The following is a 101,558-nucleotide window of genomic DNA, read 5'->3' on the forward strand; positions in this document are numbered from 1 at the left end:
GAAATCACCAGTTTAAGAGGACTTGATTTGACAAAAACACCTCAATTTAATACCTACATCAAATAGGCGTTGCTAGCAATTCTATTTGAAAACATAATTCAAAATAACAAAATTTTGACAATAGAATTTAAGATGAAAAGCTCTTACGTCTCATCAAAACAATAAGTATGATTCTCGATATTGCTCTCTTGGCATCTCTAGCATAGAAAACATAATTTTCAAATATGACAAGAGAATTTGATCTAATGAAGTTCATAGATCACATTGAAGCGATAAGTTTGATTTCTAATTTGCTCTGTGAAAAATGGAGTATTAAGGCTCGCCATAGAGAGCCTAGCCCATAATTTCCATAGTCATAAGTTGAGACCAGTTTACACAAACAATACTGCAAAATATTATATGTATCATAAGTGCCTCACGATCTCGACTTGAGAATGATGGAGATTGAGCCCAATTCAGAGCTTGAAGCTCAATTCTAAAATGCTTAAATTTTCCTATTGTTACGTCAATCAAGATAATTTTCAGTCCACTTGAATATATATTCCAAATCAATTCTTTTATTTGGTGGAAAATGACACACATTTGGTAACGGAACTAAGTTTAGCATGTCATATAGTTGATTTTAAGGTTATTTAGCTAAAGCCTAAAGGTCAATAAAATCTTTACTAATTAGTCATGTGGATGCAAATTTCTTCCTTCTTATTCTTGGACAAAATTGCACCTACAAAACAAATAACACCTTAGGTCAAGGTCAAGAACCTCACGCGTCCACGATGAAAGGGGGCCGGGGGGGGGGGGGCTTTGGCCGAAAAACCTCCGATGCCAAAGTTAGAATTTAGAGAGAAAAAGTTTTCGGAGAATTTTGAGTATTTAGCAAGAGTGTAGACTTAGGTTTTTAGAGAAAATGGGGTAGTCTATATAGGGCATGGGGGGAGAAGGTGGCCAGCCCTTTGTGGTGTTTTTGAGTGTATTTTGTAGGTAATTGGTAGTTTAATTAGCTATTAATAGATTAATTAGGTAATAAATCTATTAATTAGCTAATTAACATAATTTAAAAGGAATGTTTTGGGGGTTACCTTGTGGAGAAGATAGATGAAATAGGTTTTGAATAAATACCTATTTTGGGCACTTTTGACTTGATTGTGGGATGATTGTCCACTGCTCGTGCATGAGAATTCCGATGCTTCTCAGGGGTAATTTTGTCATTTCTGCCCAAAAATCCACATGTCGTTTCTTGATTTTTTTTGGCTCCACAAGTCATAAATCAATATTCTATTTTCTTTTAGGACATAATCAATCAAATATTTATAATAATTATTCATAGGTCAATGAAGCATGTCACATGGGTTTAAGCTAGCTAGAAAATAACTATTATACCCTTATACCCTTCTATCTTGACTTTTTTTTTTTTTTTTTTCCTCCCCTCTCTGATTCTTATTTGCTCCAAATCCTATCAACCCCTTAAGGTAGAACTTGATAAGGGTTCGTAACCACGAAAAGTAAAGCTGACCCCATGGAAATTTTTTCATATTAATTAGAACCATATATATGTCTAGTAGAGATATATATGGCTTAGAAAATATAGATCACAAAACAGCCTAACTAGAACCAAATTTTTCATGAGAGGCTACATAAAACTAACAATACTTACCATTGTGCAAATCAGTAATATCCTCCCGAGTGCAAATCAATAATATCCATCATTTTCTCTTTCACTTGTTTATGTATCCCCTTAACTTTTTTTGGGGACATGTTTCAACTGTAAAAGAAAAAAAATATAAAGTTTGTGTTAGCGATATTAATTTTGTATGTCTGAATCCATTAACGTAAAAGCATAGAACATGAAATAGACACTGCAACAAAGTGTCTGAATTCACAGAACAAGAAACAAACACTGCAACGCAGTGTCTGAATCCACAAACCTACTTGAATCTCAATGCACAATCACAGAACAAGAAACAGACACTGCAACAAAGTGTCTAAATTCATAGAACAGGAAACAAACACTGTGTTGCAGTGTCTGAATCCACAAACCTATTTGAATTTGAATGCAGAATCACAGAACATGAAACAGACACTGCAATGAAGTGTCTGAATCTACATAACGCAGTGTTTGAATCTCAATGCACAATCACAGAACAAGAAACAGACGTTGCAACGAAGTGTCTGAATCCACAGAACAAGAAACAGACACTGCGTTGCAGTATCTGAATCCACAAATCTATTTGAATCTCAATGCACAATCACAGACACACGGGAAGCGGCGATTAAACTAAATGACACAACCACCATGAATAAACATACACAGAGCCAACAAATATGTTGAAACAGACTAAATTTGTCATATGCCCAAACCAATTTTAACATACAAACAAGCTCAAATTCAAAACCAAAAGGTATAATGTGCAAAATTACACCAAATCTCTCAAAAACACAACTCAAATAACCTAAAACGTAAAAATTGAAGAACAAGACGAAAACAGGAAGAAACAAATTACCTTGATCATGATTTCTCAGTCGCAAGTGTGAATTGTTTGTTGGAATCAACGCAAATGCGAATTGTTCGTCGGATGATGAAGGTGGTGGGAGGTGATGGAGGTTGAAGGCGGTGGGAGGCGGAGGAGGTTGAAGTAATGGAGGTTGAAGGTGGTGGGAGGCGGGGAGGTTGAAGTCTAAGAGTGTTTTATGGCTGTTCAACGATTTACAATGAGGGAGATGGAAATGTTTGGCGTTTTAAATAATAATGGCATCATTTGTAATTTTAATTTGATTGATGTTTGTTTTAATGTATCTTAAAGTCTCATTGACTTATTTATAATTTCAATAAATTTGATCGACCTATTGTTAATATCATAACTTTTAATTGATTTTATACAAAATCATCCATGATTTTATATGTCAACTAGCTCTTAATTTAACATTTGTTCATGAACTATAATAAGCTTTAAACTCTAATTCCCGATAAAGAAAGAATTGGTTTGATAATATTGATGGACTTTTATATATTTGGTTTGGAGATCGATATGGACTTGTATACACAGAGCCAACAAATAAATGGCTCTTGCATGAGCGGATGCGCAAAAGATAAAACGTGACGCGTTATTGGACAAATTACAAACGCAATTAACTACTTAGTAATCCAAACCCAATTTTAATACCTCCATTTCCAATTCAAATCCTGAAACCTCAACCTCAAACTACTGATACAAAAATGGCCACTGAACAGAAGAGCAGCAGCGGCGACGGTGGCGGCAGCATCGATCCAAAGAGCGGGTTTTGCTCAAAGACCAAAACTTTCCACAGCCTCAGACCCAAATCCCAACTCCCTCTTCAAACCACGCCTCTTTCCGTCACCCACTACCTCTTTTCCCGCCTCCACCACTCCCCTCCCCCGCCTTCCACTCCCGCCCTACTCCACGCCACCACCGGTCACCAAATTCTCTACCCCGAGTTCATTCTTCGTGTCCAAAACCTCGCCGCCTCGCTCCAATCCCGGCTCGGTCTCTCCCACGGCCAATGCGCTTTCGTTCTCTCCCCCAACTCCCTCCACCTCCCCATCCTCCACCTTTCTCTCCTCTACCTCGGCGTCATCGTCTCTCCTTCCAACCCCGCCAGCTCCAATCCCGAAATTTCCCGTCAAATCCGTCTCTGCAACCCCGCCGTCGCATTCGCCACCTCCGACACCGCTCACAAAATCCCCAACTTCCTCCGCCTCGGGACCGTCCTCCTCGACTCGTCCGAGTTCGAGTCCATGATGCTGACGTGTCCGAGTTCGACCGAGTGGCACCAAATTAGCGTGAGCCAATCGGACACAGCCACGATTCTCTACTCGTCGGGGACGACCGGGAGGGTCAAAGGCGTGGCGTTGACTCACCGGAACTGGATATCCAATTTGGCCAACAGCGCGGCTCGAAACGCGTCGGCTCCACACACTGTGTGTCTCTGTACGGCGCCGTTTTTCCACGTGTACGGGTTCGCGTACTGCCTGAGAGTTTTGGCGACGGGGGACACGCTGGTGTGGATGACGAGGTTCGATATGAAGGCGATGTTAAGATCCATCGAGCGGTTCGGAATCACCCACGTGGCCTGGTCCCCACCGGTGGCCGTGGCGTTGACGAAGTTTGGGGATGGAAACGAGATGGGCGGCTACGATTTGAGTTCGCTGCAAGTGATCGCCTGCGGCGGCGCTCCGCTGGCTAAGAGCGTAATCGAGAAACTGAGGGAACGGCTGCCCAGCGTACAGGTCTCTCAGGTAAGGTTAGAGTGTGTGCGTGATGTAAGTGACTGATGTGTATGTTTTCGATGGGCTTAAGGATTTAACGACGACGTTTAATGTTTTGGGCCGTCTGGTGGGCTGTGCAGGCATACGGGTTGACGGAGACGACGGCCCGAGTGTTTGCTGCGGTGGGTCCGGAAGAAACTGGGGTTGAAGGAGCCAATGGAAAGCTGATGTCAGACCTTGAGGCCAAGATTGTGGATCCTGAGAGTGGCACTGCGCTGCCTCCTTTGATGCATGGGGAACTTTGTGTTAGAGGACCCAACATTATGAAAGGTAACGTTGATATTCACACATGTAATTTATCTGGACACGAAGTTGGTTCTTAATCACCTGACAGGAAAACGTCTATCGTAGCCTTTTGTCCTTGCTTTGCAAAGAGTTTGTTTATTACAATTTGAACCCATGACTTTTCAATCATAAATGAATGAGCAACATTTCCGTTGCGTCAAGACTTATCCTCATTAGCTTATGCGGAAATCTTTTCAAAATAAATGTTGAAGGAGACAATTGACGGTGAAGTACAAGTTCAGAGAAAAAAATTGACAGTGAATTACAAATACAATGGGGAATTGGATAGCGGAGTACTAGTTCATGCTTTGATTGGTGTTGGTGGTGGTGGTGGTTCTCATTAGTGCAGGTTACGTTGGTGATGAAGCAGCAACTGCCGCAATTTTGGACTCGGAAGGATGGTTAAAAACCGGAGACATTTGCTACATTGACAACCAAGGTTTTCTATTTTTCGTCGATCGGCTCAAGGAATTGATCAAGTACAAAGGCTACCAGGTATGCCACATCTGCACCTCACCCTTTAACCAAACACTTTGGTTTTCTTCTTCGCTTCAATGGGATTGCTTATGTTTGCATCAGGTTGCCCCGGCGGAGTTGGAGGATCTGCTTCACTCCCACCCAGATATTGTCGATGCAGCTGTGATTCCGTAAGTAACTTACTCTGTCGTTTGAAAGTGATTGAGTTCAAGCTTCGCCTGTAGACATCTCATCGAGTTTGTGTTTGGGTGAGTGGAAAATGATTGACAGGTACCCGGATGAGGAAGCAGGTCAAGTTCCCATGGCGTTTGTGGTGCGGTGCCTTGGAAGTGCCATTGATGAATCACAGATCAAGGATTTTATTGCCAAACAGGTAAACCTCAGACTATTTTCACCATCTAACTACCATAAAAAAGACGTTTTACAGTTTTACCAATTTTAGTTTTACTCTACTGCATCAACTGTAGGTTGCGCCATATAAGAAGATACGACGCGTAACATTCACCAAAGCAATACCAAAGAATGCACAGGGTAAATTGTTGAGGAAAGAATTAATCAAACTTGCACTGTCCAAGTTATAAATTCCAATTTCTTTCTTCTGGTGTTGGTTTAGATTTCAAGCTCTCAAATGTTAATACGATTAATCGCTTTGGCAACAAGCAAAGACTGTTCATTACTCCAAAGTATGTGCGATGTTTTTCAAATTATTACAGATCTTTCGTTACTTGTTCAATAAACAAACCAAGATTGCACAAATTTTGTTTATCGATCAAGACACTAATAAGCTCACGCGTACGAGCTTTTCAGATAGTGAAACAAAACAGAACATACCAAAGCATTGATTCGTCTTCAGCTATACTGTACAGTCATCAAATAGAAATGCTGCTGGGGACTCAAAGTCAAGTTAGCCAGGGGGCTGACGAGGGCAGCAGCAACCGTATGTAGGAATGCCAGCTCCGCTTCTATTTTTAAGACGGCTATCTTTGTTTCTTAGGTCAATGGTCTTCTCTATCTTCTTTACTCTAGCAGAGAATCTGTTGAAGGACTTCCAAATTTCACTATGCATGAGGGGAGCGAGTTGAGAGAGAATCTTGAATCGCCGTAACGCTTATTCATGATCTCACTCCACCATTCTTGGAGCTCAACCTTGGACGCTACAGAATTTACTGAGTAGTAGTGTTCCGCGTATGATTCTACCCATCTTTTATAGCGACCATCCACAGCGTATGGATGGTCCTCTATTACCCTAGGAATCAAAGGAACTTCCACAGCCATGCCTCTGAAAATGTTAATACAAGTGTCAAGTAACTACTTAATTAATTCTGGAAATAATGATTCAGCTGCACTGACTATGCACTGTTAAAACCTTACCTTCGTAGAAGATCAGCTGGTAATGCCTTGAGAGCTGACCTTGATGGCGTACTTACCTGGACCAAAAGAAGCCTAAACTATCCCCCCTCCATATACTCTTGTACACTTCACAAAACCAAGCAAACAGTCAAAGCAATGAAGGTGCAAGCCAGGACAGATCAATGCATCAAGCAGCCGAAAAAACTATTGTCTGTCCAAGAAGAAAGGTAATCAAAGATAGTTCGATGAAAAAGATCGTGGTGAGGAGGCCTCTATCGACCATCCATCCAAAAATTGTTATTCCCCCATGATTGGTTTGCAAGTATAACACTGCATTGCAGAAAGGGATAGAGTATGAGCTACAATCAACAACCAGTAAGACTGAACCACGGAAATGAACAAACGAAAACCATAAATGATGATCAACCATAAATGATGACCAAAGCGCCTTCTTTTCAAACACAAAAATGGTAAACAGAATGCTTGAAATATAAGGTTTGATACAAACGGGAAGAACTGAAACAGCATAAGCATGCATACCAAAAGCTTGTCTCTTGTGGTATGAAGCCATATGTGAAGCCAGCTGGGAATTTGTAGGCACATGAACAAAATCCGTTGACTCCAAATCACTCTCAGAGTAACTTGTATGCAGTGAGCTCAATCTGTTGGCAGCCTCAAAGTTCACCAAACTGTCTGAACTTCTGTTATGCGGTGAATCATTAGAACTGCATGTCATTAACGCATGCCATCTACTGGCAACTGTCGCTATACCTTGGGCTCTACCAGAAATTTTAGTAGCTGCGTGCAAGGAAAGAATAATGCCAACAACCTGAACAATTGTGGAGACCTGAAAATTTGATGGAAAAAGAGGAAGGAAATTTAATGCATTAAATTTAGTCTGCAATCAATGATGATTAGAGAGTTTTCAGAGAGGTACAGTGTTAAATGGGGGAATCCGTTATGGTTTTGAATCTAAGCCTGTAAGAGTGAGAAGTTAATCAACGGAGAAGTAGATTCACAAAAAGCATTGAACTTACTGCAAAATCGCCGCTATTTATAACAGTGATTTTTCCACTGTATATTGTGATCTCAAATAGAGTCACAAACTGGCTCGTGGTGACGATTATAAACTGCAGAAGAAGGAAGATCCGGAACCTGTGGCTTATTTTATGAAGATGATACCGCAGACGAATATGCTCCTCCATAAATAGCAACACATTAGAATCCCTTTCCAAGAACCTTCCATAATCATCGAAGTGGATAACTTGCAAGTTGCAGATCAAGTGAAATAAAATGCTGGCTGTTAGAGTGATTGTACTCACATAAGCCCATGATAGAACCAAAGCTAGTAATACAGCAAATGACAGCCACCATGACTGATGGACATATATCATCCGGATGACCTCACGCAAAGTCTTCAAAAGAAAACACGGCAGCGCCCACCAAATGAGCAGGCGTAATGAACCCTGTTAAAGATACGATACCCAAGGAAAGTTCTAAGCACAATAAGCACTGGAAACTTCAGGCCAAAATTGTCTATACAAGTTAAAATAAACAGATAACATGGTTAAGTCTTCCCGATATTTGCTGGCTGCAGCTAGTGTGTGCTATGCCTATCAATATTGGTAAACAAATGCAAAGATGGAAGATTTCGATTATGTTTTCACCTGCAGGTCTGAAGTGGAAACAAAACATGCTGAATTTGGTAAGCACATTATGTGCATACCATCTAATCCTACCGGTTAGTAGACAGACGCATGACAGATTTGAATAGACAATATTTATAATCACGAATTTGAAATCAGACCAAAGGGGACACCTTTACTTCGCATTCAAGACATAAATTTGGATTAACTCGTTCACACAACTACTAGGATTTTCTAGTATGCATCGGTCAATAGTAAGTTAGTAACGCCGGGATCCTTGGCTGTTGGATTCTCATCCGATGCATACCATACCCCGGAGCACAGTAAAATTTTCACAACTACGAAAATTCTCATATCATCAAATTTGAAATTGATACATGATAAACCTATCATCAAGTAAAACCATTTCAAACTATAATAATACCTTAATCTGCCTGATGTAATCGTTTCGAAACCGAACCATACGGCCACTATAGCGATCGACAAAGAGGAACCTCCGAATGCCATACTTGCGAAGACAATGGGAGATGCAGAGCAAAGAGACCGCCGCCAGAACCGCCTGCGAGCCCACGATAACGAGCTCGAACCCCTTTATCTGATACTTCTCGCAGTCCGAGCAGTTGAACATCTCGAGCACGACCACCGGAAGCACCACACCGAGAAAAACCAGAGCAGTCCAGGACAGCGCAAGGCTCAACCAAGAAGATTGATCGAAGCCCAAGAGAGTGAGAAACGTTTCTAGCCGTTGGAGGGTTTGGTCCAATTGGGTGTCTTTGTATTCTCCTTCTGCTGCTTGGTGGCGGTTGTTGTGATTTGAATCGAGAAGAAGGGTAAGCTGGGAAGGTGGCTCATCTGTTTTTATATGAGGGTCCGCCATTGATGGGTTACGGAGCTTAAAGCTGAGATTGTGATGGGTGTGGACTTTGGAGCTAAATTGGTGATTACCCAATCGAGATTAAGGTGGTAAAAGTAGGAAAGTTGGAAGCTTTTTTGGATTAGGAGCTTAGTTATTGAGATTCTGATCAAACCCAGGACATCAATCTTAAGTTACTTTTGTTCTTATTTGGTAACTTTTTGTTCAGGAAGCATCTGTTAATCGATCAGAAAAGCCGGTAATATTTTATTTTTAAATATAGCAAACGTGAGCAAAAAGAAATTCTTTGGTACAGCTTTGAATCGTAAACTCGTTAATGAGTTCCAGCCGTTGGATCATTATAGGTAGTAGTCGTTTTCTGGGGGTTGTGTAATGGATGACGGAGACAACGGGCCCTAGTATTCGCTGGCGGTTGGCCCGGAGGAAACCCAAGTGGAAGGAGCTACTGGAAAGCTGATGTCACATGTTGGGCGAAAATGTACGAGGTCAACTGTGAGAGTGGCATTCGGTTGCCATTTTAAGAGATAGTGTTGCAGATGTCGGTTAAGTTAGTTGATCAGAAAAGGATAATTAGATTCAATGCCACAAACATCGATTAAGTCAATTGATCAGGGAGAGACATTTATATTCGATTTCACTTGATAAGGAATGAGCAAATGCTACAGTACAAATAGACTCGGTAGGATGGTTACAATGAAGGTTTTCTGCTTTCGTTGATTGGAAAAGGATTTGATCAAGTACAAAGGCTACCAGGTTTGTCTGCTTTACACCCTTCTTAAATGGGAGATTCGTACGTATCATACCGGTGTACATATTGCGTTGTACTGATGGGAATATATTTCCGGTTACACTCAAGTTTCTGCCCTACTTAAACACGACTTCTGTTTTTGGTTTGCATCAACTGTAAGTGCACCGTATATTGAAAATACGACGTGTATCATTGATTGACGCAATTATCAAAGAATGCACAAGGTTAAGTGCTGAGGAAGGACTTATTGCATTATCCAAGTTATAAATTCCAGTTTCTTTCTTCTAGCATTAGTTTAGATTTCATTTACATACAACTAACTGAGCACCAAGCAAAGATTGCTCATTATTCTAAAGTATGTGCGATGTTTTCACATACACAATACTACACTGATCACAGATCTGTCACTAGTTTAATAACAAGCTAAAATTGCACAAACATTGTATATAGATTGAGATACTAATCGATCGCTTGAGCATACGGGCTTCCGACAGAGTGAAACAAAAGAGAACATACCAAAGCATTGATCCGAGTACAGCTATCAGATAGAAATGCTGTTGGGGATTCCGCGGCCAGTAACTCCAGGGCCTGAGGTGGGAAGCAGCAATTCGTATGGCGGAATGCCAGCTCCGCTTCTGTTTTTAAGACGGCTATCTTTGTTTCGTAGGTTAATGGTATGTTCTATCTCCTTCAGTCTATCAGAGAATCTATTGAACAACTTCATAACTTCATTATCGTTGATCCAATGGGATTCCAGAGGGTTCACCTGACCCAAGTACTCTTCATCAGGAGAGTGAGTTGAGAGTGTATCTTGTACGGCCATTATCTTGGTGGCTTGAAGCTTCGTTGCCAAGGAAGAAAGGAAAGTTTGCTGAGGGTTAGAAATAAACTTCTCGTAATCAGGGTCGTCTTCTTGCGGAATGAGTTTTCTCATAATGGCCGGGCGGTTTGGTACATAACCACCAAAAGGGTACTGGCCAAAGTTGATGGCTGCATGTTGACCTGAAGCTACCCAAATTATCGTTGTAAGTATCCCGGATAAGTCCTCTTTGGTATTGAGTTTAGGCCACCAGGGCTCGTTTCGCTTGTCTTCGTGTCCCTTATTCCTGATCTCACTCCACCACTCTTGGAGCTCAATGTCAGATGTGACAGAATTTGGCTCAGAGTAGTAGTGTTCCACATAGGATTCTACCCATTCTTTTATAGCAGACCATACGAGGAGACCATCTGCAGCGTAAGGATAGTCCTCAATTACAAGTTTCACGCCACAAGGAGCCGAAGGATCTTCCACAGCCATGCCTCTGGAAAGTGTTAACACAATTGTCAAATAATAACTCCGTTAATTCTGGAAATAATACAAGGCTATACTGCCTCTATTCACTTGTTCAAACCTTACCTTCGAAGAAGATCAGCTGGTAATGCCTCCATGTCAAACCTCCACATATCCTTGTATGCTGCAGAGCTTACCTCCATGGCGTACTTTCCCGGACTAAAAGAAGCCTCAATTATTCCCCCTCCATTTATTAAACTTTGTCGTGCAAGTGCGTTAATTTCGAAAGTGTAGCGCATGTGAGGGTGGAGTAGCTTGTAAATCGGGTGCATTGAGCTAAGCTGTCTATGAGTCGCAATTATATAAGGCTCAACAGAAGCATGAGTCCTCAACCTAGGTAATGCAGTTACCAAACACATTAAAAGTGTTGACAGCATAGTCTAAAATAGTTGTTAATTGGTAAAACTCCGACAATGTAAACCACGCAGAATGAAATGAATTCAGTTTTACCAGTGATTGACTAGTTGATGGATGCCGGCATCGTTTGAGCAAACATGAGCTTTGGCTAGCTTCCAAATCCAATGTGTAGTAGCATGATGCCCATGAGTATAAACACGTTTTGTTTGCGGGGATGAAGCCGTTGGTGGAAGTGAAAGCTCAATAGCTACAGGCCTCATAATACCAGCAGGGGTATAGAAGAACACCGTCCTAGAGGCATAAGCTTTTCTCCCAGGCAAGGCGTTCATCCTCTCAATAAATGGCATATACGTGTCATGGTGATCAAGTATAAATAGTCTCTTCTCCTCAATTGCCTGGTATGATAAAATGTTACTATTAGAGGTGCCTTCACATAAAATCCTATTTGCATTTCTCTTAGTTGCGAAATTCTACACTTGATGTTGGTTCAAACTAAAGATCATATATCGGAAAATTGGAATTCAGACATTATTACCTTATCTACACTCATCCCATTGATTTCTTGCTCTAACAATTCCTTTGTGATAGCAGATTCGGGAGGACCATAAACAGCAGGATCTAGTTTGCTGAGAATTGGAAATTCCTGTGAAATAGAACCCACCTTAAGGACTCTCAAATGGGCATTTGATTTGAAAGGACATAGTAGTTTACAAAGGATTTTGTTGTATATTACCTTCAAAATCTCAATGTTGACTGGATTGACCCCAGCTAAAGTTTGGCGTGCAAATTCATTATCACGCAACCAAGCAAATCTATCCACTAACCACAAATTAAACAGCAGGAGAAAGAAATGAGATTAAAGACGAAATTAAACTGATGCCTCAGAGTCTCGACAAAGTTATTGTAATCTAATGGAGTAGCAGGAGCTTCAAATCTTACAAAACAAAGGAAAAGAATAAGGATAGAAGGAGAAAAAGTGCACTTACTTTTTATAACAGCGGGGATTTCGTATTTCAACCATCTTTCTCCAACGGAAAGAACCTCTTTCACCATGCTGCCCAGAAACAGTTTCTTGCCTTCTTTCTTCTCCTCGTCTTTCTCTCTCATGAGGATACCGTCAACATATAGGTCATCTATATCAGAGAAGCGCTCGAAAGGATTGTCTGTACTTGACAATGTAGCAGCAAGAGATGGTATAAGATTGTGAAGCAGGGCTTTCAATCTTCCAGTGGAGAAAGTATTCTGCTTAATTTCCTCGAAAGCCTCATCCCGAGGTACATAAACTGGATGGGGCTTTTCAATTCTGCTCTCCGTTAGATGATCTGTTTGAATGCCATCAAATCAGCGATTAGACGTCAATACTACAGAGTGAATGTAAATGGAGAACTAGACTTCACTAATAAATATAAAGAGAGAACATCATACACACCTGTCTTGGTTGGAGGCCGGCCAGTCCTACAACGCCTAGGGTAAGGCCTCTCCTCGCCACCAATGACCGGCCTAGCCAGATCTTTACTCTTATCAGGATTTCCCAAATCATTGTAAACATCATAGTCATAGATTCTATCATGTTCCTTTCTCCTGCCTTTCCCATCACCCCGAATGCTGAGTAAGTCTTCACGTCGAAGATCTTTAAGGCCCGGTGGTGTCTGTCCAGGCAGATATGCCTGTTTACAATAACAAGATAATGTAAAGCATACCTCTTGCAAGATCATTCAGGCAATATTTACTTCAGGAAAAATAAATATACACAAGCAACGGTTCATACTTGATTTTTGAAGACAATTCTACTTTCCGGATTATCTTTGCGTGAATGGATCCAAGTGTTGGCAGGGAAGAAAATCGGGCCTCCGTCGAAACCATGAATGACAATCTCCAACAAGTAGAACTCTTTTCCCTGAAGATTGGTAACCATAATTGCCCCAGGACAGCCAAAGTCGGATGGGACAGTGAAGTCAGCAGCATATTCAACAATGTGTGCGTACTCCGAAGGCACCAGCTTTGGCAGCCACCCTCTCACGGCGGACTGGACTCTCTTTCCTGAATTTGTAACTGTGAAAACAAATAACAAAGATCAATCAAACTGCCCCAAATTAGGAAGCACAATGCCACAACAGACTTTTTGGCGCTAAAAATATGTAAATATACAACAGAAATTGGACAAATTAAATCGTACGAAGATAACAAGATATTAATTCATGGTAGGAAAATAAACGAAATCGTAAAGATCATTCATAACTCTATGAATGTGGTCTTAAGTTGGAACAGTGCTTCATCTTGCTCGAAACTACAAATCACAGTCTGACACACGTGCAAAATAACTCGTTATAATCATCAAAAATAAAAAAGTCTATGCACAAATGCGAAATTGTGATTTGTCTGCAACGAAAAAGTAACTCCTTAAACAGGCAAAAGAACACAAAATTACTCCCTACCCATTAAAGAACATAAAAAGTGAATTAAAAGGAAGAAAATAGTTATAATATAAATAATTAGCTGAAATTAAGAGAATACTAAACTAATTAAAGTGAATTAAAAAAAGCAATAAAGTTAAAATCTTTAAAAAGTTATGATTAAGAAAATACTTCAACTAATTACCAGGATCAACTTGCTCGCTGACCAGCTGAATGAGAATTCCCTGTCCAATCCCATTGATGAAGAACTCCCACTGATCCTCAATCTTCTCCGTGATCTTCTCCTTCATCTTCTTCCTGATCGTCACCACCGCCTTCACCTGGATCTCTCCACCTCCGGAAGAAGACAACTTATCAACGCCTTTACTCTGCAATCGCGTTGCAGCCGTCACAGTAACCTTGTCTCCGCCGCTGATCGCCGCCCTGACTGATCCCTGCCCATTGACCCGTGACCCGGGAACGTGGGCCTTCCGGACCCTGATGTAGTTCCCGGGCCCGGTGACCCGCCGGCCAACAGCGGCGGCTGACTTGAGAGAAGCAGTGGTGGATTGTTTCACCGCATACATATCTCCCTCTGAGATTAAAGTTTAATGCTTTACAGTAACAAGAAGAGTGAGAAGCTGATGATATATAAGGAAACAGATTGCCGGTGAAACGACGGCGTACTTGTGTGTTTTGGGGGATTTAAGAAGACAGTGGCCGTCGGAGAGAGAGTGAGGTTGACTGATCACTAAACTAAAGCTAGTGGGGGAGTGGGGGAACTTCCGGAATTTGCTTTCTTTTTGTAAAATGTTGGGAGAAACATCAACAAAGACTCGCAAGAGAAAGCGCGTGTAAATGAGATTTGAGTAGAGCGATAATATAATTAGTATTAATGGATAGTTAGTTGTTAAGTGGAAGAAGAATTGATGAAAATCAAACTTGTATCAAGGTGTATATGCATCATCACTTTCCGTCACACACAACGTTAAGAACGACATCAACTTAATCACAAAGGGTAGCAAATAAGAAAGCACAACTCACACTCAAAACCACGTGTTAACTTTTGAGTTTGGTAGTTGCGGGCGTAGTTCTTTATTTTGGATTGTGAGATTTGAAATCAATAAAAGTGGCATTTGAGTTTGTCCATAATCTATCAAATATTTTAATCCTTTGCTTCAAAAATCTATGTCAACTAAGTATTAAAACGACAAAAAATATCTTCAATCTAATAATAATGTGTCAAATGATTTGGAACCGGATCCCCTCCGGATCCAAAAAATTTGAGCCTAAGGATCAAATGGTCCGGATCATTGAAATTTGATCTAACGGCTACAAACAGAGGGCTCCTCTAAAAGTCATAATAATTGTAACTGTTGAATCAAATTTCAATGACTCAGATCATTTGATCCTTGGACTTAGTTCATTTGGGTCCGGAGGGGATCCGATTCCAAATGATTTGACAAAATTGAGAATATTTTTGGCATTTTTTTTATTTAACAAGATTTTTCATGGAATAATCAAAATAATTGATGGTAGACAAATTCATGAATCAATCCTATCAATTTTAAAAATTAGAGACTATTTTGACTGAAAAATCAAACAAGCACTACGATCCTTGAAAGTATTAATAAAATGGGGAAAAATAGAAGAAAATATGCAACAATGTTAGCTTAGTTTAGTTTAATTAGTTGGAGATTAATATAACATAAACACATAATCCGATCGCTGGTAGCATTATCTTACTTAACTGACAACAATGTGTAGTTTACTGTCGACACATGCATTTGATTAGTTTCTAGACGACCACTAATTTGTCTTGTGGTGATCCTTGTTAATTATAAATTAACACAATAATTCATATAAATCCATATCTTCTCTTTCACATGTTTTTTCTATAAATCCAACCAACAACACAATAATTTGTGAATAATTCAACTGTATAGAAACAAATCGAAACTACAAAATCTCCTTTTATATGATAATATATTTTATTTTAAAGAGACGAGAATTAAATTAATTTCAAACGGAAGGAACTGAAGAAGAAGAAGAAGTAGAACAGGGAAGAAATGATTTATAAACTCCTTTTTTCTGTACAATTATGTTTGTATTTTTATTAATTCTTTGATTATTCAATTTGATAATAAAAAATAAACACGAGTGAAGGTCAATTTTGTTAACTTCTGTTTGTAGTCAAATTTTGTTACCATTTATTAGGCAGATAATTCACGTGAAAAATGAAACCCTAGCTCGTATATTATTTCTCATTTCTAGAAGTTGAGCTTGGATTGGGTTTAATTATTTCTATTTACTATTTTTGTTCCAGCTTTCCCACATGTGAAACATGTTAAGTGGAGATAAAGAACACTCAATGATTAGCCCTTTTGTCTTTAAGGAAAAGGATCATCGCCATATCCTTTTTTTAGGGATCCTAAGAATTTTGCTATCGTGATCGTTCATCGTATATCATGTAATCAGTTTTCGTTAGGTACTATTTATATTTAATTTTAAATTTTGAAATAATTTTTGACCGCATAATGTACGATGAACGGTTATGATCACGAGATCTCTATAATCCTCAGGAAAAGGATTCGGCAAGGATATTTTTCCTTTTTTTAAGGCTCCTAGGCTCCTTGATGGTTGACATTAAGCGTAATGTTAGTGAGACTAAATATCTAAATCAAATTTTATAAATCAAATAATGTGGACGTTAATAATTAAATTATTACTTAAATATTAATTAATGTGCTTATTTTATGTTGCTGACACATAATTTAGTTTGCAAAATTAGCTTAAAAAGTTGGTCTCCCTAACATTACCCTTATGTTAATAGATTTTCTATGAGCAGCCAGACATATATATAGATTCACATTTTCAAAACATGCAGGAAAATGATATATCGAAAAAGTCATCGAATCTACGTTTATTGGAAAATATACACATATAGAAATTCCGAGACACTAAACAGACATCAAGTCATATAATAAAACACAAGATAGTATCCTCCCGTTGTATTTTTTATTTAAAGTTTATAAGTGGTTTTATTTGTACGTATTTCTATTGTTTATTTGAGTTCGTTAGACTTGAATTAAAATACAAGTGGGAGAGCTGGTTCATTGGAACTATTAAGGAGCCTAAAACATGAAGTAGTTCCAATCTCTGTATTTGGTAGGGCGTCATTGAGCTTCATGTCGAGTTTGCTGAGTTTCCTAACGTTGCACACGGCGTCCACTTTCTTGTCAAGGCGATACAAGTCTTTAACCCGATTATCTACAGCTGCCTGTTTGCACAGTGAAAAAGAGAATCAGTCTTGCTCATGTATCTTATATGTGCGCGCGCGCGTGTGAGAGAGAGAGAGAGAGAGAGAGAGAGAGAGAGAGAGAGGGAGATACATGCCTGGTTGACAAAAGCAATAGAATGCGCACTACTAGCCTTGCCAAATGCACCAAACATAGGCCTTGAAATAACCTTCTTGGACATAAGGCTATCTACAGTAATCAGAACAAAAATCGCTAAACTTATTACGAATCCCAGAAAGAATATCGACTACTATAACTCCAAATTCTTTCGGACCCTCCTCAATGTAACTCATCAGTCATGTAAAAGAATTGTCATGACTAGAAAAAGCATTCATGCATAAGAATTGTCGTGAGCTATAAACTTTACCGGTTCAGTGGATCACCCATATTAGCCCATGCAATTGCACCACCTTTGATCACCATTTCTGGTTTTGCGCCAAAGAACGACGGCTTCCATAGAACAAGATCAGCCAGCTTCCCCACCTGCGTAGCATGCAAAGCCCATGAGAAGCATGAGAATTCCGCTACTTTAATGGCATTAACAGTGTTTATGGAACCCACGAAATGCAAGTAATTCCAAAAAGGTAAGTTTCATCCAGGGGAGTTAAATACTCAAAAAGGTTGAAGCTCAAAGCATTAAACTTTACTTTTATTCATTTGTTTCCAAATGCTCTTCTTCAAATGAGAGAGGTTAAAAAAAAGCTTGAAACGAATTATTTTGGTTGTCTATTAAGAATTTAAGAGTGGCATACCTCAATAGAACCAACATACTGAGAAAATCCATTAACTATTGCTTTGATTTATAGTGTACTTTGCGATGTATCGTTTGATCCGGAAGTTGTCATTGTCGGATCCACTAGGTTCTATCGACCTCTCTGGCACTTCATCTTGTCAGCTGTTTGCCAAGTTCTGATTATCACCCGACACGAAAAGTTTTTAGACAATAAGCCTTATACATGCCTTTGTGTAAAATAAATAGACAAAGACTATTACTAACGCCAGAAACAGGGACTTTCAAGTGAAGGCATGAAAATCCACGGTTTGGTAAAAGGTGACAAGGATAATGTCTATAATTCAATTCAAATAAGGACTTTCTGTTTTCTTGTTTTGATACTGTTTTGTTACATTTTCAATGAAGTCGATAGAAACAGACCTATGCGGGCATGTATCTCAGTTTATAAAAAAATTCTATGGTCAGGAGGAACCAAAATGCATAAGGTGAGGGTAATAAGAACCTCTCCGATGCGACCCATAACCTGTGAATCAGAAGATACAATGCTAATTGCCCCCATATCGTGCAAAATGTCTTCTAAGGCAATTGTTTCAGCCCTTATTCTTGATTTAGCAAAAGCTACATCTTCTGTAACGTCAAAGATACTCATAATCATTGGAAATATGTATACTTAGCAATACAATCATACTGACAAGTCATCAAGACTCGCAGCCAAAAATATAGGTACGAAAATGCAAAATATTAAAGTATGCAGGAATGGTTAGATAAATGTCAAGGACTCAAGATGTGACCAAACGGCCACAATCTCAAACTGTAGTCAGTGTGATGCCTTAGCTGCCGAAATTTTTTTTGCCTCTCCTCTGTACAAAGTACAGTGGTCATTAACTTGTAGAAGACTGAAGAAAAATTGCCAACTTATCAAATAGACCAAGAATGTGATTTATACCGTGGTAAGTATGGATAGTTCTTCCTTTAAATGCAGCAATTGTATGCTCTACAGATCCAGACTCATTCAAGGTGTCTGTATGGATGTTAACCTATCATGATCAGAATTGGTATTTGAAGATGTTAAACTCGTAAGATACTACCACCGGAAACAGCCTATAAGACCTAACATGAAATAAAGATCATAATATATATAGCACCTGGATGTCATATTGATCTCCAACAGCCAAACAATTGTCGATTGCAGCAGGAGTGCTTCCCCAGTCCTCATGCAGCTTCAGTCCCATCGCCCCAGCCCTTAATATACCATGCATCCCTTCGGGTTTGGCAGTGTTCCCCTGAAGTATATTAAGTCATACTTTGTTGTGTAAGTTGATCTTGGAGTGCCATGTGTCACAATCCTAGAAGAGGAGTTAGTTAGACGATTAGCTTAGTCATTAAGCTAACTAGTATGTATAAATAGTGGAGTGAATGAGTTTGTAAGGACGTTTTGCATACTGAATAAAATAACTGCTTCCTTTCTCTATTTCTCTCTGTAAGTTTTTCCTTGCTCTCCAAGTTTCAATGGCGATGCTTTCTTTGATCTAGTATGATGGTATCAAGAGCCAAGGTTCATCAAGTTCCTGAATTTTTCGCGGTTGGTAGTGCTAGCAGTGGAAGATTTGGGGTTACGAGGCTCCGAAAGTCGATCGAAAGTTAGGTGTGTTCTTTGGAAGATTTTGAAAATTTTTCTTTTCATTTCGAGTTGATGTTGTTGCTAATTACGACACGAAGCTAGAATGAAATGTGTTTGAAGCAAGATTATGTGATATATCATGATGAATTTTGAGCATGAAGCTAATTTGTTCTTGGATTTGAGTCGGTGTCTGTGTAATTAGGGCACTGAATTGAATGTTGCTCTTGAATTGTTTTTGTTCGTGAAATTTAGTGAATAATTGTTGAGCACGAAGCTTTTATTTGCACAGAAATTTACAGATTTGGAAAGTTTAGGGCACAAAGCTTGGTTTATCTGTATACGAAGATCAATTTCTTTCTAAAAAATTTGGGGATTCTTTATAGCATGAAGCTCTAATCTGCTTTGATATCCAACGCACGAAGCGTGTAGATTGATTCTTTCTGTATTCACAAATGGCGTCTTTTTCTCTCAAAATTGAACGTTTATTGGGAATGCTAACGATCTGATTACAAGATGATAGTTTTGCAAAGTGGTCCTTTCAGTTTCGATCTGTCTTGGAAGGATATGATTTGTTTGATTTATTTGATGGCACTAATGTTTGGCCACCAAAGTATGTGATTTCTCTGGAAGATGGGGTAACCAAGGAGATTACAACTGCTTATCGCGAGTGGGTTAAAGCAGATAAAGCCTTGTGAAGTTTGTTGATTGCTATTCTGGGTGATGAAGCCATTGAGTATGTGGTTGGTTGCAAAACCGCTCATGAAGCTTGGACCAGTCTTGCTGATAGATATGCAACCGTATCTTGAGCGAGAATCAATCATCTCAAGACTGAACTTCACACTAATAAGAAGGGTGCTGACACTATTGAGAAATACTTGCTGTGTCTTAAAGGTTTAAAAGATCAATTACTTGTCGTAGGGGAAATTGTTTCGGACAATGACCTCATTGTAGCCACTTTAGCTAGGTTGCCATTTGAGTACAATATGATCAAAACTGTGATTGTGGCCCGATAGTCTTCCATTACACTTAAAGAGTTCCGTGCACAGCTTTTGAGTGCTGAGAAAGGTGCAGAAGAAGTTCAGGGTGGTCTTCAATTCCCTATGATTAGCATGTATTCACATGGAGAATCTTCCAATGCTGCCGCTCAACGAGGACATGGGTTTAATGGTGGATATGGAGGTGATCAGTATTATCCAGGAAAGTCTTTAAATGCTACTTTTCATCATGGACAAAGGAATAATGGTCATCAATTTTGTCCAGAAGAATCTTCCAATACTAGTGCTCAACGAGGACAGGGGTTTCATGATGGAGGTTTTGGCTTTGTTAGTCAAAATCAGAGGCACAATGGTAGTGGTCCTTCTGGTGGGGGCTTTAATCATACCACCACAATTTCATTCCAATCGAAACAATGGTAATGGTCAGCGATATAATTCACGACCACGATTCAATGGCAGAAACGGTTTTAATTTTGGCTATAACAACAGAGGAAGTGGTTATGGTAATTCTGGTGGGAGTTTTCAGAATAAAGGAGGTTCGAGTTGGACAAATTGGAATGGTAATACTAGTTAGAAATCTGCAATTATTCCTAAATGCCAGATTTGCAACAAACGCGGTCATACAGTTCCGAATTGTTACTATCGAAATAAACAGCCACCTTTGATACATGGTACTATATATGAGTGCCAAATTTGTGGAAAGCGAGGGCATACTGCTCTCAATTGCTTCCATCGTAGTAACTATGCATATCAAGGTACTAATCCACCCTCAACCTTGACTGCTATGACTGCTTAGTCTCATTCCAATTTCAATCCTAATTAAGCATGGATCATGGACACCGGCGCCATTCATCATATGACTGGAGATCTTAATGATCTAGATATGATTGCACCATTTGAAGGCGATCAAAAGATCACGGTTGGCAATGGAGAGTGTCTTCCAATGAAGAATACCGGTTCCAATTCTTTACATACTCAATCTAAAAATATTATATCTTGCCACTGTCTTACATGTTCCTTCCTTAGCAGCTAGTTTATTATCTGTGTATACATTGTGCAAGGATACTAACTGCTATGTGATTCTTGATGAGTATGGTTTTTGGGTGTAAGACAAGGCAACAAAGACAATATTAATGAGAGGAAGGAGTAGTGGAGGTCTGTATTACATTCCGAAGAGTCTGTCTTTCAAGAACAACAAGTAACTGGTAGTTACAACTCCAAAGGCATTTCTTGGTCAATTGATGAAGGCTTCTCTTTGGCATCATAGACTAGGACATTCTAGTAATGATGTATTGCATAATATGCTTGCTAATTCTCAGACTGTGTATAAACCAGATGTGAATAAACATGTATGTAGTTTCTGTCTTGGTGGGAAAATGTCTAGGCAAGTGTTCTCTTCCAGTTCACATTCGTTTGTAAGACCATTTCAAAGGATAAGTAGTGATGTATTGGGACCATCTCCTGTTGTTTCACTCGAAGGATATAAATACTATGTTAGTTTCATTGATGACTATACCAAATTTACATGGTTGTTTCCTCTGGTGTACAAATCTCAAGTTTTATCTGTTTTTTAGACTTTCTATGCCTTTGTTCAGAACTAGTTTCATGCATCCATTCAATATTTTCAGTCCGATGGTGGTGGAGAGTATATGAGTCTTGTTTTTAAGAAAATTTTGAATTCCAAAAGAGTTGTTCATCTTGTTTCCTGTCCCTATACACCTCAAGAAAATGGAACTGCTGAGCGCAAACATCGCCATATTATAGAGACTGCTATTACATTACTCACTGCTGCTTTTTTGCCTCTTAATTTTTGGATGTATGCTTGTTCTCATGCTATCTTTCTTATTAATAGAATGCCATGCAGATCATTGGGTATGCAATCTCTTTATTTCAAGTTGTTTAGGACTCATCCATTAGTCACTTCACTTAAAATTTTTGGAACTGCTATCTATCCCTATCTTCGACCTTATACTCAGCATAAGTTGGATCCCAGGACATATCAATGTGTTTTCTTGGGCTATGTTTTAGGATACAAAGGGGTTGTCTGTTATCATAGAAGGAAGAAAATGGTGTTTATCTCAAGACATGTGGTTCATGATGAACAAGTGTTTCCATTTCAACAAGGTTCTATAGTGCAACACACTGTTCATAATTCTCACTTTCAGTTAACACATCCAGTGGTTATTCCAGTTATGTTGCCACAATATTCAGGTGATACAATTGATCAACATAATCATCCTGCAGTCTTCGTGCCTAATGTGGTGGATTCACTGCTTCAGACTACATCATCAGTGCATACTAGTCCAATGTTATCTGATAACTGTCAGGATGTAAGCTCATCTTCTCATATACAGACTTTCCCTCTCAATACTACTCCACACTCCTCTTCTCCAACTCCATCTTTGTTGCCTGTCCACCAACTTGCACCATTGGAGGTATCTCTCAATCTCACAAATACTAACGCGCTGTCTTCTGATTCTATACATGCTGAAAATTTTGATTCTTCAAATATTCATCTTATGACTACTTGACTTAAATCTGGGGCTATTAACAGAAGAGATTACAGTGCATATGCAGCAACAACTAGTCCTAAGTCTTCTAGTTCATCTCCTTCTCTTGGTGATACTATATTTCTTGGTTTCACTGCTATCTTAAATATATGTGAGCCTATTGAACCTGTATCTTATAAACATGCTGTTGTATATTTTCATTGGAGAGATGCCATGTCAGAAGAATTTTCTACACTTCAAAAACAAGGGACTTGGGATCTTGTTCCTTTGCCTTCTAATAAGAACATTATTGGTAGCAAGTGAATTTATAAGGTCAAGAGGGATCAAAACGGTGCAGTGTCGAGATACAAGGCTCGACTTGTGGCTCAGGGTTTTAGTTAAGAACATGGCTTAGACTATGATGAAACTTTCAGTCTTGTCGTTAGGCACAGTACTGTACGAATTATTTTGGCTTTTTCTGCTTCTAACAAATGGTCTTTAAGGCAGTTAGATGTCAAGAACGCATTTCTTCATAGTGATTTCCAGGAAGAAGTGTTTATGAAATAGCCATAAAGGTTCAAGGATCCTTAATATCCTGATTATGTGTGTAAGTTCAGAAAGTTACTCTATGGTTTGAAACACCTCGGGCCTGGAATTCCAAGTTTGCAACTTATTTGCCTACATTGGGGTTTAATGTTTCAGATTCCGATCCCAGTTTGTTTGTTAAGACTCAAGAAAGTGCAGTGGTTATTCTTCTCTTGTATGTTGATGATATAATCATCACAGGTTCTGATGCAGTTCTGGTTCAACAAGTTATTGATGAATTGAGCATGGTATTTGATATGAAAGACATGGGTCAACTCACCTTCTTCTTGGGTTTACAAATCACTTATCAAGATAATGGTGCTTTGTTTGTGTCACAATAAAATTATACTAAAGAGCTCATCAAAAAGGCTGGTATGGTATCTTGTAAATCTTCTCCAACTCCATGCAAACCACCTACTCAAGTACTTAAAGATGAGGGCATACCACTTTTTGATCCTAATGAATTTCAAAGTTTGGTAGGAGCATTACAATACCTTACATTCACTCGGCCTAACATAATTTATGCTGTTAATTATGCTTCTCAGTTCATGTCCAATCCTACTGATGTTCACTTTCAATTGGTACAGCGGATCATTCGATATCTTCAGGGTACTATGGCATATGGTCTTACATATTCATATGCACATCCTTTGGATTTGTTAGTGTTCAGTGATGCCAACTGGGCATCTGATATCAACACAAAGAGGTTAACTACTAGATATGTGGTGTTTTTAGGACATAATCCAGTATCATGGTAGTTAAAGAAGCAAGGATGTGTCTCGAGAAGTTCAACAGCGGCAGAGTATAAGGCTCTAGCCAATGCTGTTGCAGATGTTGCATGGATTAGATTAATTTTGAAAGATTTACAAGTCTTTCTGCCCTTATCTCCAGTCTTGCATTGTGACAATATTTCAGCTTTGGCTTTGTGTTCGAATGCAGTTTTTCATATAGGATTAAACATTTGGATACGGACTTTCATTTTGTTCGTGAAAGGGTGCAAAAAGGAGATTTACAAGTTGATTATATCTCCACTAATGATCAGGTTGCTGATATTTTGACAGAGGGTCTTCATGGTCCCTTATTTGTTCAACATTGTGCCAATCTCAAACTTGGGAATTCCCAGTTGCGATTGAAGGGGGGGTATTAAGTCATACTTTGTTGTGTAAGTTGATCTTGGAGTGCCATGTGTCACAATCCTAGAAGAGGAGTGAGTTAGATGATTAGCTTAGTCATTAAGCTAACTAGTATGGATAAAAAGTGGAGTGAATGAGTTTGTAAGGACGTTTTGCATACTGAATGAAATAACTGCTTCCTTTCTCTATTTCTCTCTCTTATTTCTCTGTGTAAGTTTTTCCTTGCTCTCCAAGTTTCAATGGCGATGCTTTCTTTGATCTGCTATGAAAGTAAGCCAAGGATATTAAAAAAAAGGAAGAAATATATAAAATGAAACAGCTTTAGCTATCACTTTACATTTTGTAAAATGGAAGTAACAGGTTTATCGTTGAATGTGGGCAAAGGGTAGGGAAGAAAGAAGAGATTTTTAAGTACACACAACAGTTTATGCACACCTTCCCCGTATAGAGGTAGGTCGTCAGTTTGCTTGCAGCATTAACTTCATTTGTAAAGGGGATGGTGTACAAGTTGTTGCACGAATCCCAATAGCAGGTCCTGTTCCACCTCCCACTAAGGTTGTGATCCCTGCACAGTGTGTAGAAGTTTCAGAAAATGGACCCCTTAATGCTTGTTCATTGTCCGCAAAAAAATTAGAAAACACAACGTTCATTCATGATTACATATGAGCAGGAAAGAAGATGAAACAAATGAAATATTTTTTTTTTTAAAGGAAACCTCCGCGGTGCAAGGGTAAAAAACAAATGCAAACTGAATCAACCGGTAAATAAAATATGCATTTAGATGAAACGTTATGCAAATGCACCAAACCTTGAGTTAATAGAGGAAAATCTTTATAATAAAAATTATGGTGTGAATTTTTTTTAAAACGACTGGTTTAATATGCAACTTGCTGGTACCATGTTCTGCATCTAATACATAATCCATGTCTTTGGGGCAACTAAACAAGATAACTAAGCATCTCTTAAGTTATATAATCAATAATGTTTCACACAAGATACATGCACTACACTGCTCATCAAAATGTGTCACTATATGCATCACAAGCACTTTCCGGCATAAGTATTCTCATAATATAGCTCACCACTCGATATTGCTTCATATGCTAATTGAGGGCATATGAAGTGCACGTGACAGTCTATTGCTCCTGCAGTCACAATCATTATTTCCCCTGCAATGACCTCTGTGTTAACCTATGTGATAAAGAAGAAGGCATAAGCACATTTTCACTACAAGAAAAATGGGCTAAGAGCACAATGAATTTGTGCCCTTTTCTCTTTCATTGAGCACAAAAACATATTTGTGCTTTTTGAATTCCATTGAACACAATATTGTCTCAAATGTGGCCTCTAAACAAAAGGGAACATAGGTTTGTGTTGAAAAAGAAAAATAAAAAGGTGTATTTGTGCCCCACTGCAATTTGAGCACAAAACTAGGTGTCCAAGTTGCATGTGTCCTGTAATGTCAGAAATAATTTTTTTTTTTATTAATTTAAAAAAACACAACCGAGGTTTTTGTGCCCTTTATTTTAATACATTTAAATACAAAGTAAGGTTTTCGTGTCCTTTGACTTCACGCCCAATTCCCATTCATTTACATAACCTCTCCTCTCTCTCTCTCTCTCTCTCTCTCTCTCTCTCAAACTTTCCTTGTCTTCCTCAGCCATCTTCTCCCTCCTGTATCCTCTCCCTCCCTCTTCTCTTTCATGCAACAACGGCGTCGTTCACCAGTCAGTAGCGACCGTCAAATTATACCTCCAGGATCGTCCTCTCGTCCTCTTTCCAACCCTAAGTTAGTTTTTACAAACTCGTAGCCGAATTTCCTCAATTTCATATCTTAGGAACAATGACCGTGGGTTTTTCGACCAATTTCTAGCCAAGTCTGCCAGAATTGGGCCTTGATTCAAGAGGTAAAAATGATCATATCCTCGTGGGCTGTCCTGCATTGGAAGTGCTTTTTCAGAATAAAATTTTTTAGTTTTGGGATCGATTCTAGATTTTGAATTTTTTTAATTCCATTTTCTGTATGCATGTCACAGTTTACTCACTTGGAGACTCGCTCCTGTTGTACATAATTTTCATGTACCTCCCTATCTCTCTTGCTCTATCAATTTTTGTAGTTCTACATTTGTGTGTTCTGTTTGTTGAACAAATTTAATGAATTAGTTCGATGGTTTTAATTTTTTATACTACTCATAACTTTGGCAATGAGAGGTCCAATTGTTGCATATATCATCTAGATTAGTTCGTTTGTGGAGCAGACAGAAAGATAATGTCATAACAATGTTGAATTGTTTTCTTGGATGGAGAGTTGATTGCCTTGTTTTTATGTGTTTGGTAATGCAGATACGGGAATGCGACTGTGGTGGAGAATACAGAGAAGATGATACGATCTTATCTTCCAGCAGATAAGGGCAGTTTTTTGGTTTTGGCATTTAAGATATTTAAGTAGCGTTTCTCTTGCAGTTGTAGAATTTGTTAATTTTGGAAGCATGAATTAAATGTTTGGGATTAACTTACAATGCTTCCTATCAAAACCAATCAAAACCATTTTCTGAATCTAATGTTACAATGTTGTGCACTGTCATTGATAAGCAGATTTTCATTTTGATGAATTTTAAGTCTTTCTTAAAATTTCAATAACTAAAATTATGTGGCATTTAGTGTGAATTTTGTCGGATTTGTCTCATTGTGTTGGATTGATTTCTTGTACCATTACCATGCTCGTCAATTTTTCCTTTTTAATCCTAACTGTTTTCGCTTTCAAGGAAAAGAGGTTTGTTCTTTGATGCCTTGCAGGAGAGCTGTGGTTTTGACAATTGGGGCAAATAAACGTCACTTATGAAGTATGTTTGTTACTTGTTTCATTATTAGCAAATGAACATAAATTTAATTTGTTATCTTCATTTAACTTGTTGATGATCATGTAATGTTGTTAATAAAAGTGCATGCAGAAGTGTGAAGATCGGATTTTAGTTTTCACTCTCCTTAAAACACTACAATGTCTACAAGGAGTATGTTTCTTACTGGATGATTTTATTGTTAGAAATGAATATATGCTATTGTTATGTTGTAGCTTCTTAACTGTTTATACACAACTAATAGTGGGGAAGGATTTTAGAGGGATGGACTATATATTACATTGGTACAGCCTACAAGTACCCAGTTGAGGGCTTTGTTGCAAGTTTTTAGCTGTAGTTAAGTGTTTAGGTTGCTCTTAGGAGAGACTGAACAGTTAGGAAACCTGCAGTCATAAGAAACTAAATAGCTCCATAAATCTTATCTTTCCGTATGGAAACATGAAAGACTTCACTAAAGCTGAAAATTAGATTTCAAAATACCTACTTATTAGCTTGTGCGTTGTAGAACCTATAAGGTTCTTAGCAGTTTCTATCTTTCTTAGAAATTAATATCATAACAATGATTGTCCAAACTTTTATTTTTTTTTGTACGTATCGTTTGCTAGTAATGATGGTTTAACTGCTCAGTTTAGTTGCATATTTTGTTCGCTGTAATTTGGTATAACAAAGTAGCAATGCATCACTGCTATTGAGTTCTTAATGCCGATTGAAAGTTTTGGTCCTTGAACATGACTGGAAATAGGTCCTTTCATTTTTTTTTTTTTTTCATTTTCACATTCATTTGGATTTCAGAAAGATGATTGAACTATCCACCAAGTTGGAAAAAGAGGTGAAATCAGTTCCAACCGGCTATATGTAGAATTGCATGGATTGCCTTATGAAAAATCTCATTAATTCTGCTAACTTTGTCTAGAACACTTCTACACATGTTTTTATTTTATTTTTTTATGACGAATACTTGTATACTTTCATTATTGATATCCCACTTCTACTCATGTTTGGTTTGTCGTTACAGCTCAAGACATTTGTTTTCATTTTGTTTGCTGTTTTGATTTTATGAAATTTTTTATATTTTTTGTTTTGCTTAAATTTCAATCTATAGCCTGTTTAGATTTTTCAAAGTTTTACGTTTTAATTTTTTTTTTTTTTAAAAAAGATTATATTGGGCACAATTTTTGAAACGGTGTATGTTAGGTGGTGGTTAGATGTCTGACAGATTGTCAGAACAGAGGCACAAAAAGACCCGTATTTGTGCTTTATCTCTTTGAGCACCAAAAACCATATTATGTCCTATGCTCAAAGGCAACGCCCATAGAGGGCACATATGATATTTTAGTTGCTGCACTGTTGCTATTAGTCTATGGGCACATCTGTTGGTGCCCTTAAGCATAATTTTTTGTGCACAGTGCCCTATTTTTTGTAGTGTTTATCAACTTCCTAGAAATTTTCTACCAGAACGACATGCTGTAATGTGAGATGATATTTACACCATTCATAACATCTGGATTGCCTGACTTACCAAGGGCAAAAATGTTACCATCTTTGATACCAATATCTGCCTTATATATCCCGCTATAATCAATGATCACAGCATTAGTTATAACCGTATCCAATGAATCACCGGTAGTTGGGCCATACATGTTTGCATATGCCTCCCGAGAAATTACAGTGATGAAAGCTGGACCGCTTCCTGCAACACCTTCACTGCAAAATTAATACTGAGGTAAAGCTGGATCGCTTCCTGCAACACCTTCACTTGGATCTCTCCACCTTCAGAAGCAGACAACTTATCAATGCCTTCACTCTGCAATGGCGTTGCAGCCGTCACAGCCGCCTTGTCTCCGCTGCTGATCACGGCTCTGACTGATCCCTGCCCATTGACCCGTGACCTGGGAAAGTGGGCCTTCCGGACCCTGATGTAGTTCCCCGACCCGGTGACCTGCGGGTCAACGGCGGTGGGTGACTTGAGAGAAGCAGTGGTGGACTCTTTCACCGTATACATATCTCCCTCTGAGATTAAAGTTTAATGCTTTATGGTAACAAGAAAAGTGAGACGCTGATGAGTGATGAACTGGTGATATATATAAGGGGACAGAGTGTCGGTGAAACGACGGCGTACTTGTGTATTTTGGGGGATTAAAGAAGACGATGGCCGTCGGAGAGAGTGAGATTGACTGATCACTAAACTAAGCTAGTGGGGGGAGGGAACCGGATCTCCTCCGGACTCGAGCCTAAGAATCAAAGGATTTGGACCGTTGAAATTTGATCAAACGGTTACAATTATTATAACTTTTAGAGGGATCTCCTGTTTGTAGCCGTTAGACCAAATTTCAACTGTCCGAATCCTTTGTTTAGGAGGCTCAGTTTATTTGGGTTCGGAGGGGATCTAGTTTCGTGGGAGAGTGGGGATTTCTGGAATTTGCTTTACTTAATACTTTTTAAAAAAATGTTGGGAGGAACAACATCAAAGACTCACCAGCGAGATAGTGAGGGAAGAATCGGTAGAAATCAAACTCGAATTAGAGTGCTTAATTATTATTATTTTCAGCTATTACACAGTATTAATAATGACGTCAACTTAATCACAAAGGGCAAAAATTACGCAAGACGTGTGAACACCACACATGCAAAACTATGTTTCAACTTTTGAGTTGGTAGTTGCAAGGAAAAAGTAGGTTTTTTTTTGTTAAAAGAGATTGTCATAATTCTTCGTTTTGGTCTCTAGATTTGAAATCTATAGAAGTGGTTCCTGATTTTTTTTCCATCGTCAATCATTTTGGTCATTTCGTAAAAATTTTTGTTAAATAAGAATCAAAGTGAGACAAATACTCTCAATTAAATAAATAATGGATCAAAATAATTTAAAATAGTTAAGAATATTTTTGTCAAAATGATTTGAAGGCCTAATTTTCCAACGTCATGAAACTTGAAAATAATTGTATTATTATTTTTATTAAAAAAACAATTGTATTATTGGGGTGATATGAAATTTTCAAGATTTATTAGCTTCTCCCACAGATATAATGTTGGAAACATATGTATATTAGGCGAGACACGGTTCATATTGAGCAATATGGACTTGTCATGACATGAGTGCTGATACAATAAAAGTGTAAAGCATTTTAGGAAAAAACCTAGGAGAGATTAATTTTTTATTTTGTCAAACATAAACATTATTGATAGAAGAGGACAATACAAGAGATAAATATAAAAACAAGCTGAAAGCAGGCTGAGAGGATATAAAAGCCCAAACAAAGCACATGATGACCGAATTAGACTCAGTTTGTTGATAGAAGCCATCACTACCACAACTACCAAACACCTCGCCATTCCATCGGTCAAGTCAGCCAATTCGCCATCGGTGCCAACAAAAAACAAACGCCCCTAAACAAAAACAAAGATACAAAGCTGCCCCAAATGAAAAACAAACCAAATATCACTAATTTCACAACATCAAAGATCCACAAACAATACATAAAATTGCTCCAAAAACACTCAGCCAACAAAAAGAACAAACAACACCAGCAACCATATCCAGCACCCGAGGACCAGCAAACAAAGAATTTTGATACTAACAAAGCAAGTAGACAGAACACCATCAGAACTGTAGGAAAAAGGCGGCGTAGAGACTGAAACCACCAAAGTGGTTTTGCACACCTTACTCTGATTGAACGATGACTCACTCTCGAGGCAGGTAACAAATATAGTGGTCAAATAAGGCTTCTCATTCAAAAGCAAGCATCTAGCAAGAGTATTATGGTTGGAAGAGTGGAAGGATGGAGGGGAACAGTTGTGTGAGGGTAACATTATTTGTGACACATAACACAAACATAGTGAAATTAATTTCCACAGCTCAGCAGGACCCGACCGGCTGGAGAAACATAAGAGAGCAACTCGCTATCACATTCGAATTTGGCCATGACTCTCTCCTCCAAGCTAACATATGCCTCTATTCCATCACCCTCCTTGGTGTCCATGAAAAGCACTAGGTTCTTATAGGTCAGTGCCGGTGATCCCACCCACGCAGGTTTACCCCAACCAAAGTCATTCTCATAGAGAGGAAACCTACAATAGCTACTGAAGCTAAGTACCGCAACCATGTCTCCTCTCTTGAAACTATCAACAGTTTTCTTCATCAAACCCAAGTGCTCATCACCCTGCCCTTGTAATTGCTTCACGTACTCATTGTCAATCTTGTTTATCGCTTCTCGCACCTCCCCAATCACCACCCCATCACATTCTTCCTCCCCGCCATTACTGATTCTCAGCGGTGATGTCATGGCAACACGAAAAAGATTCCCAAAAGAATGTTGAGGCAATGGTGGACTAAACCGCGGACGTAGGTTCACTGCATGGATCACCATGTACAACTTATTCAAGGTACAATCCTTTGTAGCCGCCACATATCGACTCCATATGAAAGCGGATAAGGTCTCAACACGCGTGGGGTGTTTTAGTTGGAGGCTTTTCATATCTTTTTCATATTTTGCTTGGAGGGTCTCTATTTTAGAGGCATTGAACACGAACCTCTTTGTCACTCTATCTTTTGTGATTCCAATTCCTCCATCGAATCCAGTATTGAACTCCTTTGGTGGGAAGAGTGTGGCTGACACAAATTGTGGAGGGTCTATGTTGGCTTGTTCCCCACGGGCGATGGATGCCCAAATTTTGCTGAACGTGAAATAGGACAACCCATCAGCAATCTTGTGAGAAATGCATTGGCCAATAGCAAACCCTCCACACTGAAATATGTTGAGCTGGACCCCAAAGGGTAATGGATTGGTAATATCATCAAGTTCAAATGGCATGAACTTGTTAAGTTCACCAGGGTTGGGGTTGCTGAGAACATCAGAGAGAGTGCAATTCAGCACTCGAGCTTCGACGTAGGGGATGCCCTCGTCATTGCAATGTATGAAGCGGTTGTCTTTGATTCGACCGGCTAGCGGGTAGAATAGCGATAGGGCCTCGGATAAGGAGTTCTTAAGGTGGTTGGATATTTCAGTGATGTTGGGATGCATCTTGGCATTGTATTCATAGAAGAGGAGCAAAGGGTTGTAGACTTGGGGAGCCATTTGATCAAGAAAGGAGAATTGGTAATGGCGAAGGTGGCCAGGAGTTGGAGAAGATGGTCTGATAATCTCCTTGGAGATTACTACAACTTCAACCTTCATGATATCTTGATAACAAAACAATAATGGTATAAGGAGCTGGAGTTGTGCTTCTATGGTGGTATTCAACGAGACTTATATAGAGCTAAAAGCAACTGCATGCCAAAGTGGACTGGTAGAAAAGAGACTGTAGTTAAGAAAGCAAAAAAGGTAATTGGCTCATGGATCTGATTATCTCCATGACAACATCCATTGTTTTGTTTAACTTGAAGACTAATGAATTGCACGAATAATTAAAGAAAGAGCTAGGTAGGTTCTGGGATGTATGTGAGAACGTGTGAAGAAGCAATACGGCTGAATGGCTGAATATTTCATATGTTTAACAGAGGCTATGTAAGCCATATATACAAATACAAAATAGAAGAGTCAAACCCTAATTCTAATCCTATAAAGATACGATCCACAATTCATGGAATAATCTTTCCTAGTTTAGACAAACACAATATTATACATTAATTACAATATATTCTTAATACGAATCACAACCCGAAACTCGTGGAACATGACATCGATATGTTTGTTCATTTTCTTAAGTATCGTTAAAAATACTTTAGCTATTGAAACCGATTTGTATAGATCTCAAGGATGGGTTGTAAGTATGCGTTGTCATCATCACTCTAGCTAAGTCATGAGTTAAAGTGATGGTCTAAAGCAATCTCTCATGTCTTCCCATACCTTGTCATTCACCTTACCTCTTTTATCAACCTTTCTTCCTTGCTTTTAGGAACTACTTTCCTTGTAATTAAGTTTTGGCTTGTCCACTTGTTAGGACTGTTTTGGCAGTGTGTAGTACGTTGTTAGCCTACAATTTTTGTAGCCTTCTTTTGGGTTCTCTATAAGAGTGGCCTTCACTCTTGTAAACTTTACAATGAAATATACAACAAAGATTTGAAACCATAAGTCAACATTAGCCTTTTCTTTCCTTGAATTGAGGATTAGGTTTAAGTTTTCAAATGAGATAATAAGGATAGTTCTGATATGTTGAAGCGTTTCAGTTTTACATATATATTTAGTCCAACCTGTTACTTCTTGCTGAAAGGCCTACGTGTTTCGTGTGAAGTTAAGGTGCGCCCTAATTCCACTTGCTAACAAGTAAGGGCAAGAGATTTTGAGAGGATTCTAATGCCTCATTTTCAGTTGTTATATTTCAACATAAAGTGCTTTCACTTCTTTTCTTTTTTTTTTTTTTTTTTTTCCAAAAGAAATTTTTTTATTATATTCGAATAGAAATGTTTACATATGAAGCTAAAGTATTAAATAGCCATTTTGGCTCAAGATTATCCCAATTATGAAAGCCTCCTTCTCGGGCAACAAAAGAAGCCACTAGATACATTGTCTTGTTGCAAACACGAGAAGTGAGGATAAATTCTACTAATCTCACACTAGTACAAAAAACAGTTTGCGCGACGCACGTCCTTCGTCATGCAAAGTCAAAAAACGTCGCGCAAAAATTAGCCCAACAAAACCTTCGTTGCGCCAAGGTAGTGACAGTAGAGTTTGCACGACGAAGAAGTAACATGTGTAGCGCAAACCCTTGGTTTTTTTTTTTTTTTAGCAAAAATATTTTTATTTCATTTTTAATAAATATTGTAATTAAATTCTAAACAATAATTAATAAACCAAGAAAAGGTATTTAACTGTAAAATATATGAAAATGTACATACAAGATGTCCAAACAAAAAAGAAAAAACTACAACGAGTAGTCTTGTAGGTTTGATACATTAGGCTATTAGGTATAGGTTGGGCGAAGTGGCTGGGAAGTCGAAGGTGGAGCAATATCAAGTGCTGGCATTAGGATTTGGAGGTCAAACATCTGTAAGGCTCGTAAGACCATGCTCATCTTCTCGTCCTGGGCCGAACACTAGGCTGCAATCTAGGCTTCCCGAGCATCCCGGGCTGCTTCCTGGGCCGCACTGAGCTGCTGAACCAACACTGATGACGTCAATGATGCGAGCACCTGGGACGCCTTAGGAGTAGCCTCAGTAAGAGGTGTAGTCTCCCCAATCAATGGAGCACTCACGACTGAAGCAGTAGGTGCTGAAAATGCAGGAGGCGCATTGGTCACACCCCGACGACGAGTGATCAACAGTGACATCTATACCATTTTTGAACCATAAAAATATAACATTAGAAACTAATTCTTTCTTGCATTTGAAACTAATCAATTAGTAGGAAAAATAATATCATATCATTTCTTGCATTTGTTCACATATATATAAAGCAGTATTGCATAATAATTCAAAAGTAGTTTTGGTTGATCAACTCCAAACACATGGTTTACTTGAAATAGCTGAAACAATAAATATAATCAAGGCAAGGCAGCTACGTTGACCAATGAAACTAATACAATGAAACTCAATGAAACTAATACAGAGAAGCTCAATGAAACTAATACAATTAACATGAATTAAGCAACTGCAATGTTGTGTTGTGTTGACCAACTGAACTGATCAAGGACAACTTCTTCCAACACCCATTGATTTATTCAACTCAAACTAGTCTGTATAAAAACATTTTTAAAAATTAAAATAAAAAAACCCAACAGAATACCCACAAGGATGGTGGATGTCATTTCAAAAACTATATAACAAATTACCTGAATAATCTCTTGTCATTTTTTTTCTTCTTGTTTGGTCTCCTACACTCCAAGTCTCCAATCAAAGTGAGAAACGTTAGTTCATAAAATCAATATTTCCAAGAGGCAACAAGAAAAGTGCTGAGAAGAGTGTGTCGACTCAGTCTGTGTTTCCTTATCTGGTGCTATGTCTATACACACACACACACACTAATAGAAAACAAGGGGGTTGCATTTAACATAAAAAAAATGAAGGCAAATCTCATGACTAAGTTATTGAATTCTATTTCGCAAATAATTGATGAACAATAAACACCATAAATAAATCAGAAATCTTAATAGGCTAAATCTACAAAGAAATTACCCAGAAAATAATCATAAATTTAAAAAATTTAAAACGAAAACCCAATGCAAACAGAGTTGTGGCTGTATTCATCATATTTCTCTTAATTATAAACGTGCCTGTATTCATCAATTTTTCTATTTTAATCGTAATTCCCATTAAAATGCAAACAGAGCTTTCCAATACAAATAGAGAAATTAAGGTGGGCTTGCTGTGATGAGAAATTAAGATGCGAAATTAAATAATTTACCTCGGAATAACTGTGGGCTGTGACGGCTGTCGACGGTGAAGCGAGCGAGTGCTCGAGGGCCAAAGGGTTGAGCCGTTGAGGTGTGCTGCAGACTGCAGTGAGTGCTGCAGACTACAGTTGGAGCTCCAAATGCTGCGAGGCTGCGGCTGTGGTGCGAGAGTGGAGTGGTGAGTGGTGGTGACTAATTGTGAGTGAGGGAGGCGCAAGGAGCAGTGAGGTCTAAGGGAGGATTTTGAACTGGAGTGGTCTCTGAAGGGAAGAATAAGATCACCTAGCATAGGGTTATACAAAATGAATCTTTTGATATAGGCAACTTAGTTTTGAATTTTCTAGATCAAACGTCCATATCTTTTAGTGATTTGATTAAATTTTTTTTTTGTCATAATTTCGGTGCCATATGCACGTTATATTGTAACAAATTTCCTATAATCTGGCATTTTGATTACTCTCTCATCTACTAGAGATAATTGTCAAAATAAAATAAAAAATGTTGGTTAGATTCAAAATTATTTTCACAATAATGCTACAATTTAGCAATAAATATCTACAATTTAAGATATTTTCTTTCCAAAATAGTTTAAAATATTTTTAAATCCCCCAAAATCAAATGTGTTTATCTTTTAGTACGTTAAGAGAAAATAGGATTGGGAATAATATAAACATACCAATACACAATGTGTACAAAATAAAACGCACCAAAATAAAAATAGTGTACCAATATTAACAATATGTATTAAATCAAACGTACTAAAATTGCAAATAAACGTACAAATTAATAATTTTTGCAAATTCAAACGTATCCGCGGATAATATATACGTAATGTATTGTACCTAGTAATCATTCTTCAACAACTATACTTCAAAAAACAGAAGAAAAAAAATGAAAAAAATTACACCGAGCTTTTATGTTGATCACCAACTATTTGAAAAAGAAAAAATCTTTTGGAAAAAGAAATAATATTAAATGTTTGCATAACCAAAAAAAAAAAAAAAAAAACGGTGATTGAAAAAACATATTTGGAAGAAGAGAAAATATAGTTTAATTACTAATATCTCCACTAAATAAGAAAAAGTGCATCAAGATAAATTCAAAAATTATTTTAATTTTAAAAAATAGAGATGACTATTGGTCAAAGCACTTTAATCAAATTTTAAAAAGGTATAGATGTTTAATCTAAATGATATAGAAAACCTGTAGGGGATTCTAATTTTCCCTATACAAAACAAAAAGAGCCCCTTTTTTCCAATCGGAAAAATTTTGAAAAACTGCCCATTTTTTTCTAATTAAACCGCCACAATTTTAACAAATTGCGCGATGTAGGTATAAATTACGACGTCGCGCAAACACTCTTTGTGCGGCGTATTGGTTGGTGTGTCGCGCAAAGTCTGTTTACACAACGACCCCATTGTGACGTCGCGCAAATTATATATATATTTTTAACAAATTTAATATAAAATTTACTGAAAATGTGACTTTACTCGTTTCAAATTCTTTTTTTTTTTTTAACGTAAAACACAATAATATATCTTTCTAAAAAAAACCCTATATGAATACAATGAATTAACTCGATCATCAATTTAAAATATTTACACTAGTGGATACCACAAAATCTTATGTTATACTTAATAAAAGTATAAATAAATTCTTAAGTGTTGTGACTATTGTTTTCATGGGATACGCATTCTACGAAACTAATTTCAACGATCCAACCATCAAACTTGTTTATACATGTTTCGAGATTGCTTACGCCAAAAATAGCAAAAAGCAAACATTTAGAGATCAAGTAACGGGACAAAACTTTTCAACGGTTATAAATGAAAAATCCGATTTAACGATTATTTTAACTCTGATTTTGATAATTTTTTACAGCTACACTCCTTGACCCTATATGAATATAATGAATAAACTCGATCTTTAATTTAAAATATTTACACTAATTGATACCACAAAATCTTACGTTATACTTAATGAAAGTATAAATAAACCCTTAAGTGTTAATGAATCTTTTTTTTTTTTTATGGGATACGCATTCTACGAAACTAGTTTCAACAATCCAACCTTTAAACATATTTGCATATGCTTCGAGATCGCATACGTCAAAAATCGCAAAAAACAAACATTCAGAGATCAAGTAACAGGACAAAACTTTTCGATGGTTATAAACAAAAATTCATGATTTAACGGTTATTGTAACTCCGATTTTGATGATTTTTTACAGCTACACTGCTTGATCCTAAATGAATACAATGAACGAATTCGATCCTCAAATTAAAATATTTACACAAGTGGATACCACAAACGCATTCTACGAAACTAGTTTCAACGATCCAACCGTTAAACATGTTTGCATATACTTCGAGATCACATAAAGCAAACATTCAAAGAACAAGTAACGGGACAAAACTTTTCGACGTTGTAAACGAAAAATAACAATTTAACGGTAGTTTTAACTCCGATTTTGATGATTTTTGTTTATACGTACACAACTTGATCCTATATGAATACAATGAATTAATTCGATCGCCAATTTAAAATATTTACACAAGTGGATACAACAAAATCTTATGTTATACTTAATGAAAGTATAAATAAACTCCAAGTGTTAGTGAATCTATTGTTTTGATGGGGATACGCATTCTACGAAACTAGTTTCAACGATCCAACCGTTAAACATATTTGCATATGCTTCGAGATCGCATACATAAAAAATTGCAAATAAAAAAACTTTCAGAGATCAAGTAACGAGACAAAACTTTTCGACGGTTATAAACGAAAAATCATGATTTAACGGTTATTTTAACTCTGATTTTGATGATTTTTTTACAGCTACACTCTTTGACCCTATATGAATACAATGAATGAATTCGATCTTCAATTTAAAATATTTACACTAGTGGAATGAGACAAAATATTATGTTATACTTAATGAAAGTATAAATAAACTTTAAGTATCGTTGACTTTACGCGACGTAGGTGCACCTCCGTCGTGCAAAACTGTTTTGCGCGACGCTAGTCTTCGTCGCGCAATGTTGGGAAAAAAATAGTAAAGCATTCTTGGTTTGGCGCCAAAATCTTGCGCAACGCACATGAGGCATCGCGCAAACAGCCTTTGCGCAACGTTTTGTGTTTAGCGTTGCACAAACATACTTTACACGACAAAATTTGCTCCGTCACACAAACATATTTTTGTACTAGTGTCAATTGTTGTTTCAAACACTGAACATCAAAGAGGATACCTTCAATCACAACATCAAGTTGGGTTTTCCCGTTAAACATATCCACTAGACATTTGGAGTTCGATTCTATATGAACTACCTCAAAGCCTTTATTAATTTAAGTGTTTTTCATATTCATTTAAAATTCATTTGTATGTAAAAAAAATGCACTCAACAATATTAATTAATCAATTGTTATTTTTATGGAATCTCATCCCTTCCTCAATTTAAGGATTCAATTACCTAAGTTATTTGTAACTTTATTTTATACAAAATGGTTTTAACTAATGCATATAGAAGATGACATCATTAGTTTTTTTTCTTCAAGAGTGTAAGTTACAAAAATATCCTTTATAGTAATAAATTTTTACACTCTTCTATCTCCTTCATCCATGTTGCTCTTTTCTCTTGTTCTCCTTTCAAGAAATATTGGTCCGATCAGCACATACCTACCATTTCTAGGATTAAAGCAGATCGGAACCCCGCGACTCGATTCAGTATTGAAAGCGTAAAGCAATTTGAATCCATACTTGTCGAAGAATGTCTCCACCTCCAACTGGTTTTGGTCCCAACCTCCCAAACCCAACTTGAACATGTCGATCGACCTTTCCCTTGTCAATACAGGCAGACTTCCACTTTTGGAACCTCCATCCTCGAAGTTTTGGGATTCATATTCGGGTTTGGAGAAGGTTAGTTGGATTTTGGGCCCATTTCCTCAATTTCCCCAGTTTTGTTGTTGGCTTTCTTGTCCATTTTTTTGGGATTTTAGGTTGCAATTTTTCCCTTTCTGTGTTGTTGGTGTTATTGTTGGTTACAGTTGCAAGGGGTTGACAATTGTTGGAATTTTTTTAGTAGAAATATCATTCTACGTTGTCTTACATTGGACACCACCAAAAGGTTCCGTCACTTTATAAGGCTTTATCCTTATTAGAAAGTGATTTGAGTGATGAACCTTGGAGAGTAAAATTAGGCTCAACTTTGGGTTTTGGGCTTTAGGGTTTGCTAATTAATTGATAATTAATATATAATTAATTATCAAAAAATGGGCTTCGGGCTCTAATAATTAAGTTCCTTAATTAATTATTTTTTAATTAATTTCAGATTTAATTAATTAATTAATTAATTTTTATATAAACATACTCACATTTTCAGATGAAATTTAAAGCGATGAAAGAACGCTAAGGAGCAAAGCATCCCTCTAAGAAGATGTCTCCCAAAAAACGCATCTCATACCTCTAGCGAATAGGCTAAATCAATTATATATACATCTATCTGCATGACATTTAAAACACTGAAAAAACAAATTATGCTCCTACAATCCCAAACCTTCTTATTGAGATAACCACAAAGATATTCGCCAGAAGTCTAGTTTTCCGGTATTGGAATCTCGACTTAGATGGTTGAATCTTGGTGAAGTAAGCGTCCGTAGAACTACAAGCATAGAGTAGGGACAAAATTCTATTTTAAGAACATTACGATACGCAAGCCTCGATCTTCAATTTGACTATTTAATATTATTTCATTTTGTTCATACTCAGTTAAATTATTTATTAGCATATATTTATCTAGTGTACTCACTGTCTAGGTTGGGCTCCTTTATTTGAGGATTTAGTGACGCCGAGTTAAAGGATGTTTGCCTATTTGCTAGATTGACTAACCACTGCCAGACTAAGACTGCTATAAATAAAGGACTTGGATTCTCTCACTTCCTCTTCACTAGGATTCTTTCCCCTCCTATTTCCATCCCCTTCCATTCTCTATTTTCTCTTTCTCTTTCTATAAAAATTTAATATAAGATGTTGACGTAATTTAACCGTGACCGTTCAAATAGGGGAGGAATGAAGGGAAGGGAAAAAAAAGAAGGGAAAAAATCCAACTCCATAAATGAAACGTACATATTGCATTTACAACATTACTTGTGTAGAGTAGGAGTGTAGAGCAGCTTGACATAAACCTCTTTTTTCATTAGTCTCACATGATTGATTGATGTTGTTATCTATGTACCCCAAAATGGTACTTTCTTTTACTGTTCTATGTTCCTGGCTTTCCTATCGTTTCTTTTCATTTCTCTGATTGTACATAACAGATTCTTACACCCAAATCAACGCCAATCATCAAGGGGACCACATTAGGCCATCTCTAACCGAAGGGTCCAAATGGCTGAAAATAGCCCGAAAACCGTCTCAAACCGAGGGTTAGGCCAGAGGGCTAGTGGAATCTGAGAGGGCCCCACGGAATCTGAAAGAGCTGGAAGGCTGGAAGGCTGGTTGCATGGGGCTGGCTAGAAAAATCATTATTCATGTTGGTTATAACTTACAGGAATCCTTAAGCTAAAATTCAAATGCAACGGCTAGCTGACGTCAGTTAGTCATTATATTTGATTTTTTTTTTTTTTTTTTTTTTTACAGTTTTGTTATTATTTTTTATTTACAAAATTTTTCCTATAACTTCTATTTCACTAAATTTGTTTCATATTTTTTTCCTATAACTTCCTAAGCCATTATACAATATTAAATTAAATTAAGTAACATGAAACAACATTAAACAATAAGAAACAACATTAAATAACATTAACCAACATACAAATTATACAACATAAAAAAACATTTAACAACATGAAACTTAAACAATATTTTTAAAAACATTTAACAACATAAAACTTAAACGCCTACTCCATACTTCTTTTGGCCCAAAGATGTGCAACAAGATCCTGTTGTAGGTACTTATTTGTGGCACGAGAACGTATCATTCTATAGCGCCTCATATACTCATTTATAGAGATATTACCAGTTCTTGGATTGAAAGGCAAATTAGGCCCATCATATATTTTTGCACGAGCCCTTCTTGACCTATTTGGATCTTCTTGGCCGTCATCGGACTCTCCATCAATATACCCATCTCGTTCATCCTTCACTATCATATTATGTAATATGATGCAAGACATCATGATGGAGTCCAAATTTTCTCGACTCTACCCTCTTGCCGGTTCGCTAATGATCTTTCACCGTGCTTGTAGAATACCGAAAGCTCTCTCAACATCTTTTCGATATGCCTCTTGGTGTAAGGTAAACAAGGGTTTGGAATTGCTTGGACAAGTATCGCCCACTTTGGATAGATGTCATTTGCCAAGTAATACCCCATATTGTATTGACGGTTGTTGATGTAGTAGTAAAGTTGAAGTGTATTACCTTCCGTCAAGTTATTGAAGAGGGGTGAACGCCCAAGAATTGTAATGTCATTTTGGGATCCAGGGACTCCAAAGAAGGCATGCCGGATCCATGTGTCATATGAGGCAACCGCCTCTAACACAAATGTTGGTTTTCTCGACCTTCCGTTAAAACCTCGTTGCCATTCGGTGGGATAGTTCTTCCAATCTCAATGCATGCAATCTAATGACCCTATCATGCCCAGAAACCCACGGTCTTCAGCTTTGCAAAGAAGCCGATTCAGATCTTCTTGATTTGGCTCACAAAGGTACTCGTCTTTGTAAACCTGAACAATTGTGTCACAAAATTGTTCAAGAGTATCAAGGCATGTAGACTTAGGCATACCATGTTTCATCTATCGAATCAGCTGGGGAGCCATAGGCCATCATTCGGAGTGCAATAATAACCTTCTGATAAAGTGAGAAACCAAGGCGACCTGCTCTGTCCTGCTTTTGTCCAAAATATGGATTGACCTGCTGGACATTACAAAGTAAACGTTCGAAGACATGACGCCTCATCCGGAAGCGACGTTTGAAATCCTCTTCTGTGTACACTGAGTTGGGGTTGAAGTAGTTGTTCATCAGATTGTCCTACGACATTGCTCTGTTTCGTGGTTTGTAAGAGCGACCAGCAATAAAACTGCCCCATTGAGGTTGTTCTTCAGTTGGCTGACACAGCATGGTCGCAGCCATAGCTGCTGCTCTGTTTTGTTTGTTGTGCCTTACTTGAACTTCTTCATCAGACTCCTCATCTTCTCGTCTCATTTGAGCCTATTTTGCTTCCAATTTGGAATTGGATGAGGACCCCCAGTTGGAATCCAAAGAGGATCCAAAGTTGGAATTCATTGCAAACTTGAATTGAAATAGATTAACTTGAATTGAAATAGATTTAATTCAAAGTTGTGTGAATTATAGCCCAATATCCACCCTATTTATAGCAAAAGAAAAATTCAAATCCAACGGCTAGCTGACGTCATGCTAACGTCACTTAGCCGTTGAATTTGAATTTAAGTTGTAGTTTTTAAATAATAAATTATGTTTGGCCTTCGGTTGGAGACGGAGGCAAATATGGCCATGTACTGTTCATTAAAATATTAACTTCTTGGAGGGCTAGAGCGCTAAAATGAGCCCTCTGGCCAGCCCTCGGTTAGAGATGGCCTTAGATATTCTTAAATGTAATGGCCAATACCACTCCGAACTGGGGAGCAGCACACTAAACTGGAAACTGAATCAGTTTTCCGATGCTTGGTGTGTGTGTGTGGCAACTGTAAATTCATCCAGTATTATACTCATTGTGTTAGACAAAGTCAACAGTTGGTTACTACCAATGTCACTTAAGGAGTTGTGCTGTGCTTAGAAGTTTTATCTTCTTGTTTGTAGGACTTCATTTTAAATTATTCTTGTAACTAAAGTTATGTGTAATCTTTGTAGATTTCAGTTTGTATTTTTGAATTTTGAACTTCCGTGTAAGTAGGGTTTTCAAACCCTAAATGTAATCTAAAGGTGATTATAAATATATGCATCCCACGATTGAATGGGTATGCAATTGAAGTGAAAGCTACTGTGTTTCAAAGTTTTACATGGTATTGAGCCCTATTGTCTTACGACAACGATCCTTGTTTTTTTTCCCTCGCTTCCATGGTTGAAAATAACGGTGCTACTTCTCAGTAACGAAATTATGAATTTAACATTGAGGTTGTCTGTAATGATTAAAAAGTAAATAATATCAGGTGAAGTTGGATCAAGCAAGCATTCTACATGACACACCCTGACCCGAAATGTCCATCTGTACTCCAATTCGAGCTGTGTTGGCCGACACCAAGAGGGTGACAAAGCCATAAAGTGTAGTGATGTGGAAAATGCGAGTAAATTTAAACCTAAAAGTGCCTAAATGGAAGAGTGTGCTAGTGAGCAGGAATGAACCTAATTCACACGTGATGTTAGAGCATAAGTAAAGTATAGTAAATGTAGGATAAGAATTATACCGTCGAAGGTAATCACCTATACCAAAGTTTGCCAAGAATCCTCGTTGACACGAAAGCTCAGCAACTAAAACCTGAAGGGGCGAAAAACAAAAGTGACAGGGCCTAAAAATAAAGTTTTGTAAAAACCTTTTCGAAAACATAATAATCTCTTGCTGTAAAAGAAGTATAGTTTCCAAAATATTCATAATGTGTATAGTATGCAAATATTTATGTGCCTGCAATATCTCAAGACTTCAATACATCACAAATTCGCAAATAAGCATATAAATTCTAGTAATCACAACATCTCGCAGAAATAAATATATCACATCGAGTGCTCATCAACATATATTGACACACAAGTTCATGCAGAGATATTCTGACATGAACATGACTATGTGTAATAATCATTTACGCTATAGTACTACAATCGCGTGAAAACTGGCGCTATGCGCGTCACATATGAGTCCTAATTGCCTATAGCAATCTAGGACATGACTAACACCTACAATGGATCCAAAGTGAGCGTAAAGTGCGATGTAAACATACATGTGAAAGATTGGCCCTGGCGTGGGCAAATACTAACACCAGTGTAGCACACGATGAACAGATAACGTAAATAAAATCATACCGTGGTAAATCGATAATTCACGTCACCATAATACTATTCATGACCATAAATATAATTAAGGCATCAATAATAATACACGTACCTGTGCATCCCATAGGACGTAGAATAACTTCATAATTTCTATCAATGCGCTAAATCTTATAAACATTAAGCTAGGTTAGGCGTATTGGAGAAAGTTCTTTATGAAATATATATGGAACCTAACAAATATATATACTATATAAAAGAAAAGACCCATTGACAAATCATATGTCGTCGAGTCGAACCTGCCTCACGGGCATCGAAGATCCTTGCGATGCGTTGCACCTAGAAACGAAACCATTTACATAAATATATAACGTACTAACTTATATACATATTTTTGTATAAAGTACGACTAATAAATGAACTATTTTAAAACAGTTGAATTTCGGAAAACGGATGGCAGATTCAGATTCGGCATGTCGAGAAACCTAAAAAGGAACCTCGAATTCCTCCACGCGCCGCCACAAGGTGGCTGCATTGGCAGCCACGTGCCACACCTGCCACCACATTGTGGCTTCCCACGCATGCCACGCGCCTACGAGTACCACGGTACTCGCCTTCTTAGTTTAATTTGCCTAGAAAATGGTTAGCAGTGGTCTAGTTTTCCAAAGCTATTTTCTAGCTTAAATCTCAACCAAATGCAATGATTAAAAAACCAACGAGAATCTAGGAATGTGGGGAAGAGGTTTGTACTAGTTCGAAGTCCAATAGTGGCCGAAGTTGGCGGAGGAACGGTCTAGAAGTGGTCTAATAGTCACGGTTTCCTCTACCAAAAACGAGGGAATTTCTTCCCACTTGTCCTATCCGCCTCCACACCTCACCAAAGCAAGTTTTAAACCCTAAGCTCCTTCACAGACCACGAAAAAGGAATGAGGGAGTGAGTTCCTGAGACTTACCAACGCCGTCAAAGGCGGAGTTTCGTCGGGAAAATCTCTGAGTTTGTACAGACGTTGAGAATCCTTGAGTTTGGGTTCCTACATGTTTCTGTCCTCATTTCAGGGCCTAAAAATGTGTGATAGTGGTCAGAGGACTCGCGGAGTGGCGATGATGGTGTGTGTATGGTGAAGGGCTCGGTGATGCGTCGATGAAGCCTAGAGTTGTGCTTCTATGGTGCTCCTCATGGAGACATATATAGAGCTAAACCGTAATTGGCTCATGGATCTGATTATCTCCATGAAACCATCCATTGTTTTGTTTAACTTGAAGATTAATGAATTGCACGAATCACAATCCCACTCTGCGGAACATACATAACATCGGCCACGTACGTTTGTGCATTTTTTTAAGTATCATTAAAACTATTAATTTAGCCTTTTCTTTTCTTGAACTGAGGATTAGGTTGAACATGTCACATCCCGGCCCGGGGTGGATCACTTCCCGGGTCCGCTCCACCACCGTAGCACGATATTGTCCGCTTTGGGCTTACCATTCCCTCACGGTTTTGTTTTTGGGAACTCACGAACAACTTCCCAGTGGGTCACCCATCATGGGATTGCTCTCGCGCGCTACTCGCTTAACTTCGGAGTTCCTAAGGAACCCGAAGCCAGTGAGCTCCCAAAAGGCCTCGTGCTAGGTAGGGATGGAAATATACATATAAGGATCACTCCCCTGGGCGATGTGGGATGTCACAATCCACCCCCCTTAGGGGCCCGACGTCCTCGTCAGCACACACGCGACCAGGGTTAGGCTCTGATACCAAATTGTCACATCCCGGCCCAGGAAGTGGTCCCGCCCGGGCCGGGATGTGACAGAACGAGTTTAATAAGGATAAGATTTTTTTCGGCATAGACTGTATATGTTGAAGCATTTACATTGTTTTTCTTTTTTGTCAATCACAGATTTGTTAGATTAAATATTAGATTAAGAAGCCGATGGAGTTCAAATGCACACCGTAATGCAAAGGCAACAATCATTTCCACTATTATAGTAAAGGGCCGCTTGCAAAGCATTTACGTTTAAGTAAACAATATAATACATGTATTTCTATCTTGGAGAGATTCTATAGGCAGGGAGAAAGACAATTTTTTTGAGTCAAAAGTTCATGGTATAGAAGATGAAGATGGCAAAAAATTTGTTGCTTCTCGGCTTGGCCACAAAATTTATGATATAAACGAATTAATGAATTACCAACCATGGTCTAGTTGTTAGTATCTTAGTTCCTGGTGTGCTTAGAAAACCAAGTCAAATAATTTCTTACGAATGGCAATTGTAGTATGTAGCTTATTTCAGTATTACTTCTTACAAGGGTGGAAACCTCAAATGATATTAGAATGTATGTATGAATTGAGTTTTTAAATTGTGTGATCCTAATGAATTGAGCTTTTAAAGGATGTAATCATAACCAAAGGTAAGTTTTGTTTTCTTTGTATGCTAAAACCTTCTCCTGAATTATGTAATTAATTTTGTGATTTCTCATTTGGAATGTTGATGGGTTTGATAGCTACTATAAGAAATAATAATATATGATGTTATTGGGACAGTTGGGCCTGGTGGGAGTTCAGATGAGAACGGAAAAACTACATTCGATGCTCTGGTCATGGATAGCGTCAGTAGTATTCACGTCACGCATGTGATCAACGACAAGCAGGTAAGCATCATCCTCTTCCTTCTTTTGTTATGATTGGTTGTATAGAGAATTGAGAAAAAAGTTGAAGACAATTCCGCGTTTTTGAGTTATAGCAATAGTAAATATATAATGACATTGATTAGTTCACTTAAGAGTTGAATCCTTCGTTGGTTGATTTGTATTGTGTGCTTGAGAATGAAAGTAATGGACACACTATGGAATTGATGTTCCTTTTAATATCCATATAGATAAGGATTTGTTTCTTTTATTAGCAATTATATGAAGTAGGCACATTATGCAATACAAGTTCTACATTCATTTAGTAAATATTGAGTTTATTTTTATCGAATAGCGACATTTGATTCAGGTTTAAGCTTCTTAGATGTTTGTATTTTGAAAATTGATTTCAATGGTCTTTTAGGATTTTTTTTATTTTATTATTATTTTTGCTTACATAATTATGTGCTACTTCGGGACACCTACTGCAGTGGGCACAACTTATGAGACTCACAAGGAATGACAACTGCTCATTCCTCTTCCACATGATCCCCTGCTTAATGATAGTGAGTTTGAAAATCTTTGGCAATGATTTCAAAACAAAGAAACTTTTTATTGTTAGTATTTCATCCACAGTTAATGAAGGTTTGTTGTAATTTTTTTCCTCTGTTGGATGTGTTCTAATACTATGTTTTCCATTGCACAACTGATGAATTGTTCTCTTATCACTCAAAATTTTCAATTTGAATATCAGATGGGTTGGAAAGCTTCTTTTCACAATTTGGTAAATAGATTAATTTTTATAACACAATCTTCCATATCTTTCAAACATAATCTTCCATACAATTTTCCATCTTGCAGCAGCGCGCGGGTTGAAGTTTCTAGTCTTCTTTTATACGATAATATGTTTTATTTTAAAGAGACAAGAAGAAGCAGCAGGAGGGGAAATGATTTCCGAACTCATTTTCCTTTTCTGTACAATCATACTACATAGAAATATAAGGTGTCAAAGAGTTTTACTATGAAAAGTTCCCATTTTAGAGAGTCGTCTTAGCATTTCTCTCGTGTTTTTCGTCGATTCTTTTTAATTATTCAATTCAATACTAAAAATAAACATGAGTGAAGAATGAGGATCTTTTCCGAATCCTCTTTGTGAGGATTCCGGAAATCCTCTAATTATATCAGTTTATCGTATATTATGTGGTCATAAATTATTTTATTTAAAATTGGACATAAATAGTACATAACGAAAATTGATCACACAATGTATGATGAATTAACACAATTGAAAGATTAACCACTAAAAATATACACGAGTGAAGGTCAATTTTGTTAACTTATGTTTGTAGTCAAAATTTTGTTGAGATTTACTGTGCAAATAATTCACGTGAAAATGACAAACCCTAGATCGTATATTATTATATTATTTTTCATTTCTAGAAGCTGAGATGTGATTTACTTGCTATGCGTACAATTCACGTAAAAAAAAAAACAAATCCTATATTGTATATTATTATATTATTTTTCATTTCTAGAAGTCGAGATTTGATTGAGTTTAATTATTTCTATATATTAAATTTTGTTCCAGCTGTTCCTCATGTAAAACGAGTAGTGCTATTTATATCATACTTTTATATCACATTTCCATATCATCTTAGGTGACATTTGATGTGAACAGCGACATCATTTGAAAAATTTGCAAAACTCAAGGAAATGAAGGAGAAATACTGCTCGTATACCAATTATTAGTTTATTAAATAATAAACTAAATTTAAAATTCTGATTAATTTAAATGATATGGCTGTTCACATCAAATGCCATATAAGGTAGTATGAAAATATTGTACAAAAACATGATATGAATAACATTATTCCATGTGAAACACACATTAACCGGAGACCAGGAACACTCAATGATTAGCCATTTTATTAGGCTCTTTGCTGGTTTATTTTAACAGATTAGCTATGAGCAACCAGATATACAGATTCACGTTCACATTATCAGAAGCATGCAAGGAACGATATACATAAAAAATCTCAACGATTCAACGTTTATTGAGAAATATGCACCTACAAAACCTCAGGAGACTAAACAGATGTTGAGTTGTATAATAAAACACGGGTTAGCTCTCTCCCGCTGTATTTTTTTTTATTAAAAGTTCATATAGAAAACTAGATTTTAATCTTTAAATAAGATGGAGTTTAGAAAAATATCTTATACAAGATTAAACATTGATTTTGATTTTAGTCCCTAGATTCTATTTAATGCCAGCATATTAAATGTCTCTCTTTTTTATTTATAATTTTATGGTGTTCATTAATTAAATTTTATGAAAATATTATAAATTTTAATCTCATTATGGTAAGTATCTTATATAAGAAAATATTTTCATAAAGATTTTTCTGTACTGTTGACCCTACAAACTACCAAGTCTACCTAGAACGCAGGCTGAGTAATTAATAAGCTAACTACGTCATTCGATTGTGTAAGGGGTGTGCCAACTTGTCGGCCGAGTTCGGCCGGGGATTAAAATATGTTGATGTGGCGTTGGGCGCGCTGTTGACTTCTTGATCTTGCGACTGCGGTCAAGGAAGGAACACGTCTCGGTCTTTGGGTTCTAGAGCCTGAAGACAAGGCTGCTAGTTCTGCGAAGTTCAATATCAAATTCGGCTTTCAATGTGCCGAATGTAGTAACATGTAACACCTTACTTCGCCGAGATGGCTAATGAGATGACCTCTGCCAATAAGGATTCGAATCCTTCTCGACCGAGACTTGGATAGATAACCAGTGGGCCTTGACACAGTGATGTTTATCCAAACTGAAGGTGCTCCGGGAACAGCTGATTCTACGGCAACAGTGCTATTTATCCAAACTGAAGATGTCACTGGTTGCCTTCATAGTATAAAAAAATCTCAAAATGTTTGAGAGGTTTGCGCAAGGTAATTTGTGTGTTGAATTAGAGAGGTCCTTCTCGTTGCCACTGCCTTTGTATTTATAGAGCTGATGTACTTACTTGGCACGGCTAGTTAATTTAATTTTATAATTCAACTGCAACTCTATTTCGCGGAACTGAAATTAATCTACGTCAGAGACCAAGGCATATCCTTCAGGTAGATGTTCGTGATTTTCCAAACCTCATAAAAGGTTGTCCAAATAAAAGTCTTCTTGTCATCACAGCCTAGCCTACCTAGGCTTGTCATCATTATCCAAGACCATTATTTTCTTTTTAATTAGCCCCTTATCAGTCTGAATGCAGTCATGCATGCCACATGCTTTCTTCCAACTTACACGCAATACATGCAAATCTGATCACCCATTTACTGGAATATGCCGTTGCATGCGGCCTCCTTCATTATTTGATTAGTCGCAGAACTTGATAATCATCCTGCCAAACTCTGACTTATTTCATGACAGTCATGCTATCTTTCTAACTGTGTTTTCAATAATTCAATATATTATTAAAAGGTAATTATTATGATAAGAATCATAATATTATTTCATAATAATAATTAAAATTATCTTGACTCAGTCATCTAATTATTTAAAACTTCATTCCCTCAACAACTTCGATTGTTCGGGTCGATTATGTAATTTTAGATCCAAACAGGTACGCATGTTTTTGCATATTTTTTTATGTGTCACTAATTTATTACAATATATTTACATACAAACATTTCAGTACACTAGGTTAGTATAATATGTTTAGGTATGAACATTTCGGTATACTAGTTTATTATAATATATTTAGGTATTGACATTTCTGTGCACTAGACGATACGAGTCTTTAACGTAGTTATCTACAGCTGCCTGTTTGCACATTGAAATAAAGAGAAAATCAGTCTTGCTAATTAAGAATATTTTTGTCAAAATGATTTGAAAGAAATCTCTCCTAGATAAGAATGATAAAATTGAGGTTTCATCATAAAACCAATTGGTAATATGGGGAGTAGCCTAAGACCATATAAGCACATAACAAACCTTGTCCCTCATCAATGTGGGACAACTTTCAACACGTCCCCACCGCACGTGTGGCGGATTTTCAAGCCTACATATGGACAACAACTAGGTGACGTGGAGCATGTATGGTGTTAGAACCAATCAAATGTCAAGTATATAATTGTTTGGACCGAAAATTACATCATCGCCCCAAGTAATCGAGGCTGTTGAGTAAGCGTACTTCCACACCGTCGATGAAAAAGTGAAGATAATTTTATTAATATAAAAATATAACATTATGATTTTTATCATAATTATCTTTTAATAATGATTTATCTTGACATTTTCTTATGAAAAAAAAAATATCTCCAAGCTAGGAAATAGGCGGCACAATTCAAGACAATTCAAGTTGATGAGGATGTTTGGCATATCGGTGTGTGGTTTGGATCAGTTTTGGTTAACAGATATGCACGACATCAGATAATGAAGCATGCAGAACAAGATGATATTATGAGGTCACTTGGAAACTACTAATGGGATTGGATTCTGAACAGATTATTATTCATTTAAATATTGTGATAATTAAAAATGAATTTAATATTCATGGGGTCAAGATGCATGCACAATGGGATAAGAAAATGGTGACTTTGGGTGATGATGATGAGACAAGCCTAGAAAAGCTAGGTTTTTTGTGGTGGTGTTATGATGACATAGGAAATCTAGGCAGGCTAGGTTTTTTGTTTTTGCATGGTGATGAAAGTGATCAAATGGGTGTAAAGGTTTCTGGTGGAGGTTTTATTATGAGATCAAAAGTCTAGGTGATTTAGGCTTCTGATGTGATATGATTTGCCTAAATAGGTTTTTCTAAAACTTTAACGAAAAATCATATTTTTACACTAAAAAGTCAATCTTGATATTATTCACTTTACCTTTTATTTTGTCTTTATCGTTAAAACTCAAAGTTTTCAAACTCTTTTCATTAGTTTTTTTATTTTTTATTTTTTTTTATCTTGTTTGAAAAGTCACGAACTACAGTCTGAAGGATATGTTTGGCCTATGCCATGGATCAGATGTTATTCAACGAGTTAGAGTTGCAGTCGGACTCTACATAATTATCTAGCCGTGCCAAGCAAGTACATCAGTCCTATAAATACAGATGCAATGGCAACGGAAAAAGCCTCTCCCATTCAACACAAAAATTGCCTTGCACAAACCTCTCAAACATCTTAAGATTTTTTATTTTCTTTTTCTGCCAACACACCTTCAATTTGGATAAACAGCACTGTTGCTGTATAATTAACCGTTCCCGGAGCACCTTCAGTTTGGATAAATAGCACTGCGTCAAGATCGATTGGTTATCTATCCAAGTATCGGTCGAGAAAGATTTTCGAATCTTTATTGGTAGAGGTTATCCTATTAGCCATCTCAGTGAAGTGAGATGTTACAGGTTACTACATTATGCACATTGAAAGCCGAATTTGATATTGAACTTTATAGAACAAGCAACCTTATCTTCAGGCTCTAGAACCCGAAGGTCGAGGCTTGTTCCTTCCTCGGCCACAGTCACAAGATCAAGAAGTCAGCAGCGCGCTCAACGCAACATCAACACATTTTACTCCTCGGTTGAGCTCGGTCGACGAGTTGGCACACCCCGCACACAATTGAATGACGTAGTTAGCTTATTAATTACTTGGTCTGCGCACCACATAGGCTTTGTAGTTTTTAGAGTTAACAATAATATATAACAATTGCACAATTTATTTCGAATAGAAATTTCACAAAGATATAATATATCTCACAATATAAACTAATAAAATTGAATTTGCAATCACAAAACACTGACTTGGTTAGGAAGATAGAGGTTTGCAGTAACAATCTCCTAAGACAGAAATTCGCCCCTACACTAGTGCAGTAGTTCAACGGACGTCTATCTTGCGGGATACAACTATCTAATCCAAGTTCTTGCACTCAAACTTGGATTCTTGGCGAATTGGTTGTGGTGTTTCTCTGTGAAGTATGGAAAAAAAAAAAAGCAATGGAATTGTTGTTCGGTTTCTGATCTTACGGCCATATTTATAATGGCGTAATGAAGCAGTTAAAGTCGTTCATGTTTATCTTTAAGAACGGTTGTAACTGTTCACATGATCAGTTTTATCCTTTCGGAAAAAGCTGAATGCAAAAATCAAAAACGTAAAAAATGATACTTGTGTTTTTTGTCCATCCGAGCCCCAAGGCCCAAGGGCAATCTTTGACAATTAATATATGCACCCAAACCCTCCAAGTCTAAGGCCCAAGGTCCATGTGTTTGGCCTAATTTCTTTCAAACCATAAGTGTGGGAAGACACTTATAAAGTGGATCTTCAAAAGAGGAATGGGCGATGTGGGACTAAAGATCCCACAAGTTTCACAAGTTTCAACGTATGGCTGTTTGGCTTCACACGAGGACAACCCGCTCTGATACCATGATGAAAGTGAGGTTCCACCATAAAACCAATTGGTCATATGAGGAGTAGCCCAAGACCATATAAGCACATAACAAACCTTGTCCCTCACCAATATGAGACAACTCTCAACAAGGAATCCATAGCACTCTTCAGCCTTCGCACTAAAATTTGTTAAGCTTGCCAAACTTTTTTAAAATCGTAAATGCCTAATTTTCCAACGTCATGAAACTTGAAAACAATTGTATTATTGGGGTGATATGGAATTTTAAAAATTTATTAGCTTCTCCTTCAGATATATAATGTTGGATACATATGTATATTAGGCGAGACTCGTTACATATTGAACAATATGGACTTGTCATGACATGAGTGCTGATACAATAAAAGTGCAAAGCATTTTATGAAAAAACCTAGAAGAGATTAATTTTTTATTTTGTCAAACATAAATTTTATTGACACAAGAAGACAATACAAGAGATAAATATAAAAATAAGCTGAAAGCAGGCTAAGAGGACATAGAAGTCCAAGCAAAGCACATTATGACTGAATTAGACTCATTTTGTTGACGGAAGTTGTCACCGCCACAACTACCAAACACCTCACCATTCCATTGGTCAGGCCAGTTGATTCGGCATTGATGCCAACCAAAAACAAACGCCCCAAAAACAAAGATACAAAGCAGCCTCAAATGAAAAACAAACCAAATCACTAATTTCACAACATCAAAATCCACAAACAATACATAAAATTGCTCCGAAAACACTCAACCAACAAAACGAACAAATAACACTAGCAACCATGTCCACCACCAGAGGACCCACAAATGAAGAATTTTGATACTAACAAAGCAAGTAGACAAAACACCATCAGAACCGTAGAAAGAACAGGCATAGACCCAAACAACCAAAGTAGTTTTGCATACCTTCCTCTGACTGAACGACGACTCGCTCTCGAGGCGGGTAGCAAACATAGTGGTCAAATAAGGCTTCTCATTCGAAAGCAAGCATCTAACAGGAGTATTAAGGGTGGAAGTGGGAGGATAGAGGAGAAAATTGTGTGAGACACAAAGGATGGGAGGATGGAGGGGAACAGTTGTGTGAGGGTAACATTATTTGTGACTGATAACACATACATAGTGAAATTAATTTCCACAGCTCAGCAGGACCCGACCGGCTGGAGAAACATAAGAGAGCAACTCGCTATCACATTCAAATTTGGCCATGACTCTCTCCTCCAAGCTAACATATGCCTCTATTCCATCACCCTCCTTGGTGTCCATGAAAAGCACTAGGTTCTTGTAGGTCAGTGCCGGTGATCCCACCCACGCAGGTCTACCCCAACCAAAGTCGTTCTCATAGAGAGGAAACCTACAATAGCTACTGAAGCTAAGTACCGCAACCATTTCTCCTCTCTTGAAACTATCAGCAGCTTTCTTCATCAAACCCAAGTGCTCGTCACCCTGCCCTTGTAATTGCTTCAAGTACTCATTGTCAATCTTGCTTATCGCTTCTCGCACCTCCCCAATCACCACCCCATCACATTCTTCCTCCCCGCCATTACTGATTCGCAATGGTGATGTCATGGAAAAACGAAAAAGATTTCCAAAAGAATGTTGAGGCAATGGTGGACTAAACCGCGGACGTAGGTTCACTGCATGGATCACCATGTACAACTTATTCACGGTACAATCCTTTGTAGCGGCCACATATCGACTCCATATGAAAGCGGATAAGGTCTCAACACGCGTGGGGTGTTTTAGTTGGAGGTTTTTCATATCTTTTTCATATTTTGCTTGGAGGGTCTCTATTTTAGAGGCATTGAACACGAACCTATTTGTCACTCTATCTTTTGTGATTCCAACGCCTCCATCGAATCCAGTATTGAACTCCTTTGGTGGGAAGAGTGTGGCTGACACAAATTGTGGAGGGTCTATGTTGGCTTGTTCCCCACGGGCAATGGCTGCCCAAATTTTGCTGAACGTGAAATGGGACAACCCATCAGCAATCTTGTGAGAAATGCATTGGCCAATAGCAAACCCTCCACACTGAAATATGTTGAGCTGGACCCCAAAGGGTAATGGATTGGTAATATCATCAAGTTCAAATGGCATGAACTTGTTAAGTTCACCAGGGTTGGGGTTGCTGAGAACATCAGAGAGAGTGCAATTCAGCACTCGAGCTTCGACGTAGGGGATGCCCTCGTCATTGCAATGTATGAAGCGGTTGTCTTTGATTCGACCGGCTAGCGGGTAGAATAGCGATAGGGCCTCGGATAAGGAGTTCTTAAGGTGGTTGGATATTTCAATGATGTTGGGATGCATATTGGCATTGTATTCATAGAAGAGGAGCAAAGGGTTGTAGACATGGGGAGCCATTTGATCAAGAAAGGAGAATTGGTAATGGCGAAGGTGGCCAGGAGTTGGAGAAGATGGTTTGATAATCTCATTGGAGATCACTTCAACCTCAACCTTCATCATCTCGAATGTTTTATTTAGTAGCAAGAAGTTGGAGCTAATTAATGTTGATAACAAAACAGTAAGGGTATAAATAGCAGCTGGAGCCTGGAGTTATGCTTCTATAGTGCTCCTCTCAGGGAGACCTATATAGAGCTAAAATGTAATTGGCTCATGGATCTGATTATCTCCATGAAACCATCCATTGTTTTGTTTAACTTGAAGATTAATGAATTGCACGAATCACAATCCCACACTCGGCCGAACATGCATAACATTGGACACGTACGTTTGTTCATTTTCTTAAGCATCATTAAAACAATTAATTTAGCCTTTTCTTTTCTTGAATTGAGGATTAGGTTGAATGAGTTTTCCAGTGAGGTAATAAGGATAGGATTTTCCGGCGTAGACTATATATGTTGAAGCATTTCCATTTTTTTCTTTTTTGTCAATATTTGTTAGATTAAATATTAATTAAAAAATTGATGAGATTGAAATTTACGTCGTAATCCGAATGCAACAATCATATCCACTATTATTATTGAAGCACTACGTTTTAACGAAACAATATAATACCTGTATTTCTATCTTTGAGAGATTCTGAGAAGCAAGGGCAAGAGATTCTGAGAGGATTTAAAAAGAGAAAGGCTAGCAAGGCTCGATTTTTGAGGATTGATATGCTGTCCCTAATTATTTGTTTCATTTGTGTCTGTCTTTACTAATTTTACATGTGTCATTCCCCTTGATTTTAAAGTTAACATTGTTATTAATAATGCATAACTAAATAAAAATGTGTATTCAATTGAGAATTTTAAATATTTTAATAGATTTACAAATTTATGAATTTTTATAGAGTTTAACTGATTTGCAAATATTCTATGTAAAATTTTGATTCAATTCTTTCAGAATCTCATGGAAAGAGAAGAAATTTATGAATGTTTAAAATACACTACAAAATCTCTTTAATTCCCTCTAACTTTTTCAAAGTTAAATACTACTATTCAAAAGTCCTGTGTCATGTTCAATTTCGTAGATTTGCAATGGCAACGGACAACAATAATACATACATGTAGAAATTAAATCGATCTAGAAAGAGATATTGCAAGTCAGTGAAAAGATTGAGGAAGTTGGGGTGGCTAGAGTTGTAGATGCTACATGATGACACCAAGAGAGTTCTGGATATTGTAATCTTGTAATCATTTTGAAGTTGTAGTCAGGAGACTGTAATCTTGGAATCATTTTGAAGTTTGTAGTCAAGAGACTGTAATCTTGTAATCATTTTGATGTTGTAGTCGAGAAAGTTTGAAGTACTTGATGGAGCTTAGAACTTTCTTTCCTTCTTTGCCTTTACCACTCGAATAATAAAAAGAGTTTTAACGAAAAGATCACAGTATTATTCACTTCAATGAAAAATCATATTTTTATATTAAAAAATCAATCTTGATACTATTCACTTTACCCTTTATTTTGTCCTTATCGTTAAAACTCAAAGTTTTTAAGCTATTTTCATTAGTTTTCCTAATAAGTTATTGAGATCTATAGGTTCGTATGTTCTAGCTTTATCAGAGCACTCAATTATTCTAAATCACATTATTACTAATCTATTATAAGACTAAACTCACAATCTCTTCTTTAGTGTAGATAATATTATTTGTTTAAAAAAAAAAGTTATTGGACAACTAATTTAATCACATTATTATCTGCGTGCGAAAGACATTTTTTTAACTGACATTATACGTCTTTTAAGATGTTTTGAACGTTTTTAAAAATAGAGAAAATAGTATTTAATGGAATTACATTATTTCTAACCTATTGTAAGGTACTAATTTAAAAATAAAAAATAAATAAAATAAATAAACTGTACACAAAATTAATTTTAAAAAACACTGTTAAAATGATGAAAATACCTCAGCATTATATGATGTATTATATTAGGCTACTTTTGAAATTTTTTGTTTGAGGAACATTTTTGTCTAAATATTTTTGTTGAAACTTGTGACATCAAAAAACATTATTCATTTCATTGTTGACTTTATATACAGAATTTTTTTTTTTTATTGGGTAAACGAAGATTTTTTTTCATTTCTAGAAGCTGAGATGTGATTGATTTACTATGCAAACAATTCACGTGAAAAGAAACAAATCCTATATCGTATATTATTATATTTTTTTTAATTTCTAGAAGTCGAGATTTGATTTGAGTTTAATTATTTCTATATATTAAATTTTGTTCCAGCTGCAAGAAAATATTTGACAGTAGGGGAAAGTAGAAAATATTGTGAAACACCTGGAGGCCAAGAACACTCAATGATTAGCCATTTTATTAGGCTCTTTGCTGGTTTATTTTAACAGAGTACCTATGAGCAACCAGATATACTTCACATTATGAGAACATGCAATGACAGATATATATCAAAACTGTCAATGAATCAACGTTTATTGAGAAATATGCACATACAAAACCTCGGGACACTAAATAGACATCGAGCTGTATAATAAAACACGGGTTAGCTCTCTCCCGCTGTATTTTTTATTAAAAGTTTATAACTGGTTTTATTTGTACATACTTCCGGTGTTTATTTGAGCTCGTTAAGACTTGGAATCATAAAACAAGCGGGAGGTGGTTCGTTGGAGCTATGAAGGAGCCTAAAACATGAAGTAGTTCCGAGATAGTGGAACTGTGGTGGCTGGACTGCAGGTAAGAACCACGCCGTCTGCTGTTACCTTGTATTTTTCCGGATCAACCTCTATATTTGGTAGGGCGTCATTGAGCTTCATGTCGAGTTTGCAGAGTTTCCTAACGTTGCGCACGGCTTCCACTCTCTTGTCAAGGCGATACAAGTCTTTAACGCGGTTATCTACAGCTGCCTGTTTGCACAGTGAAATAAAGAGAAAATCAGTCTTGCTAATGAATCTCGCGTGAGAGAGAGAGAGAGAGAGAGATCCATGCCTGGCTGACAAAAGCAATGGAATGAGCACTACCAGCCTTGCCAAATGCACCAAACATAGGCCTTGAAATAACCTGCGAAGACATAAGGTTTTCTAGAGTAATCAGAACAAAAATCGCTAAAATTATTACACCCTAGAAAGAATATCTACTACCATCTCCAAATTCTTTTGGACCCTCCTCAACGTAATTCATCAATCACGTAAAAGAATTGTCATGACTAGAAAATGCATCCATGCATAAGAACTGTTTGCAAACTATAAACTTTACCGGTTCAGGGGTGGGGATGCTTGCATTTGGATCACCCATATTAGCCCATGCAATTGCCCCACCTTTGATCACCATTTCTGGTTTTGCGCCAAAGAATGATGGCTTCCATAGAACAAGATCAGCCAGCTTCCCCACCTGCATAACATGCAAAGCCCATGAGTAGAATGAGAATTCCGCTATTTTAATGACAATAAAAGTGTGTTTATGGAACCCAAGAAATGCGAGTAATTCCAAAAAGGTAAGTTTCATCCAGGAGAGTTACACATTCAAAAAGGTTGAAGCTCAAAGCATCAAGCTTAACTTCTATTCATTTGTTTCTCAAATGCTCTGCTCCAAATAAGAGAGGTTAAAAAAAGCTTGAAAGAATTATTTTGGTTGTCTATAAGAGTGGCATACCTCAATAGAACCAACATACTGAGAAAATCCATTAACTATTGCTGGATTTATAGTGTACTTTGCGATGTATCGTTTGATCCGGAAGTTGTCATTGTCGGATCCACTAGGTTCTATCGACCCTCTTTGTGATTTCATCTTGTCAGCTGTTTGCCAAGTTCTGATTATCACCTGACACGAAAAGTTTTGACAATAAGCCTTATACATGCCTCTGTGTAAAATAATTAGACAAAGACTCCTACTAACGCCAGAAACGGGGACTTTCAAGTGAAGGCATGAAAATCCACGGTTTGGTAAAAGGCGACAATGATAATGTTCTGTAATTCAATTTGAATAAGGACTTTTGTTTTCCTTTTTTGTTACTGTTTTGTTACAGTTTCAGTGAAGTCGATACAAACAGACATATGCGGGCATGTATCTCAATTTATAAAAGTTTTCTATGATCAGGAGGAACCAGAATGCATAAGGTGAAGGTAGTAAGAACCTCTCCGATGCGACCCATAGCCTGTGAATCAGAAGCTACAATGCTAATTGCCCCCATATCGTGCAAAATATCTTCTGCAGCAATTGTTTCAGCCCTTATTCTTGATTCAGCAAAAGCTACACATTCTGGAATGTCCTTGTCAAGGTGATGGCAAACCATCTGTACGTATTTGAAGTTTCAAAACAACATTCAGCCAAAAGACTCTAAATAACCTTAGCGCATGCTGTATCACTACTTCTGTTATCTTCTCATACCAGCATATCAAGATGCTCATCTATAGTATTTGAGGTGAAAGGCCGCGTGGGATTCGTTGATGATGGCAGGACATTTTTCACACCGCAGACTTTGATTATATCTGGAGAATGGCCCCCACCTGCACCTTCACTGCCAAGAGATAACAAGCACAAACTATGAGAACTAAAAAAGAAAAAACACAAATAAGAAGAAAACAAGAAACGAAATGTAACAACATGCAGGAAGTTACGCCAAGGATACTCATAATCATTTAAAATATGTGTACTTAGCAATATAATCGGTACTGACTAGTCATCAAGACTCAGAGCAAAAAATATAGGTACGATAATGCAAAATATTCAAGTATGCAGGAATGGTTAGATAAATGTCAAGATGTGACCAAACGGCCACGATCTCAAACTGTAGTCAGTGTGATGCCTTAGCTACCGAAAAATGTTTTGCCTCTACTCTGTGTACAAAGTACTGTGGTCATGGACTTGTAAAAGACTGAAGAAAAATTGCCAACTTATCAAATAGACCGAGAATGTGATTTATACCTGTGGTAAGTATGGATAGTTCTTCCTTTAAATGCAGCAATTGTATGCTCTACAAATCCAGATTCATTCAAGGTGTCTGTATGGATGTTAACCTATCAAGGTCAGAATTGGAAGTATTAGAAGATGTGAAACTCGTAAGATACCACCGAAAACAGCCTATAAGACCTAACATTAAATAAAGATTATAGTACAGCACCTGGATGTCATATTGATCTCCAACAGCCAAACAATTGTCAATTGCAGCAGGAGTGCTTCCCCAGTCCTCATGCAGCTTCAGTCCCATTGCCCCAGCCTTTAGAATATCATGCATCCCTTCAGGTTTGGCAGTGTTCCCCTAAAGTAAGCCAAGGATATTAAAGAAAAAGGAAGAAATATATAAAATGAAACAGCTTTAGACATCACTTCACATTTTGTAAAATGGTAGTTACAGGTTTATAGTTGAATGCAGGCATGGGGTAGGGAAGAAGGAAGAGATTTTTAAGTACACACAACAGTTTAAGCATACCTTCCCAGTAAATCCAAAATTTAGAGGCAGGTCGTCAGTTGCTTGCAGCATTAACTTCATGTGTAATGGGGCTGGTGTACAAGTTGTTGCACGAGTCCCAGTAGCAGGTCCTGTTCCACCTCCCACTAAGGTTGTGATACCTACACATTATGTAGAAGTTTCGGAAAATGGACCCCTTAAATGCTTGTTCATTGTCCGCAAAAGATTTAGAAAACACAAAGTTCATTCATGAGTATATATGAGCAGGAATAGAAGATGCAAAAATGAATTTCTTTAAAGGAAACCTAGGTGGTACAGGGGGAAAAAACAAATGCAAATTGAATCAACCAGGAAATAAAATATGCCATTCAGATGAAACATTATGCAACTGCACCAAACCTTGAGTTAATAGAGGAAAATCTTTACAAAAAAATTATGGTGTGTCAAATTTTTTTTTTTTTAAACGACTGGTTTAACATGCAACTTGCTGGTATAATGTTCTGCATCTAATACATAATTCATGTATTTGAGGCAACTAAACAAGATGACTAAGTATCTCTTAAGTTATGAATAATGTTTCACACCAAATACATGTACTTCACACTACGCATCAAAACGCGTCACTATATGCATCACAAGCACTTTCCGGCCTAATTATTCTCATAATATAGCTCACCACTCGATATTGCTTCATATGCTAATTGAGGGCATATGAAGTGCACGTGACAGTCTATTGCTCCTGCAGTCACAATCATTCCTTCCCCAGCAATGACCTCTGTGTTAACCTAAGAGATAAAGAAGGCGGCATAAGCACATTTTATCAACTTCCTAGAAATTTCTTTCCAGAACGACCTGCTGTAATGTGAGATGATATTTACCCCAATGGTCATATTTACACCATTCATAACATCTGGATTGCCTGACTTTCCAAGGGCAAAAATGTTACCATCTTTGATACCAATATCTGCCTTATATATCCCGCTATAATCAATGACCACAGCATTAGTTATAACCGTATCCAATGAATTAGTTGGGTGGTTCCCAGATGACTGGCCCATTCCTTCTCTTATAACTTTACCACCTCCAAATACCGATTCATCCCCATAAACAGTAAAATCCTCTTCAATTTCAGCAAACAAGTTGGTATCACCAAGCCGAACTTTATCACCAGTAGTAGGTCCATACAAGTTTGCATATGCCTCATGAGAAATTACAGTGGTGAAATCTCGATCGCTTCCTGCAACACCTTCCCTGCAAAATTAATACTGAGGTAAGGCATCTCCAATTTTTTCTTAATCATCTTAGTGAACTAGCTAACAATCATGCAACTTTATTGATCTAACAAAATAGAAGCAAAGAGGCAAATAAACATTTCTCTGGTAGAAAGCCTCAACCTAGCTCTTGGTTCTTCCTCATGTCCAAATTCTTTTGCTTGTATGGCTTCCATGACTTCCTGTAGTTTGCCATCATCTACTGAACCATCCCCAATGCAATTTCCTCCTCTGATTACTCTATTACCTCCAATACTTACAAGTGCGACATGTTTGCATTCCCCCGGCTGGCACAGCAAAACAAGCACCAATAACATACTTAGAATGCTAATAGTCGATTAAGAGGTAAAAAATTGGTACTATACCAGCATGCAAAATGACAAAGTAGGGCCTAATTAACAAAAATAAGTGGCTTCGTAGCACCATGACTTCTATCATAAAAGTAGCACCCAATTATAGATGTAAAAGATGATGAAGGATGATGTGACATCCTTGCTAGACTTTGATTAGAAAAATATTTGATAGGCAGAATATATTTTGTGATTGACATGAACTAAACAACTTTTCATTACATAACAATGATAACATTGAAAAATTATTTTAGACATTTAAAGAACCTCAAATCTCTTGGCTGTTCCAGCTGGTATATTCAAGCGCATGCCATATGATTTCATTCGATCAAAAACCAGGCTGGGGTTGACCTCAATGAAGTGATAGTGACTGCCAACCTGAAAAAGCAGGGTAGTAACGAATCATAAGTCGGTTGCTTAATTGACACACTCTAAACCAGAACCAATAACTGTACAAAGCTAAAGTAAATGAGATGTTGATTAGTTCAATCAAGAATCGCTTTCATCCTCGAACTAACGAATGCTTACATTTTGACTACAAGGTGCATGACATAAGCTACTAGAAACCAATTAAAACTGAATATGACTATTTCAAATAACTGAGAAATGATATGTAAAAGATAAACGCACCTGAACCGGCCTGTCTCCTTGGTTAACAACTCTGAGGAGTATTGCTTTCCTTCCATGATTAAGCACAATACTACCACCTCCATAGATAATTTCACCCGGAATTTTACCATCTTCCATTTCAGGAAACTTGTCTAGTGAGGGAACTGCAGAAAAATCTTATTTCATAAGTGCCCATAATAGGTCCCAAAACAGTCATTTGAAACTTCCAATATCCGTTAGCCTTTACCAGGAAGAAAAGAATCCTTCAAAGCTAGTTCCAGATTTCCGTTCTCCCTCGAAATTGGATCGTGAATGGTGATTAACTTGGTCCCATCACGAAAAGTCCCTTCAACCTGCATTTAAAATCTTACTTATAAATTTGATTTTAGGCGGCATGCTATGTCAAGGGTATGAGACAATAAGTTGGAAATTTTGACAAATTTTCAGCAGCAAGCATTATGTTTACAGCTTTTCGAAGCAAATGCAAACAACCTTAATGAGCATAATACCTGCACCATATCCAAAAGATAGTGAACACCAGGAAGAACTTGTTTCCTGTTTGAAAAAGAAAGATGCAGATCAATCTTGAGCAACTAGACACGTGATTCCGAGGTACAAAATTAGGAATACAAATTGGTTGATTGCAATCCAGAATTAGCATCCCACATACAAAAACAGGGCAAATTGATAAGATTTCACAGTTTACGCCATTACCTTCCCAGCAGCTGTCTCCCAATGTCCATCAATTCCGCCACAGATTTATCCCCGTTTCGAACGAACTCCAAAATCTACAAACACACAAACACATTAAACAAAAACGTTTCCTTTACAAAACCCATTACCAAAATCCGATCAAAGTCCGTAAATTTGAACAAACGATCAAGTTTCGGAGCAAAATCTGAAAAATACAAGGCAAAAAACACACCTGTGTGGCTATGAGAGCTGCAGCTTCTGGGTGATTCAGCCTCAACCCTCGAGCAAGACGCTTCTGCGCCAAAAACCCAGCATTGTTTAGGCTTAGTTTCTCAGCTTCTCTCGGAACCACCTTCATTTTTTCCACTCCTTGCTCTGTAAGTCAATGCCTGCAACTTACAAGAAAAATGGTCTTACTTTATTTGATGCAATCTCTTATCTTTTGGAGGCGAAATTGAAGAACGTGGATGACTAGATGAGCATCCGAATTGAAGGAACTAAGTTTCTTACTTGTCAAGAGATACGAAGATTGGTGTCCCTTTGTAAGTCCGATGATACACAAGTACAACACGGCTGGGTCCCTGGGACATCAGCCAAGTGAAAGGCAATGACTGAAACGTTAAGGGGGTGTGACTTTCTCTCTCCTTTTTCTTGGGTGAATTAATATTTTGTTTCTGTTTTTATGCACGTCGAAAACACAAATCACATGATATACTACTGTGATTAAAAAGAATATATACTTATATGTTTCTTGCTAAAATATGTCGATAAAAAATACTCCCGTATAATAATTTGAGTAAATTAATAATATTACGTAATTTATGTTTAATTTTTGTACTGTTGTAATATTTCACATTGACTATATCTTTATGAAAAAAAGAGTTTAAATATTATAATCATACTCCAACTAACAAGATCTCACACCTGTCGGATTGTGCAGATGTTTGTTAATATGTTGGCAAGTTAAGGACAATATCGATATTGTTGAACTTAAACATTTAAATTGCCGACAATATAAGTATTGTTGAAAGTTGGCATTTGGCCGGTCAATTAGAGTTTTTTTGTTCATGCGTCTGTCACCATATAGTCCTTTATATAATATTGCATTGTGACAATCCAATTGCATCCAACGCAAACCCACAACAAAAATTTTGAACTTTCCTCATTAAACTATAACAAGATTTGCCAATGAGAACCAATTTTTATGATAAGTTCAGCCACCACATGTTTATTTTTTATGTGTTTTGTGTAACTAATAATTCAATTGGTGACGTAGACTTGCATTCAAAATTCAAAATTCAGCGATGCTATGTGTATTATAATAACTGTTGATGATTACATCTTTTTATGAATAAATTTTGATTCTTCGTTTGTTATAGGTAAACTTTTTGAGTAATATTATTCGTACCATATCTTTGTATTATATTTTCATACTATTTTAGGTGTCATTTGATGTGGATAGCCACATTATTTTAATCAGATTTTTAAATTTAATTCATTATTTAATAACTAATAATTAAGAAAAACTAATTAATTAAATTATGCTTGTGGTATATGAGAAGTCTTTCTCCTTCCTTTCTTTAGGTTTTGCAAATTTTTCAAATGATGTGGCTGTCCACATCAGATGTCACCTGAGATGGTATAGAAATGTGGTATAAAAATATAGTATGAATAATATTACGCAAATTTTTTACATAAAAGATGCGAAGATGTAAAATATGAAGAGTGACAAAGTTGGTCTTCAAATTGAGTTATGAGTGGCAAGTAAATAACTTCACCCAAACTATCAACGGTAACAGCAAATACGACACAAATGGCTAGATTTTTCGATAGTAACCAAAATCAATGGAGCAAGACCGCACATTACCAAAGGATTTGGAGCTTATTACCAAGGGATTTCTTTCTTATATGAATAAAACTTACATTCAATTCTGTAATACATTTGGCCTTTATAAAGTGCCGCTATTTATCGCTAACTTAATAATAAGTAGGGTTTAGGGTTTGATGCACAAAGCTGGTAAAAACGTGGATAATTTTCTAGTTGAAAACTTTGAGATGACCTTTGCCTTTTGATTGTGATTAGAGATAGACTGAAATGTCTTTAGCCTTTCCAGACCCCATTAGAACTAGTCTTACGCCTAAACCCTTCAGATTACGGGTTACCTCAGGCTTCGGCAAAAAAAAATATTAAAAAAAAGGTCCGCACGGGTTAATGATGTCTTTTTGGTTGGTGTGCGTTGGCGATAATAGGAAAATAATCAGAGGATAAGTGAGAATTCTAAGTGAGAGAAGCAATGTGGGAAGATTTTCTGTGGAAACAAGGTTATATATTTCTTTTGAAAGCTTCTCGTCTTTGATCCCAGACCATGTCCCTGGCGGCAAGGCCGGTAGAAGCACTGTTAGAACGTCATTGCAAGCTGGGTGCATCCGAATCGCACAAGAACGTCCTGAATTTGTTTTCGACCAAGCAGTGAGCATGTCCATCCTTTTCTCAGTTCCACCATTTCCCACCGTGACTGGCTTGTCGCCGCCATTAGCCTTCAAGCATTTCACGCATGTTTCCTGACAGAAGTACACCCCTAAGGAGGCAGAAATTTGTGCGCCTTGGCAGCAAACACTCGCAGCAATGTTGGCTTCATGACCAGAAATTAAGTTTTCGCAGCACGAATGTACACGTGCTGAAGATAATAATTCAGCCACGTGCTTAAAAAGGCCAGTGTCCTGGACTAGTCTCAGCACCTCCTCCTTGACAGCAACCGTAGCTTTTTCCTCTGGGCTTAAGCTTTGGCCACCATGCATTTCTTCCCGTCCCCGAACTTGTGCAACCCACCTGATCATGAACTGCTCAAAATAGGATGGGAGCGACACGAAAACAACAGAGAGAACTTCCTGAATATCTTTCACCTCCTCCGATTTTACAAGGAGTATCATCCATCAAGTATTTCGTGACGCCAACCCAACTCTCGTGTTTGCAGCTCAGGGTATAATAAAGTTGTCCTGGCTCCCTGTGAGGCCTAGATATAAGCATGAACCCTCTGCGTTGTCCGGTAGATGATCATCACCGGTAAAACATCTCATTAAATATTCACGAAACTTGTCAATTGTGCTATGATTTGTGCGAAGGGCTTCAACTTTTGCTCCAACACAGTGAGCCAAGCATACAAGCTTCCCAAATGAGATGCCTCTAACTTTGATTGTCTCCCAAGGTTCGCAGCAGTCTAACATAGATTCATCAAACCATCTCCAGGGTCCTTTCCATTTCCTTCCGGGATCGATAGCAAGGGCATTCTGAACCATGGACAGGCTCGCCAATCCACAGTAAGCAGGCTCCGACTGCGTCTGAGAATAAGAAATCAACCTACAGAAGTTCTCCATAGTTCCACTCTGAATGGCTTCAATAAACAGTTCCTTGCCCTCAGCGGAAGCAAACTCAATTGCAGGTGGAGAAGGAAGAGCTCGTTTGTAGAACCCATTAGACATGATATTCTCTGTGGAATATTGTTACGGTTTGCTGTGACAAAATCCTTGGAAATTGGGAGAAGAGAAACGAAGGAAGAAAACTTCAATGCATCAATATTATGTTATTGTTAGAAAGAACTCCACCTAAACCGTAAACCCTATTAGTAGGCGTAGGGATGCTGATGAGATGAAGACACTGGAGGTAGGCTAGCTGCTTGAAAGACTGAGCATGCAAAAAAGGTGGTTTGTACCATTTTTGGGAAAAAGACGTCGCCAGGCCACCTGCTACATTATTCCAGAGCCAACATGGCATTCTGGCCATTATAGACTCATACTATTCTTCTTCTTCACATAACTATCTTCTCTATCTTCTTGTTCCAAAACCCAAATCTCTCTCCCGCTCGTTCTCTCTCTCACTCAATTTCTTCTCCCAGATAGAAGTAAATGTCTGCAACAAGTTCACAGTCTGCACTCCGCACATGCCCATGAGATTATTCTGACAGCGTTGCGAAGGTAAAATTTCTTTGCCAACTGAAAAAAACAAGAAAAGTTTCATTTTCGTAGAGGCCATATATTGTTGCCTGAATGAAATGAATGGATGGATTTAATCATACCGGTTGAGTTGTCTATTCTTCTATTTATTGTTCTTGTTCTTGTTCCTTTTAGTTTTTCTCAAATCCATCATTTCCAAGTTGCTGATCAGATGGAGAAATGTTTAATTTGGTTTGCTATGCAGAGTGTATATTTATAAACAAGTGCATGAACTATATATATCGTCATCATCATCACAGGAGTTCGTAGAAATTTTGCTACTGTAATTTACCAATATGGTTCTTGTTCTTGATCAAGGTAGTATAATAAGAAGAACTAAACCCACAAAGATTGTCAAATTAAAGCACAATTTGGAACTTAATTAAATGTGAACAAGTTCTGGCCTTAACAATGATTTAACTTTCCACTTTAGCAAATACCACAATGAAAAGCATACAATTTTCACAGAAACAAAAATGTCAGCATACAGTTCGTGGTGCATCTATACTATTCATTTAGACAACCTCAACTATAAGAGATTTTTTAGTGTATCCGAAACATAAACCGCAACACCACATGTAATAATACAAGGTCTTTGGATTTATCGCTTACAAGAGGTGCATGCCATTTTCATTGTGTTTCACGTGTCATAATACATAGTTCTTGGATTTATTCCTTAATATGGATCATCTCCCCGAATAGCCTTTTCCCAGTACTTTGTCTTTGATGGTACAAGATGAGTATTCGAAAAAGCCTATCCGCTGTACCAGGGAAATGATCCATATCAAGGATCTTACTAGGGAGATGATCCATATTAAGGATCAGCTTGCAAAGGCCAAGATTGTTCCTCCAATGGAAGAAGATATCGTGTTTCGGAAAATTTTGATGCCATCACCAGAAAGCCGAAGTCCAAACTACAATTCAGTGTGAGCCGGATGTATATGAGAACCATCTTTACCAGATCAGCATCTGGGTGGACGGAGATGCTATTAAGTTCACAAACTGTTTCGAGGCTAATCGCCAAAGCTACTTGATTTGAGAGATTTAGAGAAGGAATGGTACTACTACTCTTTGAATTTTGAAATGCTTCGAGGAAATGCTTGCTTTCTTTTGAGAGATTTGTTCGTTGATTTTGAGAGGCTTTGAATGATTTGTTCGTAGAGAGGACTTTGATAGATTGAAAAATCTTTGATATTTAATTGAAATATATACAAAGTCAGTATGTCAATAAGCAGCCGGTATGCTCAAAACATACCACATTGGATTGGGATGTACTGGCCGGCATGCACATTGCTTGTCATACCAGAACAATCGGAAAAATAGAAATACAACATGTGTGTACACCGGACTCATGTCTTCCGGAGGTGGTTGATTGCAACTATGGTAGAGGATGATGAGGCTGACATTGATCTGATATTGACTTGGGAGTTTGGGAGCCTTAGTTTGGTTTCCGTAGTAGCCGGTTGCAGCTCAAACCAGATTTCTTTCGGTCAGTGTTAAAACTCAATACCCCCACTCTTTCATCAAACACAACTACTGAATAAGCTCATTTCTTTCCTTTACGAGCAAGAAATCGTTCCCTAGCCGCCTGTACTCTACTTTCACGATCATCGAGAACCGGCGCAACAACATCCTCTTTCTTTGGCAAATCGGAAAGATTTCCCTCCGGTTGCTCTTCAATACGACCAATCCCACCACTGCATAAAAGGTTAAAAGGTTCAAACCCAGCAATGTTCATATACGACCTCAAATTATCAACAAACCATTTTCTACTTATAATGGTGTTTCTATGTAAACTGGCTTTACCTCAGCTTCTTGATATTTAGATTATTTACTTTGTCCAAAATGGGTCTGACCCAAGCAACATTTACGGCACATACAGTGCGCAGGAATGGGCGGGTTGTTGCAATGAGTTCATGGTACACAACATAGTCAGGCAATTTCCCTTCATCATCTGGTTTTAGCACAGAGGATGGATGCACCTGAAATAAAAGATGATACAAATACAAGTGTCAATTCTAGACTTCCGAAAAACTCACTACTCAAAGCTTTTGACTAATGGTAGTGAGATATGCCTAGTCACAATCAAATTTCTACTCAAAGTTTCTAATTTTCCTTTCCTGGATTAAATAAATCAATAGGTGCTTTGATAAACCAGAAATGCATAATGATAATTTAACATGCCTAACGTAGACTAGACTTCAAGGTTCATACCTGTACTACTTGGGGCTTAAAACCTAAAGTTCGATAACCATTGTGATGCATCATTCTCTCAGCAAGTTGATTTGCATATCCCACGCACAAAGCCTTCCTCAAATTGTGATAATCTTGTTGGCTTTCATTCCGTCTTCTGCTTGTCTGTACATCTAATGATCCTGTTTTCCAGATACACAACGTATCAATAGAGTGAAGGAAGGCAACATCAAGAGAACACTGCAAGAAGAATCTTCAGTTGGCAGTTGAACACTAATAACAATTAACAAAGATCAGATAATACGTCAAGAAAAAAATTAGGCTATAAATAATAAAGATAGCTAATATATCTTCCATTTTCATCTCAATTCATTTTTGTGCCATAAATCAATGTATTTTGGATATTTTACTTATTGAGCACTCATCAGTTAGCAACTCTATCACAGCTGTTCACCATTATATATAAGAGTTTCACGTTATCAAGTAACAAGCAATGTTCCGTGAATGTGATATAAGCGCAAGGTCCTCACTATTGTAGCTTACCAACCTTTTGCTATTTTCTGCATGATTTGAGATAGCTGTTTCCTTACATCCTTGACAAACTTCATCCCTCTCACCTACAATCAATGAGTTCCAGAAACATAATATGCATATATTAGAATCATGTTGTAGATGTACTCAATGTATCATGTTTCTTATACAGACTATAAAAAGGTACCTGCAACTGATAATCCTTGCACCAATCAATGTCATAGTCAGTTTGATGCCAGCACTCATAGATCTGTAGCAACTGGATATGATCACCCCAACCAGAGCCATCAGGAAGGTCCAAATAATCATGTTTCCTCTTCTTATCCGTACTTTTGCTGCAAATGGAGGCATGCACAAAAATATTTCTTCTCAAATGAAATATACATACTTCCAAGGGCCAGAGGTCCATAAATATCTTTCGAAGTTTATGTGAGCAGATGTGTGCACATTTAGTTTTACACATGATATATGAGTACTTTTCAGGTACTCAGAACACAATGCATGCTATTAACTTTCACAACATACATAAGGGCACCATCTTCTGGGAAACTTTTAACGAGTTTACCTTCGACCAGGAAGCAATGTGGTTTCTGCAGATAACATAGCAGCAACAGTCAAAGCCTGCGACAAGCAGCCATATTCATTTGCCTCCATTAAGGTCCTTGACAGTGAAGGTTCCAGCGGAAGCTCTGAAAAAATCAAGGAAATACTTAGCAGACTCATCAAAGATCTAAAAGAGAAAATGCTCAATGTGCACAAACCAAGGGGGAATAACTTCTAACACTAGTAACAGATAGTACAGGAACAAAAAGCCCAAGTAGGAATGAGTAGCAAAACTTTTGTGAGTACATATATGACACTTCTATTACAGTTCAGCTAAGGTTATGAATGATGTACAAAATTTTGACCACTAAAAAATACCATTTTATTCCTCAATATGCTAGGGGCTCTCCAATGACACTAATTTATCAAAACTACGAAAACTCGTGTAAGGCTTCCAAATAATGGCAACACATTGGAATATATTACTATAACTCTTGAAAACTGGGATGTGAATCAATTACCAGCCATTGTTTTTCCAACTCTTGTGATCAATCCATTTTCATCAATAGCATCAATAAGATACAACTGCTTCAAAGCATCTTGTAAAGACTCAGCTGCAGCAAACCAATTGGAATTAGACAACATATGCAAGGAATTCTAATGTAATGCCTGAACAGGGAAGAAAAACACAATGAAAAGAAATTCATCTTACGGGAAGGAGAATCAAGAAAATCAAATTTTAGAATGTCAATATCAGGGAGGTCCAAAGATTTCAAATAAAGAACACTTCCAGCAAGTGAAGAGCGTTGTATTTCAGGAATTGTTGCATCAAGGAACTCATCCTCGTAAACCGTTGAAGGGTATAAACGATAGCACTTCCCAGGACGTGTTCTTCCTGCTCGTCCTGCACGTTGATTTGCTTGTACCCTGCAATCATATGAATCCAAACTTAATTAGAATGATAGGCAGAATCATTCGTTATTTTTTTTTTTAAGAGAATCGTTCAAGGGAATAACATCTATAAACATGACAACTTCTGTTTGTTAAGCCTTTCGGCCATGGTTTTAAAAATTCCATGCCTACATCTACTGCAATGGTTTAAGTATCACTGGCTTCCTTAAACGATAACTATGAAATTGTTTCTAGATCAGAATGCAACTAGAGAAGCTGCTAACGCTGATTGCTTTCGTAGTTGGTTCACAATTGTAGTGCGAAATAATAAGAGAACAAACATATAAACAAGTGAAAAGGTCTAATTAACTTCAATTTCAAATCTTTTTCACATAGGAATGAATTGGATCAAAATTCAAATTACCTGAATACAAACATAAGCAAACTACACAGAGGTGTTATTCATTTGTGTTAGAAACCTCATAGCATTCGGTAGAGTACAAGATGCGGGGGTAAAAAAGGGGAAATTTTATTGTTTGGAAAAGCTTGGAAAAAATGTACTTTTCATAAAACTTGTCTACTTAAATTGTAGACAAAGAGCCCAAACAAGAAGAATACAGTAATAAATTAGGTGTAAGGACAGAACACAGTAACAAGTTATAATAAATATAAAACTATGGACTCCTTACTTGCTAATTTGAACAACATCGAGGGAATACATGCCAGTTGACGGGTTGTACTGTCGTTGCTTTACGTAACCAGAATCAATAACATACCTGTGATTCATACATGATTATGAGAAAACAGAATACCATTTAACATCATTTCAGTTATGTGTAAACCAGATTCGTTGATTATAAATAACATGGAAAAAAGTTTACTAGAAAATTTTACTCAACAATAGCGGCATTGCTTCCGTATAATCATTAAGTAAATTTCAACCTTGTGAAGCAAGCAATATAAACAGGGTAAATAAAAGCAAATGAGCATGACAGCCAGGAAATAGTTTCTTTTCTTACACAACTCCATCAACAGTCAAAGAAGTTTCAGCAATATTTGTTGCGACAATAAATCTCCTACAATTTGGAGGCCGAGGACCAAAAACACGTACCTGTACAGAAAAGATGAAGCATGAACTAAAAAAGCATTAGGATTTTAAAGCCTCCAAAAATAGAACACAATTACAACTAGTCTTTACTTGCCTGCATTTCAGGCTGCAAAGAACCATGAAGAGGAAGGATTATGGCATCCATGCAAGACCCTTCTTCCAGGCTTCGAACTCTCTCTTCTAACTTCAACACCAACTTGTCTATCTCATCCTATAAAAAAGAACAGTTTTCCGGTCAGTAGAAGCATTGTATGGAAAACAATGTAAACGACAGGTTATATCCAAAGTAGTAGTCACACGCTCGCATGTACATTGAATGCCACAAAAAGGAAAAGAGAGTAGGAAAACAGCATCTGACCTGTCCAGTCATGAATATCAAGACATCACCTTCGCCTTGCTTAATATGTATATCTATAAAAAGAGAAATTGTTAGTCAACTTCTTACCAACAAGTAAATGTTTGAAACTAAGTCGGGAATTAAACCGAAATAACAGAAAGAAGATACCACATTGATCATATGAAAAATAAATTACAATGCAAAGAATAAACTAAAATCAAAATCATACTGAGAGCTGTTTCTAGAGATGACTCAAGATAGCTGGCAGGCCGCTCACGGCTGTAGGCTATTTCAACCGGGAATAACTTCCCGGGGACTTTCACTACAGGGCAATTTGAAAAGAATTGTGATACTTTTTCGCCATCAAGAGTTGCTGAAGTGATTAGAACCTTGAAATTCGAGGCACGCCTTTTCACCAAGCGTTTCATCAGTCCCAGCAGTATGTCCCTGATTGACAAAATGCCACATTGTAGTGTAAACAAACAAATAATCAAAATTTCTAAGAACCCTAAAATCTAGAGAGTTATGGAGAGAGAGAATGTACGTGTTTAGACTCCTTTCGTGAGCTTCATCTAGTATGATTACAGAGTACTGATCAAGCTCTGGATTGGAGAGGCTTTCACGAAGAAGAACTCCATCGGTGAGATACTTAATCCGCGTCCTTTCCGAAGTTCTATCTTCAAATCTGATGGCGTATCCAACTTCGTCCCCAAGCCGAACGCCGAGCTCCTGCGAAACTCGTCTGGCGACGGAGACGGCGGCGACTCGGCGGGGCTGAGTGACGCCGACGACTCCGGACCTGGTGTAGCCCCTTCTGTGAAGTATCTGAGAGAGCTGCGTGCTCTTTCCCGAACCTGTCTCTCCGATTACCACTACGACGGGGTTTTCTTCTACTGCTTTCATGATTGTGTCCTCGAATTGGAGGATTGGTAGGTCCGCCATTGATGAAGTAGAAGAAGCTCGGAATCGTAGAATGACGAGGAAGAAGAAATTTGGGGATTTTGGGAGGGAATTTGTTTGGGAAAATCGAAATCAGGGTTTTAGAAAAACTCAACTTTTCAAAGGGTTTTTTTTTTTTTTTTTTTTTTTTAAATAAAAGAACCAGCTAATGCTTTCACATTGACGGTTCATCTTTCGGAGAGCTGAAAAAACTTACAAAAACATTAAGCTTTCTGACTATCATGTGATTCACGAATGTTTTGTGTAAAGTATTGGCCTAGAATTTATTCCCAATCATCCTGTGGTAGATCAAGGTGTTTGTTGTTAGTTTGCTATACAATCGTTATGATCTTTTGAGTAGGAATGATCGATATAAATTGTTAAAATGACAAAAAGTCTCTGACATTTGGATACCAATCTTAGATTTTTCGAACTTTACGTGCATTGTTACCTTTCGAACTCAATTTTATAGCTTTTTTGGTTTTTGCTATGTTCCTAAAATTCGAACTCAACGTCACTTTTGGCATGGTAGACCTCCAGTAGGAGGCCGCACGGCATGCTATTAACTCAATGCTAGAGCACGCGCCTGATAATTGCGTCGTTGTGAACTCAAATCTCACTTTCCCGTAGAGTGGAAAGAAATGCCCAGAAACTTACGTATTTACTGAGTTTAAAGACCTTTGTGGGAAAGTTACTACCTAAGTAATAAGAGTTCAAGTAAAAAAAAAAAAAAACAACAAAAAGTATAATGTAATTGAACAAATCTCCAATGCACACACCAACTTCACTCAAAGCTTGCCAAAAACAGCTTTGATTGTCACAAGCTTGATCCCTCTCACCCAGAGCTCAGCCATTTCGATCCCACCTTCACACACAAAGTGCAGCTCCTTGTGCTTTGTAGTCACCACATGGAACAGCCCCGGCTCGTCAGTGTCGAATTTCCTCCGGCGGTTCCATCTGAACGAGTCACTAGCCCCGACTTCCGCCCTCCTGCAAATCACATTTCTCTTGCTCGACTTCCCCCACTGCAAAATCCCGGCAGCCCCAACCATTTTCAGCACTTTTCGATGTGGAGATCCTCTACCGCATTTTGTGTGCTTCTTCACACGACTCCCACCAAGAACAAGGCTTCTTGCAAGCTCATCCAATATCACGTTCTCTGCATCGTTTTTAATCCCACTTTTCCTTGCAAGTAAGAGGGCTGTCTCGTGTCTTGCATTCGCAATGTCGCATTTTGCCCCTGAAGTAATCAAAAGCTCGCACAGCGTAGCGTGGCCTCCTCTTGCTGCTAACATCAATGGAGTGTATCCATCGGCATCAGAAGCATTCACATCAGAACCCCTGCTTATCAATGTAAGAACGAAATCTGTGTCGCTGTGCTGTACTGCCTGATGTAGAGTCCCACAAAACTCAATAGGACTATCAAGTACCTTTTGAGGTGCAGCATTCTTAAGAAACAACTTTTCAAATTCTTCACTGCTTTGGTTTGTAACGAATAGTTCCATCACCGTCTGACCACATTTATTCTGCAGGTTTATGTCAGCCCCAGCATTGATAAGCAATTTGAAAGTTTCCAGGTAACCACCCTCTGCAGCTATCATGGCAGCTGAGTATCCCTTTTCATCTTGCTCATTGAGATCAACGTCTGCTCCCTCAATCAGTTTCTTCAAGGCCTCAACATCGTTTGCTTGAGTCACAAGCATTAGAGGAGAAAATATTGATGCATCGCTTGATTGAACAATTTCACCAAATCGAATCACGTCTGCAACTGCTTGTCGGAAGCCAAGAGTCCACCTTGCTGACTCTGCTATTACGCTTGCGCTCTGACCAGCAGAATTCACCAGGCCAAAATCAGCACCGTCTGAAGCCAGGATTTTAAGGCATTCCTGGTGTTTATATCTAGCACAGGTCATTAGTGCAGTTTCTCCAGATTCTGTCCGAGAGTTGATATTGCACCCAGCACTAACCAATCGTTGAAGAACCTTATTTACTCCAAGTCGTGACGCCATGTGAACAGGGCAGTCAGTTTCTGAATTTGTTGTCTTAATTGGAACTTCTACATCAGCACCGCAACTTAACAGAACCTCTACCGCTCTTTCATTGTTACATAATACGGCGTGGTGAATGAGAGTCCTCCCAAAGTGAGGAATGTTAGGAGAGAGGTGTTGCAAGAGCATGCGCAAGATAGCACCGCTGGCTTCAAAATACTCCACAGCACACCAGGTCACACTGTAAGCCTCGGCTAGTCCTGCACCCACCCGAATCTCTTCTCCTGTATTTACATCCCAGGACCAGCCCCCAAGACTCACTTTTATATCTGTTCTGGCTCCAGCCTGTTATTCGTTCCATAAGGTACACAACGTTAGATAGAAGTGCATAACCATAAAGGTACGCATACTAGCCGATGAATTAGGGATAAACCTGCAAGAGGAGTCTGACTACAGAAATTTGCCGGCTAACAATGGCGGCAACAAGCGCATTACAGTACACATTAGTGTATAGAAATGGCTTGGACGATTGAAGCAACGCCCTGTCAGTTGCATCCGCATCCACCCCACACTGCCACCAATCAATAGCATCACTGTCATGGAACAAAGCTTATATGTTCAAGCGATTAAAAAAACACATACACTTTTGGGCGACGATAACCTTGTTTGTACTTCACACTTAATTATGTTGTCAATATAGTTTAAGGATCATGTTTTCGGCAATGCAGACTCAGGTTATTCCTACATAAGCATTCTCAGACAAGCCCTAATTGAGACATAAAACCACGATGGATTTTTCGATTAGTCTATGATTAAAAGTTACCTTGATGAGTGTGTCAACTACATCAACAAAGCCTCTGCAGGAAGCAGAAACAAGAGCGTGCACCGCCACCTGAGGGCGGATCATGTCAGATCCCATGAGCATCTCGGCGGACCTAGCCCTCCCCAAGTAGCTTGCCTCCAACAAGGCCTCCTCACATGCCTCCTGAGACGCACCGCCATTGATGAGCACCTCCAGTATCTCCAAATGCCCCTCCCTTACTGCTGCTGTTGTTGCATAGCCTCGGAACAGCTTTTGATTCACATTTGCTCCATAACTCTGTCACGCGAAAATTTACAAAACTAAAATTAGAGAAATTCGAAGTTCTTCGCTTTAAATTTAAGCAAAAGAGAAATTATAATATGAATTTAATAATTCAAATATTTGCAAATTTGCATGAATTACGTTACCAGGAGCTTCCTAACGAGCGCCAAATTCCCAGAGTGAGCGGCGAGGAACAAGGCAGTGATCTGAGTCTTGAACTCCTCGTACTCGACGCGAACCTCGTGCGCCGACTCGCCCTGCGCCACAATCTCCGTCTTCTTCGACTTCAAGCACACCGTTCCGACAAAGTTCACGTCCACGAAAGGATCGCCCAGACACTCCCCCGCCGATTTCGAGTCGTTGTCGTGCGCGGCGTCCACCAACCGCTGCGAAACCTCGGCCTCGTAGTCGATCGGAAACACGTGCGCGTGCGCTTTCCCGCCGGACAGGTAAGCCGTGGCGGAGCTCCCAAACACCGTCATTTCCGAAACGTTTCGTTTTGCGGAACCTCCGAAGAGTGAAACGTCTGGAGAGCTTCGTGGTTGGTTTTGTGATTGGGTATATAGGTGGAGAGAGAGAGCTCTGTTTTGGTCTGCTTATACAGTGGGTTGGAATTTTGGCGGAAAAGGCATCTGATCCTTTTTTTCTAATCCACCGAATCAATGTTTTATGCTATTTAAATTTGATCAAACTGTTACAGTTATTATATAATTTTTAAAATAAACTTATGTTTGTAACCGTTGAATCAAATTTCAATGATACTGATTTACTGATTTAATGAATTAAAAAGAATGGATCCGAAAAAATCTCTTTCCCATTTTGGTGTGAGAGAGATATTAGAGAGAGAAAGAGAGGGAAGAGAGACATATGTCCTCTTGGGGTTGTGTACCAAGGTGACCAAAATATATTTGACGATGACTTGATCTTGTTCAACAAGTTTTCTTCCTCTTTACTGAGTAAATATTTTCTACCGCTAAAATCTGAAGTATCTCACATTCTGAATGGTGGAACTAATTATTAGTGAGGTTCAAAAGAATTAAAGGCATTTCCGTCCAACTTTAATTATAGTAAAATATCATACCATCGTGTTATTAATCTACTTAAATGAGTAATGAGCACGTATATTTATTTATTAATATTATAATTGGAGTATGTCAATTATATAATAAATTTATTTTATGACTCGTGTATCAATTACATTGTGTAGCGGTATGATTGTTACGCTTTGAAATGTGCTTGCTAATGTCCAGCTCCAAATCATTCTTGTTTTCATCGTTCTGATTTGGGATTTTTTTCATTCTCTTTAGCCTTTTCACACAACGTTTGCTGTTTGCTGGCACAATTATTAGAATTAATGGGTGAGATCATTTGTCTATCAAAGAGAATGGGTGAGATCATTTGAATTAAATCTTTTTAAGGAAATGATTATCCGAATTCGATACAATCAATTAGTTTTATAGAAGCTATCTAATTTAGTATGAGTTTTTATTTTATTTTATTTTATTTATTTATATTAATTGACTACAACAACATGTTGGTAATCAAAGAAAAAATAGGAGGGAATGAGTAGAATGATGATAAAAATCATTCTGAGATTTCAAAGGACGACCTTAAACTAATAAGGTTCCACATTTTGTAACATCCCACATCGTCCAGGGGAGTGATTCTTAAATGTATATTCACATCTCTACCTAGCACGAGGCCTTTTGGGAGCTCACTGGCTTCGGGTTCCGTAGGAACTCCGAAGTTAAGCGAGAAGGGGGCTAGAGCAATCCCATGATGGGTGACCCACTGGGAAGTTGCTCGTGAGTTCCCAAAAACAAAACCGTGAGGGAATGGTAAGCCCAAAGCGGATAATATCGTGCTACGGTGGTGGACCGGGCCCAGGAAGTGATCCGCCCCGGGGCGGGATGTGACACATTTTGTGAGGAATAGGAAAAATATCTATAGTACACAACCTTATTCTTATTTTGCAAAGAAATTGTTTTCACAACTCAAGTTCGTGACCATTTTCGGTAAAAAAGAAGTAACATTTCTGTCGCACCAAGACTCATCCTCTCACTTTGAAATTTTATAATAAAAAAATGAAAAAAAATCCCATATCAAAACGATCGAAACAAACAAAGAAAGATTAGTAGCTGGACATAGGCAACCAAATTGGATTATTTTTTTATTTCACAGAAATAAAAATAAAATATTTTGTAACGGAAAAGAAAATTGGATTATCCATTTGTATTGAAGGAATCATAAATGAGATTCAGATGTCCTTCTAGGCGTTACACGTGATCAACATATTCATTACAATTTGAACCGACTTTAAACTATACTGATTTATCGTGATTCAACCATCAACTCAATTTCTAACCAACCCAATTTGTGTTGCTTAATCGAATAACTGGCCACCCACAAATACAAGCTACTACACACGCATGCCACTAAAAAGTTGCATATTTTGTAATTTAAGTGGTTAATTTTATTTATCTTTAAACCGAAGGTCATAAGTTTGATTTCTCCTTTTTTCTACTATTGTATCAAGAAAAGGGTTACATATATGTGAGCTTAGTCGACCCATTAGGAAAGAGTAATGCTAAGTAAATTAATTTTTTTAATTTAATTTGTAAACTATGTGATGTATCACCAATAAAAGATCCGCGTGTTAATCAACACTTTAACAATAATCCAATCATCAACAATCACGTCATATAGTTTACAAAATATGTTTAAATAGACGGTATTCCTAACATTATCCATTTGAGAATATATTTTTTGGATAAAAAATGCCAACGAAACCATGTTTTTAAACCAAATGATGGAACAATTGATAGTTGTATTTCATTTTGAATGATTTAAATAAAGAATTCAACTATCAACCGTCATCATGTAGTTTATAAATATGATCTAAAAAAATGACCCGAAAGGAACAGTTAAAAGCAATGTTAATATGAATTTTTCTGTTGTCCATCCAATAACAGTATGATTATGAACATGATTGTTTTTTACGAAAACAATCTCAAGCCTAACTAAACTAAAAGTCTAAAAGTGATTATCGATACAACCAAATGATCCTCCTTAATTTCATCGAGATAATAAACCCTAGACTTTCCATGTCCCCACAGTCCAACAACTTGAGGTCTTCTAAAAGCCGGATTTGGCCTGCATTTCAAGTGCTCTTGTTCTTGTAATGTAGCCACAGTTACAATAATATTTTCAACGATAATAACCCACCGTGATAACTTTATTAACACTAATCATATTTGGAATAAGACAGAACTTTATGATCTTAATTAACACTAATTAAATTCGGAAAAAAGACAGTTGGTTGCTTACTTGTTTTGCAGAAGTCGCTGTCTTGTCTTACAAGGTCACAAAATTGGTGGCCTGCCGCTTATCCCAGGTTAATTATTTGGTTAACCATAAGATTCGCTTAATTTGGGATTCGGATGGCTGCCTACTTTGATACTTACCCACTTAATTAGGGACAGGGTTCCAAACAAATGGTGGACTTATTTAGCTCACAAAAACACCCATCTCCAACGGAAGCCTAAAGTTCCTCCTTGGCTTTAGTGTTGATTAATTAAATGGAACTTTAACAAAAAATTTTCTATACTGTTCAGTTTAATGAAAAATTATATTTTTACACTAAAAAGTCAATCATAATACTATTCATTTTACCATTTATTTTGTCATTATCGTTAAAACTCAAAGTTTTAAGCTATTTTCATTAATTTTCCTTAATTAAATTTAAACAACCATTGTATCTCGAAATGACGTGTCAGCAATGTAATCAAGTTTACTCTTTTTCGTGTGGATGTCTATCATGCAAGTGAGAAGCAAATCGATAATGAAGAGCGCCAAACATATGATGTATTAGGTAACCACTGCATCGCACACTTTAAGTTATTAAAAAAACAAAAAATGAAACAACAATGTATGTCAAGTTTACATGGTATCTTATTTGAACAAGTAAATTATTTTCTTGTTCATTACACGAAAATTAGGACACATGAACAATCTTGTGCCGGATAAATTGATCTACAAATTTAGTTATGGTGCATTAGTTAACGGCATTGAGAGTGTGAATTGCACATCGGAGAATAAAGGAATTTGGGATGTGCTTTTAGAGAGCTGAACTATTTTTTTATATTATCAATTTGTTTTATGATAGAACCTCAAATTATTTTTTGACATTAAAGTCAAGTTAACCCAAGTGTTTAGCCCAAAAGGCGAATGTGCCTTCACATCATGCAATACGTGCTGTTCCTGTTTCATGCTTAAATGAAACTACATGTAAAAAGACGTATTGAGAATGTAAAATACAATAAAAAAATTGAAAAATCAAAACGAGTGGACATAATAACACTCTTTTTAAAAACCAACCCGTTCAACCCGAAGCCCACGAATATACCCATGATTCATCTAAAATTAAAAGCCCAACCCAATTGAAAATTTGAAGATGAAAAGGACGTAAAACTAGGACCACATCACAACCGTTGATCCATGGACCACATAGAAACAGCATTGCATCTACGTGTTATATAGCCTCATCACACATACTCGCTTAATCTCGACCGTTCACTACCGGCCGCTTTAAATCATCGAAGGTCCATTTTACCCTCTTCCGCATACCAGGTTTCGCGAGGTGGGGCTCCCTCGTTCATTTCCCAACCGAGGATTCTCTCTCCTTCTCTCCCAGTCTCGTTCTCGTCGATTACCTGATCCGGCGACGCATCAAGCTTCGTCCGCCGTAGCCCGCCATGGTACGCAGCCGACATCTCAATTTGCGCGCATTTCTGGCTGAATTTTAATTTTTTGAGCTTATCGTGCACTGCCCTAGGTTTCACATTCAGCTCCGCTTTTGTGTTTTCGTCAATCCGTCATTGTTTTATATGTTAATTTGTTATGAAATATTGGGTTTTAGTAGATCTGATATGGATTTTTCTTATTTTTCCCTGTCTCGTATCTGTTTGTTTGGTGGGAAAATTGAGGAACATAGCACGAAAGCGATAGAAAATTGAATTTTGAATGGGTTAGTTAGGTTTTCGATACGTTTTCCATCTCTCGTTAGCTGAGACCATCTTTTTATTAGGCTTGATTGGAGAATGGTTTTGACTTTAGGTTTCAAATGGATTAGGAGCCTTGCAGTCTATATATTTATCACCTCATTATTACCGTTTTTGTTTGGCTAAAAGCTGGTTTGAGATATAGTAGGGATTCGCCGCTGGATTCTTAGATTAATTCAATTCAGGGCCTAGGTTCAGTTTTGTGTGAGACTCTCTTCCAGGTCTAAACTTAAGATAGTTCTAGAGATGCTGAGTTGAAATGGGTAAATCACATGTAATTCGTCTAGCGCGGGTGCCCATATTGCCTTCTTCGTGGAATGTAGAATCTATAAGAAATGAATGTAGTGGATATGCCACAGCTTTGTTATAACACCAATGTTACATCATGGTTCCGGTTGTGTAATTTTATGTTGGATTTTTCATGCACATTTCTGAGAAGTTGTTTTATTTCAAGTGTATTTTGTTTCTTCTTAGCTCTGAAGAGTAGATATTACAGGCATAGGTCATTTTGAAGAAATAAACTGATCTGTCTTATTTTTTGTTAATTCGTAGGCACCCATCAAGGGTATACTTTCTCTGCAGAGAGCAGCTTTAGCTCGTCATCATGGTGCGAAGTGGGGCCTAGGGTTTAGATCATTTAGCACTCAGGGTGCAGCACCGTCTACTACTCCTCAACCTCCACCACCTCCCCCACCTCCTGAAAAAACCCATTTTGGTGGTTTGAAAGATGAAGACCGAATTTTCACCAACTTATATGGGTTGCACGACCCATTTCTCAAAGGTGCCATGAAACGAGGTGACTGGTTCCGAACAAAAGATCTAGTTATTAAAGGTGCTGATTGGATTGTCAATGAAATGAAAAAGTCTGGCCTCCGTGGACGTGGTGGTGCTGGTTTCCCATCTGGCCTCAAATGGTCTTTTATGCCAAAAGTATCTGATGGCCGTCCGTCCTATCTCGTTGTCAATGCCGACGAAAGTGAACCTGGAACCTGTAAGGACAGGGAAATTATGCGCCATGACCCACACAAACTTTTAGAGGGTTGCTTGATTGCTGGTGTTGGGATGAGGGCTAGTGCTGCTTACATCTATATAAGAGGTGAATATGTGAATGAACGGTTAAACCTTGTAAAGGCCAGAAATGAAGCCTATGCAGCTGGATTACTGGGAAAAAATGCATGTGGATCTGGTTATGATTTTGATGTCCATATCCACTTTGGTGCTGGGGCTTATATTTGTGGTGAAGAAACAGCTCTTCTAGAGAGCCTTGAAGGGAAACAGGGGAAGCCAAGATTGAAGCCTCCCTTCCCTGCTAATGCAGGATTATATGGCTGCCCCACCACCGTTACAAATGTGGAAACGGTGGCTGTTTCTCCCACCATTTTAAGGCGTGGACCAGAGTGGTTTGCCAGTTTTGGGAGAAAGAACAATTCAGGAACAAAATTGTTTTGTATTTCGGGACATGTGAATAAGCCTTGCACTGTTGAAGAGGAGATGAGCATACCCTTGAAAGAGTTACTAGAGAGGCACTGTGGAGGTGTGAGGGGTGGATGGGACAACTTACTTGCAGTAATTCCAGGTGGTTCATCCGTTCCATTGCTTACCAAGGACATATGTAATGATGTATTGATGGATTTTGACGCACTGAAGGCTGTCCAGTCAGGATTGGGAACTGCAGCTGTTATTGTGATGGATAAATCGACTGACATTGTCGATGCAATTGCAAGGCTTTCTTACTTCTACAAGCATGAGAGCTGTGGGCAGTGCACACCATGCAGGGAGGGGACAGGATGGCTTTGGATGATCATGGAAAGAATGAAAGTTGGTAATGCGAAGCTGGAAGAGATTGACATGCTTCAGGAGGTGACCAAGCAGATTGAGGGGCACACAATCTGTGCTTTGGGTGATGCTGCTGCTTGGCCTGTGCAAGGTTTAATAAGGCATTTCAGGCCAGAGCTTGAGAGGAGGATCAGGGAGCGTGCTGAGAAGGAATTGCTGGAGGCAGCTGGTTAAGTGCTTCTCTCAGGTTGCTTCTTGTATCTATCCTGTATTCTTTTCTTCATTCAACTCCTAAAAATAAGAAAAGGAGAAAAACAATACTAGTAACTTCAAACTAAGACGGTGAATTGTGTGAGATCTTGACTGGCAATGTTGACCTTAATATCAAGTTAAGAACACTCGGAAAACTAGGTGGATGATTAACTAGCATTCCTGTTTCTGTGTTTAGTGAACTTGATGAAATCTGTTACTCTCATCTTAGTATATTTAGTGTCATGGCCGAACCTTCTGGTTTGTGTGGTAAATGTTTTGCTTTTAGGGAAGCTGCTGGCAAATGCTTCTGTATGTTCTTAGGTACTGAAACATTTATCACTGGGTTTAATAAGGATTTTTGTGCTGTGTAGGTTAACGCTTGTAGTAGTTGAAGTCATGGAATAAAATGAAGCACGTGTCCCAGATTTCGGGAGGATAGGTGAATCGGGAGGCAGCTGGTGGTCCGGCTGCTATTGTTTGTTTTTGAACTGTATCAACTGTATGACATCGTTGTCCCAGAGAAACTATGATTCGTTATTGATGCGTCTGGGCTGGATATTTATGTTGTGTTTCCAGATCTTTGTTTTCCCTTACACAGTTGGAATTTTGTTAATAAATTTTTGTTTCTCACTTCCCTGCTTTATGTAATGATATGGATAGATATACCTTCATGAATACAACATGAAACCTCAAATTTACGGGTACGAAAACTTAAAGGGTTTTATGCATGCATGCTAGATTAGTAAGAAATTGCACTATAAAATATTCGACACGGGGATTGAAAATGCACTTCATGAGCATTACGAAGAAACACGAAACAAAGAATTTTCAACCCATCACTTACAAGTCCCTGTTAGTGTGGTCTTCATGCATCTTAAATCCATATATCTAAGGGAAGGTTTGTAGTAGGTGTTGGCAACAATCCCGGGCATATTTATCAACTTCCATTTTAGTAAAGTTGGGTGCCTTTCGTACAGTTTCCAAAGGACTCGTACCAAATTCAACAATTGTGCAAAATTCAAAAGGGTAAGTTGTAGGTTCTAGAAGAGTGACGCGTGGAAAGAAGAAATTTTGAGCTTCCCCAAATTCAACATTTCCCATTCAATGAGCTGTCTCTTTATTAGACAATGGCCAAAAGACAAAACAAAACAATCCTCGTGCTGAGAGTAAGTCAGAAGATAACTTTTGTGGTAAAAAAATTAAGATTTAAAAGTTTGGAGTAAGTTTGTTAATATTGAAAATTGAAAGTTACGTTAAATTTTTGCTAATTGTTAAATCATAAATCTCATATGAGAGACTAAAAAATAAACTTAGTCTAAAGTGATAACAATTAACGGAGAGTTGTATACGTGAGAGTTGGACAAAAATTTTGACTTTGGATCTAAATCGGAACGGCCTTCACCATAGGAGGGCCCAATAGAATGGCGCAACCCGTTGGCGTGCTCAAGCGGGTCAGACGTATGAGCCCAGATTGGATGAGGTGAGTGAGAGAGACAGTTCCTTTCCGAACAACGCGGTTATCATCCATCCTTTTCCGATTGTTCCTTTTTCCCCAACGACCTTTCCTTCCTCTTTCCGTATTCTCGCACGCCATTCCCCTTTCAATTTTTCACCTTCTGACGCAACGTACAACCTGAAAAAACATACACCTACACAGCCGAACCCAGACGCAGTCTCGCATTTCTTCTGCACTCCTCTCCATTCGCCCGCTGTAAGTTTACTCACATTCTTTCTTTGATCTCCATCAAACTGTCCTGCAATTCCCAGTTTTTCCTTCAAATTTGTTTCCATTGGTTGCATGGTTTCAAAATTCTGTTCGTCTTCACTGCTTTGGGATCTAGTAGGAGTAGTAAGTTGGTCTCTGCATCGATGCTCGGATACAAAAAGTTTTGATATTTGTTTTGTTTTTTTGTTGATTGATTCACTGCTGCTGTTCTCATCACCCCTTTTGTCCGTTTCTTTTTTTGCTAAGTTCTTCCGCAATTTTATATAACGCGGAGAGAGGTCAGAGAATTTGTCACCATTTTTTTTTTAATAATATAAAAAATAAGTTGAATGAGTGGGGTGGGTGATACCCAAAATTTATTAAATTTAAATCCCTCTCCACGTTTGTACTCGTTTTTTGTTTTTCATGGTCAAATCTTAAACTGCCCATTGTTTTTATCTTGCATTTTCTTCATTGTTTATTGAAGTTCATGAGGGTGCTTGCATCTTAGGTTATTGGTATTAAATTACATTCAAAAGGTTGACAATTTGAATATATTATACACCCCCTTTATTTGTATCTGATTTTGTGATGTGTGTATATATGTAAGGAGGTTTTATGGATGTAGAAGCATTGTAAGTTTGAAGCTGTTTCTACCCATCACAAGCTATCCGGGAGCTTTTCGTGACAATGGTTCTTGGGATCAGAGCAAAGAGCAGGAAGAGCGCGGCCGTTGATGTTGATTACCTCATCCATGTGCAGGAGTTAAAGCCATGGCCCTCAACTCAGGCTTTGAAGTCTGTTCAATCTGTCCTGCTTCAATGGGAAAATGGTGAGCAGGTTTCTGGATCGTGTATTTGCAATGTTGGTGATGGGAAGATCGAATTCGGCGAGTCTTTCACGCTTCCAGTCACTTTATATAAGGAGAAATCAAGAAAAAGTGCAGTTCGCGACTCTTACCTGAAGAACAACTTAGAGTTTTACTTGTATGAACCTCGAAAGGACAAGGGAGTTAAAGGTCAACTCTTGGGGTCAGCTGTGATCAATCTTGCTGACTACGGGATCATTGTGGAAACCAGAAATGTAAGCACTCCTCTGAACTGGAAGAAAAATTTTAAGAGTTCAGCTCAACCGGTTCTTTATGTTAGTATTCAGCCATGTGGTAAATCTGGCTCCAGCTTGACACCAAATAGTGGCTTGTCCAGAGAAGTGTCTCTGGAAAATGATGGAACTGAATCTGTTCCAGAGTCTGCGAATGATGGCAATGATGAGATTGCCTCTTTTACCGATGACGATGTTTCCTCGCATTCATCACGTACTGTAAACTCCTCGGCTATTGAGACAACAGTGAATTCATCACCTAGCGGTGAAAAGGTATGTGAAGCCATATTTAAATTTTCTTCCTTTTAGATCAATTTTCTTTTTTTCTTTTTTGCTCATTATTTCAAAATATGATTTCTCCAGTTGCATCTAATTTATCAAGCAGAATTAGATTTGTGGAATTTAATTTAGTTTCAGATCCATGGTGTATAATGAACAAACCACGTTGCTGAAATTAAGGCTTTCGAATACAAGTTCCGAGAACCCAGATAGTGTGAAGTACTTACACCATCATAATTTTCATACTCACTTGCATATAAATGTCCAAAGAAAACGACCTAATAATATGGTTGCAAACTTGCAACCATCCAGCCAATTTACTTTGGTTTGTCAGTTTCTTCTGCACTAATCAAATAGTGGACAGTAACTATCCTGACAATGTTTGATCTGATGGGTTGCTTTTCTTTATCTGAGCCAATTCGTTTGTGGATTTTCTGATTGTTTAACAGCCACATATATATTAATTTCAGAATGGACTAGAATCAACAATCAGTAAAAGGGCTTATGGGGAGCCTGCTGTACAGTCAATGGCAGCACCTGCAAGCACAGGGGTAACTCCAGTGGCTAAAGCATTCAAACACCAAAATGGAAGTTCATCTCCCCTGTCATCAATAGGCTCTTCCTCCATTCTGCTGAACTCTTCAAATGATCCTGCTTCCTTGCCTAACAGTTCAAAGGAGAGCTCAATGCCAATCCTTAAAAAATCGCTCACTCACTCTGTTCATTCAGCGTCTTCATCCTTTGGCTATCAAGATAGCCATCAAGAATCTGGGTACCATAATTTTAAGGACAACAGAATTCACATAACTCCATCTAACGGGAGTGCCAGAATGCATGAAAATGCTCAAGAACTTATCACGGGAAATATTGTCAGTACCCATGCTGCTGAAGGTGCATCCTCGAGTATGTCTATTCAGGAGGACACAAACTCCACATTTGCAAGCAACGCAGATTCACAAGCCCTTCGAGAGGATGGCCATCTCCTAATGGCGAATCAATATTCTTTTGATGACAAATTAGCTTCCAGATTTTCACAAGATCCTACCAGAAAGCAAGTCAGGTTAAGAAGTGAAACTTTTACACCTGGCAGGAAAGTTGTTGGAGTTCAGGGAAGTAACGCTAAAAGTAATGAACTAAAGCATGTAAAGTCTGTGCAGTTACCTTTAGTATCAGCTCTGAACAATAGACAGTCAAGCAATAATGAGTTTCTCGAAAAGTCAAGGGAAGCTGAAACTCCTGAAGATGCTTCTGTTCACGGTTGGATTAGCTCAACAAGTGAAAGTGAACAAAAAATAGTCGGCTTTTCCGATAGCAAAGTTGACTTGGAGTCCACAATTGAATTGCTCAAAGAAGAACTGAGAGAAGCTGCTGCTGTTGAGGTTGGCCTTTACTCTGTTGCCGCTGAGCATGGGAGCCACACTAATAAGATTCACGCTCCTGCTCGGCGACTTTCTAGGTTCTATTTTCATGCTTGCAAAACAAGCTCGCGAGCTAAGAAGGCAAATGCAGCAAGAGTTGCTATCACTGGACTAATCTTGGTTTCTAAAGCATGCGGAAATGATGTTGCGAGGTACTAAGCTAAATAAATGGAAAAGAACTCACCATTATAATTTATTGGCCAAGAAATGATGCCCAAGATGAATCCAAATATAATACATATATATATATATATATTTATTTTTGAATGGGTGTCAAAAATGTGTGTCCCCTTATCCCAATTATTTTGATGGTCCAAATCAGTTGATACTTTGTGTCCTATAAATCTTCCAGGATGCAAAGATATTTATCTTTTAGTTTCACACTCCACTGTTTTGTTGCCAATGAACAGGTTGACATTCTGGTTGTCAAATTCAATTGTGTTGAGAGCTATCATCAGCCAGACCTTATCCTGCAATAAAATTAGTGCTGAGGGGGTTTTGAAACCAAAGAATGGGTTTCCTCCTCACAAGGAAGAGAACAATAGCACTGTTGAAAGTTTCGATGATTGGGAAGATCCACAGATATTTATGGCAGCTTTGGAAAAGTTTGAAGGATGGATTTTCTCCCGAATTGTTGAGTCTGTATGGTGGCAGGTAAACCCATATTATTTTCAATTTTTCTTCATTATTGGCATTGTCATCATCTCTTTTCATTATTTCAGTATTGAGCTCTACCTACAAGAATTTAGCCTAGATAAGAAAGTCCTTGCTATTCATTACTGATACTGTATCTTGTTTTTCCCTCTTCAGAATATGACTCCATATATGCAGTCAGCAGCTGCAAAGGGTTCAAGCTCAAGGAAAGCCAATGGAAGGAGGCATGGTTTGGGTAGTCATGAGCAGGGTAACTTTTCTATGGAGCTGTGGAAGAAGGCTTTCAAAGATGTCTGTGAAAGGCTTTGTCCTGCAAGAGCTGGTGGACATGAGTGTGGCTGCTTGCCTGTGCTGGCTCGTTTGGTAGGTTTATGCATGTGTGTATGTTGAGCTTTTCACTTCACCTGGAAACTCCTAAAGGTTATCATAGAACATTGTGCGTGAGTGTATTTGAAAACTTGGTGCAAATGCTATAGGTGGCCAGAACTACACCACCGATGTTTAAAAGAAAATATATTGTGTTTTAGTTTATATATTGAACTCCTGGTGGAATTCCAGTACTACATTAGAGTGAGCTTTTACTACTACATCATGCTTCCAAAGTCAATTAAAGATCTGTCGCACGGTTTTAGTACTTTCCTCAAAATTTATGCAGACCTATAGATTGCTAATCTATGGTTTTTCAGGTAATGGAGCAATTAGTGGATAGATTGGATGTGGCTATGTTCAATGCTATTCTTCGTGAAAATGCTGAAGAGATGCCCACAGATCCTGTGTCCGACCCCATAAGTGATTCTAAGGTTCTCCCTATTCCAGCTGGAAATTTGAGTTTTGGGGCTGGTGTACAGCTAAAAAATGCGGTGAGTGTGGACACTTCATTGTGTGGGTTATTAGTCACATATTGGTTTTTTGGTTTCTGCTGCAACTCTGTACTACTGGTGAAAAGGCAATCTTTTATTTGTGAAGAACTAGTAGTCTTGCATTTCATTGAAGGAAGGATTGTGCTTGTCTTCATGACCGCAGATTGGAAGCTGGTCCAGATGGCTTACTGATCTATTTGGCATCGATGATACTGATGCTCCTGATGATAATACTGAACTCAGTGATCACAAGGGACAAGAGCGTGAAACATCCTTTAGAGCTTTCCGTCTTCTTAATGCTTTGAGTGACCTCACGATGCTTCCATTTGATATGCTTCCAGATAAATCCACCCGGAAAGAGGTAAATACTGGGTTTGTGTCCATTCCCCACAGTTAATAAAAAAAAAAAAAACACTGAGTGTATAATAACCCCCTGCCATTTGTAATAATCATTGTTTCATTGATTTCTGAAGGTATGCCCTACATTTGGTGCATCATTGATCAAGAGGGTTCTTTACAATTTTGTTCCGGATGAGTTTTGCCCAGACCCAATTCCCGAAGCAGTTTTTGAGGCTCTTGATTATGAGGTAACTAAGAGGCCGTGTAGTATCTCCACACATAACCCTCCAGCTTCTTTACTGAACTGCACTCCTGTATGAATGGTGTAGGACTGATTATATATACTTGATTGTTTATTACTCTAACTGGCTATCCTCTGAACAAGAATCATGGACTCGGGGCAGAAACCCTTATCTTTGTAGGGTTTAATTTTGCATTAATCTGTTTCACTCTTTATTTATTTAGGAGGATTCGGAAGCTGAAGCAGAGTTTGCTGCAAGTTTTCCATGCAACGCAAATCCTACAGTGTATTCACCACCTCCAGCTGCTTCACTACTAGGCATTATAGGAGATGTGGGAAGTCCAACTTTCTCGAGGAGTGGGTCATCAGTGCTCAAGAAATCGTATACAAGTGATGATGAGCTTGATGAGTTGGATTCACCGATGACTTCAATCATCATAGACAATTCCCCGTTTTCTCCCAGTCCATTGGCAGCCTCAAAGCCGAAGTGGAAGGGTGGTCGGAAAGCTGTCAGGTATCAACTCCTCCGTGAAGTTTGGAAGGATAGCGAGTGATCTTCCCTTTCATGTACGTATCTGATATACTTGGGAAGGTTGTTCAATTTGGGGGGCTCTCTTACTTCACGCTTGTACATAGATGAGTATTTATACAACGGTACAACCATATGAATGTTGGAACAGTTTGTTCCAGAGCAGTGGCTATCGGGTTAGCGGCTGTAATCAATAGGCTTTCATGGAAGCCTACTATTTTTTTGAATAATGATATACCTAAGCATAATCTCGGTTTCCTTGTCTCGTTGTCTATGGACTCGAAACATGGGAGCAGGCGTTTCGTCTATGAACGACTTATGCAAATGCTGAACGATTCATTCGAACTGACTCTTGAGGATGTTTAAGAAAGTAACCGCTTCTCGAATGAAATAGTTAGAAACAGAGCAGCAGGAATACAGTTCAAGAACTTCAGGCTACAGTCGCATATGTGTCTGGTTATCCTTGTTTGCACCTGCAAATACCCACGACGAAAGTTCATGAGCCGCTAGCTGAGCGGAAGAGAGACAAGACGATGAAAAATATACAAAAACCCGAGAAAGAAACCAAGCAAGGAACTAGAACCTATTGTGCCTTCTGGTGCATATAGTTTTTCCAGTTAACATATGAGTAGGGAATGAAGAAATCTTAGAAATATATGAAGAAAAGCACTTGTACAAAAAGCACAAGGAGTTCATCTAATTACTCAAGTTAGGAACAACAAATTAACAGACATCCAAGAAACCGAAATTTTCCATTCTAAATATTGAAGCAAATCAAAACTTTCGTAATCGAAAACTTTCGTTACCAAGCAGATTTTCCAGTTTCGACATCGGTTGAATTCAGATTAAGAAGTTGACTAAACAAAAAAAAAAAAAATGCCACTTATGACAGAAGAAACGATGGATGTTCTTCTTTTTGCTTCTTGATTTTGAAGAGCAAAACTGCAATTGGATCTCAGCCGTTGAATGAGCTCACATCTGATCAGACAACACTTCCTCCACAGTCCACAGCTTTTTGCTTCCAAGAATCGAATTCGATGCTTTTTATTTTGCCTTTTTCAAGTTTCAAACCTTCAACCAACTACCAACGGCTAGGAACCCGTTACGCGAGTCATTTTTCAAGCACACTCAAATCACGGCGTAAAGTCAAGAGATCTTTCAGTGTGCTAAAAATACGGTTCGATATACAAACTTGAAAAAAAAATTCTGACCAACTGAAATATTTCTCCGTAACGTCTATTCATATATGTAACATGTGTCAACCATCCAGAGAACTCTCCCGCTAAAATCATTAGGACCCGCTCGTTTCCCACTGGCAGCGCGCCAAAAAAGAAACTGCGCCCCTTCCAAACAATTGGTTTTGGGTTCTTACTATTATCAGGTGCTTTCAAATTTAGAGCAGAAGACTTCTCTTTGACATACATATAAGGCCGAACCCTTGACCACTTTTCACAAAATGGATTCCCGGGCATCCTTGGCGTCCCAGGTAACAACATCGCGTTCGTTTTCATAGAAATTCTCTTTGCTCTCGCTCTTTATCGAAAACATGATATTGTATTGATATTGATAACAATGTGCAGACAACATGTCACTGCGTTTTATTTGCAATAGTGATATTGATGCATTATCAGTGACACGTCGACAGTCTCTTCAAGAACTGAACTATTATTTTTCATATATGTCAGCATTTGATTCAATATTTTGGCATGAAGTACCATTTTTCATGTACATGTCTGAATAAATTTGGAATTTCTCAGGAATCAACAACACAAATCAACATGATCAGTCCCAGAAAACGCCCGTTGCACACTTGTGCGGTTTCATTTTCATTGGTAGCTCATAGAGCCTTCACCATAGCCCAAGGTCTCAATGGACCGCTAGGGTTCATAATAAAAATTGCAGCCAGACTAATCACGTTGGCCGGACCCTTGGCTTATGCCTTGAAATACCAATGGGTCACAATGACAATCCTCTCATTCATCGACGGTCGAATTTTAGCCCTTGAAGGCATGATCGAGAGATTTTACCCTCCTTCACACATTGTGTTCGATAAGATCGACGACCTTGTCCAAGTCACCGAATCCCTGCCTGGAAAATTCGACAATGCTGTTAGCAAAATCCCTGCACATTTCCATCGCATTTCATTTTTCGATTGGACGTTGGTTCGTGCCATTTGGCTGCTGAATTTTGTTGTGGCTACATTGACTAATTACTGGAGAAAGCCAAAGGGTACGAGGGAGAAGGAGATTGAGGTTGATACAAGCAGCAATATTGATCGCAACTGCGAACCAGAACCAGGTTCGGTTCATGAAGCCGACCGGTCTACACCAAATTATAATAAGATTAATAAGGGTAATAATTTCTCTTCTCCGCGTAAAGCTGTTACTTACAAGGACGTGCTTCTACAGAAGGGAACAAATAAAGGAGGGATTGGGAAAAAAGAAGAGAATAAGGTTAGTAACAGGGAAGAAGTGGAGAGTAGTGTTGCTGATGACGATGAAAGTGAAACCAACTCTAGGGATGATCTCATCGAATTGTTCGAATCGTCGTGGCTTATGACATCGCCGGGAAAAAATGATGAAAATTACGCGCCACGTTCTGTTTCATTCGCTTTTTAGCAAAAGTAGCAAGAATTTAATCACTCTTCCATGAATAACAAAAAATATGCAAAACGAATGTTGTTCTTCAAAAAGGGTATATTTTTGCTAGTTTTGTTAATGTGAAACATTAAAGTAATTTTTAATGTTTTAGAAGGTAAAATATATAGATACGAAAATGGCAGTGTGGTTTGGCTGTCCAAATCTATAAACCTTGGGAGTGAGTAGGATTTCTTGTGTTATGGTAGAGAACCGAGCATCAGTTGGTTCTGTACTTTTAGTTTTGGCAATATCAAGAAATGCAATGGTTGTAAATAAAATGTTACATTGTTGTGGAATTCACAAAATCCAGTGCGCTCTCAAAATTTACTGCACAGCAAAACCTAATTTTCTCTTGCATTGTTCTCATTAGCACTTAATGTTTCTTAGCTCTCAAACGATAGAAATTTAGGATACGAATACATCTTTTCTCTAGGGATATGTATATATATGGATGGGGTACCGCTAGAAACACCAAATATGATCATACTTTACTCACATAAAGAAGTAGAATGTAAGGTTTGAGTCTTAATAATTAAGTACTGACACATTATTTGGTGAATAAATTAACGCGCTTAATATTTTCAGTCAAAAAGTCTACCTGTTACTGTTAATTAACCTGGGGTACTGTAGCTCGAAGAAAATGAAGCCTATGTATTTGAATTCTTAACCAAAGGACATGAAAAACACGGAGAACATGAGTAATGTCTACAAAGGAAAAGTACAAGAAGAACACGAAACAAAAGTAGTTTTTGCCACGAGTCCATCATGTTGAGGAGCCGGCGGCTGCTTAATATTACTTAAGCCGAAAACCCACCAGGTAGCAATCAAATTCAAAACCCACCACTCCTCCATCCATCATGTTTCCTATTTGGATTGACATTTGATTGCTGAAGCGTACAACGTGAAAAGTAATGGCGGATTTAGGAGTTTTTTACTGGGTGGGTTAGTTTAAAGATTTAAATTTTTATAAACAAAGAAATTTGATATTGTATTTTTCACAGTGTCAGCTAGCTTAAGAAAATTTCATAATTTGAGTCAAAAATTTTCGTTATTAAACAAATACGTGTTAAAAATCCACACGTGTACATGGTTGTACATGTACAAGAAGTGATGAGAAAAAAGATGTAAGAAAAAAGATACGGTTTGTAAACTGTATTATATAATTTTATATAATTAAAACGAGAGAATTCAGATTAGTGACTAAATATATCGTAGATTACATTAAAAAATCAATAAAAATTACATGTAAAATTTTATTTTTCACCAAAAGCTACTTGGGCTATAAACCAGGGTAGCCCTTAATGTGGCTCCGCCAGTGGGCAAAGGACGATAAATACTAAGTTTGTAATGCTATGTTTTGATTTGTATTTAAAGACAAATTATCAGAGCTAAATACCCAGTTTTATTTTCAAATAACAAACTTACTAAGTGTTCAATTATAAGGCACAAAACATAAAAATTTATACTTGTGAATGGTAATTACCCGTGCTCTTGCATTTCTTTCTTCCAAATGGGTGGACTTGTACAAAGACAATTACTGTTCAGAATGAATAGTAAGGACAATTTTATTGTCCTTCCCCTTCAATTACCGTTGCCTTCCACTAAGACCATCTCCAACCCTTGGCCTAAAACCTAAAATTTTTAGCCTAGAAAATTTAGGTTTTAGCCCAGAAACAGGTTTTTTGCTCCAACCCTTCTGGCCTAAAATTTTAGCCCTAGATTATTAAAGAATGAATTTAAGCTATTTTTTTTAAATTAACTTAAAAAAAAATTATGTAGACTATCCTAATTTAATTTTATGAACATTTTAACCTAAAAATATTTAAATTCCGATAAATTTAGAAAAATCACTAAATCAATACATGAAACTCATGAAACACTACGGAAGAATATGAAAATCATGATAAAGATGTATAAACACAAAATCCATGAAACACACAAAACACACATGAAGCACATACAAAAGACATGATAGAGATGTATAACATATCAAACATGTGAAACACATAACACACATGAAATACATACCAAAATACATACAAAACACCTGATAGAGATGTATAACACACCAAACATGTGAATCACATGACACACAAAACACTTACCAAATACATACAAAACACATGAAACGCATGAAACACAAACCTACACACATGAAACACAAACCTTCAATCATCCTCTATATAAACACAAGTTGAATATCAAACCATCACACAACAGATTCACCAATCTTTCAACTTTCAAAGTGTTTTTGTTTCCTAAAAATCCTCAATATCTCATCAATGGGTGATAGAAGAAGGCGTAGCTTGGCAATGCAGATGACACAATACCATGCAAGCCTCGACAATGCGGATGCAGAAATGAACAACGTAGAAGCTGAATTTGCAGACTCGCTTATGCAATATGGGCACCAAGCCGACTATCATGGGGCGTTCATTTGTGCAGCGTGATAGAGAAGAGTGTCATGATCGAATGATGAAAGATTATTTCATCGAACGTCCAAGATATCCTACTCATGATTTTTGGAGGCAGTTTCGGATGAGGGGAGAGCTTTTTGAAAGCATCTTGAACGCAATTGTCAATCATGACCACTACTTTGCAAGGAAGATAGATGCCGTAGGCTGACAAAGTTTATCACCTCATCAAAAACTCACATCTGCATTTCTAATGCTAGTTATGGGTGCTTTGTAGACTCAACTAACGAGTATTGCCAACTTATGTAATGTGAAATCCCCTTCCTGGATTTCACTGTTGTTATTTACGTATTTTGTACTCGCAAGATTTTATAGTATTTTTTCGAATTTAAAATAATTTTAGATATAAAAAAAAAAGAAAAAAAAAAGAAAAGAAAAGATAGAAGCTGCTGGATGGCAGCAAATGAGAGAGGGGATGAGAGTTTCGGGAGGTTCAGCCAAGGGGAAGAAGAGAGGGGAAGAAGGCTGCCAATGAGAAAAGAGGAAAGGAGGAGAAAGAAGGGGAGGGGAGGGACACCAGATCCCTTGCCCGGTTTTCTTCTTCAACCCGACCCAACGGGATTCATGAAATCTGACGATTTTCTTGTCATTTTTTTTTAGAAAATCAGGGCAAACCACTACCTAGAAACAACTCCCTAGCCTTCCCTCTTCCATTTGCACCCAAACTTAGAAGGAATTTCGTGGTAATTTTTGGGAAAAACGGACGGTGGTCCGTGTGGGTGTATGGCGGCGATCCACAAACCATGAAGCTAAGTCAGCCAATTACCACCACCAATAGGCTCCCCTCAAACTCAGGAACAAAGGCCAAGTAGTGGTGGAGGCGTCGGAGCGAGTATGGAGGTCGAATCAAAGCACACCCAACTCTAGGGTTCCGGTGGTTCGTGGGCGATTTCAAGTGTTTTTCGGCCGAATTGGACTTTGGTCCAGGTATAAAAATTTCTCTTCTCATTGAGATCTACTTGGTTGTAAAATTTGATAATTTTTGAAAATAATTGAATTTTCAGGCAAGTCGGGGCGGCCGACTGCCACGTGTGGCGGCTCATGGGCCGAGACCCCACCTGACCTTCCTAGACTAATTTGGATACCATAATTCCTCATGTGATGTTCAATTGATGAAATCTCGTCGTATGACTATAGTTTTGATAGAGACCGCCACTTGGACATTATATGAATTGACAATCCGACCGTTGGATTGGCACCAAATTTAAGTACGTAATAGTACATAATATTTAAGGATATTAGGAACTGACGGATTTGGAATCTGAAGTATGGATCTTCTTGGATTGGTTTTCTAAGTTTGTAAAACTAAACGTCGGACACCATGTAATTTTAGCGATTGGAGAAGATTCGACCGTTGGATCGTTCTGAAATTTTTTGTTATTGTTCTAGAAAATTAATGAGACCCTTGGGAAATTATGGATTAGAAATCTGATAGGCGAATCTTCCGGATTAGATTACTAGGGTTGTGGACCCTACCCTTGACCTTGATTGACGGTTGACTTTTTAGTCAACTAGCTGAATTATTCTAGCATGTTGTTAATCTTAGAATTTTGTTGAGACTCCATGGAGCTTATTGGGCTCAAATGATGATGTGTCTTCCTTGATTGATGTGCACCTCGATTTATGTACTGATGGCATTACATTGTGATATGCTTGTTTATTTTGTGTGATTTGACTTGTGTATTGAACTTGTTGTGGTGTGTGGTTGATTTGTAAGTTTAGCTTGATGTGATGGAATGTGAGTGACTCTAATATATGTGATATTGGTGATTACCCTGTTTTCATAATTGTTATCCTGTGTGGATATGACTTGGTTTTATAAATATGTTTTCTATTTTATTGTTATTTTTTAATACTTAGTCATCAATTTATGTTAATGAAACGAGATTTGACGTGTATATTTGATATATGGTTTGATTTGTATGATTGGCATGTTGTGATTAGATGTATATTGAATTGTTTGTGAAATGTGATGGCTAGTAGTGGACCGTTAACCTATTTTGATGGATATTGTTTCATATCGTTGAGCCTTCGCAAATGGAGTAACTTGATCCATGTCTTGTTTCTTCGAGCCGTTGTTATGCCTTCTACTCCGCGATTCCATTGAATGATGGTCTGAAAATCGTATCCACTGGGATTTCGATGAGTGATGGCTCGGAATCCCTTATACTCCATGATTCTGTTGAGTGATGGTCCAGAATCGTATCCTGGTTTGGATTCCGTAGAGAGGTCTGGAATCCCCTTTGGTGTTTGATTTCGTTGAATGGTCCGGAATCCCTTTGGTGTCTTGGTTCCGTTGAGTGGTCCGAAACCTGATGTTGGTGGATTTCGTTGAGTGGTCCGAAATCGCATCATTTGACTTGTTGGTTCCTTGGATTTGATATCAGCTTCAGAAATAGGCTTCGGCCAATTGTGTCGCTCTAGCCTTCCATTTTAGATATGATATGTGTTATTGATTGATGTGATTGTGGAATAATGTTGGTTGTGTTGTTGTCATTATGATTAGACTCGTTGACCATTGTGGCTAGAGGATAACATTGTGCTTCGTTGATTGTTCTTTGAGATGTTGCATATTATGGATTGCGGTATTATGTGAAACATAGTGATTTATATGAAGGATGAATTGAAAAACATATATATGTGTGGGAATAGCACACCTGCGTGCATGACAAGATGATAATTGTGTTTGGTTTATGGTTGATGTGTAGTGTGGTACCTTGTGTTTTCCGCTAGAAGTATTTTACCAAAAGATTAGAGTTTGATGAATGGTGAACTACGAATGGCTTGATCCCTGTTTAGGGTATGTAGGCAGTCTAACGAGGAGGTTAGATGCAACTATAAAGTATATGAAAATTACTACGCAATTCAAAACTTGAGTTATGTTTTGCCATATCCCGGAAGTGGGGTATGTTAGCGATACGGGTATTTGGTGACGTCACGTGTCGATCTTGGACGTAAGTCGGGATCAAGGCGTGACATGTAAGGTAATTGAAGCCATATATGGAGCCACATACCTCCGTAAGCCAAATCGTGCAGATTTGAAGAGGCTAATACGCAAGGCAGACAAAAGAGGCTTCCCTGGTATGATAGGAAGTCTCGATTATATGCATTAGGAGTGGAAGAATTGTCCTACTGCTTGGGTTGGCCCATTCAAGGGTTGTCAAAACAAGCCAACCATTGTGCTTGAGACTGTGGCATCTTACGACATATGGATTTGGCATGCATTCTTTGGCGCTCCTGGATCAAACAATGATATCAACATTCTTTAATCTTCTCCTTTGTTCGATGATGTTGTCAATGAATGGGCACCATAATGGAGGTGCAAGGTAAATGGTAATAGGCATGAGTTAGGTTACTACTTAACTGAAGCTATTTATCCTAGTTGGCTATCTTTGTAAAATGTTATTCTCATCCCGATAGTGCGAAGAAAAAATTATTTTCGCAGAGGCAAGAGTCTTACGAGAAGGATGTGGGGAGAGTGTTCGGGATCCTACAAGCTCAATGTGCCATTGTTAGAGGGGCTGCACAATTGTGGCATACCGAAGACCTCTATTCAATCACGATGACGTGCATAATTTTGCACAACATGATTGTGGAAGATGAGTACGTCAAAATTGAAGAAGATTCTGATGAAGATGTGGATGTGGATGACGACCAACGAACACATGTGAGAGCTATGACAAGAGATGTTGAATATCTCGCTGCAATCACATATGAGACCCGACAGGATAAGGTCACATTGAGTGAGTATATGAGACGTTTAAATAAAATTCAAGCTCCTCAAGGTCATGACACACTCCGCAAAGGGTGGAGATACTCTCAGGGTAACAACCTACATTATATTCATCATCCCTTGGGCATGCATGCATGCATGCAATTGTTCCATCTGCTTTGTATATATCCTTCAAGATATAGTTTGGGAAGTCCACTTGTTATACTATTATTATACAAACTGGTGAAACGTGGTTCTTTCATATCCCTACTTCTAAAAACAACGCTTTTTTTTCTTAGTACAACTCCAAACTAGCTCTTAAGGTGGCGTACCGTGGCTTGAAGAAAATGAAGCCCATGCATCTGAATTCTTAACCAAAAGGACATGGAAAACACG

The 101,558-nt window shown here is 37.9% G+C and overlaps 12 protein-coding genes and 2 pseudogenes across 19 annotated transcripts; 4 read left to right on the forward strand and 10 right to left on the reverse strand.

The window, feature by feature from the left end:
- The first annotated feature begins 2,980 nt into the window (after nt 1–2,980).
- LOC125471507 (4-coumarate--CoA ligase-like 9) lies at nt 2,981–5,727 on the forward strand. The gene is made up of 6 exons (XM_048571959.1): nt 2,981–4,252; nt 4,363–4,552; nt 4,917–5,062; nt 5,147–5,214; nt 5,315–5,417; nt 5,512–5,727. Exons 1-6 carry the CDS (start codon nt 3,212–3,214, stop codon nt 5,623–5,625), a joined length of 1,662 nt encoding a protein of 553 aa, XP_048427916.1. The 5' UTR covers nt 2,981–3,211; the 3' UTR covers nt 5,626–5,727.
- LOC125471508 lies at nt 5,693–9,140 on the reverse strand. 2 transcript variants are annotated; one of them, XM_048571961.1, is made up of 5 exons: nt 8,465–9,140; nt 7,432–7,860; nt 6,935–7,241; nt 6,416–6,520; nt 5,693–6,323 (listed from the first exon to the last, which is right to left on the reverse strand). In XM_048571961.1, the coding sequence occupies exons 1-4, from the start codon at nt 8,915–8,917 to the stop codon at nt 6,468–6,470; spliced, it is 1,242 nt and encodes a 413-aa protein (XP_048427918.1). In that variant the 5' UTR covers nt 8,918–9,140; the 3' UTR covers nt 5,693–6,323; nt 6,416–6,467. The 2 variants fall into 2 exon arrangements, with proteins under 2 accessions (XP_048427918.1, XP_048427917.1); XM_048571960.1 differs by having other exon boundaries at nt 6,416–6,724; nt 8,465–9,138.
- A 752-nt stretch (nt 9,141–9,892) lies between these two features.
- Nucleotides 9,893–14,521, reverse strand: LOC103949909 (lipoxygenase 6, chloroplastic). Its single transcript, XM_048571843.1, has 9 exons — nt 13,948–14,521; nt 13,118–13,401; nt 12,779–13,016; nt 12,336–12,671; nt 12,083–12,168; nt 11,885–11,992; nt 11,443–11,744; nt 11,059–11,325; nt 9,893–10,963 (listed from the first exon to the last, which is right to left on the reverse strand). Exons 1-9 carry the CDS (start codon nt 14,327–14,329, stop codon nt 10,204–10,206), a joined length of 2,763 nt encoding a protein of 920 aa, XP_048427800.1. The 5' UTR covers nt 14,330–14,521; the 3' UTR covers nt 9,893–10,203.
- A 2,309-nt stretch (nt 14,522–16,830) lies between these two features.
- On the reverse strand, nt 16,831–29,112 carry LOC125471395 (annotated as a pseudogene).
- Nucleotides 29,113–30,575: 1,463 nt separating this feature from the next.
- Nucleotides 30,576–32,901, reverse strand: LOC125471242 (stemmadenine O-acetyltransferase-like). Its single transcript, XM_048571456.1, has one exon. It carries the CDS (start codon nt 32,624–32,626, stop codon nt 31,295–31,297), a length of 1,332 nt encoding a protein of 443 aa, XP_048427413.1. The 5' UTR covers nt 32,627–32,901; the 3' UTR covers nt 30,576–31,294.
- A 1,333-nt stretch (nt 32,902–34,234) lies between these two features.
- LOC125471583 lies at nt 34,235–36,108 on the reverse strand. Of its 2 annotated transcripts, none has more exons than XR_007253714.1 (3): nt 35,792–36,067; nt 35,220–35,274; nt 34,235–34,718 (listed from the first exon to the last, which is right to left on the reverse strand). XR_007253714.1 is itself a non-coding variant. In XM_048572184.1 (3 exons), the coding sequence occupies exons 1-3, from the start codon at nt 36,067–36,069 to the stop codon at nt 34,706–34,708; spliced, it is 333 nt and encodes a 110-aa protein (XP_048428141.1). In that variant the 5' UTR covers nt 36,070–36,108; the 3' UTR covers nt 34,235–34,705. The 2 variants fall into 2 exon arrangements, 1 of the variants encoding a protein (XP_048428141.1); XM_048572184.1 differs by having other exon boundaries at nt 35,220–35,261; nt 35,792–36,108.
- An 18,356-nt stretch (nt 36,109–54,464) lies between these two features.
- LOC125471602 (stemmadenine O-acetyltransferase-like) lies at nt 54,465–56,339 on the reverse strand. The gene has a single exon (XM_048572230.1). The coding sequence runs from the start codon at nt 56,249–56,251 to the stop codon at nt 54,917–54,919; it is 1,335 nt and encodes a 444-aa protein (XP_048428187.1). The 5' UTR covers nt 56,252–56,339; the 3' UTR covers nt 54,465–54,916.
- A 2,377-nt stretch (nt 56,340–58,716) lies between these two features.
- LOC103949948 (urease) lies at nt 58,717–65,180 on the reverse strand. Of its 2 annotated transcripts, none has more exons than XM_048572154.1 (19): nt 65,030–65,180; nt 64,752–64,908; nt 64,541–64,614; nt 64,336–64,381; nt 64,074–64,179; nt 63,848–63,990; nt 63,485–63,595; nt 62,991–63,154; nt 62,475–62,847; nt 62,273–62,381; nt 61,618–61,757; nt 61,309–61,446; nt 61,113–61,204; nt 60,576–60,705; nt 60,322–60,480; nt 59,841–60,008; nt 59,445–59,579; nt 59,178–59,249; nt 58,717–59,095 (listed from the first exon to the last, which is right to left on the reverse strand). In XM_048572154.1, exons 2-19 carry the CDS (start codon nt 64,875–64,877, stop codon nt 58,874–58,876), a joined length of 2,508 nt encoding a protein of 835 aa, XP_048428111.1. In that variant the 5' UTR covers nt 64,878–64,908; nt 65,030–65,180; the 3' UTR covers nt 58,717–58,873. The 2 variants fall into 2 exon arrangements, with proteins under 2 accessions (XP_048428111.1, XP_048428112.1); XM_048572155.1 differs by having other exon boundaries at nt 64,752–64,914; nt 65,030–65,170.
- Nucleotides 65,181–66,495: 1,315 nt separating this feature from the next.
- On the reverse strand, nt 66,496–67,909 carry LOC125471287 (annotated as a pseudogene).
- Nucleotides 67,910–69,682: 1,773 nt separating this feature from the next.
- Nucleotides 69,683–75,305, reverse strand: LOC125471564 (probable pre-mRNA-splicing factor ATP-dependent RNA helicase DEAH4). 3 transcript variants are annotated; one of them, XM_048572124.1, is made up of 15 exons: nt 74,657–75,289; nt 74,342–74,559; nt 74,134–74,186; nt 73,870–73,986; nt 73,687–73,778; nt 73,357–73,443; nt 72,489–72,703; nt 72,298–72,390; nt 71,799–71,922; nt 71,421–71,568; nt 71,250–71,319; nt 70,724–70,884; nt 70,316–70,491; nt 70,020–70,206; nt 69,683–69,985 (listed from the first exon to the last, which is right to left on the reverse strand). In XM_048572124.1, the coding sequence occupies exons 1-14, from the start codon at nt 75,052–75,054 to the stop codon at nt 70,056–70,058; spliced, it is 2,103 nt and encodes a 700-aa protein (XP_048428081.1). In that variant the 5' UTR covers nt 75,055–75,289; the 3' UTR covers nt 69,683–69,985; nt 70,020–70,055. The 3 variants fall into 3 exon arrangements, with proteins under 3 accessions (XP_048428081.1, XP_048428080.1, XP_048428082.1); XM_048572123.1 differs by having other exon boundaries at nt 69,683–70,206; XM_048572125.1 differs by lacking the exons at nt 69,683–69,985; nt 70,020–70,206; nt 70,316–70,491 and having other exon boundaries at nt 70,816–70,942; nt 74,657–75,305.
- A 388-nt stretch (nt 75,306–75,693) lies between these two features.
- On the reverse strand, nt 75,694–78,747 carry LOC125471563 (ankyrin repeat domain-containing protein 50-like). Its single transcript, XM_048572121.1, has 4 exons — nt 78,270–78,747; nt 77,863–78,138; nt 77,473–77,610; nt 75,694–77,384 (listed from the first exon to the last, which is right to left on the reverse strand). Exons 1-4 carry the CDS (start codon nt 78,603–78,605, stop codon nt 75,840–75,842), a joined length of 2,295 nt encoding a protein of 764 aa, XP_048428078.1. The 5' UTR covers nt 78,606–78,747; the 3' UTR covers nt 75,694–75,839.
- A 3,975-nt stretch (nt 78,748–82,722) lies between these two features.
- Nucleotides 82,723–85,841, forward strand: LOC125471512 (NADH dehydrogenase [ubiquinone] flavoprotein 1, mitochondrial). The gene is made up of 3 exons (XM_048571973.1): nt 82,723–82,880; nt 83,736–85,206; nt 85,583–85,841. Exons 1-2 carry the CDS (start codon nt 82,878–82,880, stop codon nt 85,191–85,193), a joined length of 1,461 nt encoding a protein of 486 aa, XP_048427930.1. The 5' UTR covers nt 82,723–82,877; the 3' UTR covers nt 85,194–85,206; nt 85,583–85,841.
- Nucleotides 85,842–86,766: 925 nt separating this feature from the next.
- LOC103961496 lies at nt 86,767–92,599 on the forward strand. 3 transcript variants are annotated; one of them, XM_048571911.1, is made up of 9 exons: nt 86,767–86,922; nt 87,527–88,290; nt 88,767–89,866; nt 90,125–90,368; nt 90,525–90,731; nt 91,055–91,228; nt 91,392–91,589; nt 91,702–91,815; nt 92,033–92,599. In XM_048571911.1, exons 2-9 carry the CDS (start codon nt 87,607–87,609, stop codon nt 92,360–92,362), a joined length of 3,051 nt encoding a protein of 1,016 aa, XP_048427868.1. In that variant the 5' UTR covers nt 86,767–86,922; nt 87,527–87,606; the 3' UTR covers nt 92,363–92,599. The 3 variants fall into 3 exon arrangements, with proteins under 3 accessions (XP_048427868.1, XP_048427869.1, XP_048427870.1); XM_048571912.1 differs by having other exon boundaries at nt 86,771–86,922; nt 87,530–88,290; XM_048571913.1 differs by lacking the exon at nt 86,767–86,922 and adding an exon at nt 86,944–87,060.
- Nucleotides 92,600–93,738: 1,139 nt separating this feature from the next.
- LOC103961511 lies at nt 93,739–95,296 on the forward strand. Its single transcript, XM_048571429.1, has 2 exons — nt 93,739–93,823; nt 94,095–95,296. The coding sequence occupies exons 1-2, from the start codon at nt 93,794–93,796 to the stop codon at nt 94,953–94,955; spliced, it is 891 nt and encodes a 296-aa protein (XP_048427386.1). The 5' UTR covers nt 93,739–93,793; the 3' UTR covers nt 94,956–95,296.
- The last annotated feature ends 6,262 nt before the right edge of the window (nt 95,297–101,558 follow it).

This window comes from the organism of the source record quoted next, unplaced genomic scaffold (assembly GCF_019419815.1).
Source record: "Pyrus x bretschneideri cultivar Hongxiangsu unplaced genomic scaffold, Pyrus_bretschneideri_v1 Contig6, whole genome shotgun sequence".
NCBI lineage: Eukaryota > Viridiplantae > Streptophyta > Magnoliopsida > Rosales > Rosaceae > Pyrus > Pyrus x bretschneideri.

What these genes read in the sequence shown, in the direction of transcription:
- LOC125471564 (XM_048572124.1), bottom strand. Translation starts at nt 75,054, where the DNA reads ATGGCGGACCTACCAATCCTCCAATTCGAGGACACAATCATGAAAGCA. An exon ending in TTGACTGTTGATGGAGTTGT is followed by an intron (nt 73,444 to 73,686) that starts GTAAGAAAAGAA and finishes TATGAATCACAG; the next exon opens with GTATGTTATTGATTCTGGTT. An exon ending in ACATTGCTTCCTGGTCGAAG is followed by an intron (nt 71,569 to 71,798) that starts GTAAACTCGTTA and finishes CTCCATTTGCAG; the next exon opens with CAAAAGTACGGATAAGAAGA.
- LOC103961496 (XM_048571911.1), top strand. Translation starts at nt 87,607, where the DNA reads ATGGTTCTTGGGATCAGAGCAAAGAGCAGGAAGAGCGCGGCCGTTGAT. An exon ending in CATCACCTAGCGGTGAAAAG is followed by an intron (nt 88,291 to 88,766) that starts GTATGTGAAGCC and finishes TATTAATTTCAG; the next exon opens with AATGGACTAGAATCAACAAT. An exon ending in TGCGGAAATGATGTTGCGAG is followed by an intron (nt 89,867 to 90,124) that starts GTACTAAGCTAA and finishes GCCAATGAACAG; the next exon opens with GTTGACATTCTGGTTGTCAA.
- LOC125471602 (XM_048572230.1), bottom strand. Translation starts at nt 56,251, where the DNA reads ATGATGAAGGTTGAGGTTGAAGTGATCTCCAATGAGATTATCAAACCA.
- LOC125471508 (XM_048571960.1), bottom strand. Translation starts at nt 8,917, where the DNA reads ATGGCGGACCCTCATATAAAAACAGATGAGCCACCTTCCCAGCTTACC. An exon ending in ATTACATCAGGCAGATTAAG is followed by an intron (nt 7,861 to 8,464) that starts GTATTATTATAG and finishes TATCTTTAACAG; the next exon opens with GGTTCATTACGCCTGCTCAT. An exon ending in TAAATAGCGGCGATTTTGCA is followed by an intron (nt 7,242 to 7,431) that starts GTAAGTTCAATG and finishes TCAAATTTTCAG; the next exon opens with GTCTCCACAATTGTTCAGGT.
- LOC103949948 (XM_048572154.1), bottom strand. Translation starts at nt 64,877, where the DNA reads ATGAAGGTGGTTCCGAGAGAAGCTGAGAAACTAAGCCTAAACAATGCT. An exon ending in CTATGGGTCGCATCGGAGAG is followed by an intron (nt 60,009 to 60,321) that starts GTTCTTACTACC and finishes TTTTCGTGTCAG; the next exon opens with GTGATAATCAGAACTTGGCA. An exon ending in GCATCCCCACCCCTGAACCG is followed by an intron (nt 59,250 to 59,444) that starts GTAAAGTTTATA and finishes ATGTCTTCGCAG; the next exon opens with GTTATTTCAAGGCCTATGTT.
- LOC125471507 (XM_048571959.1), top strand. Translation starts at nt 3,212, where the DNA reads ATGGCCACTGAACAGAAGAGCAGCAGCGGCGACGGTGGCGGCAGCATC. An exon ending in CCAGCGTACAGGTCTCTCAG is followed by an intron (nt 4,253 to 4,362) that starts GTAAGGTTAGAG and finishes TGGGCTGTGCAG; the next exon opens with GCATACGGGTTGACGGAGAC. An exon ending in AGGACCCAACATTATGAAAG is followed by an intron (nt 4,553 to 4,916) that starts GTAACGTTGATA and finishes TCATTAGTGCAG; the next exon opens with GTTACGTTGGTGATGAAGCA.
- LOC125471563 (XM_048572121.1), bottom strand. Translation starts at nt 78,605, where the DNA reads ATGACGGTGTTTGGGAGCTCCGCCACGGCTTACCTGTCCGGCGGGAAA. An exon ending in TAGTTGACACACTCATCAAG is followed by an intron (nt 77,611 to 77,862) that starts GTAACTTTTAAT and finishes GATTGGTGGCAG; the next exon opens with TGTGGGGTGGATGCGGATGC. An exon ending in TAGTCAGACTCCTCTTGCAG is followed by an intron (nt 77,385 to 77,472) that starts GTTTATCCCTAA and finishes AACGAATAACAG; the next exon opens with GCTGGAGCCAGAACAGATAT.
- LOC103961511 (XM_048571429.1), top strand. Translation starts at nt 93,794, where the DNA reads ATGGATTCCCGGGCATCCTTGGCGTCCCAG. An exon ending in GGGCATCCTTGGCGTCCCAG is followed by an intron (nt 93,824 to 94,094) that starts GTAACAACATCG and finishes GGAATTTCTCAG; the next exon opens with GAATCAACAACACAAATCAA.
- LOC125471242 (XM_048571456.1), bottom strand. Translation starts at nt 32,626, where the DNA reads ATGAAGGTTGAAGTTGTAGTAATCTCCAAGGAGATTATCAGACCATCT.
- LOC103949909 (XM_048571843.1), bottom strand. Translation starts at nt 14,329, where the DNA reads ATGTATGCGGTGAAACAATCCACCACTGCTTCTCTCAAGTCAGCCGCC. An exon ending in TCAACATTGAGATTTTGAAG is followed by an intron (nt 11,993 to 12,082) that starts GTAATATACAAC and finishes TCTATTTCACAG; the next exon opens with GAATTTCCAATTCTCAGCAA. An exon ending in CATCAACTAGTCAATCACTG is followed by an intron (nt 11,326 to 11,442) that starts GTAAAACTGAAT and finishes TGCATTACCTAG; the next exon opens with GTTGAGGACTCATGCTTCTG.
- LOC125471583 (XM_048572184.1), bottom strand. Translation starts at nt 36,069, where the DNA reads ATGCTAGGTGATCTTATTCTTCCCTTCAGAGACCACTCCAGTTCAAAA. An exon ending in CAGCCCACAGTTATTCCGAG is followed by an intron (nt 35,262 to 35,791) that starts GTAAATTATTTA and finishes CTTGGAGTGTAG; the next exon opens with GAGACCAAACAAGAAGAAAA.